General features: G+C 53.2%; 7 protein-coding genes across 15 annotated transcripts; 3 read left to right on the top strand and 4 right to left on the bottom strand.

Annotated features, from left to right (window-relative positions):
* The first annotated feature begins 1,038 nt into the window (after positions 1-1,038).
* Positions 1,039-13,011, top strand: CDX1 (caudal type homeobox 1). Its single transcript, XM_062502281.1, has 3 exons — positions 1,039-1,465; positions 12,435-12,580; positions 12,805-13,011. Exons 1-3 carry the CDS (start codon positions 1,039-1,041, stop codon positions 13,009-13,011), a joined length of 780 nt encoding a protein of 259 aa, XP_062358265.1.
* A 6,509-nt stretch (positions 13,012-19,520) lies between these two features.
* SLC6A7 (solute carrier family 6 member 7) lies at positions 19,521-32,670 on the top strand. The gene is made up of 14 exons (XM_062501908.1): positions 19,521-19,553; positions 25,141-25,321; positions 25,979-26,110; positions 26,684-26,918; positions 27,383-27,521; positions 27,802-27,936; positions 28,571-28,674; positions 29,238-29,362; positions 29,957-30,069; positions 30,150-30,281; positions 30,605-30,704; positions 31,061-31,161; positions 31,366-31,533; positions 32,452-32,670. The coding sequence occupies exons 1-14, from the start codon at positions 19,521-19,523 to the stop codon at positions 32,668-32,670; spliced, it is 1,917 nt and encodes a 638-aa protein (XP_062357892.1).
* Positions 32,671-40,582: 7,912 nt separating this feature from the next.
* CAMK2A (calcium/calmodulin dependent protein kinase II alpha) lies at positions 40,583-69,137 on the bottom strand. 6 transcript variants are annotated; one of them, XM_062502124.1, is made up of 18 exons: positions 69,076-69,137; positions 63,449-63,543; positions 60,473-60,532; positions 56,765-56,819; positions 56,443-56,508; positions 54,871-54,943; positions 54,400-54,502; positions 53,822-53,905; positions 53,173-53,267; positions 52,686-52,808; positions 51,875-51,958; positions 50,495-50,537; positions 48,688-48,728; positions 44,465-44,497; positions 43,329-43,377; positions 42,087-42,162; positions 41,175-41,269; positions 40,583-40,815 (listed from the first exon to the last, which is right to left on the bottom strand). In XM_062502124.1, the coding sequence occupies exons 1-18, from the start codon at positions 69,135-69,137 to the stop codon at positions 40,583-40,585; spliced, it is 1,470 nt and encodes a 489-aa protein (XP_062358108.1). The 6 variants fall into 6 exon arrangements, with proteins under 6 accessions (XP_062358108.1, XP_062358107.1, XP_062358109.1 ...); XM_062502123.1 differs by lacking the exon at positions 44,465-44,497 and adding an exon at positions 47,668-47,715; XM_062502125.1 differs by having other exon boundaries at positions 48,688-48,718; positions 50,491-50,537.
* A 6,918-nt stretch (positions 69,138-76,055) lies between these two features.
* Positions 76,056-78,840, bottom strand: ARSI (arylsulfatase family member I). The gene is made up of 2 exons (XM_062502263.1): positions 78,521-78,840; positions 76,056-77,457 (listed from the first exon to the last, which is right to left on the bottom strand). The coding sequence occupies exons 1-2, from the start codon at positions 78,838-78,840 to the stop codon at positions 76,056-76,058; spliced, it is 1,722 nt and encodes a 573-aa protein (XP_062358247.1).
* Positions 78,841-98,951: 20,111 nt separating this feature from the next.
* Positions 98,952-118,536, top strand: TCOF1 (treacle ribosome biogenesis factor 1). Of its 2 annotated transcripts, XM_062502247.1 has the most exons (17): positions 98,952-99,062; positions 99,551-99,606; positions 102,242-102,384; positions 103,085-103,188; positions 103,454-103,796; positions 104,620-104,705; positions 105,165-105,389; positions 105,973-106,233; positions 109,938-110,112; positions 110,255-110,397; positions 112,179-112,343; positions 112,789-113,020; positions 113,243-113,331; positions 114,051-114,279; positions 115,257-115,829; positions 116,908-117,005; positions 117,521-118,536. In XM_062502247.1, the coding sequence occupies exons 1-17, from the start codon at positions 98,952-98,954 to the stop codon at positions 117,548-117,550; spliced, it is 3,063 nt and encodes a 1,020-aa protein (XP_062358231.1). In that variant the 3' UTR covers positions 117,551-118,536. The 2 variants fall into 2 exon arrangements, with proteins under 2 accessions (XP_062358231.1, XP_062358232.1); XM_062502248.1 differs by lacking the exon at positions 98,952-99,062 and having other exon boundaries at positions 99,398-99,606; positions 117,518-118,536.
* A 297-nt stretch (positions 118,537-118,833) lies between these two features.
* CD74 (CD74 molecule) lies at positions 118,834-122,906 on the bottom strand. 3 transcript variants are annotated; one of them, XM_062501992.1, is made up of 9 exons: positions 122,793-122,906; positions 121,440-121,615; positions 121,235-121,326; positions 121,092-121,145; positions 120,792-120,887; positions 120,461-120,551; positions 119,922-120,110; positions 119,499-119,591; positions 118,834-119,377 (listed from the first exon to the last, which is right to left on the bottom strand). In XM_062501992.1, the coding sequence occupies exons 1-9, from the start codon at positions 122,861-122,863 to the stop codon at positions 119,370-119,372; spliced, it is 870 nt and encodes a 289-aa protein (XP_062357976.1). In that variant the 5' UTR covers positions 122,864-122,906; the 3' UTR covers positions 118,834-119,369. The 3 variants fall into 3 exon arrangements, with proteins under 3 accessions (XP_062357976.1, XP_062357978.1, XP_062357977.1); XM_062501994.1 differs by lacking the exon at positions 119,922-120,110 and having other exon boundaries at positions 118,834-119,374; XM_062501993.1 differs by lacking the exon at positions 119,922-120,110.
* Positions 122,907-129,050: 6,144 nt separating this feature from the next.
* On the bottom strand, positions 129,051-132,004 carry RPS14 (ribosomal protein S14). Its single transcript, XM_062502104.1, has 5 exons — positions 131,799-132,004; positions 130,516-130,666; positions 130,054-130,215; positions 129,794-129,870; positions 129,051-129,159 (listed from the first exon to the last, which is right to left on the bottom strand). Exons 2-5 carry the CDS (start codon positions 130,662-130,664, stop codon positions 129,092-129,094), a joined length of 456 nt encoding a protein of 151 aa, XP_062358088.1. The 5' UTR covers positions 130,665-130,666; positions 131,799-132,004; the 3' UTR covers positions 129,051-129,091.
* Between the last annotated feature and the right edge of the window lie 4,945 nt (positions 132,005-136,949).

The raw sequence follows: 136,949 nt of genomic DNA on the forward strand, positions 1-136,949 counted from the left end.
CCCTCGTCCCCCTCCGGAGTGCAGGTGTGTCTGACCTGACAGGTGATGAGTGGGTGATCTCTGCTGTGGTGTTTGTGTTTGGCACCTTGCATCTTGCAGGTAGACAGGGCTTCACAGGTGTCCCCTTTCTGCTTGATTTTGCCCTATCACAAACATATGGGGATGGCTTTGCTTTCTTGAGAGACCAAACATGTAGGAAACTCCTCTTGCTGCAGGGCTGTGAGCCCTTTGGAGATGTGTCAGGTACTCCCAGCAGTGTCCATGGTGGGGGCACTCTCCCTTCACATGGAATCTGCCCTTCTGTCCGGCTCTCTGAGGCTGGGATGAGCTTTGCTGTCAGGGCAGGGTGGGTTTGGAGGGCTGGGTTTGCCCTGGGATGAAGGAAATACAGACCCAGAGGCACCACAAGCTCCTCTTTTCCAAAGAAACAGATGTTGGAGCTGGGCACAGAAAACGCCATTCAGAGCAAGAGTTTGGTGTCCCCCAGTGTGGGGACATGGCAAGTGACAGACACACACAGGCCAGCTTGTCCCCTGCGTGCAGCTGGCCTTTAATACAAAGGTTCATCCCAAGGCACCCTGTTCCTGGGGTACGGATGGTGGTGGTGTCCTTTGGGGCATCCTTGTGGGACTCCTGCGGCATCCTTATGTCCCCAAAGCCAGCTGCTACAGAGAACCACATCTGGTGGCACGGGCACAGTTTTGGGGTAGTGACAGAGGGGCTCGGGGGTCCTCAATGCTCCCTGGGGTCACCCCCTACCTCATCTTCCTTGCAGTCAGAGTGGGAAGTTTGAACTCGTCCCCCTCACCCGCTGGGGTTTCTGCGCTTTGAAATGCAAACCTGCCTTTCAATGCAAATGCTGCAAGAGGTTGGGCCCAATAAAAGCCCGTGGGCAGGGAGGTGCCTGGCCCCAGGACAGGCTCCCCAAGGCGCCCAGGTGAGTGGTGGCGAAGGAGGGGCAGCCGCCTCCCCGCCAAACCCAAGCGGCCGCAGCCGCGGCTCGGCAGCGCAGCATGAGCGCGGGGACTGCCCGGGAAGATGTATGTAGGATATCTTGTGGATAAGGACACCAACATGTATCCCAGCCCGGTCCGGCACCCCAGCCTCAACCTCAACCCCCAGAACTACGTGCCGGGGCCACCGCAGTACTCGGACTTCGCCAGCTACCACCATGTGCCGGGGATCAACAACGACCTGCACCACGGGCAGCCGGCAGCTGCCTGGGGCTCTCCCTACACCCCTGCCAAGGAGGACTGGCATTCCTACGGGACCGCTGCGACGCCTTCCACCGCCAGCCCGGGGCAGTTTGGATTCAGCCCCCCAGATTTTAACCCCATTCAGTCTCCGGGGTCCGGACTCCTGCCTCCACCCATCAGCAGCTCAGTTCCCCAGCTCTCCCCTAATGGTCAGAGACGCACCCCATATGAGTGGATGAGGCGCAACATTCCCAGCACCAGCAACAATGGTAAGGAAACCCCCAGGGCAGAGGATCCCTGGGCTTGGAGTTCTGCAGGGCCAGATCCTGCTCTGTGGCTCTTCCTGCATGGGGACTACCAGAGGGACAGCAAGCTTGGCCTGCCCTTGGCACGACACCCAGTCCTCAAAGAGCAGGGGAGCTGTGAGGTGGCAGGGTCTGAGGATGGGCAGGGAGGGTGCTATCCTTCCACACTGGCAAATGGGCTTATACGGCTGCAAAGTCCTTTTTCCCAGCTGGCCACCGGGTAGGATGGACAGAGCCAGAGACCCCCAGGATTCTGGGGAAGTGTTGGATGGGAGGGTCTCAAAAGTGCAAGGATGAGAATGTAGGGCTGTGACTGTACATGAGAGTGTGGGCTGGCTGTGTGAGAGCCTGTGTATGGTGTGTGTGTGTGTGTGTGTGTGTGTGTGTGTGCAAGGTGCCCAAAGCTGTGTGCAGGGAAGGAGCTGTGTGTGCATCCCTGCTGTGTGCATGTGCATGAGGTGGATTCAGTGAGGTGCTGCAGGCTCCGTGTGAGTGTGCAGGGCACCACGAGCAGTGTGTGTATACAGGCAGTGCCACCAGGTGTGTCTGGGGAAGGTGATGTGCTGAGTGTGTGTGTGTGCGGGGTGCTGTGAGGAGGACGGTGTGTGTGTGAGGGGCACTGTGTGTGCACTGGGGACAGTGCCACGTGGAGGGTGGCTGTGGCTGCTGCAGGTGCGTGCCCGGCTCTGCAGGAGAGGGTGTCCTGGTTCCTGTGATTACCTCTGGCCTGGACGCCGAGTGGTCATGCTGTCCCCAGGGTCCTGTCCCCGCTGAACTCCTGACCTGCGGGAAGCGTCTGGGTGACCCCAGCCCCCTACCCGCCCTGCTGCCCACTTCAAAGGCGGTGGGCAGATCCCCCTTGGGGCCAGCCCAAATTGACAAGGACTTCTCTTTGTCATGGAGATGGTGGCCGGCTCCTTTGGCAGTGAGGTGAGGTGCGGGCCCTTTGTCCTGACCTACCCTCACTCTTTCATCTTCCCAGCCTGGACCCTTCCCAGCGGGACCCATGGGGCTTGCCTGAACCTGCCACCCCTCTCCCTCTCCTGTACTGGCCATGAGCTCCTCAGAGCACTGCTGGGGCCAAACCCTCTACAGGAGTGGCTGTGGGCATCTCTCTGGGTAGAGTTTGCTTTGAGTTTCTGCTGCCCCATATCCCTGGAATCAGGGCCTGGCCTCCCTGTTTGCAAAGTACCTCCAGTTTTTGGCTTGTTTTCGAACTATTCCCTGTGGCCAAGGGCCATGTAAGGGTCTTCTGCATAAGTGTCTGGGATCTTCCAGCATGGAAAATACCTACTTGTACTCCCAGAATCAGTGTGGCAGGGATGGGGACATTGTCTGCAGTGGAGCAGGCAGAACGTCCAGATAAATGGAAAAAAAAACCAGCCCCAGACTGGAAAGAGGAGGGAGAGGCAGGCTGGTATTTCCTGTCCCATTTTAAGCGCTGAATGTAACTATTTAGGAAAAATGCTTCCCTACAGATACAATGATGGAGACCCACAGCCCTGCCAGGGCTGAGGGCCTCTGTCTGCCCAGGGTAGAAAGGGAAATGTGATGTGCAGCCCTCCCCTGCAGCGAGGACCCTGCCACTTCCACAGGTTTTGTAGGTCTGAACATCTTGGTTTCTTCTGAGAAGAGAGGTGGGAGGGAAAAGGAATGGGGAAGGAAACCCATCAGCACACCTCTCCTCTGGATCAAGGTCATGGGTTTACACCCAGCAGTGGGGCCGAGATAAAACAGGAACTTGAAAGTGCCTCTGATTGAATTAGATGACAATTGAGTTGATTGAATTCTGGAAAAAATATCATTAGTTGCTTAGTTTGTATCTCCTGGATCAAATACATACAAAGGAGCAAATAAATCAGTCTTGCTCCTCTCACACACAGAGGAGCTGCCCCAGCCCCAACACAGTGATGCAGGGGTAAAAGGCCCTTTCCTGGGTGGTTTCCTTAGGATGGATGACCAGTAAGCTCCTTTTCTAAGTCACCCACAGATTAAGGACCTGTCCTTACACCTCTGCTGGGTCCAAGCCCAATGCTGTTGCTGCCAAGGCACTGCAGGATTTGGCCGTGGTGGGACCATAAGCTGGGAGATATGGGATGCAGTTGGCGTTTTCCAGTGCTGCCCTTTAAATAAAAGTCTTCATTAAGCTTGAAAGAGAGTAGGGCAGAGATGGGTTTGACATAGATAAGGGTGAAGTTCTCAGATGAATCATTTTATTGAAATCGATGAACTGGACTTTAATCATTCTGGATTGATAAACTCCTCATCACACCACAGTGGGAATAGGAAATGAATACATGGAGTTTTTTGCTATAAATATCAACAGTTTCATTGTGAATGCTATAAATCATAATACTTCAGAGGGTTGTAAATTAATGTTCCCTTTCTGTCTCGGTTCGTATGAACAGTTCCTGGCCATAGTTTGAAAGCTTTTGGGGAAGAGCTGCATGGTAGTAAAATAAAGTGTTGTGCAGGGAATGTGAGTGTGTTGGGCATTTCTTCAAATGTGATCCAGAGCTTAAGAAAAATCAATAAGTCTCCCAGTGACTCACTGCAGAGTCAGGCATTACAGGGTGATGATTTTCTGTACCTGTTGCTACATTCATGTGTGTTTCTCCTGGCTGAGCTGAGGTAACCCAGAAGCAGAAGGGATTGCAATGCCAGTCACTGGGGATTGGGAGTTACAGGGAACTGAGCTGGAAGATGTCCCCAGGCCTTATTTCTCTCTCCAATGTCACCTTTTTTTCTGCTCATAAAATTTTCACTAGCAGCATGTCAGAGCCTCATGCTTCCTCCTTATTCACAATTATTTGCAAACTTCCCTGTGAATAGCACCCAGGGTTTATAAAAAGCTCAGGAAGGTGGCTGGAAGCAGGGCTGACTGAACTTTGAAATTCACCCTCTGCTTGTTAGTCATGCAAATCCTCAGATACTGCCTCGGGTCTGACTTTTAGGTCACTAATTGAGCAGGGGCTGCAGTGCTAAATATTGCAAGTGAAAGTGCAATTGGAGCATCCCTTGCAAAGGCAAATGTGCACAGGGTTTCATGTGGCACCAATGCCTGTGGTGCCCACACAGGTTTTGGGGTGATGGAGAGCAAGTAGTGATGCTCTGAGCATGTGGTGATTTGCTGGGTGTGTAGTTTTCCATCTCAGTTTTATTTTTTCTAGGTCAGTTTTCCAGCTCTGCTTATCTTCCTACTGGGGCCCATGAACACTGGGGGAAAGAGTAAAAATCCCAATAATGAGACAGAAACATTTCTCTTGGACTGCTGAGATTCATGCTGTGCTTGCTATGTTTTGAGATGATGGTGCTGGCTGGAGGACAGTGCATTTCCCTGGTCAGTCCCTGCATGGGGAGCCTCTCTTTAGGACATGCTCATTCCCTGTGAGACCCATTCCTGCATCGGGACACTTGGGAGTGTGTGTAGGGCCCCATCAGTCTTCTTCCCTTGAATTATTAACCCACAACCTGCTCCTGGCCCCAGCCGGGTTTGTTGACTGCTTAGCCTGCTGGCCAAGGTACAGGCCTCTCAAACTTTCCTAGAATTGACTTTCCTTGAACAAAAAGGGACTTCCCTGTAGCACTGGCAGTACCTACGTGATGGGCTTGGCTGGCTAATACCTCGGGATTAGCAGAGGGACACTTTAAACCTCTGGCCAATGACAGATGTTTCCTATAGGGGACCTTTCAAGGACACCCACTTCAGTCCTGTTAGCTTTGTGATTGCTTGGATAAGGGGCTGGATCCTTCCCCCACACTGTCCCATGGCAAGGATGGGCCAAATCCTATGGGGCTGCAAAGTGGGAGAGGATCCCTGGTTTCCATATCGGATCCCCACTGCCTTGCTGTCCTCCTCCTCCTCTTACTGCAGATGAACCACATCCAGCCAGGTGGCAGGCTGGGATGAGCTGGATCAGGGATGGATGAGGGAGTGAGGCGATGTTCTGAATGGGGCTGTGTTCACCCCACGTGTGCAGCAGCCCATGTGTCACCCCGGCACTCCCCATCCTCCCGCACTGCTGCGGTCTTTGACCCAGCATGGGAGCCAGGCTGGCGCTCAGCTCAGCGCTCATAAAACATGGGAACAGCTAAAGGAATTTGCCAGTTGCCAAAATAAAGGATAAAATCACTGCAGGGCTGCGAAAGACCTGCCCCATCACCCAGCTTCATGCTGCTGCCCCTGGGGATGAAGAGCCTGTGGCTGTGTTCTCCATGTCCAAGAACATGGGGCTGGGATGGGGAATCACCAGCTCGCTGCAAACACCAGGTATCTGCTCTTCATGCCCTTGGGGTTTGCACCTCCTGGAAGGAGGATGAGGCTTGCAGAAGGGGTGTCCTCACCAATGGGTGCGGATGTGGGTGCAGCTCTGTCCCTGTCCCACTCTTCTAGCTGAGCAAAACCCAGCCAGAGCCAGCCTGTACTCCTGTGCACTGGCCTGCACTCTCCAAATCCAGCTCTTTGACCAGGTGTTTCTGCCCTTTCCTGGCAGCAGGGCTGCCCTTCCTGACTGTGCCGTGCACCAAGCCTGGGCTCTGCCTGGAGCTCTGCTGGGGCCACAACCCCCAGGCATGCATTCCCCAGCCACACACTCAGAGCAAAGTTTTTAGGGAACACAGAGCTTAATCCTCAGTGAGCAGGAGACCAGAAAGCCATTGGGGTCAAGCGGTGCAGTTTGGCAAGTGAAATGTTTCCAGTGCTCACCATACCAAGTTGAACCAGGTTTTATTGCTACCTGGTATGCATGGGAGAATTGCAGTTTGCTCTGAAGCCATTGGCACCAGGAAGAAATATTCAGGTTGTGCGAGGTGAACCACCATGGAGAGAGCTACCCTGGGTGTAGGAACATTGCTGGCTTCTTGGTGGGACCCTCAGACTCCAAGGTGAGGAGTCAACCCTGATGTCTCAAGTGCCCATTTTTCCGACGCAGAGTAGAGACTGGGGAGTTTTGGCAGAGTCCATTCAGTGAGGATTCATCCAGCATCCCCTCCCTCCACAGCACTGAGACATTAAATATGTACAGAGAGGATGTGTGGTTCCTCTTACCCAGATTTTGATGCCCAGCCGTTGTTTAAATGCAATGCACTCTGGCAGAGGAATGATGTCAGGCAGGGACCTCGGGAAGGATTGTCCTACAGAGGGGGTCATTTCTCACTCGCTGTGATGAAACAAGCCACATGGCTCCAGTCCTTTCCCCATGTCGGTCATCCCATCCATCACTCCTCTGCTTCCTGCGGCAAAGGAAAAATAGCTGAGGATATTGAAGTATGCAAGGGAAGGGGAAGGTTTGTGAAAACCGTCAGCTGCTGGTTCCCAGCACTTCGGGAGTGTGAGGGGCTTGGGTTTATCCCCCCCTCCCCAGGCCACAGAGGAGCGTGGGTGTTTTGGAGTGGCTGCTGGAGCTGGAGGGGAAAGGAGGGGGAAAAATGAGTGTGGGGAGAGGGTGAAGGAGGAGGGCATCAGAGACTTAGCCTTTGCCACCACCAGTGCAGATTTTGGGGTTCCCGTTTCGGGTCGGTTTAGGGATGGTGAAGTGAGCTGGGCTGTCTGTCCTGAACCTCAGCATCAGCTCTGTGCAGTGCGGCTCCCACCAACACTGCTCGGCAGAGGGAGCATCGACCCCTCTGCACGCAGGCAGCTGGAGCACATCTGGCCGCCAGATGAGGGTGGCTCCAGTCAGCCTGGAGGCTCCTGAGCTTTAGGCAGCTAATCTCAGCCTTTGCCTGGGCCTGGGGTCTCTGTCATGGGGCATTTCTCTGCTGGCTGCCCTCAGTTTTGAGGGGTTGTGAGGGGGATTTCCCCCCATGGAGCTGCAGAAGGACTGGGGATTAAGCTGTCCAGGGAATCTCATGGTTGTGACCTTGGGACTGTGTGCTTCAGTTTCTTCAGCTGTTGCATTGCCTAAGCTCTGTTAGGGATGAGGGAAGTTTTCCTTCGTCCATTCCCTGCAGAGAAATGCCAGATCCTGATGAAGCACTGATTCCTCTGGGATGGGAGGATTTTGTCCTCTTTGCAAGTAGATGCTGCTCATTCAGAATGGAGCAGCTTTATCATGGAGAGGAAGCACCCACGTGGAAGGGACAGCCTTGTGTCCTGTCTTGCTGCACTTTACCTCCAGCAAGGACCAGTTCCTTCCCAGGTGCTCAGTGGTGACAGGACTTTTACACCTGATGTTTTTCAGCATTATAATATTGTAATGCCATCAGATAGTGTGGGACCAGGCCCCCTGTAGAGATAGTTGGGCAAACAAGGCTGTACTGATGGAGCCAGTGTGGGGCCAGAGCACAGCCAGGAAGATGGGATCAGGCAGGATGGCTCTGGGAGCACAAGGAGCCAGTGCAGAGCAAGGCATGAGAACTGCTGAGGCAGACTGGCAGCAATGCCTCCATCCCCCCTGCCAGCACCTCCTCTACAAAGCAGCACTCAATGTGTCCCAGGCCTTGGGGACCTCTGCTGTGGGGTGCAACAGCTGTCACTACCATGGGCTCTCATCTCAGTGGCTCCAGCCAGTGGGTCAAGGCTGCCATACCCCAGCTTCCCTGACCACAGCCCTGATGGCTGCACAGGGGCTTCCCACAGAGCCAGAGTTTGTGGTTGTAGTAATTTTGAGCTGCTTTGACCTGTGAAATAGAGACTTTTAGAAAAGCACTGCAGTTCATGCTCCCGGTGGCTATGCTGCTCCTACTGTGGCTGGGAGAAATGTGTCCCATAGATGAGGATCCTCCATTTGGAGCTGGGCTGATCCCCTCACAACATGCCAGGTTTTGCTCCACCTCCACTCAGGGCACCACTGCCACCCTACAGTCTCTTTCCTCCGTGGTTTGAACCAGCCCCTTCCCAGCTGTTCTTAGAACTGCTCAGCACCAGTCTCACAACGTCCATATTCTCAGTCTGTTAGGTATTTTTGGGCACAGTTTTTTATTTAAAGCCATCCTTTGGGCAGGCCGAAGGATGGTCAAATATCCCCTTCCTGGCATCTTCCACTGTGACTATGAGGGGAGAGAGTTTGGGATAGTGGACACAGGATCCACTTTGATTTTCTCTTACCCTGCTAGGCTCCTGATCCAGCCCAGGGCAGGAGCTCTGGTATCCCTCTCTTGGGGCAGGGTTTCTGTGGGGAGTGAATCCAGGCTGGGGTCAGGACTCCATCCCCCCATGTGTGTGCATGCACACTCGGGATCGCGTCCCTTGGGGTTTGCACAGCACATTAAAGCTATTCCCTTATCTAATCATGGCTCAGGTGAGTGCTATTAGGGTTACACATTAACAGTGGTAACGATACCCTCTCCCCACGCTGTCATTGGCCCTGCCCTGATCCCAAAACCGAAACCATTCCCACTGGCCCCACAGATGGCTGCATTTGCCTGTCCAAGCAGTTCCTCTGCCTGGTCCTTTGGGGACAAGCAGGAGGGGCTGTAAATGCATAGCAGGGTTGGAAGGGGCTAACAACTGTGCTAGGAGACATCACTGGCATCCCCTCTGCAGCCCATCCACACTCCCTCCTGGGACAGCCTGTTTCAGCTTTGCCAGTCTTGGCTGGAAATACAGGAGCAGTTCCATCCCTGTTTGGCCACAGGCATGAGGGCTCCCCATAAGGAACCGAATTGGCTTGTCCCAAATTTCCTCTTTCTTTTCACAGAACCATAAAAAGGTCTCCAGGAGAGAGTTAAGTGTAGCCCAGCATTCATATTCAAGGTAGTTGAATTATTCATTGTCAATAGTATTTCTTGCAAATCCTTTTCCTTGTGAATCACCCGCAGTACATCCCTGAATTCAACAAACATCCGAAACCAGCAATTAGTGGAGGTGAATAACTTTCCATCTCTGGCTTGGTCGTCAGCTCCCTGTTTTGAGTCTTTTATACCTGATATTGAGCAGCAAGTGATGATATGGATACTGATATTGAGCCTGGTGCCCAGCTCAGCCCGTGATGGCTCTGCCAGCCCTGAGGCAAAGCCCAGCCTCCATCCAGGATGAAGGATGAAGAAGGAATAACAAAGAACAGGCTGTGATAGATCTATTTACAGCTGCAGCAGGAAATAATAATTCCTACTGAAATTCATGGCATATGTGATATTCACATACTGCCTTATTTCTTTCGTCTTTATTTTTTTTACTCTGTCAACTCCTTCACTTTCCAGGTGTTCCTTTTGTCCAAACAGTGGTATTCAAAGAAAAAACATTGCAAGTAAGACCATTTTAAAGTAATTATCTCTTTAGAGAGGCTTTTGCTTTCAAATAATAATAAAAAAATGAGCTAAATCTATGAGAAAGAAAAATCTTGCAGGAGCCCTGGAGCAGTCAGAGGGAGCTCAGTTTCTCACAGAGCTGCTAAACCTCACATAAATCTCCATCAGAGCATCTGGTTTATTCTGTAACTTCTTGGGAACTGCTGTGTTTGCAGATTCAGCACAGGTCCCTCCTGTGCTGGGGGGCAGAAGTTCTTTTGATGCCGGTGAACCCTTCCCCTGCAGGGTGGCGAGAGGCAGCAGTGACTCCTGGGATGGACAGGGGCCCTGTGGGAGAGTGAGGCAGGGTGCAGGTCCTGTGTGGGCTGGGTGTCCCTGGCGTCACTCCAGCCCAGCAGAGTCTCCTGTGGGCAGTTTTGTTTGGAGCTGTCATAGCTGATGTGTGCCAGATAGGAGACAAGTGCCTGGCAAAGCTGCCATATACCCCTTGCACACAGAATCTCTGTGTTTCAGCCCTGTCTCTGCAGAAATTCCACAAACACCTTGCTCAATCAAATTAACCTTTCTTACCCTTTTTTAACCCACAGAGTCACCCTGTGTGGAATGCTCAGGTTTGACCTGATGCTGGTGAGGACGGATTTAGGTGTTTGTTTCTGACCAGCCCTGAGATGAGCTGGACTTCCCACTCTGAAACATTCACTGAATTCATTACATCCCTCAAATATGAGTTAGTGGCTGAAGTCCTGCCCTGGTGCTGGAACTCTGGTTCCATTCTTGGTCATGTTGCAGCCCTGTTGGGCTCCTTTCCTCTTCCATGGATCACTGGAGAGCTTCAGTGCTTTTTGGGGACTGTGCTGGGACCCTCAGCCATCACCCCACTCAAGCCCCAGCAGGGTGAGATGCCTTCCATGCCCATCCCAGGTCCTGCTTGCTCCCACTTGTGCTTCCATACTTGGTTTGCTCAGTGGTCAATGCCATGAGCTGGATCCTTGTGGATCCTGCTTATTCAGTAGAAAACCAGCTGCTGTCTTCCATCCCATGTGGTGCTGCAAGGGAGCCCCTCTCCCACCTGCAGTACTCTGTGGCCATGGGTTGTCCTGTCCTGTACTCTTTTGCATTTAAGTTTCAGCATAAGAGGTGGCTTAGGAGTGTCTCCATCTCCTTGCAATGGGAGAACAGGAGAGAGACACTGTCAAAAATAAAACTGATCTGGTTGACAAACAGATTTGCAGCCTGGAGGTTGGGGTTTTGCTCTGTGGATGTTCTCTGATGTCTTATTAGAGTGCCTAGAGCCCGGCTTTCCTCCACACCACCAAAACTCCTGCTTTCACTCAGATTATGTCAGAATTTGATTGTGTTGCTGAGACTGCTCAGTGACCAACTCATTTGACCCAAATAAGTGGATGTGCAAAGGGCTCGTTAGGGAGAACAGGTGAACTGGTTGGCAGGCACACAAAGATCCCCTTTCCTGGCAGAACCAGGCTGCAAGCATGATTATATAGGTTGATGGGTCACTAGAAATCCCTTTCTGCACATCTGTAGCAGTGGTGTGCAGTATTTTGTCCAAGCTAACACACTCATGGCAGCCCCAGGGAAATCTACGGAGCTGATCTGAGCTTGCTCCCACTCCTTCCCACAGCAGCACTGCTCCCAGCATCAGAAATTCAGAAGATGGGCAAACACATCAGCCATACAAACAAATGGCCAGGCATCATCCTTCTCGACTCCCTGCAACAGGATTTTGTAATTTTGGGTGGAGAAGCAAATATTCACAGCTGTGTTTATTCCCTGCCTATGGGCTCTTCTGCAGAGGAAAACACCAGGAACTTGTCAGCAAACTGCTAGGCATGGGCATCCTCCCTCGAAGTGCCACCTGCCCCCCACAGCCCAGGCAGAGTTCCACATCTCATCCCGTGTGCCTGTGGAATAACAAAGGAACTTAGGAAGAGACAGTCAGGCTACCTTTGACTAGAAAGCAGCAGGTTCTGTTTGCAGATCCATGGGATGTGCATCTGTGTGCAGACATGTGGATCCTGATGGCCCCAAGTTCTGTCCGTATCTGGGGGGACCAAGGAGAGATTCAGGCTGGCTTTGGCCAAACACCCCTGGCCCATGGAGCCAGTCCCCAGGAGTGCTTAGGTATCATGTGGGCTTTCTCCAGGGCATCTTTAAAGACTGCACCTAAAGCACTGCCCTCTGTCTTAATTCTGTACAGGAAGAAGGAGAGTAACCCTCTAGGCAGCAGGGAAATGTGGTTATTCCAGGATTTTCTGTCCTTCCCCTCTTCTGATCCATGCACATTCAAATGATGGCACCTTGGTTTGGGACTTTCTAGAAAAATAGCTGAGCTTTCCTTAGCCCTGCCAGGCAGTCTCTCCTCAGCCCATCACAGGACTTACAGCTCTGCTCCTCTCACAGACCATGTGTCATGGCACAGGGGATTTATGGTCCATCTTCCCAGGGTGCTTTTGAATCCCTCCAGCCCTTTCCACCAAGCAATTCCACCAAAACCCAGGTACTTCCCAACAAGAAGAAACACTCTGGTGTGAAACAGGAAGGATGTTAGAGGCAGTAGGAGCCTCCTGACTCTCTTTCCCACTGGTCCCCAGGGCATTGCCATGTTTCTCCTGAGTTCTCCACAGGTGGCTGTGTGTCTCCTCTGTGCCCTTAGGGATGCTCCTTCCATTCTACTGCTCCCCTTCTTCCCCTGTAGGTTCACCCCGCACTGTGCTCTCTTTGCCAGGCAAGACCAGGACAAAAGACAAATACCGGGTGGTGTACACGGACCACCAGCGCCTGGAGCTGGAGAAGGAGTTTCACTACAGCCGCTACATCACCATCCGCCGCAAGGCTGAGCTGGCCACGGCCCTCGGGCTGACTGAACGGCAGGTCAGTGCTGCAGTGTCCGGGGAAAACCCAGTCCCAGGTGGAGATGGGGATGGGGATTGGCCAGGGCTTTAGCCCAAGCGGTTAGAGGAGGCCCCACCTTGCTCCACAGACATCCCTTCCTTTCCAAACTTTGGGATTCCCTCCCTGCCCCATGGGGCTTGGGGATTGCTGTCCTTGCCTGCGTCCATCCTCATCTCTTCATTGCCATATTTTTCTTTCTGCAGGTGAAAATCTGGTTTCAGAATCGGAGGGCAAAGGAGAGGAAGGTGAACAAGAAAAAGCTGCAGCAGCAGAGCCAGCCCACCAGCACCACCACACCGACCCCACCAGCTGTCAGCACCCTGGGACCCATCGGAGGCCTCTGCAGCAGCAACGCCCCCAACCTCGTCTCCTCATCTCCACTGACAATCAAGGAAGAATTCATGCCTTAACCCTCTTCACCAGCTACAGACCCCAAGAGAAAAGCACTATGCAGCAGAGCCCTGGCAGCCCCTGTGCTCTGAAGGGTGACAGCCCCTTCCCAAAGACATGACTGTCCCTGGCTGATAGGCCAGACAGCGAGGCTGGGCCAGGTGCCACTGAGGCCTTCCCAAGGGACTGGTGGGCTCTCCCCTGTGTAAAAATCATGGGTTAGGTCCTGCTCTCCCATAGGAACCACACACTGGTTTGGTCTCTGGTCTTTGTAGCCCACGGCGAGGTCCTGATGTCAGCAGAAGGAAGTGGTGATAGTGGAGGAGGGCTTTCCTGTGGTGCTCCAGGTGCTTCCTTTGGTGTTCCTGACAATCCAGCTGCCTGGTTCTTTTGGGCAGTTCGAACAAGACTAAAATAGAAAAAAGACCTGGCTGGACTCAAGGCAAAATGAATTTCTGCTGAGCTGGTTTCCTGGGAAGTGAGGAGGGCAGAGCAAGATGGGCTCTGGGAACCAGGCAAGACCCTCAGCTGTAGGATGTGACATGGGAGCCCTTCAAACCATGGTGATGGTGGCAAGCTGGAGCACATCACTGACAAGAGTACCTGAACATCCCCACCCTTGTCCCCAGTGACCCTGGCAGTGCCCAAACCTGCATCCCCAGCCCTGCCCCTGCAGCCACACAGAGACTTGTGGAGGCATCTCTGGCAGCTCTGGTTTCCCTGTCTGTGCCATGGCAAGGTGGTACTGCAGCCATCCTCCACCTGGAGCACAGGGAGAGGGTAGAAAGGGTGCATTTGGGGCAGACCACCCTGCTGAGCCCTTCCATGGGGAAGGGAAGGAGAATGGACGGTTTGCCATCAGGACAGGGTCCAAGAACCAGCCCCAGGCTGTCCAGAAGGACAATACTGGGAGAGCTTTGGGTGCTGGTCCAAGAGAGCACAGTAACTGAAAGCACCAGGAGCTGCTGCCAGGTGGACAGGGGCCTCCTCAGGCATTCAGGAAATGACTGGCACGTGCCCTTGTGTTAGGTGATGGAGAGGTGGTTTTCAGAAAGACAGAGAAGCATTTCTTTTCCTATTTTCTTTAAAACTCCAGATTATGAGGCTGCTGATTTTGTCCTCCCCATCTCCCTGCTCCTCCATGCACTGCACTCCCTCTCCCCCACTGTGTTCCCTAGGCCAGTTAGCTAAACCCCATCCATTCCTACTGGTGAACTGCAGCTGAGAAGTTCCTTTATCCTGCTGAGTCTTGACCATTATATAGGCCCAGGTTAATGTATAGCCCAGTTTCGGCAAACCCAAAGGCGAGCTGAGGCACAGCTGGGGCACAGCTGGGACACAGGAGGGTCTGTGGCTCCTCAGGGCTGCACCACGTGCTCCACAGCCGCAGCTCCTAGCACCAAGACAGGAATGAGGGAGCATGAGCCTTGCCTGGTGGCTTGTGTGACATTTCTCAGCATTTTCTCTCCAGCATCTAGGAAGATGGAGCAGCAGACATGTCCCTTCTGCCTGAAGAGCACCCAGTCAAACCCTCACATCCCACCTGACACTGCTTGTGCCTCACATCCCTTGGCCACGCTGCCCACTCCCAGCCCCTACCACTCCCAGCTCCCAGAACACAAAGTCCCCAGGTGTGCTGTGACTCTACAGGTGGGTCCCTGTTATCCCACCGTGTCCACTGCTCTGCTCCAGCCCTCAAAGACTTTGGTCTCCCTCCTGCTGGTGACACTTCCCACGGCCACTGTTACCAGGTGTGCTCGGTGATGAGGACAAATGTTTGTATCGAATCAGGACTTCAGCTCGGTTTTTGTGTATATAAGGCAGAACTGGTGTTCCTTTTTATTTTTTAGGCATCAATGAAAATAAAAACAAGCAGGGATCCTGTGTGACACAGGTTTGTTGCTGTCATTCCTGGTCTGTGGTGCTGTGGCAGGGGAGGATGCTGGCTTCAGGGTCACACTGGTGCCAATGCTCCTGGGCACAGCCAGGGTTGGGAAGGATGTCTTGAGGCAGCAGCTTTGTCCCTATAACACATGGTGTACCTGTCCCACAGGGGCACTTCTGGCAGTGGCATGGCTCATATTATGGCATGGCACTGCCACGTCTCATTCCTTTGGCACCAAGAGGGATGGCAGTGCTGGGTGACACGATGGCTGCAAACTCGCAGCACTAGAGACAGAGGGGTGAGGGTGAGGCCATTGTTGGGCTGGCAAAGGCCAAAGAACAAGGCCAGCTGCCCACGGATGTGGCCACCTCCCATTGGTGCCTCCTGGTCTCTAATCTCATTTTATGGCTGTCAATGGGCTGAATATCCTCCTTGTCCAAGATGAATAAACAGAGAATGAGGATGTGAGATAGTGCCTGGGACAGCTGGCATTGGTGCCTGACACTCTCCCCTCTCCATCCCATCAGTGTTCCCCTCGTCTAGGAGAACATTGAGCGAGGGGCTGCCCTTGAATCCCTGCCCCAAATGGTTTCTTCAGCCCCAAAACTCTTCCCAATGCCAAGCATTACGTGGGGTGTGTTGAGGTGCCAGGGCAGGGCTGTGGAGGGACACCTGAAGCAGGATAAAGTCCTTGTGGGTGGAGAAGACAGAGAAGTGGGAACAGGATGAGGTGGCATTGCTGAGAGAGGGACAGAGCAAAGTGTTTGTTCCTGCAATTTCAAAAGAGGCTGCACCTACTGCTGCACCTACTGCTGCACCCTGGTGACCCTGCACTCACCAGCATGGTGCCAGGCTGCCCATGGCACAGGAGAACCACCACCACCTCATACACTCCTGCAAGTGAATGTGGGGAATCAGGAACTAAAACTGGCAGGCGGAAGCAAATGCAACGGAGCTGGTGCCATATAGGAAAGGGAATGAGACTAAATCAATCTGAATCCACCTACCTGAAGAGCTGGGCATAATGGAGCTGCTCCTGTGTGCAGACTCCAGCATGGTCCCCGTGGTAGGGGCTGGCTCCCCCACACTCATCCTCCCTCACTGGGCTTTGGCTGCCTTTAATGTTCAATTTAGCCATTCCCACGTGGAGACCAGCAGTGGGATGCTGCCCCTGCTGGGGATGGGGTGATGGCAGCCCAGCACTGGGCATCACTATTGTCTGCAAGGGGGGAGACAACAGTGGGGAGGGGAACAGAGTCCTGGTGGGGGTGAAATGTGCATCTCCCAAATTCACCTGCGGTGTTGGGTGGCCTGCAGGGACACGAGGGGCTGGGACAGAGGGAAGATGCTCCACTGCCCGCCCAGAGAGGCTGTGGGTGCTGTTGACAGGATGAAATTCCAACTGATACCCTAATCTGGCGCCTGCCTGTTTGCACAGCAGGGTAAAAGTCCAGGGAGCCGTGGGCTGTGCCCTTGGGTCCCTGCCACCCGTGTGTGCACAGGGAGCCGGCGCGGGCGGGAAGAGGCAATAAATGCACCCACACACCCAGCCACCCCTTCCCCCTACACACACACACGCCCCTTGACCGGGTGACGAAATGCATCTGCTCTGTTCCCCCTCCCATGTCCTCCCCTGCGCCCTGCATCTGCCGTTTGGGCAGGGACAGGTAAACCGTGCAGGGCCCTCCCTGTGCCAGGAAAGGGGCTGGTGGATACCATGTCCCCACCAGCTTTGGAACCTTTGGTTCAAACCTCCTGGACACGTGTCACCTTGACGGTTTCACCCTTGGCAGGTGACAAACACCTGGTTTTAACACCTGCAGCAGCTGCCTCCCAAGTCACGTGTCCCACATGGAACCTGGCTGGTATGGAAAGAGCCTGCCCTCATAGTCAGGGGACCCTGGGGGCTGTCCTCTACAAGATCCCACAGTTTTTCCCTGCTCCTCCCTCTGCACTTTCCATCAGCTCCCACTGCCCAGCTTTACCCCTCCTAAGAGAAATCTTGAAACCATCATCAAAATAAGGCCACACACAGCAGGTGGCCGAGCACTCCCAGCATGTCCTGCCAGCAGCCTCCAGCATGGCACATTTCCCAGCAGTGACTAACCAGAGCACCACTGCCTTGTCACCTTCCTCGTGTTGCGGCGCAGATCTGGGCATGGTCCCATCCTGCTGCCAGCCACCTTCTCACCTTTTCCCAGGCGGCTGCCTCCCCGGATGTGTGTGGGCTGTCCAGGCAGGGTGGGCAAGAGTGTTTTACCAGCCTGTGTTCTGCCCTCGCCTTGCCCTCCAGTGTCACAAAGAGCAGGCAGTGCCAGTGTCTGTAAGTGCTGCACTGGGCTGGAGGATATGTGCTGTTCTTTGGCCCATGGGAAGGGAAAGGTTTACTTGGTGTCCTAGGGGATGGCTCAGAGGTGGAGTGGGAAAAAACAACACTTGCTTGAAAATGCTTGCGAGCCCTGTGTGTGCTACCTAGAGCCAGCTCCTTGGGGATTGGGGCACGGGGACAGTTGTGCACACCCCTGTCTTCTCCTGGGGTTTTTGGGGTCCTTACATAGTCCTGCTCCTTCTGGCTATTACTGTGTGCTGTCCCATTTCTTGCTAGCTCCAGGGCAATGCAGGACTTGGTCCAGCCTTGCAGTGCTAAACTGGAACATCCCAGGTGCCTGGAGTGGGACATCTACTCCCTGGTGCTCCCAGGCAATCAAGAGCTGCTGGTGCTGCCAGAGCAGCGCCAGACAAACCAGAAAAGCGAGTTCCAGGTACAGAGCATCCCAGAACTGGTATCAACATGGACACTTCAGGGCACCATCAGCCCTGGATGTCTCTAATGAAAAATACTGCCCTGGACACAAGAAGATGAGGCCATGAAGTCTGCCCAGGAGTGCTGAATGGTTTGTGTTGAGATCAGTCCATACTGGTGACATGGGGCTGGGACAGTTGTAATAAGGTGGCACCAGGCTCTCCCCTCCCATGACATGGAGGTGGCCATGGGACATCTCTCTTTAGGTGGATCCCAAGGGAAAAACTCTAAAAGGGCTGATTCAGATTGCCCTGACATGAAAGGCAAACAAACATCCCTGCCCTGCATGAGAGCTGAGGTAGGGACAATGCCTAATGCAGCCCCTGTCCATCAGCCTGGCCAGGTCCAGGGTCAGCATTCCCAGCCAGCATCTGGAAGAGGAAGAAGTGGTGGGCAAGTCCAAGGCAGGTAAAATCAGCCTGACTGAATTCCCAAAGGTACTTTAATTTTTGAGGAAGCTATGAGTGTGTGAAAAGAGATGTTTGTTGGGTTATGTAGTTTTGCTCTTTCCTCCTTTTCCTGGGAAATCCAGGTAAATATTAGCTCTGAAAGACCCATTGTGCAAATGCTGAGCCACTTCATCATGGTAGACTCCTGCAGAAATGTGTCTTTATGCTGAAGATATATTTCCTTTCAGGGAAAATTTTCAGAAGTGCTTAGAGGGCTGTAGGAATACAACTGCCATTAAATGTCCTGGAGATTTGCTTTCACCTCAGGTAGGCTGGGTTCTCTCTTTTCCAGCCCTGTCATTGTCCTCCTCATCCCCAGTGCTTCCCACTCACCTTAAACCTCTGTAAAGCATCTGGGCAGAGGTCTGACTCAGGCTGGAGCCTGTAGGGCACTTGCAAGGAAAAGGGACACATCCAGTGTCAGAGCACTGGGCACAATGCAGGGATGAAGTGATGCTCAAGTGGATATTATCATGGGAAAGAGTCCAGAGCTGTCCTGGTCCCACACTGACCCTGGAGCATGTGGGGTGGTCCTTTCTCCCAGACACACGGGAGACATTTCCACCATGAAAGTGGGAGGAGAAGCCACAGACCAGGTCTGCCACCTCGCTGGGAATTTGACCGAGTATGAGGGTGAAAAGCTGTTATCTCCCAGGACACTGGGGCTCCAGTACCCCACTGCTGACTCAAACAGAGACATCTGGACCTTGGAGATGTGACCTGTGCTCCAGCATTGGGGCCATCACATGCTGGGCTCAGATGCTCACCCTGTGGAGCGCCCAAGGATTGGTCTTGCCCTCTGTGTGATGGGATGTGCTGGTTCTACCCAAAGGGACTGATGGTTGTGGAGCATTCCTCTCCCCTGGACTGAGAGCTGGGCTCAGGCAGCATAGGGAACAATCACTTCTGATCTGCTGAAGCTCCAGCTGTGTCCTGCCACAGGAAAATCATCTCAGAGCAGAACAGGAAGGTGCTGTGGGCTTTTGCCATCTGCTGCCATCACTACACGGGGTGCTCAGTGACAGAGTGACCCCAAAGTCAGGTACTTCTCTGGGGAAACCCGATGCATTTGTGGCATGCGTGAGGCAGCAGCCGATCCCCCTCGCAGCCCGGGTGGGAGGCTGAGGTCCCGGAGCCCCCCTTTCCCTTCAGGAGTGCTTTTGACAGACAGACCTCCCTCCTCCCTTCCTGCTCCGCACGCAGTCATCCTCCACTCAAGGCAAACCTTTCCTTCAGCCTCGCTCCTCGCGTCCCCAGCTCCCCCGGCAGCAGGTGGGTGCCCATCCCTCCGTGCTGGCCATCGTCTCCCCGCTCCCCCTTCGCCCTCCCCAGCGCCGAAGAGAGCGAGACGAAAAGTGTCGGAGCGGGGAGCGCATAGCAACAGGGTCTAGGATGAAGCAGGTTCGGCAGCAGCATCTCCGGAAGGTGAGAGCCGGGAGCGGGGATGCCCCAGGGACAGGAGCAGGGGACCAGGGGACCCCGGCAGGTGACAGCCAGGAGTGAGGGTACGCCAGGGCTGGGAGAGGGAGCAAGGAATAACCCCGGGATGGAAGAGGGGGAGTCACGCCCATCGCTCCGCATCCCATCCTCGGGAGCCGTGGTGGGTAGCCGACAGGGATTAGAGGGATATTAGGGAGTAATGTCCTTGTGCGGGGCCGAAGGGAGAACGTGGGCAGCGGGATGGGGCATTTCGTGCCCACCGCTCCTCCCGAGCGGGAGGTATCGCTGCCCCCCAGCCCTCCCCTGCCGGCAGGTGCTGCCGGCGGTGGGTGACTCATGTTGTGTCTGGCCGGCTGCCGTGGGTGGCACCGGGGGCAGACCTGGCTCCCCTCAGCCTGGCAGCCCGGGGACTCTGCTTCCAGCAGCCCCAGGACTGCCCGGGCTCGGGGTCCCTCCCGGGAATGAGCACAGGGGGCTGGACAGTGCCTTTCCCACCTGCAGCTCGGATTGCCTCCTCGTCCTCCTCCGTAGGATTTAAAGGGGGGTGGGTGATGTGGGGTCTGCTGGACGCTGAACTCTGGATTCAGGGCAGAGCGGGCAGAGCTGGCAGAGCTACAAACCCTTTTTGCATCCTGCTGGGAACACTTTTTAAACCCAATTGTCAGGTTTTCCCATCCTAGGCTCCCTCCCACTGCCGCTTTGCTCTTTCCAGTCTGAGTTCCCATTTCCCCTCACACTGGGGACTGAGTCCTTTCTCTGGGGACACGGTGGAGCAGGGTGGCAGAGATGGTGTCAGCCACAACTCCATCATGGGAATGTGCTACTGCTTCATGGGTCAGCCCCTCCTGGAGCATCCTGGGCAGTGACCCAGGGCTGGGAACCTTTTCAGCTACACCCAGTGCCAAACCATGCCCACTGAACACAGGGCAGGTTGACTCTGTTGAGATGAATGAAAACCCAGGAGATTTTCATCCCTGCCAGGAAATTCCTAAGATATTGGGAAAAGACATAAAAAAACCCAGCAGCGGCCTGACAGCCTATTTCTCTACTCTTGTTTGGAGGCATCTTTTGGCTCTTCTCTTCCTTCCTCTTTCCTACACATTGCTTTTCCATATGGCTTTGTGACTGCAAGATCCATTAAATGTGGTCTTTGCTCCTTCCAATGTCATTCTGATTTACTTGATGCTGGTGACCCTCTCAAGCATTTATTCAGGAATGCATTTAGTCCTGTGGTGATCAGTTGGGATGGAAAGCAAATGTCTCTGCTGTTATTTTCCCCATTTCCAGTGCTGCTCAGAGCCCTCTATCCTTCATTACCCTAAAATACTATTGCTGAGTTCCAGATGGAGGACCTGGTACTCACAGCCACCTTGGGACCACTGTGTCCAATGCTGGCATTGGGCTATCCTGGAGCTGGTGGTGGCTGATGAAGAGATATGCCCATCCCCACTGCAGCGCCCACTCAGGACCCTGATAGCCTCCTCTTCCTCTCGTTGTCATCCACTTCCCATTGGTGATCTGCAGTTTTAAACCTTCTTGCCAGACATATTTTAGACATATGGAAATACCTCTTGATTAGAGAAGACATTTCTCAGGCTGTAAGGATTTCAGGTTGGTTTTTACATAATAGTATTTCCAGAAGAGCTGAGTGGTTGTTTTCATGTGATTATTTTCTTTGGGGTTTATTAGGTAGAAAAAGACTAAATCCCACTGGAACCAGTGGTGGAAGCCACGGTTCCTGCTGCCCTGTCCATATCTGGCCAGGCTGCCGAGCAGCATCTTCCTGCCTGAGGCATTGACTTCCTCTGCCTCCCATAAACTGCCTCAAAACTTCCCCAGGGTTTTCAGATGAAAAACCACAAGCATTTCTGTCCGTGCATACTCCCTACACTTTGGACATTGCTGTAATGAGTTTTCCTCAGCCATCTCCAGCCTCCCTGTGTTGTCTTCACCATCGCTTGCTCCCTCTCATGGCATCGGCTGTGATCCCAGGCTGGGGTCACCCAGGATCAGCTCAGCCCTTTAAGGGGCTCTTCCTCGCCATAGCAGTGATTTGTTTACTTTGCTTTCTAAGTGATATTACATGTGAATTAATTTTTATGCCTTTTTAAGATTTTTTCTCTCAGAGATTAACAAGCAATTCAAACTAATCTGAAGTGACTCACACTTTAGAGACTCACTGTGCTCAGATCCGCAGGGGAGAAATCTGGTGCTGGGTGGCATTTCTCTTGCTCAAAGTCTGTGATCAATGCACAAAACACTGACAAAATAACCTCACAATGCAACTTAATTAGAGACAAAATAGGATGAAAACATACCTTTGATCTGACAGGACTTTTTCCACTCAGACACAGATGAGTTTTGGTTTAAGTAAATTGGTTTAGGGAAAATAATTACCACAGAGCCATTTCCTTACAGACCTGAGCTCTTATCTTGGCAGAGACTAAAGTGCTTTTTCTTCTCAGTGACCTTTGCTTTTCTGACTTCTTTGGGAGCATCTTTTGGTGAATAATGGAAAGTGATGCTGTGTTCAAAGAGGCCATGGTTGCCAAGGGAGCTGTTAGTCCCTGTCTGCTCATAACTGCGAGATGGGAGCCCAGCTTGAAGGATGGCAGCTGATGGTGGAAAGGACTAGAGCAATACTGTAGCACTGGAGCACTTCAGCTGCTGCTGAAAAAGAGAATTCCTGTTATGACAGAGACTGAAAGAGAGCATTAATCCTAAAAAAAACCCCTCTAGATTCAAGATTGTGTGTGAGATTTCCAGCAGTCAGAAGAAGGGAGGTGTGCTTCCCTCTGCGATTTGGGACAAAGATAGGCTGGAAGCCTTAAATATTGTGCTTTGTAATTCATTTCAAGTCAGGTAAATAGGCCAGTTTTTCTGTTATTTCTATGGAAAAGGCTGGGGTTTGGGAGAATTTTGAGCATTGCAGTAAGGGAGCTGCCTTTGTGTGTGTTTTCCAGCAGCATCCCTGATCTGTATCTCCTCACCTTGCCCAATAGGGACAAGTGCCATCATCCTTCTGACACTTGAGTGGTCTCTGCTTTCTGCTCTGGGATCCTAAATTTGAGCTCTAGAGCTCCAGATAAAGATATTAACAAGAAGGACAGTCATTATTGAGACGCAAGTCACACAAACTACATCCCATGGCCCTTGAAATGGTGACTGAGGTGGGGAACGGGCCATTTACAGTTTGGGAAAGGTCCCATTGGTTCCTTTCATTTCCTGTTGTTGCTTCTGTGTTGATTTCTGTGCTACATCTCATGGACAGGCACCCGCATGTAATGAGATCTTGCAGCTCTACCTGTGCCCTCCTGCAGGTGTTTAGGATTCAGACAGAGATGCAGGAAGTAGGCAACAGGATTTAATGATCTCCCAGCATCCCTGCTTGCTGGTTTTCTGTGATTCAAAGCTGGAAAACAAGAGCTTGCCAGCCAGTGTGATGGACTGGGAAACATTATTTTGTGGGGGGAAGACCCGAATGTGATGGCCCCTACCTGGAAGAGTTCTTTGTGAATACAGATTTTAGCTGCTGAAATCTTTGGGAGGGAGTTCAGAGCATCCTGTGCATCCCCTGCAAGCACAGACAGCTGTGGGTCACACACTGTGTGTGCTGGGCTAATTAGCAGGCATGGCCATGGCTTGGAGGTGTTGCTAAACCAGACTTGTGTTGAACAGCTGCAGGAGGATTGTCAGGTAGTGATGGTTTTACAGCAACTGTACTACATTTGGGTAATATTTTGACTTTTCAGCCTGTGTTTTTCCAACCTTTTCTTCTGGCCCTTGCCTTGTGATGGTGGCATCCAGCAGGGATGGGCTTTTCACAGAGGATTTTGGTGTAACAGTTTTGCTGGAGCTGTACATTTCAAGTTGGCTCTGGGAAGAGTTTGCCCTTGTTCTGTCCCTCGAGGTATTTGTGCACCCGGTGGGGATGGGGAGGAGTTTGCCTCTGTGTTTGGTGCCTTTGGGCTGCAAGCAGCATGTGTGCACTGCCAGCAGCTGGGGGTTTGGAGTGCACCCTGCACAGGGTGGGAGCTGGCAGCCCTCTCTTCAGCATCATGGCTCTGTGTCTCCATGGGAACCAGCAGCAGGAGCATCCTCCAGTCCAGTCCAGCAGGAGAGGAGAGGAGAGGAGAGGAGAGGAGAGGAGAGGAGAGGAGAGGAGAGGAGAGGAGAGGAGAGGAGAGGAGAGGAGAGGAGAGGAGAGGAGAGGAGAGGAGAGGAGAGGAGAGGAGAGGAGAGGAGAGGAGAGGAGAGGAGAATGTGGCTGCCACCTTCCCTGAGGCCATGAAAGGACGGCACTAAGCTCTGATCACCAGCCAGCTCTGGCCTCCTGGGGACTGAGGTCTGCTGCAGGATCTGAGCATCCAGTGAACACTGGTACAGGAGACCCACAACTCCTCTGGCTGATCCCTCCAGACCCAGGTCTCTCTCCCCCAACCACACCCCATAGATTTGTTCCCTATTATTATGATCAAGGACAGGTAGATGGCTGGTTTTTTTCTTCAGAGAGCCCAAGAAGAGAAAGTTCCCAAATGTGCTTTCCTTGCCTGGTCCTGGTACCTTGTCAGCAGGGACAACATAATCCTCCTGTGCCTCAATACAAACATGATAAACTCCCATGCCAGGGCACAGCGACACAGGGACAGGATCGTCATTCCACCCCGTTGTGCTGCCCGGTTTTTCTGTGAGTGTATCTGTGATAGGATCTCATCTGGCAGCTGCTGGCTCTGGGTATCAGCTCTGGAGTTAGTGGGGATGCTTTCCCTGCTCTCCTGAGGTCTGGAAGTGAATTCAGACTGAACACTTCACTGCAAACCTGATGTACACCCATGCAAACACAGAGGTGCCCTCCCGGTGACTCACCCCAATCCACATTGGTTGCAGGACTCGCACTTCCACTTGCAGAGCTCAGGCAGTGGGGAGGAAGGGAATGGGTTAATACCCTGTCTGTGCTGCATTGATTCAGAGCATATTAGGAATTCTGGAAGGAGGTCTCTCATCTCTCAGTAGGGACAACTGGGAGTATCACAAAATTCTCACAGTGCAGGCTTTTGGCAGTTGGAAAAGTGTGAAAAATGCACAGAGCAGTTAATGGCAGCCAGACAAGTGCCAGGCATGGCAGCACACACGGGGCTGGATGTCACGCTCCCTGGCATGCCACAGTGGTTCTCCTGCAGTCCTCATGCCCATATTCTGCAGGAGATCCAGAAAGTTTATTGTGGCCCTCTGAAAGGATGTTTGGGAAGCTGGGGTTGTGAGTTGGGTCCTGGTGAACCTTCCCAGAATGAACGGGGACAATCCTACCTTTCCTGGGGAGCTCTGGCCCTGCGGGCTCACAATTATCTCTTTTGTTTGCTCAGAGGCAGAGCAGGGCATTGGCTGAGGTGGGGAACAGAAGTCTGCTGGGACAGGGTGTTCCCAAGGGACAAGTGTCAATGCTGTTGCTTAGGGTCACAAATTCACTCACGAGTTCTTGGCACTTCTTCCCTCTCTCCCATTCTTCATTCTCTGTTTCTATTCCTTGCTCAACCCCTGTCTGCCCTCTCCCATACCCCAGTCCCTCACTCAGCCAGTGACACCAGATCTCCTGGTAAGCCCCAGCAGCCAGGATGGGGACCTGGGCTCCGAGTGCCCAGAAGACAGAGGGAACTGGACAGGGCGGCTGGATTTCCTCCTCTCCTGCATCGGATACTGCGTGGGCCTTGGAAACGTCTGGAGGTTTCCCTACAGGGCTTACACCAATGGAGGAGGTACTTGGGCATCCTTTGCAGTGGTCAGTCTCCCACCCACTGACCTGGGCTGGTAGAATATCCCTGAAGAAACATCCCTTCCCCTTCCTGGGGCTGGAAAGTAACCCTTGTTGCAGGGTGAAGCCTCCACATGCTTGTTTTGGGCTTTAACCACCTCTATTCATGTGTGGAAGGGATTTGCAAGCCCATCTCTGTATTCCTGGCCTTGGACAAACCCCTGGCGCCATGCTGAATCAAGCGCCCATTATTCTGGTGTCCAGTACCTTCTTGGTCTGGTGTCCTCCAGGACTCAGAAGGGTCAGCAAACACTTCCCAGCTTATCAAAAGAGGGAGTGAACCTCTTGCAGTGCAAGAGCCTGGGTGATAGTGCAAAATGTTGGTTCAATTCCTCCCAGAACAATAATAACTGGAGAATTTAATGGTATTTCTGAAAGATTCAAAGAGAAAAGAGAATTGGGAGCAGAGGGGAAGCACAGCACCAGGTGAATCACAGCCCCTTTCTCCTGCACTAACAGAGAGTTCTTGCTCCTCCCTGTCTTCCTGAGTTTGATGTAGATCCCTCAGAACCACACATATTGAATGAGCTTTATTCCCTGTCACAGTTGGGTTTTAGGTGTTCTGTATTACTTTCAGGATATTTTTTTATTCTTCTTGCAGGAGCTTTCTTGGTTCCTTACTTCATCATGCTGGCCATCTGTGGGATCCCCATCTTCTTCATGGAGCTGTCACTTGGCCAGTTCTCCAGCCTAGGGCCACTTGCGGTCTGGAAGATAAGCCCTCTCTTTAAAGGTGGGTGAGTGAAGTCCAGAGCCTCAGAGGGACCTCTGTAAGAGCTCTTTGATGAGGACATGCACTAGCAGCAGCATCCCATGATCCTCAAAGCTCTTGTGAGAATCAAAAGAACCTGGGGGAAGGTGTGGCAGGCTGGAATTTTGAGACAGCTATTTTAGTAGCTGCAGGATATGCATGAGATTGTTCCATCTTTAAGGGCTGTGGATGGCATGACCAGCTCCAGAAATGGCATGAAGATTATTAAACCATCTATTGTACAAAAGAGAGCATGAAAGCTAAGTAATACCTGTTAAAAACAAAGGCAAGAATAAAGCATTTTAAAAAAAAGTTCAAAAGAGATACTTTTATTCTCAACATTAAGCTGTTGTAAAGTCTTTTACATGAAGCAATAGATTATCAATACATAAAAGGCATATCCAGATGTTACAATGGCAGTAAGAAGCTCCCCCAGCAGGTGAACCTTAGACTTGCTTGATCATTTGGCTGCTGAGGTGCGGCATCTGACCCTGTTTTTTGGATGTGCTTTGCTCTGCTCCAGCTCACTCCTTCTTTACCCTCTCCTTCCTTCAGGCGTTGGCATGGGCACGATCCTCATCGTCTCCTTGGTGGCCATTTACTACAATATGATCATTGCTTACGTTCTCTTCTACCTCTTTGCATCCCTCACAAGCGACTTGCCATGGCAGCACTGTGGCAACTGGTGGAACACCGACCTGTGCCTGGACCACCACGTCATCAAGGCGGGGAACAGCACCCTCCCCATCAACATCAGCAACACTGTCAGCCCCAGCGAGGAGTACTGGAGGTAACGAGGTCAGCCCGACCCGGGTGTGGGGGGTGGTTGGTATCTAGTCAGGGAGAGGATGGGGATGGGATGAGGGGTGAAGGATCTGCAGGTCTCACAGCACAGATGCTGTAGGTCTCACTCGTCCTGGTGGTGTGGGAGCAGCGATGGGCTCGTGTGCTCACCTGTGGGTGACAACTCAGTTTGGCCACTGGGATGTGGGAGATGTCCATGTTCTAGCACTGTTTTGTTGATCTGGAGATATGCTGGACTAAAATGCATCCCACGTCTGGAATGGCTGGCAATTTGCTCTCGAGATGCCAGGCAACCCTTCTGGGCTCTTTAATATGTGGTGGAGAAATCACTCCAACTGTTCCTGTTTGCTTGGCAAGGAGCTACCAGTGCCTATGATTGTTGACAAGGTTATTTTGCAGCAGAGGCATTTCTAGGGTCGCTGCTCACTAGTAGCTCTCCTTCCTCCCTAGCCGGTATGTCCTGCACATCCAAGGAAGCTCGGGGATTGGGGATCCTGGGAGGATCCGCTGGAACTTGTGTCTGTGCCTGCTCCTTTCTTGGACTATTGTTTATCTGTGCATCCTTAAGGGAGTCAAATCCTCTGGCAAGGTAAGGGCTGGCTGGGCTCCCCTGGGGGGACCTGCACCGATGCTCACCACTGCGTGCCACTCTGAAACTCTGGGAAAGTGAGACCCACAAACAGTATCTGCTGGGTATAATATTTTGGGGATGCCTTGTATACCCAGACACCAGAAGGGTTGGCACACCAGCCCTGCTGCAGCCCAAGGACCTCAGGGTGATGTGTCCCACCCTAGAGACAGGGTATGGGGGCAGCACTCGTGCCATGCTCTCATTCCCAGCTCTCCTAGCTGGCTCTGCTCTCCCACAGGTTGTGTACTTCACTGCCACCTTCCCGTACCTCATCCTGGTGATGCTGCTCATTCGTGGTGTGACCCTGGAGGGGGCCTGGAAGGGGATCCAGTTTTACCTCACACCCCAGTTTGATCACTTGCTGTCTTCCAAGGTGAACAGGATGTTGTGCAATTTGTTCAAGACACAAAAATGAACCTTCTCCTGCCACCTCCTGAATGCAACAGAGGCAGTTCCCTTACTCAGGTGTCTTTTCTGGCCACACCCTAACTAAAGCTCTCTTGATTGCTCCAAGACCAAAAGTCTATGTCCCACACCTTGTCTGGGCCACTATTACCATGCGTCCCCACCCCACGCATGTGTTTATGGCTCTGCATGGTTGGGATGGTACCGAGACTCCCCTGAGTACCAGAACTGTGGGCAGGATCATCTCAGCCCCTGTGATGGGCTGATGGGTGCCCCTGGTGGATTTGTTGTTCTCAAGAAATCCCAGCATGTGGAGTGGGGACAGCAGGACTGGGGTCATCAAGAGACCACCCGGTTTTACAAGGCCATTCAATGCCACACTGGGCTGGCCCTAAAACGTTCTTATTAGCCTTCCATTAGCCAGCTTATCCATTATGAGTGGTGAGGGTTAACAAGGAAAGACAACTATCCCATAGGCTGTGCATGCTTGGATTGCTGGGGAAGATGTGCCAGGGCTTTGAGGAAGCAGATTTCTAATGCCATCTTCCTCATATGGAGGTTTCCAAACCCATGCTCTCCTCAGAACTGCTTCCTTCCCCCAGGTGTGGATCGAGGCAGCCCTGCAGATTTTCTACTCCCTTGGGGTGGGCTTTGGGGGCCTCCTCACCTTCGCCTCGTACAACACCTTCCATCAGAATATCTACAGGTGGGAGCCAGCTGCTGTATTGTAAAAATAATGGGTTGGGGGGAGTCGCGAAAACCTGAGCTGGTGGGTTCAAAGCCAACAGAAGCACGTGGTGCAGCACAGTCACCTTGCTCTGCTCCTTGCACTGAGGGAATACCTGGCAGTTTGTACAGGCTTTAGAGGAACAGAGGGATCTGTGGGAAAAAATTCTCCTAAGCACCAAAGCAGAGCACCCAGCTCAGAAGTTTTGGGCTGTAGGTGTTAAAAGCTGAGGATATTTGAGGCTGGAGTTGTGCATGTGTGCCCTGTCCCCAGCATCCAGTATAGTTCACTGAAAGAGATGGGTGTCGGATGTTTGGTCTGACCCCATCCACAGGGGACAGAAACCTTTGGAGGAACTCCACAGTATTATCCATTAAATATGGTCCTTTTGACCCTTGCCATGAGAGCACTTGCATGAGAGGCCCTGAAGGACAGTCACTGGGTCACCTTACTGTGGCACCTGGGGCTGGCAATGCCACCATGCACTGGTGTGGGGCAGGAAGGAGTGAACATGTTCAGAGCATCTTCTTCCTCCTCTGTAGGGACACCTTCATAGTGACCCTGGGCAATGCCATCACCAGCATCCTGGCAGGGTTTGCCATCTTCTCCGTTTTGGGATACATGTCCCAGGAGCTTGGGGTCCCTGTTAACCAGGTAGCAAAAGCAGGTGAGGCCAAACGAAGATGTTTTCCCCTTCCCCCTCTGCCTGGGTGTGCTGAGGAACATTCCTTCCAGAATGGAAGGCACCTGAGGATGTTAGCATGAGGGATAAAGGTGGATTCTCAGCTGGCCAGGGGGAGGAGAGGGTATAAATACGGAGTTCCTATGGTATAAACATGGAGTAACAAATTATGTCTAATGAAGCTCTGAGCAGGGAGCAGGCTGTTTTTCCACCCTCTGACACAGGACCCTTCCTGCCCATCTTGTCAGAGTCCTGGCAAGTCTCTGCCACAGTGCTGCTCTCCTCTCCTCTCCTCTCCTCTCCTCTCCTCTCCTCTCCTCTCCTCTCCTCTCCTCTCCTCTCCTCTCCTCTCCTCTCCTCTCCTCTCCTCTCCTCTCCTCTCCTCTCCTCTCCTCTCCTCTCCTCTCCTCTCCTCTCCTCTCCTCTCCTCTCCTCTCCTCTCCTCTCCTCTCCTCTCCTCTCCTCTCCTCTCCTCTCCTCTCCTCTCCTCTCCTCTCCTCTCCTCTCCTCTCCTCTCCTGTCCCCCCATGCCCAGCTCTGTCACCACCTTTTTACCCTGCTATCCTTTGCCTCCCCTAGGTCCTGGTCTGGCATTTGTGGTGTACCCCCAGGCCATGACAATGCTCCCCCTTTCTCCATTCTGGTCATTCCTGTTCTTCTTCATGCTGTTAACCTTGGGCCTGGACAGCCAGGTAAGGACAGAGCCCACAGAGACAGCCGTGGACTCCAGGCAGCCTGAGGACTCAGGGGCCCTCTCCTCCTGTGCATGCAGTTTGCATTTATGGAGACCATCGTTACTGCAGTGACAGATGAATTCCCCTACTACCTGCGGCCAAAGAAAGCTTCATTCTCAGCTGTCATCTGCATCGCCCTCTTCCTGATGGGGCTCATCCTCACAACAGAGGTATGGGTGTGAGGATGGATCCATTGTGGGGACCACCCAGGGACTCATTTTAGGGAGAACTTAGGTCAGCAGCCAAGTTTTCAGACATGTGATCAGATAACCAGGTGAAAGAAAGACAAGCCTGGGCTTCCAGAAGGTGTGAGGGCCAAGGGGAGTGACACAGTGTTATTCCCATCCCTACACCAGCCCCATAAGGAGACTGATGTCTCTTGATGCTGCTGACTGCTGTCCTCCCCAGGGTTCCCAAAAGTCATAGGACATGGGTGAAGGTTTACTGGGATGATGGTCCTGGAGATGCTGGCCTCTGTGCTTTGTCTCCACAGGGTGGGATGTACTGGCTGGTCCTACTGGATGACTACAGTGCTGGCTTTGGTCTCATGGTGGTGGTGATCACTACCTGCCTCGTGGTGACACGTGTGTATGGTAAGGGTGCCTATCCCACAGGGACACAGGGAAGCATGTGCTGTCTGTATGAAAAGAGGGATTTAGAGTGAGCAGTAGAGAAACCAACAGCCCCACAGTGGAGCATGAGACTCCACTCCCAATACTTGTTTCTTCTTGGCTATCACTTGATTCTCCTCTCCAAAGATACATGTGGTGCTGAGCCTGGTTCTTCAGACAGCACCAGCTGGGCCCCATGCCTGCATCTCCTAGATGGGAGGGGGGAGACTGCTGTAGAGGATACAAACCACTGCTTGTCATCAGTGTAGGGCAGCCTTGTACAGGCACAAGGCTCTGGGGGAGGGATCAAAGCTTCTCAGTCCCTCTCCCTCCTGCAGGCATGAAGAGGTTCTGCCAAGATATCCACATGATGCTGGGATTCAAACCTGGGCCCTACTTTAGAGCTTGCTGGATGGTCCTATCCCCGGCAACAATGATGGTAACTGCTCAGCTTCAGCTGCTGGATGGTGCTGGAAAACCGTGGTGGTGCCAGTACCCCTGGGTGACCCCCCAGTGTGATAAGTTACTCTGCTGGCATCTCCTGCCCCAGAGACCATCCTTCTCCCGGGAGGTGTCCTTCATCTGCAAGTCTTTTTTGAGCATGTGACCTCTGGAATGACCTCACCTTCCTCCCATCCCACAGGCTCTGCTGGTGTATAACATTGTCAAATACCAGCCTTCTGAGTATGGCAGCTACCGCTTCCCCACCTGGGCAGAGGTCTTGGGCATCCTCATGGGAGTCCTCTCCTGCCTGATGATTCCCATGGGCATGGTGGTGGCTGTGCTCCAAGAAGAAGGGACGCTGTGGGAGGTAGGAGGTAATGGGGCCTGACAATGCTGGGGAGCACCCCAGAAATATGCAGCAGTGAGCACAAGCCCCTGTCAAGTCAATATCCTCTGGAAATTTCTGTATCCTCTCTCCTGGAAGTGTGTGCCCCCATTCCTCCTTGCTGCCCATGGGGTGTTAGAGATGGCACATCCCAAAGCATTTCTAGCAGTGCTGCTTCCCATGATGCCAGGCAGGTACTGAGCAAAACTGCTGCCCAAAGGGCAGCCCAGTGTGCATTCCCACTCCAAAACAAACCTGCTGTGCCCTGTGAGGAAGCACATTGTCCTCAGTATGGGGTGGCCATGGGCACCTGGGACTTCGCACCCACTTGGCAAGAGTAATGACACAGCAAGGCAGGCAGCTGCCAGACTGTGCAGGCAGCCCAGATGGGATCCTGGCTTCTCCCAGGAGTAGGTTACAGAGCTCCTGGCTGCTCACAGCTTTCCCAGCCCTTCACTCCTTCACTGCTCTCACCAGGCTGTTAAAAGCAGAGGAGCAGAGCTTGATGCCCTCCCCAGGTAGTAATCACCTGCTTAACACAGCCATGGGCACTTTGGCATGGCCAGGAGACACCTTGGCCAAGGCTAATCCCTTGTCTGAGTGGCTCTAACCCCACAGCATAGGGCTGTAGCCCTACAATTGCCCTTGGCTCCTGCAAGCCTTCACCACCAGCACCCACAGCCCATGACACCTTCCCAGCCCACAGCAAGACACTTAGACAGAACCACCTTCCCAAAAGGTTTCAGGACGAGCTTTTGACCCCATCCCATCCTCACTGGGGATTCTTCCAGTCCCTGGAAGCCAGTAGGGTACTGGGTGAGCTGTGTGGTGGGGTGCTGTCTGGGGAGTGGAGGGTGGGAACACAGTGTGCCTGTGTTCCCTCTGCCTGTCCCCTCACAGCGAGTCCAGCAAGCCAGCCGGCCAGCCATGGACTGGGGCCCGTCCCTGGAGGAGAACCGCACCGGCATGTACGTGGTGAGCCTGGCTGGCAGCCAGTCCCCCAAACCTCTGATGGTCCACATGCGGAAATACGGGGGCATCACCAGCTACGAGAACACGGCCATCCAGGTGGACCGGGAGATGGAGGAGGAGGAGGACGAGGAGGAGTCCATGATCTGAGGGACCCTGTGTCCTATAGGCTGGGTGGGAGCTCACCTTCCATTTTGCACAGGTTGCACTGCAGCACTTCAGGACAGTTTGGGGGGTCCTTCAAGGAGTAGTCAGGTGCTGCTGACCCTGCCAAGTTCCTCATCACCACCCTGGCCCTGCCACCCTGATGTGTTTTTGTTCAGTGTGACAAACTGTGTGATGAGTCCATGTGTTTGTGTTGACAGTGTCTGGTTGAAATGTCAGGGCTGTCCCACTCCCACCTGTAGCCCCAGCCCTGCCATCCCCTGTCGGGGATGTCCAGGGTAGAGGGCCCTCCAGGCTGCGGGAGGTGGTGAGGTGGAGAAGGAGCTCGTGTGTGTTGATCTGCTCTCTCTTTGTCTGTATTTGACTCCAATAACCCATAAACACATGTGAGAGAATCTGTAACAGCCTCCATGCCCTGAGGACAGCAAGTGCCATGGAGGTATTCCAGCAAAACCAGCACAAATCAATGTCCTCCTAAAGCAATTTGACCTAATAAATGAGTAGTTAAAAACAAGTAGAAGAATAAAAGACTTTATAAACAAACCAGGCTGTAGATCACCCAAGGACCTTGGTGGGTCAGAGTGGCTTTTCCCTGTGGTTCCTGGCAGGGTTGGGGTGATTTGAAGGAAGGGAAGAGATGGTGTAACCTGTCCCTCATGTGTGCAGGAGGACAGGGAAAGGTTTCAGCTGGACCCAGTGTCCAAGGAGAATGTGTGTGTCTATTGCCAAGCGAGTTCCAAGGTGTGGCCCCAGCCCTGAGAGCTACTTTTCCCAGTGAAGAAGGGCAGGGTTTCAATGTTTGTGTGTGATTTTGGGGTAGATCCGCCCATGTCCCACCTCCTGCTGACACTCATGACCTTGTCTTGGTGACCTCCTGGATGGGGCTGTTTGGACCTGGTGCTGCCAGTCCCCATCATTCCAGTGTCATATGTGCCTTCTGCCATGTGCTATCAGTCCACCAGAAACAGTGCTATGTGGCACAGCCCCTGCCTGGGTGAATTTGGAGGTCTTCAGCATGGAAGAAAGGCACATCTAGATGAGCTTCCAAGGCTTTCCATGCATACCTAGAGGGTCACAGCTCCTCCAGGTTTTTTCCTGCCAATCTTTTTCCTGGTAAAACACAAAACCGTAGGACAAACAGAAAAATTAGGGTCTATGTCTGTATTGTCTGCACATTGTGGACATGCTCCTGGTGCACTGGGTCCAGCACTGTGGCCTGAGCCTCCAGGGTAAATTCTGTCAGGAGGCTGCAGTCTTCCTCCTTCCCTACAGTATAGGAGATTTAATGATTGCTTTTGCCTCTCCAAGAGGACTCCTACACCTTGTCCTCCTGCCTGCTCACCTCCTCTTGTCCAGGGATGCTGAGCTCATTTCTGGATGGCTGTGGCCTTCCTTTCTCCTGCAGGACCACTGATGGCTTTTCCCATCCTCCTCACCATGCCCCACCGTGGCTGCAGCCTGTGGGGGCAATGGGGGTCCCCCAGCTCCAGCTCCTCTGGGTGTGTGGGGCTCTGGCAGCACAACTGTGAAGCATCTTTGACTGCTGGCCCCGGGTTAATCATTAGAGTCTAGCCATAAAAGTGTGGCTGATGGAAAGTTCAGGCCATGGCGGCTGGGGAGCAGGGAGGGCCTGTCATAAACATTTATGGCCCCAATGAATCCCTCACTCTAACCTTGACACTATTTACTGAGCAGGAGGCCTCAGGAGGTCACGGTGTTGCCCAGCCATCACTGTAGGTGCTGGCCAGGGAGCCCAGCCTGGGCTGCAGGGGCACAGACAGGGGTCTGAATGGGGTGATGGATTCCACTGTTTCATGATGTCGCTGTTGGCCACAAAGTACCAGAAGAACCAGGAGAACCTGCCTTGCCACAGCATGGAGTTGAAACTGCTTTGATCAAGATGGTCCAGTCTCTGCATGTTTCTCAGCTTTTCCTACCTGCATGGGGTCCTACCATACCCCCCAAATCCCCACTGCGATCCTGGGATGCTCAGAGCTCTCCTTTGGTAGCTGTCATCAACCAGCGCCGTGCAGCAGAGCGATGGGAGGGATGGAGCCGAGGCTGTGCCAGGGATGTGGTTGGGAGGCAAAGCTGGCAGTGAGGGAGGGCACCAAGGGCAAAAGGCAGTGGGACAGTGGCACATCCAGAGGACACGTGTCCCGCACCATGCGTGGCTGCCCAGGGCTGGAGGGGACACAGCAGTGGGAACATTCCAGTGCTGACACCTGCCGGGGCCGGGGCAGATGGCAGGGAGAGGGGGGTAAAGGGGCACCCCAGAGCCTGGGGTGGAGCAGGAACAGGGAATGTGGCAGCCTGACTCCAGTTCCCCTGAGGTACCAGCTCACCTGCATGAGCAAAGCCCAGCAGGTGTCCCTGGGAGCTCCCCAAACCCTCCCCGGACCTGGCTGGAGGTCCTATGCCCCTCACTCTATAGCTACAGCTTTCTCTAAGCTCCCCCAAACTTCCCATCAGGAACCCTCACCCCCCATCTAGCTTGAACACCTGCTGGGAGCTCCCAGACACCTGCAGCCCCCAGGGTCCTGTCCCTGGGAAAAGGGCTGGATTGCAATGATCTGGGTCTGGACATGACATTGAAGTCCCTGAAACCCCAAAGATGCTGGAGACCAGCGGGGGGCAGTGTCCAGAGTACCAGCATCCTGCAAGTAGCCCCAAGGCCTGGTCCCAGCCTTGATGCTTTCGAGGACAGGAGTGCGGTGACAGAGAGAACAAGGGGGTGGCAGACGCTCTGAGTCACTGCAGTGACGGAGAATCATCCGTTTCCATGCTCAGAAGTTGGTAGCTATTTATTGCACTTGAACACCAAGAATAAAACTGACACTCGCCCTCCCTCCCACACCCACCCTGCTCCCTGTCCCCCCCCTCCCCGCCACACACACTGCTCTCCCCAAAAAGAGAATCCAGTTAGAGCAGTGATCATTCTGTTCACAGCCACAGGTTCAAAAAAGACAAAGGAAAAGGAAACAAAATCAATCCTCCCCCACCCCCCGCCAAGTTCCCACTGAATCCAACATGGTCACACTGCTCAACAGTTCGAGTGCATTTACAAAAAGAGAAGAGAAAGGCTTCAGCTGCAACCATACAGACGAACAGACACGAGGGGACAGGCAGCTACCCCTCCCCGGGGCTTGATTTTTGTTACGTGACAAAGCTCAGTATACTCTTACTTATAATATATTTTTTGCAATCATCTTAAATAAATATTTCCATAGAGATTTCCTGTAAGTATATATATATATTTTTATATATATAATATATAAGAGAGATAGATCTCATTTTTTTTCCTTAAACCACTGTTAACATATTTTCCCTGCTTGTCCAAAAAATGTTACAAAATCCCTAAAATTGTGCAACAGTTAGAAAAAAGGGACAACAATCCAAAGAAGGAAGGAGCCACTCTATACAGTCCCCTCCACTGCTCCCTCTCTCCCACTCTCTGTTTATGATCTGCAGCAGCCTGCTCATGTCTGGGCTTCCCTGTCTCCTACCAATGGGACCTGAACCTTGGGACATGGGCAAGGGCAAGGTCTCTGCTGGCTGGAGGATCTGTGCAGCATCAAGAGCATGGGGTACACCACAATCCATCCTGTGGTGGCAAAGAAGGGTCAGTCTGTCTCCTGGAGTAGTCAGAGAAGGTTATGTGATCTGCTGGCAGACACCTCTTGGTCCATGGGGCTGTGTGGCTCTCTCTCACATACAGCACTGCAGTCCCACCACGGGCTGCAGAGCCCACCAGGAGCTCCAAGTGGGAGTACATGACTTCTGCCTGCTCCAGCTTCTGGGGATCCCTGGGGGCTTACATGGGAGGAAAGGCAGGTTTGGGGTCAGGCAAGAATTTGGTACCTGGAAGAAGGGGCATTTCATGCAGGTTTGGGGGAGAAAGACAGCTTTCCCAGATGTGCCAGGCTGGGGTGAGGAGGAAGGTGCCTGCTCCTTCAGCAAAGAGCAGAGGCCCAGGAGTGGCCTCCTTGGCTTCCAGAGGGGATGCATCAGCAAGATGGGAGAAATTATGATGTTGCCAGTGAACCTTGGCAGCCAGGAAGGGAAAACAGGCAAATCCCAAGCCCAACTGTGGAGCTGAGAGCTCAACACCACTACAGCATATGCTTCCAGTTAGACACCCCCTGTGATCTGGGAGCGGTGGAAGAGAAGATGAGTTTTGGAGGACTTATGAGTTTGGTTTGACCAGGCACCAAGAGACCAGAGAAGAGGAGTTCTGTCTGTGCCAGGAAATTAAATGTGCCATAGCCTGATCTCCAGTCTTGAGGCCAATGGGACAGGAGGTCCATGGTGGCAAACTCTATCCCAAAAAGGTGGCCTTTTCCATGCTGCTTATTAGGAACATCCCTGGATGTTGTCATTCCCAGAACCATGGTGGGATTGTTGGGGCAATGCCCGTTTGCATGTGTCAGGGACAGTGTCAACAGCTTAGATGTAGAGACACAACAACAGCATCCCTGGCTCTTCCAGACAAAGGAGGATGCTGGAAACTTATTTATATAGTTTTCCTGCAAGTTTAGGAGGAATCAGCAAATGCGAAGGAAGACAGAAACAGATGTTTTCCATGGTTACAGAAAGAAAATGTGGTGGTCCACCAGTGCTTGCTGAGATGCTCTGGAGATACAGGAACCTGCTCTGGAGAAGCAGGGCAAGATGGGGCAGAAACACCAGGCAGGACAGACCCCTAAAGTGCAGGTGCTTAATGCTGTCAGTGTGGGCATGTTGGGAAGTTGGGTCTTCCTTGGTCAGGATGCAGCTTGACTGGAAGACTAGAATGAGTTTAAACTTCAGACTCTGCTCCCCTTGGAGAAGAGTGTTGCAAGGATATCCAGCTGCCTCCTGGGGAGATAACCTTAAGGAAACATCAAGGAGGAGAAACTCCCTCCAAGAAGACACCTCAAAGCCTTCCTGGGAGCCAAGATGCTTCTCCCTAGAAGTCACTGTGGATTCTCAGTGAAAGGAGATGGCATCTACCCCAACACCTCATCTCTTATTCCCAGCGAATCCCACCAGACCTGCAGTCCCAGTCCTTTCTCCAGTAGCAGCTGCAGGAGCAGCTTCACCCTCACAGCCCATCCAAAATCCACAGCTATCAGCAGTTTCAAAACCAGACTGAGATGGCATCTGCCCTTCAACCCCTATGCAGAGCCCTAATATGATGTCCTCCATCATCATCCACCTTATACCAATTCCCAAAAATCCTCTTGATACCTGGAGACCTGGACATCAGAAGGTGGATGACACTGACTACGGCTGGCTTCAGAGCCAGCTCTGGAGAGGGAGAGAGAGAGAACTGTGAAAGAGCTGAGTCCTTCCTTTAAAAATTGAAAAAAACTTCAGCACTACATGACTACAGGAAGAAAAAACAGATCTATAAAAACACCCAAACTCTATCTTAAAAGCTAATCCTTTCCCTGCATGGATTTCCCTGCTTTGGGGAATTCTTGCAAGCCTATGGTGCACAGGTCCACCAAAGGCATGGGGCACCCTGTGGGCACCCATGGATCAGCTCTGTGATTTGCCAAAAAGGCATCTCCTACATACATCACCAGCAGCCATTGCACTGCTAGCACAGAGGAACACACCAGAACACTTCTCAGGGCCTGTCTCTGCCCCAGCAGTTTAGATTTCTTCCCCTCCATCCAGCGGGAAAATATTTTTGCAGTTTGCAAGGATGCAGCTGCATTTGGCATGGTGGCTGTCCCTGCCTCAACAGAGAGCAAAGCATTCAAAACCACAGAAAACGCAAAATACACACTCAGAATTTACATGGAGGAAACATTTCCTCTTTTTTTTTCTTTTTTTTTCCTTTCCTTTTCTTTTTTTTTTTTTAGGTCCAAAACAAGCAGTTTTTGTTCATTTCTTTGTTTTTCAACACACGCAACCGTCTAGAAAGTTAAACGCCATGCAGACGAAGAGAGTGGAGCTAGAAAGTACCTTGGGGCAGCAGTGCTGCAGAAGCCTCACATCAGTGAGCAAAGATGCTCCAGTCAGAAAAAAGAGAACGTGAAATGGAAGAATTGCCGGAGAAACACCCACCCTCGGACCTCTACCTGATGGCAAAGAGGTAAGACCAACGTTCCCCTTCCTGGCCATGTCTTCTGTCCTGAAAGCCACACACTGGTGGCACTGCCAAAGCCACTGCTGTGGTTTGCCCTGCAGGAAGACCCATGGGGTGCAGGAAGGTGCAGTGCCACAGCAATGTGGGTGCCCCTGGAGGTGGGTGCCTTTGCCACCCAACGCTACAGGACAGAATGGGACAAGCCACCCTGGTGTGAGGAGGGGTCTGGCAGCTGTGGGACCCCTGGTAGGAGCATCGTGGCAGAACAACCCCACTTCAAATGTAAACGCAATGAAAAACAACAACCCCCGAAAATCCCCCCTCCCTCCCCATTTAAACAGTTGAATGTTTCTAATTATTACATAAAGATCCATTTCAGCAAATACTCAAAATCAAGTTACGAAATACACGGTAGGTTGGTTTCTTTTCCCTATAAAAAGGCATGCGCTCAAAGGAGAAGACAGCAAAAGGCTTGTTTGTTTTCGTTGAAGCACAATCAGGTTCTGCAGTTTGTCACTAAAGCTTGCATTCCTTGTTGTTTCTGGAAGGAGTCATGTGGGCCATGTAGGTTTGTGCCCCGAGCCAGCAGCCAGCTTGGCTGACCCCATCCCATCCTCGGAGTCGGGAGCAAGGGAACGCCAGTGCTGTATGTGGGGGGCAGGGGTGGGTGCTGGGGTAAAGGATCGGGGCTGGGTGGTGGGTGAGGAGGAGGGTGCAGGGGCGATGCTACCACCTGGACACAGATGGGAGAGCCCCAGCTCCTGTCTGTGCTGAAGTACTGGGAAGCAGTCGTCATTCTCCTCCTCTCTTCTCCCAGCATCGCCAGTCTCTGCTCCAAAGGGAGAAGGGAGGAAGGAGGGAGAGCATCCTTCTTGGCACAGCAGTTGCCTGGAGCCAGGGTGCAAACCTACTTCCTCTCCTGGGAAGGAGCCAGCCTGCACTGGGAAGGGAAAATCAACAGGTAGTCTTTACTCACCCATCCAAACACGGCCCTCCTTGCACAGGTATGCATGAAAAATGGAATTGGCAAATGGATTGAATTGCAGTTCCCTGGACGAGGCTGCTGGGAAGCAGGAACTCAGGCGGGAGCAGGCAGGAGCCATGGCAGCAGATGGGGACCTTGATAGCAGCAAAGCAAAATCCACCAGGACACAGGGAGAATGCAGCAGAGAGCAGCTCAAAATTGTCCCCTTTTCCTCTGAGGGCTTCCAGCAGAGGCGGGGACAGAGGTGGAAGATGAGTCTGAGCCCAGTTCAGGAGATGTGCTGGGTAGTCAGGAGGCCCACTGATGCTATGCAGCTGATGAGGGGGCCCTGTACACCGGCCAGATGCTTGGGTTTAAGTTCATGGTTTCTCTTTTTCTGGTTCATGCAGAGGAAGGGGACCCAGCGCCATGACCCAGGCAGGGTGGGAGGTTTGATGGGATGCTTGTGCTGCACTGGCAGGGCTGTCAAGTGTGTGCGGTGAGAAGCGAGGGGTTATTCCAGCGGGAACCAAGCAGCAGAGCCAACAGCCAAAGTCCCGTAGGTGAACATGTTGGAGGGGGTCTCCCCTTGGTAGTCAGTCAGTGACAAACCCAACACGGGCAGGGCCACGCTTCAGCTGCAAAACACAAACCCAGAAGAGCCGGAATTTGCTTTGACCATCCCTTTGGTAGAGCACCCCTCTCCCCATTGCTATCTCACAACAATCAGCCATCTATCTCCCCACCACAGATCCTCAGGACAGCATCCCACATCCTGTGAGCCTCAATGCTGCAGCAAGCCCACAGCCAGCCCTCCCCATCCCTTGTGCCCCATCCCTGGATGCTCACAGGGTTTACTGCGGTAGGACCGAGGGCGCGCCAGATCTGTGGAAGTGAACAATCTGCCATTTGCCATCCCGGCGGTGCCAGATGCGGGTCTCCTCAGACTGGGCAGTGCGAGGGATCCCTCCAGAGTCCACGTACTGTGTGATGCGAATGTAGGCAATGCAGGCAGACTCGTCTCCCATCAGGTGGATGTGGGGGTTCAGGATCGTCGTGTGCACGGGCTTGCTGTTCCGGGACCACACTAGAGAGGGGGCAAGCACAAGTGGATTTAGCCAGGGAAAGGAGTTTGGGTGGCTCTTGCTCAGGGTGCAAGTAATGTGGGAAGGGGAGATGCTTGTGTTAAGCTGTCTGCTTGACGGGGTTGAGTAAATGCCGTACAGGTGGATTCAGGACGGGTCCATCTAGAAAACAGCTAACCCAACAACTCCTCTACAGACACCTGGCCCCAGTTTACCTAACACCTCCTGCTGGAATCTTCCAAATCAGCCAGAGGTGCTCCCACAGAAACCCTAACCCTATTCCCTCCAGCAAACTGATGGAGATCAAGACAGGCACATGGGAGGTGGGAGGGGTCCCTCAGAAAGCAAGTGAGCTGCTTACGGTTTTCAAAGTAGAATCGGTGGAAATCCAGGCCTTCCACAAGGTTGCCCAGAGCCTCAGGCTCAAAAGCAGTCATTCCAGGGTCACACATCTTCCTGGGGAGCCAGGAAGGAGAGAGAAAAGGGAGAGGTTATCTCACCACTTCTGGCATGAGAGCCTGAAGAACCCAAATGCCTCCTGCTCAGGATGGCTCCTTCAGCCTGAGGCTGAGGAGTGTCTGCACCAATGAGTCATCCTTGCAAAAATCTGACCTCAACCCTGATTCTGCCCAATCCACCTCCCCTCCTGCCCAATGACTGTAGCCAGGACTCCACCAAAGCAGGGTGTCTTCTCCATCAGTCACCCTCTGCAATTAAACCTCCTAAAACATTGTTGTCTTCTTTACAAGAAAAGAAGTCATCAGAGAAAAAACTCATATTATCTGCTCTTTGGGAAAATATCCCTGCTGCAATCCTCCCAGGCAGGGACGACGACCTGGACGCACTCAGACATCACTAATTAAATCAGCCTTGGACACAGAATAGGCATACTCTGAACAGCATCAGCTCAGCAAGCAGAAATCATCCACTCTTCAGAGCAGCCTGTGGCAATCTGAATATAATGGATTCTACGGATACAAACACTTCTTTCACTATAAGTCATGTTTACAATTATTCCTCCTTCTGCAATCAAAAATTTGGCTTATCCATGACAGTGAGACCTGAGAACTGTGGTCAGCTGAGCACAAAAGCAGCATCAGGCTTGGAAACTGATGTCTCCTTCTTCTCTTGGATGGTCTCCACTCTCCCTCACCACATCAACCTGGCCACCCTGCCCTGGGCAGCAGTAAAATCTTCTGGGCAGTACTGTGAGAGACCCCATTCTGGGAGGCTGAGGCCTCACCCAGCCCAAACCCGCACTGGGCACACTCACGTGTAGGACTCGAAGTCACCATTGCTTATTGCTTCAATCAGCTGCTCTGTGACTTTAATGATTTCTTGCTTCCGCACTGTTGGTTTAAAGAGAAAAAGGAAATAAAAGGATAAAACAAACTAGAAGTAGGTGCTGATGTTACCATACCGGTGAAAGATCTTTATCTCATCAGAAACAGACCACAGGATATGGGGGGACTTTGGAAACGGTACAGGGAAAAAGCAGGAGAGCGACTGGGGAGAGAGAAGTGGAGAAGGGCTCTTCAGATTTTCAAAGTCAGGGCAAAACTGAAAATTCCTGTAATTTCCTAAAGAGCCAAAAGTTTAATCACCAAGAGGGAAGCTACCCTCAGCACAAAAGTTGGGACAGGCTGGTCTTGGCTGAAAAACCTTGCTAAGCTGGGACCCTCTACCCCATGAACTCACAGCAGAGGCCAGCTAGGGCAAGCTGAACCAAGGATGCTCTTACCTCCCTCTGAAATGGGAGGAGAGAGTATCAGAAGGGAGGAGAACAGGTGAGTGACATGTTCAGCCACCCCAGGAGATACAAGAAGGGACTCTGCAAAGGGCAGAGAACTGTGCAGCTGCTGCCAGAGATTTCTTAAGAAGGCTCTGCTTCAAATGCAAATTGGCGTTTGTGACTAATGAAAGGAGAGGGGGTGTGTTCCTATGAGTTGTTCAGAAAGGTTAGGGAATCCCATCACTTTCTGAGCACCACCTGCCTCCACATCCAGGCTCGAGGGGCCCCTCTCCAGGAGGACAAGTTGTCCCATTAGCTCTCGTCAGGCCAAAGTCCATCTTGCTTTGTGCTGAGATCACTTCGTTGAGAGACTTTACAAATTAACACCGATAAATTATTCCCTGGGTTATTCTTAGAAAGCTGCCTCTGGCAGGCAAGCGGGGGCAGACAGGGATTTCCCCTGGAGGCTTTTCCCATAGGGACGGTTATTTTAAAAGAGCAGCCAGGCTGCTATCCCTGCAGATTTCTGCCATTTCCACACCTGCTTCCAGGGAACATCCCTGCTCATGGGAGCACCTCGCTCCTCACCAGCAGTGCCCCACCTGCTCGTGTCAGCAACCCAGCAGTGAAACCACCTGACGAGTTAAAGCAACTTCTGACGGGCCCTGAGGCAGCTTGACGGTGGTGGGCTTTGCTGTGGCAAATATCTCGTGAGGGGTGGCCAGACATATGGGCACCCCTCCAAAACAACCTGTCCATCTTCCCACTTGCCCCTACTGGTACCTTTGGTGTCTTCATCCTCAATGGTGGTGTTGGTGCTCTCCGACGATTCCTGAGCAAAGAACAGAAAGGACACATGGGGTGGTGAGAAGAGTCTTCTCCCTGGGAGAGATGGTGCTCGTGTGTTCGACAGCCCCCCGAGTCTGACCCCACAGCGCTCAACTGTGCCAGCAGACAGAAACCAAGGAAAACGCCAGCAGGTCCAACCTGTCCTCAACCACAGCTCTAGGGCAGCACTGGCAGAGCCCTCCCTGACCTCCACTCCTTGTTGCCAAGGGCACAAGAGGTGGGCTGCGGAGGGTCTTGTAGGAACGGCGCTGCCTTTCCTACCGACACCTGTGGGGACAGAGATGGGGGCAGGTCCGGGGGCCATGTGGTGGGTTCCTAGAAGCGTTGCCGGAGGGGCAGGGAGAGGGGCTGTGCAGGGGTGGAAGACACCATGTTGACTGTACAATAAAGAGAGAGATGTACAAATTAACAGCGAGGAGGAGCTGGGATGAGAAAGAGGGGACTGTGCAGGAGTGAGAGAGACCACACTGACCGCAGAGTAGGGAGAGAAATGTACAATAAAACAGTGCTTCCAAGACCCACATGGACCACTGAAGGCCGAGACACAGCTCTTTCAAGGAACAGCTGAGCACTACACAGATTTGGGGGGAGAGGGGTACTGACCCCCCATCTCTCTCCAGGAGCCTCATCAAGGCAACTCTGCTAGCGGAGCTAGAGCAATGGCTCTGCTAGCTCTTCCCAGCAGAGCCTTGCTTGTGTATTACCCAGAAGACCCCGATGTAGGTTGGCAAGGTGTCCCATGACCATACAGTCCCCGCAGAGGCATGGAAGGTGTTTCTCCAAGGCTCCTTGGACCGATGCAGCCTGCAGACCTGAGTCAGGAGAACTGGGAGAAACGGCATGAGAACCCATCAGCAAGAACCAGGGCTGGCTTCCCACCAGCTGGTGGCCAGCAAGTGTCTGCACCAACCCTGTTAATGGGGTTTGTGGGTGATACGGCTTTGAGGATGTTCCCTCCAACCCCGTTGTCCCTTCTTCCCTACCCCAAGGTAACTTCCAAAAACGGGGGAAGCTGGAACATATGGAGAGGCCCAGCAATATCGGCATTTAGGAAGACGAAGGACACTCACCATTAACTGAACGCTGGAACTGGACTTTCTTTTCTGGAAAAACAAGGAGAAGAGATGGAACAGGAAGAGACACAGAGTGAGAAAGGCTGAGAGCAGCACATGAAAGGCAGCAGCTCCTGAGCCACCCTTCTTGGTCCTCATGGGCACGAAAGGCGCAGAGGGACTGGTTGTTCCTGTGGGGATGCACCGCTGGCTGCAGTGTTGATGGTGACTTGCCAGCTCCCTCCTCACATTCCTGCCAGCACTTTTCTCTCCTGACCTGCCACAATCTCTGGGGTTGCTCATCCCAAGGACCTGGCTAGTCCAAAAGGGAATCCCCTAGGAGTCAATGACCACTCTGGTGGCCTGTGACCAGGTCAGCAAGCTCACCGGAACAGAAGTGGGATCACCACAGCCCTGTGCCCAGTGTGAATGCTGTACTACCTTCTCTGGATCTGCTCTGGCTGCATCTGCTGATGGCACTGACTGGTGTGGAGACACTCTTTTAGCTCTGAAACTAGACCAGTCCTAACCTGGCTAGTTTAAGGCCAGCAAGGCGTTATGCCTCAAGGCAGGCCCACAGTGTGGGAAGCAGTCCTGAGCACAGCTTCAATGCTTTAAATCAGGACTCCAAAGAGAAGACGTGCACATTTATCTCCATCTTTGACCATCAGGCTTTAAGGTTTTTGGGTTGGATGATGCCACATCCACTCTTCTGCTTGCAATCCCAAACTACTTCTGGACTCTCCTTTCTTACTGTGCTCTGCTCCCCATCTCCGTCTTTAATTTAGCTAGGAGACAGGGGGACATGCACGCTAACCTCTCACCCCTTCTGCACCTCTGGCTCCCAGGGAATGAATCCCAGTGTATGTCAGGGAATACCAATATGCAATATCACAATCTGCAGTGCCAAATAACAAAGTGCTGTACCAGCACATTTAACAAGGCACCAGCTGTGCCTGCCCTGCAGAGGGAAAAGCAGCACATACTGTGCAAATCTCTTGGAAAAGTCCATGGAGCAACCCATTAGGGTGCATAGGTGGAGTACAACATAAAAAAGCAATGATATCAATTCCCCCTCTTTGCTCCTTTCACATCCTAACTGGCTCCCACCAGCATCCTCACTGAGTTTTCCCCTCTACTACTGCTGCCCTCTCTTTCCTCAGTGGGTCGTAGAATCATGGAATCATAGAATGGTTTGGATTGGAAAGGACCTTAAAGATCACCCAGTTCCTAGACCAGGTTGCTCAGAGCCCCATCTAACCTGGCCTTGAACATTTCCAGCAATAGGTCACCCACAGCTTCTCTGAGAAATCTGTTCCAGTGCCTCAACACTCTCACGATAAATAATTTCTTCCTTATATCCAATCTAACCCTCTCTAGCACCCTTGTAACCCCTTTAGGCACTGGGCCATCTGTCAACTCCCACCCTTCCTTCACCAAATGAAAAAAGATGTCCTAAAGGGCAGTGAGCTGTGATATTTTGTCAGGAACCTCATGGAGAAAGGGAGCCACTGGAGCTGGGCTGTTGCAGGAAGGACTGACAGCTTCTGCTACCCAAGGACATGAGACAGGGCAGCAAACTGCAGAAATTTCAGACGCAACAGAATGCAACACAAAGCAGTGACCGCGTCGAGTCTGGACATACAGTAACAGGATGCAACACGGGGCAGTGAGCTCATCAGTTTAGGACGGGACAGGATGCGACACGGGGCAGTGATTCCATCAGTTTACAATGGGACGAGATGCAACACTACACAGGGCAGTGAAAGTATCATAGCTGCTGGGACCAGAGGACCTTCCACAGATCCCAGAGCAGGGCTCAAGGAGGATTTCTGGTCCCAGGAATGCTTTTTGGTAGGTGAGGAACCTCCTCAGGAGGGTGAGTTTCAAGCCTTCTGAGGCTAGGCTGGCACTGTGCTGGTGTTGGAGGGCTGTGCAGACAGGCCAGAGGGCAGCTCCAGCTGCCTGCTGCTCACCAGCACAGCTTTGGGCAGGAAAGCCAGGGGTGGCTGCCTGGGATCTGCCTGCTCTTGTGGGGATGGCCAGTCCAGCACGTTACTCCAAGTGAGGACACAACTCTTCTGACAATGACCCACACCATGTGGCCCTGCTCTGAGCAGGCAGGACTATTCCCTTCCCACTGTGCCAACCACTCAAGGCAGGCTTCCAGATTCCTACCTTGCTTTTCCAGCCAGTTAAAAAAGTTAACACTGCTCAGCAGTGTCCTGACATCTGCTAGCTTCCCAGTGGGCCATTAGAGCTTTACCCACAACATCCAACCTCCCTGTGACCCCTTGAATGAGTTATGCTGCAGGTCTCCCCCAGCTGAGCATGAGAATGAGAGGTGGGGATGGTCATGCTGAAGGTGGATAATGCAAGGAAGCTGTTGGGAGTGAGCTTGTCTCTACCTTGGCTTCTCCTCCTGCACCTTCCTGGTCATCTAGCCAAGCTGTCTCCCCTTTACTTGTTGAAAAGGGGGCAATAAAAAAGCAAATTAATTCTCAGAGCTTGTCCACACTCTTCAGATGAGTGCTGGTGGCTAGATTGCACTTGGAATGAAGCCTCAGGATCTGCTCCTTTCTCACCAGCAAGGGCTGAGGATGCAAACCAGCCTCTCTGATACTGCTCTGAAACCAGATTCTCCTCATTGAGTTTCAGTGAACAGCTAGAAGGCTCTTCACCCAAATAAGCTATTTTGCTATAATAGGAAGTGCCTCTTTTCCCAGGATAATGTCTGCCCTCAAAGCTCCTTTGAAGTCCAACAGGGAGCATCATTAGCAAATTGGGCTGGCAAATAGTTGTCTACCACAACACACAAATTCAAAGCTGTCCCTTTCTGCTGGAAAATTAGATTCAGGACTGGGCCTGATGAAGCCTCTTCATCCAGCAATCTCTCCTTTAACAGCATAAAAATGCATCTTCTGTTTGGTCTCACCTGTGCTCCAGCAACTTGTACCAAGTCAGCTCTACCTGTGGTGTCACATCTTAGGTGACTCTCAGAAACAACCAGGACCTCAGAGCAGCAGAGGACAGGCCAGCAGTGTCTGGCACATGAAGTGTTGTGACTACCATGGGATCTGCCAGCACCAGCCCTATTAATTCTGTCCTGGGAGACTCATGATATCCTGACAGCCCAAAGTAATGTCCTCTCAAAGCCATCCAGGTCATCAGCTTCATGCTGCAGAATAACACTGCATGGCCAGGGTAGCCTCTTGTGGAGCTGAGCCCAGGTTTGAAGCGTTGTGCACAGTCTCAGTCCTTGCAAGCTTCTCCTGTCCCAGCTGCTGGGTCTGGGAAGAGTGAGAGAAACATATGCCATCCCTAGACCTCCAGTTTCACCAACCATTTCTACTGAGGAAGGAAGAAGCTGGCTGAGGGCTCTGCCCTTCGAAAACCCTGCACCCATCACAGCCCAACAGTTGGGTCCCTGCAAAAGGGAGGGAGAAGGTTCTGTAGGTTCTCCCAGCAAAGGGTCCCTAAGGAGGAAAGAGAGCAGCCACACTGCAGTTGGGCTCTGCCTGACAATGGAGAATGTCACCACGATGGAGATGTCACCACGTCAGCTCTCCCTTGCTGAGTGATCCATTGTATTCATCATCAGCTTGTTTTTAGAATATCACCAAGCCATTTACTCTGTTGAAGCATCACGTTTCTTTGCTGTCTGCACTGGTCACACTGCCAAGGGGGTTAAAAGCACCCATGTGTCACCCAGCAGCACACACTTGGGACAGGATGGGACAGGAATTGGGACCAGTATCAGCAGCTGCAGCAGGACCCCCATACTGAGTGAGCAGAAGATGAGGCCACCCATCCCACCAGGTAGCTGCTGTTGGAGCCGTGGTTCTGGGCTGCAAAGCTTCCTCCTCCTGACCCCTGTCCTAGACCAGCCTCTGCTTCACCCCCTCCCTGGGGTCAGCAAGGGACAAGCGCATATTGCCGGCAGCGAAACAGCAGCGAGTTCCCGCAATGCACCCTCCAGCACCAGCCCACTCCCCTCGCCCGCTGCGCTGCAAAGCCTCCTGTGCGCTACTGCCTGTGCTGGCAGGAGCCCAGCTGGTGGCACGGGGACACACCGGTACAGCCGAGCCAACAGCTGTCCTTTAAAGCGCAAGGTGTCGCAGGGACCACGGGCACAGCGCGGAAACCCCCACCGCCAGGAGGGCATGGAAATGCTCACCGCCGGCAGGGCACAGAGACCCCAGCACCGCCCCAGCAGCACAGGGCACCGGGGCTGAGCTTACCTTCACGCCGTCATTCTTCTTGTTGCCACCACTTTTGCCTCCTGGAGAGAGGAGGAAGGAGATTAGCAGAGCCAGGCAGGGCACCAAGACCAGGAGGGCGAGGATCAGCAGCATGGTGCCGGGTGCCAGGGCGGCAGGACCCCCGGCTGGTGGGGTTCGTCTTCTCTCCAGCAATCACCGGTTGTAACCCGTGAAGAAGGGGTGAAGAATCACGGGTGCAACCCGTTGTTGCTCAGGGGCGACCTTGCCAGCACTGTCCCGTCCTACCCCAGTGGCTCTCGGCCAGGGGCATGACCCGTGTCCTAACGTCACGCCGGGGCCCCGGGGCTGCTGGAGGGGCCGGCAGGGCTGCCCGGCAGAGCAGAGGCGGGCTCTGGCCGGGCGGTGCTGTTGACCCGGCGTGGTGCAGTGTGGAGGAATGGGCTGCCCGCCTGCCGCCCTCTAATTTTAGCCCCATGCTGCCGGGATCATGTGCTGCCGACCCGACAGCTGCAAGCCCGCATTTTGACAAGGATGAAAAGCAGGCGCCTTTCCCTGTGCCCACCCACCCCTGCCGACACTGCTCCAGCCCCCCACCCCCCACCCCCCCCGCCCGGGCTGCACAAGGCACCCCGGTGCCCTGAACCCCAGCGCAGGGCGGACCTCTGGAGCTCCGTGCCTGTCGCCCGCAGCCCTGCCGTGCTCCCGGGCAGGGGAGTCTGCTGAGCCCTCGGGCCGTGCGTGGGACCGGCAGCGCTAGGAGAAATGCTTTTGAACCTCCGGCCTTTTGATGCTTCCTGTCCGCCTCTCCCAGCGTGGGGCCAGACATCGGATACCCCCAGCTGCTGGTCTCCTCCAGTGCCCACCAAGTGCTAAATGTGTCAGCACGATCCCCCCACGACAAATGCAGATACCAGCCCTGGCCACAGCCCTTTGCCCTGGCACCTCTGCCCAGCTGCTGCACCTGACACTCGGGGAGCCTCAGCAAAGCACCCTGAAACACCCAACTAACCCCAAGCAGCCGCCACCAGCCAGCTCAGCAGCGTGCAGGGCTTGGCTGGTGTGTTCCCAGCCCTGTAGCACCGCCGCAGGCCCGTCCCCATCACTGGGGAGAGCTGGAGGTGACAGGGGGTAGATGACCTCTTCAGTCACATGGCTCCGTTTGGTTCCATGCCTGGGGAATCGCCTGTGAAATCCCATATGCAGTGAGGTGTCCCCAAAGGGAACAGCTCTCAGGGAGGGCACTGAAGCAGAGGGGGTTCTGGCTGCACTGAGACCTCTCCAGTGCCATGTTCGGTCCTGTCGCCATGGCAGCCCTCGGGATGTGGGGAGGCAGGAGGAGAGCAGGGAATCCTGTATGACTAGCATCCACCTGCCTGGGGAGAGACCTGCGATGTCCTGCTGCCATCTGCCTGCAGTGGCACCAGGGTCCTTTCCCTATTCCCGATGCAGAGGATGGTCTCCCTGAGCCGTCTCCAGGAGGCCACAAAACCAGCCGCTTGAATTCTGGCTGCCACCAGCACCCACATCTCTATCCCTGCACAAGCCAGATGGCTGGGTGCATACAAACCCCAAAACTCTAAAGCATTGTGAATCACTGAGCCTTAACCACACACTTTTTCTTTGGCATCCCAAGCCAGCAGCCAGCCTGGGGGTGCCAGGTGATTCCTCCTGGAGGAGCACGCAAAGCCACACATCTGCAGAGACACAGGGCTGCAACCTCAGCCTCTCTGTGACACATGAGGCAAAGCCAGCTCTCCAGGGACCCTACAGATTTGCCCTGAGTATCCTGTAGGACAAGGAGGTTAGTCCCAGAGACAGCACCTACCGGAGAAGTTCCTGGTGGCCAGCATGGTAGTGAGGATGGCTCCCTGAAAGACAAGGAAGGCAGAAGAAAAGGGTGTGCTCGACCCCAGCCCCCTGCACCCTGCTTCTCCCCCCATCCCTGGGGGAGGAAAGCCCTGCTCAGCACCTGTTCCCCAGCCACTGGAAGGAAGGAAAATGGCCCACGGACTGATATTCTTCTCCTGCCATCAAAAGCAGCTCTAAATACCTCCATATCCCCAGCATTGGGGATATTGCTGAACCCAATTGGCATTGGGTTGCATTCTCCAAAACTGTCTTCCCTCCAAGATTAAAGGGATATTAAATATCTGCGGAGCACTTCTCAGTCTCATACTAGCCTAGATGAAGCACAGCCCCACTGACCGGGGCCAGCAGCTGGCAACAAGGGGACCCACGTGGAGTGGAACCAGATTTAATTGTGATTAAAGCTGTGCCAGCTCAGAGCAGCAGACCAGAGACTGCTCATGGGAGCCATGCAAAAATCACCACCACAAAACAACATTTGTAAAAATCCATCCCCTTTTCCAGCTGAGTCTTCTAACTAGTTGCTAAATGTATAATGAGATTATTTTGGACTAATTGTTTGCAGTAATGGATTACTATTTTGAAGTGTATGCCTGAACTGATTTGATTACTTGTCTAGCTGAAAAGTAATAATAGTTTATAGCCAGCTTCTTTGCTTGATAATCTTGTTAGTAGCCTGCAGCTGTACTGTTCTGTGCCACGCTGCGTTCAGGCCTGGAGCTCTGATGGCTCCGGCTGTGGCACAGACCAGCCTCACCCTGCTCTGTTGGAGGCATTGTGATTTCCAGAACCCATTCCCTGCACCCTGCTGCCAGCTGAGGATGAGCAGCACCTGGCAGATGGGTGCCTCAGGAAGGTGCTCAAGATGGAGATGGTGTTTCAGAGGGGTACTGGCTGTGGCACATGGCAGCATCCGAGAAGGAAAGGCTGTGGGGCTGCTGGGGTGGGTGAGTTTTTTGTCTGTCTGTGGATCACTTTATTTCTTGGCTGCAAAGTCTCTTGGCCATCAAGCAAAGGGTCTCACTGTACCTCTCAGGCCCATGTCCAGCCCCCAAAAGAAGCTACATTGGCACTGGCTCCAGTGGAAGAATCCTCACCCCAGTGTCCAGTGTGACTCAGTGCTCTCCTTCACCATGGCTTTCTTTGAGCCGTTGGGAACCCCAGCCAGATGAAGCTGTCTCCCTGCTCAGTCTCTTTCCCATTCTTCACAATGGGGGTCCCCAAATTCCTGTCACCCCCACTCCACCACCCATAGACACTACCCTGTCATTTTCCACCCAGGGAACAAGCCCACCAATTATCTGATTGTGCTTTTAGCAGTCAGCTTGGACAGAGTTACCTTCAGCTTCCTCCGGGCATTGAATTTCTTCAGGCAGTCCACTGTCTCCTGTCTGTGCATGCATGATGCCACAGTGGCACGGTGCTGGGGGGAGAGAGACCTGGCTCAGAGCAGTGCTGGGGGGAAGGGGCTCCCCAGCCTGGCTCTCACATGCTCGCACACGTGTATGATCTCCCATAGCCAAGGCACAGGCCAGAGCTGCCTGCAGCAGCAGATGAAAGTTTAATGGGCAGTGGGAGATCGAAGCTTTGGAGTCAGCAGAATCTGCTCAGGTGGTGAGGGTGTATGGAGAACTGGCTGCCCCCTGAGTTAACCCCTTGACTGACCAGCCATGTTTAGCAATGTGCTCAGGGTTTGCACCTGTGTGGTTAAGCCCACAGACTCCTGCTATTAGGATCTGATTCACAGTTAGAACCAGCAGCTGAAACAGCAGGATGCAGTGAAGGGAGGAGGGATTTCTGCTGGGGTGCATGGATGGAAAAACATGAGCCTGCTCCCACTGGCCCTGAAGAAGGACTCCCCAGCAGTGTGACACTGAGAAATTATCCTGTCCCCCACCAGGGCAGGGAGCACGTGTGTCCCTCCCATCACGAGGTCCCTCAGGAACACGCTGTTCACATTCACAAGCTTTTTTCTGCTGTAAAACCTCAGGGGAAATGCTGCTGTGAGAGCACTGGGAGAAACATGCCAGGAAACAATCTTCCCAGGATGGAGGAGAGAGCTGGCAGAATGTCTGATAACAAAAGAACCCCAAATGAGATGTTCCCCACTTGTGAATCCCCACATCTCTCTACCTTTGGCCCCAACTCACTGATATCCAGGGGTGCTTCAGAGCCTCCGCTGCCGTGATGCGTTTGGATGGGTTTATGGTCAACATCTTGTTTATGAGATCTTTTGCTTCAGGAGTGACTGTGTCCCATTCAGGGGAGGGGAACTGCCAAAGCAAAGGGACAAGGGTGAGAGATGGCAGAGAGCCCCTCTGCACTTGGGTTGCTTCTTCTGCAACTTGGGACAGGTTGGAGAAATGGTAGCCACTGGAAAGAGCTGTGCGGTAGAAAACCGAAGAGCAGGAGTGGAAGAAGAAAGTTGGGTGGCTCGGGACAAGGCCTGTCTCTCCCACAAAATGGCCCTGAAATATGCCAATGTGTGCGCCAGTTCTTCAACCAGCACAGAGGAAAGTACTTGCTCCCATCTGTTCTGAATTTGTCTTGGTTGCTCTTCTAGAGCAGCAGGCTGCAAGGCAGGGACAGCAGGAGAGAGAGGAGACTATGAAAGGGGGCAGCAAGAAACCCACTCACATCGTAAGCCCCAGCCTTGATCTGCTGGTAGAGTCGGTGTTGGTCTTCATCCCAAAAGGGTGGGTACCCAACCAGCAGGATGTAGAGGATGACACCTGCCCAGGAAAGGAGACAGGATCAGTGGAAGAGAATTAATTGCTGGACGCAGGAGCACACACAGCCTGGGGACTGGTCAAACTCAAGCAGAGAAACAGAAATCAGGGAAACATGAAGATTTTCTCACTGTTTAAAGAGAAAAAGGCTTGTTGGTGGGTCCAGTTCAGCACCTAGGGAGGTTCAAGGCTCTGACAGCCACCCTGCAGAGCCCAAAGTGGGTGCCCTGGCAGGGGTAGGTGATACTTCCTGGATAGAAAAGGCCGCCTTACGGCTCCAACTGCAGGGAGGCATTACCTGACCCCATCAGCACCACAGGGAAAGGAGGCAATGTTTCACCTGACTGGGAACTTTGGGCACCTAACAAGGGGGGTGATCCTTCAGAGAAGGGTGCCACTGGATTGGGAGAGATTGTGCCACCTCCTGGGCAAATCCTCCACCCTGACTTCCCTGAGATGTGACTGGGAACTGCAACTTGAGACATGCTGGATGAACAGCCAGCCTCATCCCACCCAGTCCAGCCCGCTCCCGGCATCCCAGCCCCGTTCTCACTTACCGCAAGCCCACAGATCCACGGCTTTGCCATAAGGGTCCTTCCGGAGCACCTCGGGGGAGAGATATCCCGGGGTGCCGGCGAAACCTGGGACAGACAGCCTGTCACGCCCGCTGTCAGGCAGCCCCCGTCCCGCACAGCTCACCGGCAGGGACTGCTCCCCGTCCAGGCGCAGCGAGAGCCCAGAGTGCTGGCACATCCCTACCCGGCGGGACAGACACCCTCCTTCCAGAAACCTCTGTGACTCCCGAGGGCAAAGCAAACTGTTTTCTGCCGCTGCCAAACCCCAGATGGTGCCTAAGGCTGGAGTGCTCTGCTGTGCACTTCCAACGCCTGGAGGAGTCTTTCCTCCCACTGCTCTGCCCCTGTTGCCGGCTTGTCCATCTCACCAGGACACCTTGGTGACTCACAGAGTCCCTGCGGAGCTGTTTGCTCCACATCAGCCTGGTCACCCACGGTGCTTCCTGGACTGGTGTGGCTGGGACTGTCCCATAACCCTGGGCTCAGGGTCCTGGACCCCCCCTGAATTAACATGCCGAGGAGGGATGGAGGAGACCCCACCTCAGGCCAGTCCTACTCACCAAACCATGCTTGCTGGTCCCCCTCCACCTCGATGGCAAGGCCAAAGTCAGCCAGCTTGACAGCAGCACCCTTCAGCTTGGATGCCAACAGCAGGTTCTCTGGCTGCAGAACAAGATGGGTTTTGGAAAGGAGTGAAAACTCCTCAGGGGCTCTGCTCTTGGCTGGGGGAGCTTCCCAGCACAGCACAGAAGCAGCTCTGGATGCGCTCCCTAACTGCTTTGTCCTGCTTTTTGTCCTGGTGTCCCTGGATCCTTAGGGGATCATAGACTGCAAAGACCTCCCTACCCCATCTCCCTTGTGTCATTTCTCTCCAGACCTGGTCTTTGCTCTGTGGGTTTCTCGCAGCCCTACACATGTTCCTCCCTGCTTTTTCAGCAGCCCTGAAGGACTCTGGGTATTGCTCCACAGTGTTTCGCATCACAGATGGGCTCCCCCTGTCCTCCCATTGGCACTCCCCCTGCAGCTCCTACCTTCAGATCCCGGTGAACCACCCCCATCTGGTGGCAGTGCAGGACGGCCTCCAGGATCTGCTGGATGCAGTGGCTGTGGGAGAGAGGAAAATGCTCAAGTGGCCAGTGAGGCAGAGTTTTGTCAGACTGTTCTATTCTGCTGCATTTCACTCCTCTCCCCCTCTCCCCATCACTGCTTCCCATCAGCAGCCCTGCAGCACAGCTCAGCATCCCCCTGCACTGAAACCCACACACCTGTGGGGAGCAGTTCTAACCCAGTAAGAGCCAAACAGAGCTATTGGACAGCAAGTAATGGTGAGCAGGAGCTTAGGGGACACAGCTGAGCCCATGGGGACCCCACAGGAACTGGAGACAGGGAGCTGGAGACCAACAGTGAAACCACAGTACTAGCAAAGATTTGGTCCCCAAACCCAGGCAGAGCAGATGTACTCTGTTCAACCTTTGCTCCAGCCCCATTTCCCTGCTCTAATGCAGGTGGCTCTGCTGTGTCTGCTTGCATTATATCTAGTTCATTACAGCCCAGCTCTGCTGTGTGCATGAGACAGGAAGGGAAAAAGACAGAGGCACTGATTGCTGCTGCTCCAAAACAGCTTGTGTGCAAGGCAGAAGGTCTTTATTTACATGCATTTTATTTTATTTGTATGACACTAATAAGTGGATGGGCTGTAAGTGGATTCAGTGCAGGCAGCCCATTAAATGAGATTGTTTTCTGCCTAGAAGTAAAGGATATTTCCGTGCAAAGAGGTAGCGTAGAGTTTACCACCCCCTCAGACATACATATAGGTTATGTTTAGCCTGGGGGCAAAGCCAAGAAGCACAGTGATATCTGGAGATTGGAGAGGGCCAGATCATGTCCCCTCAAAAGAACGAGACTAATACTGTCCCCTGGATGAGCTGCAGGGACCAAAGTTCTGCTCAGCTAGAGCTGAAATGGCTCTGCAGAAGGTACCTGGAAAGTGCCAGTGGGAGTGTGGGAGGAAGCAGAGCTCCAGCACAGCCTCTTGACTGCTCCTCCTCAGTGCTTTCAAGTGGAAAATGCTAGAGAAACACTAGCAGACAGCTGGAATGCAGCTCCAAGGGGAAGGAGTGAATCCGCAGGGTGTCTGTGCTATCATGGCCCTGGCTGGCCACCAGTCTGGTGTTGGGTTTCCTCCCTGCCAGCCTGAGGAGCCCTGATGTCCCCAGACCAGGCAGTCCTCATGGCCCCAGACCAGAGAGCCCCCTACAACCTTCATTTACAGTGAGGTCAGATGTTGGCTATCCCAGCATCCTGGGGATTGAGGATGCTGTGGGCAATGGCTAGGAGCCATCTGATTCAAAGTGGAAACCAGTCCTATGGCAGCACATGCACTTCTTGGCAAAGGAGTTGAGCAAATTAGAAAGAGTGTTTTAGGTGGGTTTTTCTTTTTGCACCACAGTTCTGGTCTATAAGTATGTTTTGCAGAATGGCTGTAAAACACCTCCCAGTACAGAATGAGCTGGTGCTGCAGAAAGCCAGTTATGTAGGACTCTGGGAGGAAGCAGCTTGTGGGAGAAGGGGACACCTCCTGTCCCCTCCACAGCCTGACTCACCTGGCATCCGCTTCGCTGTAGTACTCCCTGGCCACAATGTCCTCAAACAGCTCCCCGCCGGTGACCCTGTGAGAGAACAGGGGAGCTGGACTGACTGACATCACACTCAGCCCTGGCAAGCCCCCCAAAAAATGTCACTGCGTCATGCATGGGGGAGAACTGGGGGTGCAGCACAGGGACCTGCCCTCTGACCAGCCTGGGGGACATGAGTTTGGCACAAACCCAGCCTGCAGAAAGGGCTTGGGTGAGGGGGAGGTCATGTCACACTGGGGGAAGCACAGAGCTGTCCATGGGTTAGGGGAAGCAGTGAACCATTACTCACAGGTCAAATATCAGGTAGTGGTGGCCCTCTTCAGAGATGCTGTCGTGGAGCCTCACTGCAGCAGAGACAGAAGGGTTATGGGGTACACCTGGCTCCCACTCCCTGAGAATGCCTTTGCTTCCCTTTGGGCACAAGCAGGAGCTGGGGAAGGGCACAGCGGGGCTATTCCTCTTGCCACTGGCTGGGTGGGGGTTCCTGCTCTCCAGGGGATCCTAGCCTTGGCCCCATCCTGTGCAAGACACAAAGGTCACATCCAAATCGTGGGACTGCCCCGGGGCTGCACCTGGCCAGGGTTCCAGGCAGCTGCTGGGCTATCTTGGGCACTGGGCAGGCTGCAGGCATGGGTGTCCCCAGTCCCATCAGGAGAGGTGCCCGAGCAGAGGGAGATCTCAGCAGGGAGCTGAGCTGACAACTCTGGCACGCACGGGGCTTTTTTATTTTCTGCTCGTGACCTTCCTTTTCTCCTTGGGAATCTCCATGGGATGAATTTCCCCATCTCCTGGCACACTCTCCCCTCAAGCACAGCTGTTTCCAGGTACAATCAGGTACAAACCTGTCACCCTGCAGCTGCCTGCTGGTTATTCAGGCTCAGATCCCTGCTCACACTTAGCAGGCAGGTGTGCAGCAAGGGGACAGGCACAGAAACAGGTAGGGTGGATAAACAGAGACTTGTTCAGCATCCTCTGTCCCCCACCTCGTATTTTGTTTGATTACATTGAGACTACGAATATTTAATGCTCCATCTCTCTCACCTGGTTTCAGCCTGACACAACTTCCAACATATTTGAGAATGTTGGGAAACAAGGAAGAAAAAAGAAACATTCAGGTGAGAGATTTTGTGGGAGTTTTTACTCCTAGCCCCTTTTACTGCATCTAAATCAGCTGAGCCCTATATGGAATCATCCTCCAGACACAATATGAGCCAGGAGAGACAACAACCCCAGCACTGAGCCCAGACACTACACTATGTCACTCTTATCTGCCAGGCCAGCAAACACCACTTTGCTGGTTCTTTTCCTGTGTCCAAGCTCTGTGGGCAAATCCAGCAGCTGCCAAGAGCATACTGCCAGCAGCATCATCTCACCTGGCCATGGCACAGAGCAAATGAGGTCTGATGGGCTGGTCAGCATCTTTTCTGTCTGTCTCTCTTGTGGCCTTGGCTACTGACATAACTTGTTCATCTTATTCCCCAATTATCCTTCCCCACTGTTAGCCACTGCAGACACCCCCTGTGCTCTGACATCTTTGTCTGCTCCATTTTTCTCCAACATACAATCCCAGCTTTTCTGTCTTCCTCTGCTGGAAGAAACATATTTCCTCCCATTTCATCTCACCTGGGAGGGATTTGGGGGTATCATGCCTGGGATCCCACAGAAGCCAAAGTATTCTCAGGGGGATTAGGTGAGTTTGGTGTGGATAGGGCCAGCGTAACCATAAGCATATGGTCTGGATATGGCTTGGGGAAGTCCCAAAGCCTCTGGCTGCCAGGAACCAAGAAGGTATAAGAAGGAACAGCTGTTCTAAATATAGCCTGATCCTACAAGTGTCTGTTACTGGCCATAGTCAGGAAGAGCCCCGCTGGCCAAACCACTCCAGTTCAGAGCTGAGAGCCAAGGTAAGAGCAGGACACAGCTTCAGGAATGAGAGTCAGAGGACAAGCAGCTGGAGTTCAAACTCCAGGGCTGGGTGCAGCCAAAGTTTTCCCAATAAGGCAAGACTTCCCTGAATGGAAACAGCTCTCCCTGGTAAATCACCCAGTGCTGTGGATGTACTGTGGGGTCCTGGGCCTGCCCTTGACTACCCGTGTACAGCTTTCCATGTGAGGCTCTCCAGCAGGCATGGTGCAGGGCACAGGTTGGTTCCTCCAGGATCTGCAGCATGGCATTCTCGTGGGAGATGGAAGGACCCCACCTCACTGCAGGGAACAAGTAAGAGGACAGCAAAGCCCCTTGGCAGCTGGGGTGCTTCTCCCAGGGAAGGGCTGACAGGGCTGTTTTGCCTCATCCAGCAGCAGTTCGTCCTCTTCCTCATGCCAGGCTGCTCTGCAGTGGCACTGCTTGCTCCAGCTCCTGTGTCGGTAAGGAGCCGCCTTTGCTGCTCGGAAGGAAAGCTGCAAGCCCAAGTTTCCAGGCAGCAGGAGCAGTAGAAAGGGGTGAAAGGAAAGAGGGTGTGGGGGGTGGAGAAGAGCCTCCTGGGTATAAATAGCAGCAGACTGGGCTTGTTAGCATCTCATGCTGTTAACCCCTTCCAGCCTTTGCAGCTCTGAACCTGCCAGGTCACAGCCAAACAGCGAGGGATAGTGTAGGGATGGGGGCAAGGACAGGGACAGATGAGGTGTTTTGGTCCTTGGAGACCTGACCAGCCCCACGGGAAGGTGATGGAGAAAGAAAAGTGGAAGACAGCAGTGGGAAAGAGCTGTGGCCAAGCTGGGAACCTGGGGAGCTTGGGAACCTGAGGAACCTGCAGGTGCCATCCTGCAGGTCTCATGCAGTGAGCTCCTCTGGGTTTAGTATTTCTTCCTATTCATGCATTTTGCAGCGTGTTTCCTTCAGGTTTTGGCAATCTCCACATGTATTTTGGTGCAAAGAGGCTGCACACGCCAGAGGGACCCCTGCAGGACAGCTCCTGGTCCTGCTGGAGCAGAGGCTGGGGAATGCTGCAGGGTCCGGCACCCCAGCAATGAAGGGGAGACCCGCCATGCAGCGTGTGACTGAGACAGATGGAAGCTGACAGTCTTTTTTGGAACTGAAATATTTGTGGGACAGGAGCCACATGGCTCGTCCCAGTGGCCCTGGATCTAGCTCCCTGGATCTGCTGCAGCAGCTCCTGGGGAAGGATGGATCCAGGTCACCGGAGCAGTGAGGGAGCCAGGGAGGAGCTGAGCCACAGGGGAACCCTCCCAGCTCCCGACTGTGGGTTGAGAGGGCTGCAGAAACCACCAAATGCTTTCCCAAAAGCTGCAGGATCGCACTGGGGTCAGTACATTCTGGGGTGCAGCAGAGGGAAGAGGGAGTTCATCCAGACCATCCACAGGGATCAAGAACCTGCATCAGCATCACTTCCAGGATGGAGTTTGGGATTTTATTTTTTTTTACTGCAGTTTTTTCCCCTCCCTTCTCTGTCTCTCTTCTTCTGGCCTATTTTTGTCTTTTGCAGGGGCTCAGGAGTTTTCCTGAAACAGCTTTTCCGAAGGAGGCTACTTTCAGATGGACGGTCGGTGGGAAAGTCTTCGCTTCCCCCCCCCGCCATCGCTCCTCCTACACGCCCCGTGCTGCTGCTGCTGCTGCTCCAAGCTGCAGCCGCTTTTTGGAGCATGCAGAGGAATACAGCACCCGAGGGAGGGTTGAGAGCAGTAAAAATAGCCTCTTGCAGCCTCCTGGGGCTCCACTTCTCCCTGAGGGAGCTATCGCCAAGTGGGTTAGTCTGGACCTACTTCAGTCCCCCTATGCCCAGTGGGGGCCTTTTTCCCCATGACCCCATTTGAAGATGGTGTTTCCCATGAGGAAGAGGAGGGATGGCTCTGCAGATCAACCAGGCAGAATGACACCAAGTGCTTTTCAGCCTCTGGGACAAACAGAGTGTGCTGCTGCAGACAGGGCACAGGATTATGAGTGGAGACCCCCCCAGCCCTGGCTGGGACATGGAAGAGCAAGTAGGTGGCAGAGCCATGTATGGAGTATCAGCAACAGGGGTGCAGGTTGCACTTACCAATGTTGGGATGCTTCAGGAGACGGCAGATCCGGGCTTCTCGCTCCAGCTTCTGGTGATCTGAAAGAGGCAACAGACCTAAATTAGGATCTGAGGAAGGGAACCAATGGCTCTCAGAGAATGTGTTGGCACGGGAAACCTGGGGGACAGAGCAGCTTGTTTATTCTTTGCTAAGAGTTATGGATTTGGGGATAAAATCAGCATCAGGGCCCAATGGGCACTATCCCAGCACAGATGCAGTCCCTGGCTAAGCCACTCAGGCACTGATGCCACAGGCAATCTTGGGTATGTAATGATCCCTTGCTCTCCCCTCTCCCTTCCCTTTGCTGAACAATCTCTGATCACCTCCCAAATACCCTGGATTTGTCTGGGTTATCCTTGCTTGCAGCACTGCTCCTTTTTCTCCTATTCATCCAGGCACAGGCAATCAGCCAGGACATTTCTGGCCCCGCATAGTACAGTGTGAGCAATTGAAGGCAGAGTGAACCAGTGAGAGGTGTCAGGATGAAATGAGGCTATGGTCTTCACTCCCCCTCATCATCATCAGCCATTCCACACCAAGACTTTGCTCTCCTACACTGCAGAACCCTATCTCAGAACCAGTGCCTGTCTCCAAACAGGAAGCACAAGTCCCACTCCCCAGCTTTCAGCAGGCTTGGGGATGTGAGACAACAGAGCTCTGGGCAAAGCAAGATGAGCTGAGCCAAAAAATCCTCCACCCCTGGGGCAGCTCATGATGAATCTGCAAATCATTTTGTTTCTTCCTCTGTGCTTCTCTCCTTGCTCACACCTGACCCAGCCACCCTGCATGGAGGTGCCTGAGTGGAGGCATTTTGTGCAGGAACTCAGCAGCCAGGACAAGCAAGGATATAATTAGGGCTGCTGTCTCTCAGTGCTACCTTGCAGGTTCACACCCCAGAGTCTCGCTCTGCATCAAACCAAACCTGGGTGTCTCCGACCGCTGAGACATGAAAGCGGCGCAGCCCCTTCTCTGCAGGGCTGCAGCCTTCCCCAGGGCTCAGGATCCCGTCTGAGAGGCACCCTGGGGCTTGGGGTGAGTTTTGCAGCCTGTGCTGGAGTCTGAGCTGAAGGCTGAGATAACCTTGGCCTCATTCAGCTCCCCACATTGTTTCCCCGATGGGTGGCAACCTTCTCAGGGTGGGACAGGGTGGCAAGGAGAGGTTGGAGTTCAGGCTGTTCTCACAATTGAAGTCCATTGTGAGCCGGATAACAGGGATGGGATAGAGGGGCAGCGTGACCAGTAGGGCAAGCACTTCTCTGGGGAGGTGGGTTACAGCTCCTCCTACCCCACAAACCTAGCTCCTGCACACACATAAACCCCATTTTTCCTCCAAAATCTCCACCTTCTCTCCTCCTGGCCCCTCTGTGTTGGCAGCCAGGAGTATGTCTAAAGAAAGAGGCCATGTCTGGGGATGTTTTGCAGCTTCTCTCACCTTCTCCCCACTTCTCTCCTTCCTGCCCTTTGCATTTAGGGAAGTGCCATCCTCCCTGACAGCACTGCAGAAATGGGGGTTTCCAGTCCATTAGCCAAAGTCACTGGTGATTCCAGCTGGCAGAGCAGGGCAAAAAAGCCCAGTGAAGCTTCTCCAGGGGACTGCTGGGCACTGCAGGGACAGCCCAAACCCCAGGAGAGAACAGAGAGGGGCAAACTGCTGGAGGAGGCGAGCAGAGGCAAGAGGGAGAAAAGGGAGGGTGGCTCAATCTGCTGCTCCAGGCAGCCCTGAAAACTGGGAGACATTTGCCAGCTGGGATACATGGGCAGGAGCCAAGGGCTGAGCCCAGCACTGTACACCCTGCCCAGAGCCCAGCCTTTGGCTTAGAAGGAAGAAAATTATCTGCATCCCTGAAGAGGAGCAGGGGTCAGCGCTGGAGGACCTGAGGGGCTCAGTGCCAGTCCTGTGCCATTTTGGCAGCACTGTGGGAGGCATACTAAGACATACAGGTTTAATTCCAGAAAGGAGCTTGTCACTCTTTTCTGCATTTCAGTTTTACCTTCGGAGGTCAGCAGTGGAACTGGGAGAGACACCGAGGGAGGTTAATTAAACCCTCCTGGCAGGGTGCTTCCTTCTAGCACACATCCTGCACTCCCAACAGCCAGGGGGGAGCCGGAGCAGGGACACAGCATCTGTGGCCTCATCTTTTCAATCCACCTCATCACAGCTCCTCTGCCAGGTGTATGGGGGCAGAGGGGTCCCTGGCTTGGGGCAAGGGCTGGTTGATGATTTCTGTGCTGGCTCATCACAGTCTCACTCTGAGGAGCAGCTGGGACAGACCCACCAGGATAGACCCTCCAGCACCTCTTCCAGCAGCAAACAGCCAATGTGCTCCACTAGAGCAGATGACAGCAAGAGGTAAGGGCCCATTTCCAGGTAGAAATGAAGTCAAATCCTCACCTGAAGGGATATTTCCTTTTCATTGATGTAGACATATGAGTAAGAAAACTTAACAGACCCCAGAGCAGGGATGGGGTGTCAGCAGGAGCCCACTCAGAAGGTTATGCTCCCAAAATAACTGTGCTACCCTGCGCCCAAAGCTGGTAGTGATCTGATTGTTGCAAGGCTGCAACCATCATGTTGCTCCAATGTGTGTGCAGGGTGGTGGGGGGTCTCAGGGACAGAAATGGTGTCCTCTGGCTCCTGAGGCAGATTGGGGTCTGGGAGTTCCCCTGAGCCATGACACAGCCAGGCTGTGGATGCACCTCTGTGATCGGGTGGGATGTGACAATTAGCCAACGAGACACCTCCTCGGGACATTCACCCCATCTATCAAGGAGCTCAGTGTGTACCACAGCAGGGACAGAATGGGATGAGGGGGTCCCCATTGCAATCGAATACGACCCCCACCACCTCATTCCACACCAAAGGTATCATCCCACCACCATGCAGAGGGGACAAATTCCCCAGTACATGAGTCCTGCTCGCCTCTTGCCTTCTCCAAAACACCCTCAATGCTTACCTCGAGCAGAGAGTTTCTTGGTATTGATGATCTTGGCTGCATACTCTTGTCCAGCCAATACCTTCACGCATCTCCGGACAATGGAGAAAGCGCCCCTGGGAACAGAAGGAGCCAAAGGTGAAGGGCTTGGCTTGTGGGAACGGGCACAGCTCAGCCCTCATGTGGCTGTGGGGTGAGGGGCAGTCACAGGCATGGGAACAAGGATGAGGATGGGGATAGGCTCTGACTGGGGCAAAACATAAAGGGATTTCAGTTGGCTTCCCTGCATCACTGTCCTTGAGGAATGATGGGAGGAGGCAAATACAGGTGGATGTGGGTTTCTCCCCTCTGTGCTCCTCTGGGACACCCCAGGCACTGTGCACTTTTCCTCCTCTTCCTCCTGGCTTTGCCCTACTTGTTGCCAGGAGGGAAGGGGCAGTGATTTACCAGGGACGCTGGTTCCCAAGGGAAACTGTGATGGCTGCAGCTGCCACATAGCTCTCGGCCACTTCGGTCTGCATGGCTTTGCCTGTTCCAGACCTTTCAGTCACAGCAGGACTTGGCAGCTGTGACCAGTGCCAAATCACCCCCACTGCAAAGCCATCACCCAGGCAGGGAGAGCCCACGGGACCCTTCAAGGATGGAGCCCAGCTGGACAGGGATGGATGCTGTTGCACCTTGCATATACATGAGCCAACATGCGAAGCTCTCCTGGGGTCTGGCAGACAAGCGAGCACGAGTGCTTGGGACACTTCAAAGGACTCCTGTCCGCCCTGGACCCCATAGCCCAAGTCCTGCCAGCTCGTGGCACTGCCAGTGCCAGCGCAACGCTGGGAGCTGCAGCCCTGCAATCACACACACATGCATGCTCCAGCCCTGCTGAGCACAACCTTTGTGCCAGGCTCCCTTTCCTGCCAAACCTCTCCAATCGCTAAAATAACAACTATCAAAAGCAATCCCACCTCCTGCCCCACCTTCCCCCACTCCCCTTCACCCCACTCCAACTCCCTGCCGAGGAATAAAAGGCCACAGGCTGGCGAGAGCAGCAGATAATTGATTTTAGCGGCGGGGGCGGGTGGAGACGGGCAATTTGGGTTTGAATGTGATTTTTAGGAGAGCAGGCGAGCAGCAGCGGGTGTGGAGGGATGGGGATGGAGCCCCAGCAGAGCCGGCAGCCCACGCGCCCAGTGCTGCCGTGCAGAGCATCGCTCACGGCACGTGCCAGGCAGGAATTGGGGGAAAACATCCTGGTGCTTCCCAGCTTCCCCGTCCTGCCATTTAATCCTGTCTGCTGAAAGAGTTGAGCTGTTAATATCCCTGAATCCTAGGGAAGAACTAACTGGAAAGGGTGGGCGAAATGCTTCATATCCCGCTTGTCATAGGTAGGCAGACCAGAGCTACTGGCAGTCCTGTGGTCTCTCTCTCTCTTCATCCTGCTGGGAAGCCTGCACTGTCTGGGCTTTGTGGGCTCCTGTGGATCCCTGGTACTCATCTTCTCTATTTTTTTTTCCTAAATACATGTGTGATGTTTCTGCAGTGGCAGGACAGTCTACAGCAGAGTGTGCAGCAAGCAGGGATGTCCCTCTGCCCCAGCCTGGGGTTTCACTGAAGACCCCAGCATGAGGCTGGAGGGGTCTGGTAGACCTGGCAGATCTGGTAGGCATCCCAGATCTATTGGGGGCTGGGGACTGATGGTCATTCCTCGTCCCGGTGTCCACAGCCACTTGCTCATCTATTTATTTGAATTGAACACGAAAAAGAGGGAGCCATGGGAAGCAGCTGTTTCATTCCGGCAGCTGCATTCCTGGCTTTTGGCTCCTCCAGACGTTCCTAACAGAAACCAAATGTCTATTTGTGGTCTGTAAAGCATAAGCAAAACCCTGTGTGCCTGGAGGGTGGGTGGAACATGTAACTCTGGATGCAGGTGCAGGATACTGAGGGGTACAGCATGCTTGCCACAGCCCCATCCTTGTTCCAGTTGGGTCTTTCAGTGGGTCTGCACTGGACAGGAACCCTTCACATTGGGTGTTTGACTCCCAGCCAGGCTCCACTCCCTGTGCCAGGTGGGTCCCTTGCTACTCACTCCCGTGTAGGATTTTCTCAGCCTAGGGGAAAAAGAATCCCCCCCTTTGCTCCATCTAAATACAGCATCTTCATGGCCAAGGCAGCACCCCCTTCCACACCAGGGGCTCATGGAGCACTGCCAGCAGTGCTGGGGCTACCAGGCAGGGAGTTCAGCCCCCTGAGCTGCAGGAAACCCCTCTGGAAGGAAGGAATCATGTCCTGTTCTCCAGCCATGGGCAGCAGCGTGTCACTTTGCTCCTGGGTCTTCGGATGGGGATCACCCCAACCCTGGTGGCAGCTGAGGACCCCCATCTCTGCCTGGCTTGGATGAGACAGCATGTCCCAGTCTGAGCAGGGGATGGGTACATCACCTGCAGGGCCATGGGTACAGACTGTGTCCTTGTCACCTGGCTGGCTTCCTGTGCAGGTTGATGTTGGACCCACAGCCCAGCACAAGCCCTGCCTCTGCAGCCCCAAGCCCAGGCACTGATGATCCCCAGCCCTGCAGCGTCTGTCCCTTGGTCCCTAGGTCAAGCATGACCCCATGTCTTGTCCCCACGGCCTTCCCCACTAGCTCAAACAGTGGCTCTGCCACCAGGATGCTCCCCTTCTCCCTTTTTCACACCTTCCCTGCCAGCGCCCGGCTGTACTGCTGCCGCCCTCCCTCTCTTCAACACCTCCTCCTCCTCCGAGGCATTTTATCTCCTTTCTAGAGAGAAGAGTGTGGGCTGGGGATTTTTTTGTTCCTCCATATTTTTTTTCCCTTTTTAATAAGCCCCCTCTCCTGCAGCTCCGGGAGCGGAGGGGCTGATCCTACGGCTCGGCACGGTAATTGTCTCCAGCCTCTCCCTGAACCTGCTGCGGGGGCGGATTTGGAGGCGCCGCTGGAGCTGCACTTCATGTTTGTCCTACTCCGGGGGGCCGTGGGCAGGATCCTCTCCCTGTTCTCCCCGCTGCCCCCCGCCCTCCTCCTGATTCCCTCCTGCAAGCGTGGGGGATCGTAGCAGCCCTTCACTTGCTCAGCTTTGCGGGGGCTGCCGCAGGAGTGGGTTTTCCCCAGCTCCGTGTCCCCCGCCTGGGACAGATGTCCTCCCATGCTTGGGAGGTGCAGGGATGTGCCAAGGGCTTGTGCCTTGCTGGGCAGACTCTGCAGATCTCCCTCCCCATCTCTGCCTGCCCCCAAAGCCCCACGGCGGTACTACCTGTGTGTGGCACCTCAAACCCCCACCTGCCCGGCTGTCAGGATGGGTGACAGCCGAGGAAAGGCACAGAAACAGGGTGAGTGCAGCAGCATGGCACCCAGACCTGCCGTCCTGCCAGCCAGGCTGGGAGGACACCGTGTCCCTCACAACAGCCCGCCCCAGTCCCTCGGGTACAGCAAACTCAAGATGGACCCTCTCTGCTCTGAATCCTTGCAGGACGCTGCTCCCTACCAGGGGCTGGTGCGGGGACAGCCGTTCTGCCCAGCCCTGCCAGGACAGATCAGCCACGACTGGCACCGGGAGCATCTCTCCGGAGGAAGAGCGACACTTCCCAGCGCGAACAGCTGCCGCAGCAGAGCAGAGGTGCGGCACTTCGTCCTGATTTCCCTCTCTAAGCCTACGAAGCAGAAATTTCCCCATGGGAAACCGCTGATTTTTGAATGTGCCAGGATGTGCTGGAAACCATCCCAGTGGAAAATCCCCAACCAGCGCCACAGCACCTTGGCTAACCTGGTGAAGCCCCTAACTCGGGAACACCTCAGTGCTGCTGTTGTACCTGCCCTCTTGAGTGGATGGAAAAGCTGTGGGATGCACCGAGCTGGGGTGGTCGGGGGTGATGCTCTCAGGGGCTGGTGAGCTGCTGCACCAGCTTTGCTCCTTTATTCTTGTTAAAATGCATCTGTCCAGGTGGTTTTACACCACAGTGCCGGGCAATGCGGGCAGCCCCTGAGCCTGGGTGCTCAGCCCTTCAAACAGCACCCACCCACCAAAGTGTCGCAGCCCAGATACCTTCAGGAGCTCTCCTGGTCCTCCCCCATCACTCCTGGCCTGTGAACTCCCCTCCACATCCCCACAGCCACCTCTGCCCAGCCAGAGTCCCACAGCCTCACCACAGGCACAGAGCAGCCACTGCCTCACCTGCCCACCCCCTGCCACCACCACAAAGCCCCAGAGCCCTGAAAAGCCCAGGAAAGTCTGGAAAAAGCAGGTCCCACATCCCACCTTGCCACGAGCTCCCTGGTGGGTGCCCCTCCTCCTGCCTGCAGTGCCAGCTGGGGCTGTCCCTGCTACAGGGACCCACTCCCCAGCCCAATCCCCTGCTGTTCACCAGCCCCTCTCTGTCACCTTGATGCCACAGGGATGAATGTGAGTGTCCCAGGACAGGGGGGATCCCTTTGCCTCCGTGGAGCTGCACTTTGTAGCAGCACCCTGGTGCCACAGTCCGGCTGAGGAATGTGAGTAGAATTCAGCCCATCCAGCACAAAGTCTTCCTGTCTCAGCCTCTCCATTTCCCCATATCTGCCCTCTCCCTTCTCCCTCGCCCCCATTTCACACACCCACGTGCGTGTGGGCACACGCTTAGGTACAGGCTGCTCTGCACCTGGGCAATGCAGGGCTGTGGGGTTGGAGCATCCCTGTGCCTAGGGTGGACAGAGCTTCCCCTCTGGAGCACAGGCATCCTGAGCCCACCACTACAATGCCAGCTGTTCCAAAGGGACAGTGGTCACACAGCCCAGATTTACACACCGGCTCCAAAAAAAAGCACAGAAACCAAAACAGAGGCACATGCCTGCTCACTCCTGCTCCTGTTTTACAGCCACATGCTGGGCGGGATGCAGAGCATCCCTCCACACGGGGAACCTGGCATCCCCTGCTCCACCCCGGGGTGCTCCCCAGGATTCTCTCGCTGTGCACAAGCAGCTCTGTTTGCACACACACACACACACACACACACACACACACACACACACACATGCACTGATCCAGGCACACATGATGACACCTGGAGCAGAGGAGCTGAGCCCTCCCTCGCAGGAAAGCAGGGTCAGACAGGGCTATGGCTCACCCACATTGGGACAGGGTTTGGGAATATCTTGAATCTTTCCAAAAGCCACCAGGATTCTCTGGGAGCTGCCAGGCAGACAGGGTCTCCTGCACGTCTAGTCAAACCCCAGTGAATCCACACGGATAAATTCCCTAAAGAAACGTGAGGGGTGCCCACTGTTTTGGCTTTCCTCCTCAGCTGTCCTGTCCCTCCTCCAGGCTGGAGAACTTCCCAAGGGAGCTAGCAGCCTTCTTTTTTGGGAGCAGCTTTCCCATAAGAGGGGCAGCTGAGCCCTTCCCAGGAAACTCCAGACCTCTGGGCTGTCCCAAGCCCCCAGCAAACACCCATCAGCAGCCCCTGAACTCAGGCAGGGACAGAGAAGCAGATCTGGGGCTGGAAGCCCGCATCCTCACTCTCGTGCCCTCTCCGATTCCCATTGCATTCTCTTCATGCTCATCTCCTTTCCCTCATCTCCAGCAGTTCCCAGCACCGCTGAGTCTCTCTCCCAGCCAGGGCACAGCTCCACTCTGAACATCCCAGCCCCATCTCCAACTTACTTGCCCAGTTCCTCAAAGAGCTGGTACTCCTCAGTGAAGCGATTGCAGGTGATGGTGGCCATCCCGAGGGGCTGGAAATGCTCCCTCCCAGTGCGGAGTTTGGGGCAAGCAGCGCTCCTCTCACTCCCTCCCTCTCCGTGTGCTCCCGGGGCTCTCTCCTCGCTGAGGTAAATAAGGGAATATATTTGATTGACAAGCCCAGAGATAATGATGAGGGCAATTTGTCTTCTCAGCTTCACAAGCCTTCGTCAGCATCCCCGTCCCCATGGTGACCACCGCTGCCAGAAACGCCCTGTTTCTGTTGCCGGGGCAACTGCTTCCCAAACCCGCCGCCCTCCGTGGGGACCAGGGCCCTGCTGGGGACCTGGCATGGGGGCTGCCTGGGGGTCACCCACCTGCTGCGGAGGGGTGGATATCTAAAATACCATTATTAAAGGCAAATTAAAGGCAGTGGCAGTGGAAAAATAATTGGGGCAAAAAAGGTTTCCATGGAAACCGTGGTTTCCATGTTGCAGGAGGATGCTGTCACCCCAGCAACTGCTTATACCCCCCCCAAAAAAAAAAAAAATTACAGGCCCTGCTGGTACTTGCAGCAGCATTCCTGGGGGCCCTGGGGGCTGTGGGATGGGGACACACTGCGGCAGGAGGGAGCAGATGGAGCAGAAGTGTGTCAGGAGAAACTGGAGAAACCATGACAGGTCCCCAGGTCCCCACACCGTCCCGCCTCCAGCCAGGGTCCCCAGAGGGGCTGGCCCTGATCACACTGCAGGGGAGGGCTGGCTGCTCCCCACTCACCCCTTTGCTTGCTGCATCCCCCCAAGGGCCCTGGGGTTCCCTTGGAGCAGCTCCTGGGAGGTCCCCCCAGAGAGGGCGAGCAGCCTGGCCTGAAGCACAGCAAGAGGGGGGCAAAAGGGCTGCGTCCTGGGGTGCTGTGTCCCTGCAGTGTCCAAGCCAGGTAGAAAGGGAGGAGTTTCAAAGTGGGAATAGGAGGAAGACCCTTGGACATTTTGTTGCTGAGTCGCCTCTCTGCTGTGCTGAACATAAGCAAGCACAAAAAGTGCAATAAAAGTGGAGTTGTGGGGTCCAAAACCTCAGGGAAGAGGTTTCCCTCTGAGTCCCCACCAGCCCTCACTGGGGATCCAGCATCACCCCCTCTGTCTACACTACCCCTTGCACTTCCCACCTGCTGACTTCCCCCAGAAGAGTTTTCTGCTAAGCTGTTGTCCCGTTTCTGGATGATTTTCAGCAGCAGGATCCTCATCACAACAGGAGAAGGGACTCCCTGTGCTGGCTGAGAAGGCATTGCCTTTGGCAGCTGAGATGGATTGAGTTCCCTTTCAGGCTGACATGGAAGGGTTAAAAGATAAAAGGTTCTAACCAGACAAAAATAGGGAGAAATCTTTGAGAGGGGAGAGAGGAGGAGCAGAGAGGGAGAGAAGAAAGGAGGTGGAAGTGGAGGAGGACAGCAAGTGGCGGAGTGAGGAAGAGGAGGAGGGGGAGGAGGAGAAAGGTCTAATGGCTTTTCCATTAATTGCACCATTACACACCTTCATCCCCACATTGCGTCCCTGCAGCCAGCCTCCTGCTCCTGTCTGGTCCCATCCAGGGGACCCTGGTGGCAGAGCAGGGACTGATTCCCAGCCATAGATGGGCACAGGGATGGGGCCACAGTCCCCAAGGGCTGATGAGCTCCAGCCCCAGTTTGAACATTGCCTGGCATGGGCAGAGCACTCCAGGCACCCTCACTTGGAGTGCAGGCAATGCATTTGTGCCATCTGTGCCCTGAGGACAGATGGTCCCCAAAATGCCTCCAGGCATCTGCACAGCTCCTCCCCATGCTGCTCCTACAAAAAAAGGGGGTTTCATTCCTCACCCCAGGGCTGTGCCAGGGGGTGGGGGGATGCTTTGGGGGCTGGTGCATCCGGATGTTTGTGGGAGTGTTCTCGTCCTCCAGCTTTTTGCTGCCAGCCCCCAGCAGCCCCTTGGAACCCTACAGGCAAGAGCCCCCACTCCCAAGACCCCGTGGATGCCCGTGGGTGGCTCAGTGCCCCTGCCTCACTCCCACCTCCCTCCATCCTGCGCTGATGTTCGTGTCCCCGTGAGCTCTGCAATGTGACCTGCCCCCCTCCCCGTGCCCACCCCCACACTGCCACACGTGCTCAACCCCACACGCGTGACTCTGCATGCTCCCGGAGCCAGGAGGAGGGATCTGTCCCTTCCTTTTCCCCCGGGGCCCCTGCTGCACCCCTGACACCTTAAACCCCTCACCCAGGTAGGGGGTGATAGGGAAGCCCCCCATGAGGACCCTGCCTCCCTCCCCAGGGTTTCCTGCCTGGCAGAGGCACTGCTCTCCAGGAAAAGTTTCTCCTTCTCTGCTCTTTTCTCCATTCAGTTTTTGGGTTGTGTTTTTTTTTCCTTTTCCTCGACATTTTTCCTTCTGAGGGTAAGGGGGTGTCAGACTTCAGCGTGCTGAACATGCTCTGCTTTCTGATAATGTTTTCCCAAGCAGGAACTGCTGCATGGTCCCAATCCTGGGTGCCTGGGGACAATCTGAGGGGAGCAGGAGCTCTAGATGGAACCTTCCACCTCTGGGCTGGGGGTTCCTCTGTAGAGGGGAGTAGTCCCAGTCCTCTCCCAGAGGCCCCAAAATATTCTTAGGATGCGTCTGTTCCCAGCTATCCCAAGATTTGCTCCTGCAGGGTTTTGGGAGCCATGCTGCTCTCCTGCTGCCGTGCTCGTGTCTGGCCACCTGATGGAGACCTTCATCCCCAGTGCTCCTCTCCATCACTGGGCTGCCTCTCCAAAAATGCATCCTGCTCTCCACACCCTGCTCCAGCTCCGCCTGCAGAGCTTTGGTTTCTGCACCCCAACAGGGGACTGTGCCAGGGTGGGCACTCGAGGTCAGATGCTGAACCCCGAACACACTGGATGGGCATCTCAGGAAGGATCCACGTGTCCTGGGGGGTGCTGCAGAAGGTGCCCCTGCTCCTAGGGGATGGGGCTTGCAGCAGTGCCTCGCACATCAAACCAGCTGGGCTGCCAATTACATGTTGCAGAGATCCCAAAATTACTGGGGCAGTTTCACATCCAATTTGGGGTCTGGGGGAAGTTCAGTTGATGTCCCCTGGGAAGCTGAATTTGGGGTTATTTTTAGATAAGATAATAAGTACTGTGGTGAGGAGAGCTGATTTACATCTAGGGCTGTGTTTGCAAACGTACCCTGCCCCTACCCCTACGGGTCCAGCACTTGCTCCTGCAACCACAGGAAGCTGCTTCTGGCTGAGACAGGGTGTCCTCTGTGCTGCCCTCTCCCCGACAGCAGAATTCATAGGTAAAGACTCTCCTGTGGACATGTCCATGATACTTGGGGACACTCAGTAGTTGCCACGTGGTTCCCTGGAACCATTGTGCACTGGATCTGAGTGGGGGGGAAACCTGCAAAACCACATATCCCTGGCACTGGAGAAAGGACACAAGTGCCCCCGATGCAGAACACCTTCTGAAGTGTTCAGGGTGCTCTGCCTCTCTCCCACTGGGGCAGTTTGCTGGGATGCCTATGCTGTGTCCTGATACTGGTCCTCTTCCCTCTCTCGGGTGGGAATTGCCTGTGGGGCTGGAGAGGCTCTGACTGTACCCCCAGTCCTGCCTGATGCATCCCTTCCCTATTCCATCCCCCTCCTATTCCCCCTCCTCTTCCGAGCCCAGCCCAACCCCACCTTCCTCTTATCCTCCTTATCCCTCCTCTTATCCCAACTCCATTCATTCTCAGCCCATTCCCTTCCCACTCGCTCCAGCCAGCAGGATGGAAACCGCCAGGGTGGAGACAGCCAGTCCACGTCGACAGAGAGGCAGCCACCACCCCTCCAGCCCTGACGGTCCTGGATGCATCCCCCTGCCCCATCCCTCCCAGGCCCCCATCCTACACCCAGCTCCTGCTGGGCTTTGGAGCTGCCTGGGGCTTGCCAGGCGCTTTGAAGGGAGGTTGGGAAGGAGGGGAGCCTCAGCCTGTCTGTGAAAACACATCTCCCGGGTGCAGGGAACTCCATCGCCTGAGCATCTCTCCAGCTGCATTAACCCCTTGGCAGCCAGAGCGCACATACAGTCCCACGGGACTTCAGCTTTCTGAAAACATGGGATTTTGGCACAATGCTGCATTTTTCCCAGCACAGACCATTAACGAGCATTGCTGTGATGGGGAGAACACGTGGCAGCAGGTGCATCCCCTTTCCCAGCCCAATGTTCAGACACAGCACAGCTGGAATCAGTGGTGAAGGACAGCTGCTATCCTTGAACTGGAGGCTTTGCTCTCTCCATGCACCCAGAGATGCTCCTGCCTACTTCTCTGTTTTCAGGGACTGAGATTTTCCTTCAGCTGTTTCTTCTTGCAAAGATTCAAAATCCAACACTTTTTAATTAAAAACCAGATGACAGCAGATCCACCACTGTGACCAGGCTGACTGCAAACCCAGCATCAGCCCAGCAGATCCAAACCTGGAAAGAGGAAGTGAGACCAGACAAACATTTTCATGGGGATGTTTTGTGAGGAAGGGAGAAAAATCAAACATGTTTTCATGGAAATTTCCATTTTTGAAAAAAAAAAAAGAAGAGAAGGACTAAACTTGGATGTTTTATATAAATATGGAAATGAAAGCCATTTCTTGAGCCTTGTCACCACACCACGTCCAGCCCTGCTCTCCCATTCCCTTCAGCACCAACTCTCCCTCAGCCAATAATTGTTCCCAAGACCCTGCAGCATCACCCCCTGCTCTTCCCTGGCTTTGGCTCTGCCTGCAGCAGCCTCCTCTTCTTCAGCAAAGCGTTGCTTTATTTTCAGCAACTGGTTGGCTTTGCCAAATGGCAGCCTGTGCTACAGCCCTGCTGGTGGTACACATCCCTAGGGACCAGACGGGCTGATTTGAGGTAGTTTGAGGATGTGGAGCATCCTCTTGGGGCTCACCTTCACCCAGGTGACGCCATGGGGATCGGTCCTCTTGGAGAAACATGCTAAGGGAGCAGAGATGGAGATGGGGCTGATGGAGGAGCTAAGTCCCCTCTGTAATCTGTCCTTGGGATGTGCCTGCAGGGATGCAGGGAGCCAGCAGGGTGGGATGGCATGCTGATGGGCATGCATGGAGCAGCAGCGACTGGCGCACACACCGCCACACTCCAGCTTTTCAAACTCCTTCCCAGCTCTACAAAAAAGAGGCCTCCTCTCTTCTGCTTTGCTGTCACCTGTTTTTTCCCCCCTCTGTTTCTACAGAAAATCCCAATACCCCCAAATAATCCAGCTAAGAGTAAAAAAAAAAATAAAAAAGCAAACATGTAATTTTCTTCCCATCCTCATCCCTCTCTCACACACAGGGCTTGAAAGAGCACTGAAAGGTATTCAGTGTGCACGCTGCCAATTGTCACATCTTTCAATGACAGATTTTAAATGAATGTTATTTTGCAAGGGAGAAAGAGAGGGGGGAAAAGAAAAAAAAAATAGAAAGCCCACACTGCTCATCCAAGAGCTGACAAGTCCTAACGGGCCTCATTTTCCAGAGACAAAAATAACTATTTTCAAAATTCACAGCAGGGCCTTCGCCTACACACGCTGCACCAAGAGAAACCTGTGGGGAGAAATGTAAAACACATTGTGTAAATGGAAATGCACCATGCATCCGAAACGATTTTAAAGCTATTTACCCCCTTTAGTCCTCGCCAGCTCTCCTGCGAGCGCACGGATGCGCACTCGCACCCCGCCGAAGGCGCGGGGGCCCGGAGCTTTGCTGGCTTCCCTGGGCCCTGGGCTGGCTCCCCACAGCAGTGGATGATGGGGAGTTGTTCTCCTCCCCACAACAGTGGATGATGAGGAGGTGTTCTCCTCCCCAGCCGTGCGCTGCTGGAAGAGCAGTGCCCATCTGCGGTGAGGGGAATGCGGTGTGGCGCTGGCAGACAGGAGATGTCCCCATCATCCCAGTCCTCCTGACTTCAGAGTCCTGCAGCTACAAAACAACAGATCAGCTTCTGCAGAGACTTTCTTGAGAGCTTCCCTCTGCCCCTGGTTCAGAAATGGGATGCAGGGACAGGGACATCTCCAGCACTGGGCAGATGGGGGTGGTTGGCTGGTTGGATATGTAGAATTCATAGGAAGGAACAGGGGCGCCTAGAGACTTGCACATGAGGGGACTGTCCAGACAAATTTTGGGTGAAAAGGTCTGCTAAGTGGCTGTCCCATGTGGAGTCCACCACTCAAGCCTGGGCCAAACCTGCCTCCCAAATGTGGGGCCAAAGAGAACCACCTGTCCTCTGAGAGCTTCCAGTCATGCCTCCATGGGCCACAGCTCCTCATCAGGGCTGCTCCCAGCCCCCCAGGCCAGTGGAGAGGGGAAACCATAGCCCCACATGAGGTCACTGTAGCAGCATGACTTAGTCCAGCCAAGCTGATCTCAGGCGTGAAATCCATGGTCAGGAATCCATACTTCCACAAAGAAGCAATGTGGTCTTGGGTTTGGGGGAGGCCTTCAAGTTCCCAGAGCAAGATCAAAGGTTGCAGGTGCTTGGCAGCAGGCTGAGACCCAGCAGTAAACAGAGGGAAATGGCAAGGGTTAACATGAAGGCAGAGTCCCCTCATGCTTCCTCCTGCCCTTGTGATGGCCAACACTTAAAGCTTATGATTGATTGCAGAATCCTTGTGGAAAAGTCTCTCTCTTTGGAAGCAGCTGTGCAGGGTCAGCCCAGCTCAGCACAGTCATTCGCCAGCACCAAGCACCGCAGCAGAGACCACATCATCCTTCCTCACCCACTGGGAGCAACTCCCTGTGGCCACCACTCCAGTCAGGGAGGAGAAGTGTTTTTTAATTGAACCCTGGAGCAAGGGAGAGCAAGAGAGCACTGGCCAGCTCCCTGCTTGTCCGTCTCCCTTGCCCCCACCCCACAGCACTGAAGTCCAGAGCTCCACCCTGGCCAGGATGGGTGGATGCTGGGGGAGTGTCCTGTCAGATGCGGTTGGACATGAGCCTGGTGTTCAGCTTGCGGAAGAACGAGCGCAGCTTGCAGATCTTACATTTCTTCTTCTTGTTCCTGCTTTTTAGGGGTTCTCGGCCGCCTTCCCACTCCTCCCCATCATCCTCACTGGCCCAAGGTCCCCAGGCACCACCATTGAAGTCTGGGTGAGCACGGGGGTTCTCTGCAGGGTACCGCACCGGGATGGCTGTCCGGTTGTAGTGCACCAACCTCATCAGGAGGGTCCTGACCACGTCTGGGCGCTGCTCTGAGAGGTCGTAGCGCTCGTAGGGGTCAGCGGTGATGTTGAAGAGCCACACGGATTTCCTCAGGCCATCAGTGAGACGCTCCAGGTTCCACCAGCTCCCCGGGAAGTTGGTCAGGGTCTGTGGGGGTATCCAGTCACTGTACCCTGGATCGCCAGTGAGGAGCTTCCACTCCCCAACCCGGATGGAAGCTTGCACAGCCGTGTTCCAGATGCCAAAGCCATCCTCCAAGGAGCCGTACTTGGCATGGTTGTACAAGGGGTCAATGTTGTGCAGGATTTCGGTGCGTGGCGACTCCTTGCCCTCACTGATAGCAGGCCAGACATCATAGCCATCCAAGCCTTGGACATTGCTCAGGTTGCCCCTGGCCAGGCTGACCAGTGTCGGGTACCAGTCTGTGATGTGAACCAGTGCCCAGCTTGTCCGACGCTTGCGCTTGATCAGCGGACTGTGGACAAAACCAATGCCACGCACTCCCCCCTCCCAGTACGTCCCTTTACGACCCCGTAGTGGCCAGTTGCTTCCACCAGAGAAGGTCTGCCCACCATTGTCCGTGGAGAACACAATGACACTGTTGTCATAATAACCATACTTTTTGAGGGCCCAGGTGATGTTCTTCACCGCCTCATCCATGCAGGTCACCATGGCCGCGTACTTGCGGCGGGCGACATTTCCCATGGAGCGGTAGCGGTAGATGTACTCCTTGGGGGACTGCAGGGGCGTGTGGACAGCTTGGAAGGCCACATAGATGAAGATGGGCTCCTTTGGGCTGTGGGATGCCAGGATCTTGCCGACGCGCTGGGCGTAGAGGAAGGTGGAATACTTCCCACTCTGGTCCCAAGCCACGTCCTCCCCTTCGTGCAGGTCGTAGCCACAGACGCCCGGCCCGTCGCAGTTGTCGTAGGTGTAGTAATCCACATTGCCTGTCAGGGAGCCCAGGAAGGTGTCAAAGCCCCGGCGAGTGGGCAGACACTCCTTCTTGTAGAAGCCAAGGTGCCACTTGCCCACCATATGTGTGGAGTAGCCTGCTTCCTGCAGCTTCTGTGGCAGGGTGACCTGGTCAAGGGGCAGGCAGTTGGGCTGCCGAGGGCGGATGATGGAGTGCTGCAGTCCTGTGTGGATCTGGTACCTGCCAGGAATAAGAGCCAGAGGAAAGGAATGATGATGAGGAGCCTCACTGGGTGAGGATGTGATGGCACTTTATGTGTTAGAGACCCAAAACAAATGCACATCTCCACATCATCCAACCCAATGAAGCAAGCTCCAGGCAGGGAAAGGGAGCTCCTCATCCATCTGTAAGTACCAAAAGCAGATGCAAAGAACACAGAGAGATGCTCAGTAGACATCATACAAAAATGCCACCAGCATCTGTCCCCTCTGCTGCCAGCCTGGGGAGGTGGCTGGGCTGTGTCTGGGCAGGGCAGCACAAGCAAGTGGGTTCATAATACCTCAGCTGAATGTCCCCATCATCTCTGTCCTCCCCTGCTTTGCACACCACTTCGTGTGATGCCTGGGACCCCTTAAGAACCATCAGGAGAGAAGGGAGGCCTTTGCTTGCACCCTGGTGGGCTCCACCACCCCAGGTATAGGTGACCACATCCATAGGCACCTTCCTGGGGCCCATTCCTCAGCAGGGGCTGGTCTGGTGAGGTCTGCCTCCTACAGTGAGTGCTGACCACACATCACTGTTCCAGAGAAAGCCCCACCAATCCTAGAAGGCAGAATGGCCCAGGATAAGGGGACATCTGACTGTGCTGCTTTGGGAGAGGGCAACAGAGCAACAACAGCATGTGCTGGCCAATGCAGCACTGAACAGGTGTGCAGGGAAAGCACGGACTAAGGGCCACACAGCAAGTATCCAACAGCCAGTGTGTCAGGGACTACCTGAGGACACAGCTCTTTGCCCAGCACCAAACACCTCCTGAATAAAGACCACCCTCTCCCAAAGTGACATCCATTACCCAGCAGCATCCAAATCTTTGCTCTTGCCATGTGCCACTATTTATCCTGTGTGGAAATCAACTGTTCACCCAGGAAGCTGTTTTCTAGAGAATCCATATCAGCTGGAGGCTCTCCATCCTCTGCCAATACACCAGGGCATTGGTCTAGCAGCGATCTGGGGTTAAGCCCTTCAGACCTACAGAAGGGACCAAAGGGGGACATGAGTATGTTGTCAGCAGGCTCGGGCTTACCTGCCAGTTATCAGCTGGCTCCGAGATGGGGTGCAGATGGGCTGGATGTAGTAGTTCTCCAGCTTCACACCCTCCGCTGCCAGCCTGTCCAGCGTCGGCGTCTGGATATCTGAGCCGTGATAGCCGATGTCATGGTAGCCCTGGTCATCGGTCAGAATGAAGATGATGTGGGGTGGCCTGGTGAAGGTGGGAGGCAGTGATTTCTCCATGGGGTCCGTGGCCACGTCGGCCACCAAACTGGGCTTCATCCAGTCCCAAGATAAATAGCCAAAGCTGAGCAGGCTGATGAGCGAGAAACCCGTGAGGGCGTAGACGGCCATCCCGAAGCCCTGTGCTGCCTGCCAAGGGAGTTACTGTCCCGGCATCGTTTCAGAGCCGCGAAAACGGGAGGTCTGTCCCTCCTCCAGGAGGGCTCCCTGACCTAGGGGATGCTCCCCACAACCCTCGCAGTTGGTTTTGCGGGAGCAGCTTCCATCAAGGCACACTTGCGTGCGCACAAAGAGCTTAATCCGCCGGGGCTGGGCTGCTTTCAGTCAAAGGAAAATATCCCTCGCGCTGCTCCAATCACTCACATCTGCACGGCAGGACGGGCTCCTCGCAGGGGCTGGCGGCGGCCCGGAGCGTGTTTCCCGAGCGCTGGAAACACTTCCTGGCTTCTTGGTGTTATTTCTTTGTGAAGGGCTCCACAAAATCCCCGTCAGAGAAAGTTGCTGGCTTCTCGTCTGCTCCGGCGCTGCGCCTGCCCGGCTATCCAGAGGGCTCGCTCGGGATACGACGATCCTCGCCTTCAAACTCCTGCGGAAGAGGGTGCTAAAGTTCAAGCACAGGGGTGCCGAGCTCTCCTCCTCACCCTCCGGGCAAGAGCCGCCCTCTCCTTTTCCCAACCTCCGCTCCAAGGCAGAGCCCCAACATCTGTCCAGGAGTTGGTCTAAGCCGCCAGGTTTATGGGGAGCTGCCGGCTCGGCCCCTCCCAGCAGAGGGGCTCAACAAAAAAAAGCTGGGAAGCCCCAGAGCATGCAGGGTCCTAAGCGTGGCATTCCCTGAGCCACCGATGCTTCTCTCCCTGCTTGCACCGAGGCTTGTGACACATGGATCAGGACACTTGGGGGGATGCTCAGCTGAAGCCCCCGCAGCATCCAGCCCGGGAGGGCAGCAGGAAGGGCTGGATCTCTGGGAGAGATTGCTGGGACCAGCTGCCAGCCCTGACAGGATCACCATCCAAATAAATCCTTAACAAGGAGAAGCTGCAAACACTTTTTTGAACACCCCCGGTGTTATTAAAACCACCCAGGGACTTGCAGAGCACCATGGAGTGGGGGGTGCTGCTGCACCCATTTTCCAAATGGGGAAACTGAGGCAGCAAAGGGCCATTGTCACAGCCAGAGAGGGGCAAGGTTTGGTGGGAACCAGAGATTCATGCCAGTGCAGGGGTACTCATCTGAGTTTGGGGTGCTGGAACAAGGGGCCAGTGCCCTGATGCTTCGGGTGGGGGGGTTTGGCAGAGATGAGCAATGGCCCTTCTGCAGGGCCAGCATTCATCAGGAATCAGGAAACTCTCATGCCTGATATGCATCTTGTCCCCCCACTTCCCCAGCAGAGGACATGGCCCAGGAAGGGGGATTTTGGTAGCACAAACCCGCTCACATTCACCCACCCCTGCCACAGCTGGGTGCTGAGTTCTGTGGCTCTTTGCAGTCCCAAAAGAATGGGGACCCCAGGGGTCCCAATACACTGGGCACTCCAAAAGCCCCCATCCCAGCCACCTCACCTGACTTTACAACTGCAGGGCTGTGGTGGGGCTCTGCCTTCAGAACTGGCTCAGAAGAGCAGATGAGACAGATGGCTCCAGGACCTCTACATGGGCCCTTCCTAGATCCCCTCCTCTGGGTCCCCTCTCTGGGATCCTCCCACACTCCCTGTCCTTCTACTGACTCTCCAGTCCCCCAAGTGTGTCCCCCTGCCCCAGCCTGCTCCCTAGGACCCCGGACAACATGGAGGAGTGGGAAGGAGGGATCATGAGGCTCCTCACTCCCAGGGACTCCCAGGAACAGTAAAGGGAGGATGGGCTTCTCCATCCTAGCTTTAGACACAGGCAGAGAGGATGGGGTCAAGGACAGGGAGCCAGTATCAGCCAGGGCTCAGGGGCTTGCAGGAGCACAGGGAGGGGTGCAGGGGATAGGAGCAGGAGCAGGATGGATAACTTTCTGTGCTTTTCCCTGCTGGCAGGAACCCCCACTCACTCAACAGCTTGGAAGGGCTGGGCTAAGCCCTTCAGTGAGGTTTGATTAATCCCCAGGGGTTCATCTCTCATTTCTTCTGCTTGCTTCTCTTCTCCCTTTCCCTCGCTCCTTCCCACCACTTGCCTCCCTTTTATTCCCCAATACCTTTAATATTGAACAATTTCCTCCTCTTGGAAAAACCTGGACCTGACTGAGGGGAAATAGAGGCGGGGGATCCCGGTCTCCTGGGTCCTGTGTTCTCCTGTACATATGGCTCTGTACACACCCTGAACCAGAGACAGAGTTATCACCAGGGGTTGTAATCAGAGCTCTTTCCAAATAATAAATAATGGTCCACTTGGGCGAGTATTAGAGATGAGAGAGGAAATTGAAGATGTCAGGCCTGAGACATGGCACAGAAACTGTGTTCAAGGCAACACAGATCACTGATAAACTATGTCTTGCTTGGGGCCAGAGGATGAGCAGGAGGGAGGGGCAGGAGGGGGCAGCAGAAGGGATGTGTGGCCACAGGAGTGGATCTGGAGCCTACCTTCGAGGAGCAGGGCTGGATCCCACCTCTGAGGAGCAAGAGCAGAGCCAAGCTCCTCCTGGGTGTGTGGATTTGCTGCTTCACAGCAGTGTTGTGGGTCTCATCCAGCTCACACCCTTAGGATGAGGAGGCACAGGCTGGGAGAGTCATCCTGAATTTAAGCAGCTGTCAGTGGCCAACGCTCAGAGGGTTGAAAGGAGGGAAGGAGGTGGCAGCAGGGACATGGACACATGCTGACATGGCACCTTCTGTGCCAGCCAGGACAGCTGGCTCAGTTAAATCAGTGATGGGTCTAAGTTGGCCCCAGGTCCGGAGAGGAAACAGCAGGGTTAAGTCAGCTGAGGGAGCTTTTCCAAGACTGAAAGGGTGAATAAACAGTGAATTTGCTGGCAGTGACCCTGCTCAGAAGGTTCAGGGACAGGTGGCTTGGTCTCAGCAGCACATGGACACCTTTTGGGTGCTCCTCCAAGAAATGATAGAAGGGTGAAAAGCAGCATGGGGTAGAGTGAAAACACTCTAGATCCCAGGAAATAGGGTGCAATGGGACCCTCCAACCAGCCCCACTGATATCATGACAGGAGGTAGGAAAAGGGAGTGGCTAGCAGGGAGGAGGAGGGAGAAATGACAAGTCTGGAGTTTTGGGGTCAGGACAATTTAAGCTGTCTGCACAGCTGCTCTGAGAGTGATTAATGCATCACAAGGTCCGGGAATGGAAAAAGTACTCAGGGCCTGAAGGCAACCCCTCAACTGCTCTTAATTCAAGGCAGTGACTCGTCCAGCCTCACTCAAAGATGTCTCAAGAGCCAGGAGCTTCCTTGGAGAGCTCCAGCATGTTGCACAATTGGGAGATTTCCCCTGGCAGCTGGCCTAGCCATGAATGCTGAGCCAGCCAGCAGACCCTGCCTGCTTTGGTCCTGCATCTGCCCTGGCAAGGACAGCCCTGCTCTTCTCTGTTGCATCAGCTGCTGTGACAAAAGACACTGAATCTCCCTCCCAGCCTGGTCTGCAGTGGCATTACCAGTTCAGGGTGATGGGAAGGCCCATCAGGTGAGCTGGGTGTTGGATGTGATTCTGGCAGCAGCTCTGTGAGCAGAGCATCACCCACCAGCACCCCAGCCCAACCCTTCCAGGTGCCTGCAGACCCTTCCCAGCTGGAGCCAAGCTCCCCATGCTGAGGAATCACTCAGCAGCCAGGATAAATCACCAGCCAAAGCCCAAAATGCTCCTTTTTGGTGCTTTTACACCCAGGAACACGACTTGTGAGGCATCAAACCCTGACCAGTGCCTGGACCAAGTCCCTCCATGTCCTTGCAGCTGGCACAGTTCCTCACATTTGCACAGCTGGTTCTCTGACCAAATATTTAATTATTACATTTTTTTGAAAATTATTAATTTTATGTGGCCTGGGGCAAGAATGAAAATAAATACAGCCCTTCCTGCTTTTTTCTCCCCACTGCCCCCCAGCTCCGGCCGCACTTGCATTTTGGCTCCGAAAGTGCTCGCTGCAAATGGGGTTATGCAAACAGGCTCCACATATTTCTCTGTGCCTGCAATCTGCCACGAGGGCCACACAGCAAAGCTTAAAACTAAGCCTCAAATCTTTCTTTTTTTACTTTTTTCCCCCCACTTTTCTTTATTTTTTAACCCTTCCCATGGCCGTAGCTGCTTCAGCCCTCAATACTGCCTTTCTCTTGCCATCAATGGGGCATTATGGCAGGGGATTTATTGGAAGCAGAACTCCCAGGCTTTACAATGGGAGCTCTGTGCAAGGCAAATATTGCACAATCTGTTTGCACACTGTCAGCTCACTGCCCTTCCCCTTCGACAGCCCCACTCACGCCTCAGCCTCCGGCCTGCTGACACAGGACCTTAAAAATCAGAAAAATGAAAGGTTTTTAATAAGTCCCCTCTCTCCTGCTTCAGAGCAAGACATTTGACCTAACAGGGCATCAGGGAGCCTCGAAAAAACAGCTCTTGTCGCTCTCGCCTCTTAGATGTTTAAGGGTTTCCAATCTCCCTGGCCAACGTGTGATGCATTTACTCTTTTATTGGCAAGATGAAAGAGCCTAGGCAAGTCTGGAGAAGAAGGGAGCAGTCCCAGGAATGGGGAAAGGTTGTTTTGTCTAGAAAGGGGGTGAAAGACTGACAGAAGGGGTTGGCCAGGTAATCTGTGGTGAAAGAAAGAGGGTGGAGGCATCACTAGTCCCAAACCCATGAGAGGGTGGGGATGGAGGTGAGTCACTCTCCACTGACTTTGTGAGCCTCTAGGTGGTCCTGGACATCATGCCCTCAACCTGAATGGTTCTCTCCTGGACTTCTCTCTGTCATGAGCACTTTTTGTTCCCTTCCCTGTCCGATCCTCCAGAGATATCCCCAAGGACCATCTTCCCTCCCTGATGCATTTCAGGCAAGCAGCATTTCTGCCAGGCAGGGGCAGGACTTGCCTCCTCCCCACCAGCCCTCCATATTCTTATGCCCACTGTAGGACCTCATTTTTCCCACACAGAGCCCAGCACCTCTCTGCTGCTGGCCACATGGACCCTGTGGATAGAAACCAATTTTCTAGTGACAACCGCTGCGGCAAGACCTCAACCAGATTACAGGGAGAGGGTTTGGTTTGGGGGAACTCAGAGGTTTTTGAACGTGCCATAATTCACTCTCTTGGAGCTGGAGCCAGAGGAGGAGAAAACAGCAAATCTGCATCAGTTCCTGGTTATGCAACCCTGATCACTGCTGAAAGGACAAGGAGTGGTGCAGCAGCAGCCGTGGCACAGGATGCCAAAGCCACCAGGGTAGCACCTTATGGAGCAGAGAGGAGAGCATCAGCTGTCCCTCTGACAGGGACTCTGGATTTTTTTTCTTGAAGCCAAACTGTCTTTTTTTTTTTCAATTCCCTGCCTGTATTTCACACCATTTGAGCAGCTGAAAATAATCATCACCATTAAAATGCACTTGGAAGCCACAGCACCGTATTAGAGTCTTTTCTAATGTAAACCATAGCCTCTAACAACACATGCTGGGCTTAGGCAGGGTTTGTTCCCCATCAAAATACTGCTACTCCCCTTCCTCCTCTCTGAGTCCTGCAGTACCAGAAAAATAGGAAATAAAAGCCCTGAATAAGAAAAGTTCCTCTTAGGATAAGGAATTTTTCTTCTGTTTTTGGTCACTGTGATGATGCATCTCAGTGATCCTGCAAATCCTTCTGTGAAATTACTTCTACACTTTCCTGCTCGTGTTTGTTTTCTTCCTTCCCTTTCATTCAGGAGACTTCAGTCCATCAGCTTCCCTTCCTTCACATAATATTCTTTCCCTTGCCTTTCTCCACCCTCTGGGAGACTGCATCTCACCGCCTTCTCCTCTCCTCTCCTCTCCTCTCTCTAACGACTTGCTTTGAAGAGCTGGAGAGGAGCCCATGGGTTTGGCACTGCTTCCTTCTTCCCATGCCTTATGGCAAGCTTTCTACATTGACTGGGTGCTCTCCCTCCTCATCCAGCTCCCTCTTCTCAAGCCCAAAATCCAGCAGTGCCCTGAAGCGAGGTGCTCCCCACGAGAGTTTTGTGGCAGACCCCCAGGGCTCACGTTGTGGCTTGGCAGTCTGGATGCAGAATTCCCTTTGCTGTGAACCAGGGATGCATTGGAGATGTGGGCCCCCACAGGTTTTGGAGAGGGTGACAGGAAACAACTCAAGTCTTTACAGGCAGGACAGACTGGAGGTGAGGAACCTGTCCAGCTGTTGCATTGTTTGATGGAAGAGAGCATGTGGGCACATGGGCACCCGTCAGGCTCTCATGGCTCAGGCTCCTGGAGTGGACTTCACTTTGTCCCCAACACACTCACCTTCCAGAAGGACTGAGCCTTGCTAAAGAAAATGTATTAAAAAAAAGGAGTCAACAATTCCCTGGCCTCCAAGGGCTCTCTTTGAAGCAGAGACAGTCCCAAGGCAGCGGAAGGAAGGATTTATGCATTTAGCATAGCTGGTTTCTGGCAGCACTGCCATGTGACCCTGACACTAGCTTCCCCAGCTTATTGATTTTGGACTCCCCCACCTTCATTCCTGACACGACTTATCATGGGAGACACAGAAACTCCTCAATCCTCAAAATATGCAAGATGCTGGCATCACTTTCAGCTTCACCCAGGCTGGGAAAGAAAGAGCAATTCTTACCAGCACCCGCCTGGCAAATGTCTCCCCATCCCAAAGCCATTCCAGGCTGCAACCCAGCACCTTTAGTGGAGCCCCTGAACAGGCTTCCCTCCTGGAGAAGCCATGGCTGTCAGGTATGCAGAGACCCAGCAAACTTCTGGGTCCATGGGAGCAGCCCCAGCCCCTCCATGTCCTCCTAATACCCCACCAGTGTCCTGGCTCTCCTCCCAAGCCACAGCAGAGCAAGGGACTGGCCATCCTCTCCCCAGGGCTGCACAGCCTCCTGGCTCCTGCCTGCCCTTAAATTCCATCTCCCCTTTCAGGTGCAACCTCTTCAAAGGCAGCCAGCGGATTTGGGCTGGCAGGAGATGCAAAGGCCAGTGGGCAGGGTGCCCACCGAGAACTCTGCTCACTGCCCCAAGCCAAGGCATGGAGAATAAGGAGGATAAAGCCCAGCACTCCCCAGCTTGGCTCAGGTGCCTGCCCCAGACAAGGAGCCCTTTCTCACTGCTAAGCTCACAGCAGGGCAAGGCAGAATGGCCTCAGCACCCTGCTTGTTTATAACCCCACTTCAGCTCAAGGAAAACACACCTGCCCGTGCCAGCAGGGCTTGCACCTGCATCCCCTTCGGGCAAACGGATGCCTGTTTATCCAGGACGTGTCCCCTCAGCACCCTGGGGGACCATGGCAGAGATGCTGCTGCTCCCCAGCACCAAGGGTTGTTTTCCACCCTGGCAGGAGATGAAGTCAGAAAGCTCGGCAGGGGCTTTTCAAAGAGTTTTACATCAAGGCTGTCCACAACCGCGCTGCTAGAGCAGGAAGAGGGCAAGGAGCATGTCCAGCCAGACCCCACAGCTCCTCTCTGCCCAGCCCATCCCTGCAGGCAGCAGCAAGCCCTGGGCACAGGTGTTGGAAGCTCCTGCTCCCACCCTTTCAAAAGGTCTCTGTGCTGTTGAGCACTGTCTGGGGAGTGGTTCAGAACAGGCAAAGAACCCAATTAGACACTGCATTGCTTAATACAAAAGGTATCAGTAATCCAGCAGGAGATGAGAGCTCTTTCGCTCAGGATGCCAAGAGCACAAATTGCTTTCTTGTAAGAGAAAGGCTTAATTTCCATAGAACATGACAGATTAAAGTACAAGTGGGTGGGTCCACTCTATTATTCATCAGTCTTCAGTGCTAACAGAAGAGGGTGTGCTGCCTCCTTTGACATTTCTTCGAAGGCCCAGGGTGCCCACAGACATTTTAGCAGGGTGGAAAGCAAGATATGAGGGAATGGAGCTTTGAATGCTGAGCACCCACCTTTCACTTCACCCTGGGTTAGTAACACAGCAGTCTTGTTGCTGCTATTGCTTCTCAAGAGCAGTCAAACCAGAAGGTCCTGGTTTAAACCCAGAGACCCTCTGGACCTTAAATTAGCAGAAAAAAGGTCCAGGACAACCATGATGCTGTATCAGCTGTGCCTGAAGCCGAGCAGAACTTCCTTTCCTGGCTATGCAGTGAGCTCTGTCAGCAGAGAAATTTAGGATTAAACTTTGGAGCTTGAATTTCTCCCTCCTGAATGGGAAACAGAGCAGAATAATGAGAATAAAACCCAGTTTCTCTCAGCTGAATTTACTGAGGAGAACACTGGGGTACTTCACTCAAACAGAAAACTCCAGGAGTGATTCCTCAGAGGCAGCACATGGCATTTGCAGACAAACTCTGCAGGGTGAGATTGTGCCAAGGGAGGTTTAGATTGGATGTTGTGAAAAATTTCTTAACTGAAAGGGTAGTCAAGCATTGAAACAGGCTGCCCAGGGAAGTGGTGGAATCACCATCCCTGGAAGTGTTGAAACAACATGTAGATTTGGTGCTTAGAGACATGGCTTAGGAGTGAAACTGTCAGTTCTGGGTTAATGGTTGGACATGATGATCTTAGAGGTTTTTTCCAAATGTAATGATTCTAAGGTTTTATGATGGGTGCAAATAATTTCATTGCAAAGCAGAGGGGCCTGGAGCACCCTCCTCCTGGAGCCATGGGTCAGGGTGGGTTGTGTTCACTCCAGTGCAGGCAGCTGCCCACCAGGCAGCAGTAAAACCACCAGATCAAGCAAACAGGTGCAGTTTCCTAAACAGAAAGCACCAAACCCAGCACTGGGAGACCATGTAAGGCAACATGGGCACCAAGCAGGACAAATGTAGAGAAGGGGTTTGAAGGGACTGGAAGCTAAGTTCCAGGCTGGAACTGAGACCTGGAGCTGAACTACCAGGACTTCTGCCACACACAAGGGTGTTGGAGAAATGCGGTCTGCAGACATTGGATCTGGAGCACCATCCCCATATTCCAATCCCACCCATTACCATTGAGGATTTTCTGCTTGTAATCACAGGCATAATTTACAGGGTGGTTGTTTGGAGGCTTAGAGTACCTATATCAATACTGCAGAGGGTGATTCATTATTATCTGCAGTAATCCAGAAGCCATACAAAAATTTGCTAATAATAGGTCTTCAAAACCGACATTTTAGTCAAGATAAAAAGTGACTGGAACAGAATCCAATCATGCTTTGCTAAAACTATAAATGGAAAGGTATTACCCATATTCAGCTCCCCTAAACATCAAGCTAAATGAAAACAGGGGATGTAGCTCAGTCCCAGGATCCAAGTCAAGGCAGGGTTGGGATCCCACCCTGGGAGAAGTTGATTCCCAAATATGCTGAAAGCAGCTCCCAATGTACCAGGTGCCACAGGACTGGCTTAAATGTGCGATGATAGAGGGGATTTGTGAAGGGGAAAGCATGAGCACAGATTATGTAGCTGCCCTGGCAGCACATGACAGACTGTGTGCTGGCAACTGCAGAGCTGCCAGAGCCAAGGCTGCAGCAGTGGGGATGCGGATGTGGGGCCCGGCAGGGTTCACAGTCCTGCTGAACACCATTTATTTAAGGCTGCTGTGCAATCTGATGCACAGTTGCTAGGTGACCAGAGCCCAGGGATGGGAGGATAACATGGGAACGGCTGCGCAGGTCAGCCCTGGTCCAGCTCCTCAGCATCACAATCTCCAGGATGGTCTCTGGGATGCATCAGGATGTGCCTCCAGCAGGAGGAGTGGGATAAATACAGAGCTTATGCAAGGGGATGCCACATACATGGTCCTCTCCCTCAGCCCAAGCTCTTTGCCAGGAGAAGGGAACAGAGTCTTCTCCAGACCCAGGTCCCAGACCTTCCTCTCCCTTGCAGTTTCCACACTCCTCCTGCCTCTAAATGCCTGCTTACCCTGTTGGGAAATCTTTTCTCACCCTGCCTGACTTGCAGTGTTTCATCTGCCTACGGATTGGGTAAGCTGATAAAATGTGCTGAACGCTCCAAACGGAGCCCGTTCCCTCCATCCGCTCCCCGCTGCAGGCTCATCCAAACCAGCGCCGCCGCGTCCAAGGTCCCGAAAATCTCTCTTGCTATTAACACTGTAACAGAGCACGGCATTTGCAGGGCCAAAGTAAACACAAAATCTGCAGGGATTTTTGTGGTATTGAGGACAACTTAACGACTGGAGCCTGAAGCAGATTTATTGTCACAATTTTCACTGAGGTCAGTAAAATCCAGCATGTTGCAAACTGGTCGTTAACATTGGCTTTAGGCTTTCACAATTCTGCCTTGGGTAGTGGCAGAAAGTGTTCCTGTATGTTGCTGTGAGACTGAAGGTAAATGTGGGATCAGCTGTTCCTCACCAAAAAGCCCTGAGAACGTTAGTTTTGGCATAACCAGCCCCCCCCCCCCCCCCCCCCCCCCCCCGCGACCTTCCCCACCCTTCTCAAGGGAGAAAATGTTTTTTCCCACCTCCATCTTGGAGGGCTTCACAGTGCCAGATGGACGAGGAAAGGTGGGCTTTAACCTCATGGCAGCTCCTGGGAGCCTGAAAGAGGAGTCTTTCTTGCTTTTTTTCCCTATTAAACCATCAGGCATTTCATACCAACCACTTAAATGAAACCAGACTGCTTAGTCCAAGCAATTACTCATAAGCAGCTTCTAATTACTTTTAGTATTTAAAGAGAACAGAGAAGCATCTTCTTGGAGTGTAAACTCAGTGAAGAAGTTGCAGCTGCAAAAAGAAGCCTGTGTTAGCTGGGCACACACCCTCCTTCACAGTATCCTACCTATGTCCCTGCCATATGTGCACCTCCCGAAGCACTTAGGGGGCAATCACCCCTTTGACCCTTTGTCTTTTTACCAATAACAGCATAAACAACAATTAGGAGCAAGGGGATTTGCAAATATAAATCCCAGTATACCATATCCATACACGCACTCCTGCAACAGCATGAGGGGTAAAAGCAATCCACACTCCGTGGGAAAATGTTGCTCAGCTCTCCAGCCAGGCAGCCTGAGCTTCCCAAGAGGCAGGGCCAGCCCCCAGCAGCTGCTCTCAGCAGCAGATAAGATCAGAGGCTGGCAGAGCCACCCTCCTGTCTGCTGCACTGCGGGCTCTTCCCATCCCAGCCCAGATGAAGTTGCAAGGGAGTTGGCTGGCACTCCAGGACAGAGATGCCGTGGAGCCCACACCAGCTGCCCCAGCCTCCTGGGATGGAGGGAGGATGAGACTCCAGCTTGGAAAACTCCCAGAGCACTTCAATCTTCTATCCTGGACAGCGCCTCAGGCAGCTGCTCAGAAGCACGGGTTGTCCTCCTGGAAGCAGAACTGCAAAGATCATCCTGCAGGAAGTTCCCTGGTCGCTGACCACACTACACCATGGGCAATGCTGCCGTCTCAGAGGGAGAGAGGAGGCAGAAGGGACCACTGCTTCTCCCCAGGAAAGGCCACAAGGATGGGGGTTTGCAGGAGTCCCCATAGGGCCAAAACACAACCAGCAGTACACGGCCAGAGACATACAGAAGGCTGCAGCCTGTGAGGTGGGACATCTCCAGAGTGACCACACATTGGCTCCTTGGAGACAACCCAGGCAGAAAGAAAAGGAACAGGAGTATCTCAGTATCACTTCAGGTGGCACAGATGCTCCTGGAGCATCCTTTCCAGTGAACCAAGCTGCCTCCATCCCAACCTTGTCTGACTTCAGGTGGCTCCTCCACCAGTCCATGTCTCCAAGCCCCAGCATGTTTGGAGCACTGGGAGGTGCAGGTTTGGCTGGCCACAAGCTCTCCATGAGCACAAAAGACAGACATGAAGCAGCTCTCTCTTTTTCCAAAATTACTATGAAACATGGGTTTCACATTAGACCACCAAGGGGGAGCAAGAGCAAGGCTTCCCTCCCTGTCTGCTACAGCAATTTTGGAGAGGATTCCCCCCCCCCCAATTTGTGGAAAAAAAAATGTTTGCCAGAACTGATGCTAACTGAAGCAAGGTGGAATAAAAAGTCCCCAGCTCCTCAGTGCCAGCATCCCATTTCCAGCCAGCGTTCTCTCCCACCCAGGACTTCATCAAGGACTTTCCAAGAGTCTCTGGTTGCCCTCCAAAGGGGATTGCTGTCCTCTGCCAGCCCGGGACACTTTGGGTTTGTCCAGGGCCACCACAGCACAGGATGGCACTTTGTCACCCTCTTGTGGTTTACAAGGGCTGGCAGGCTTGCTTGGCTTTGAGGTGACCACATCCAGGACCTCTGGTCCAGGGAAGGCAGGGGAATACCTTCAGCATCCTCCTTATTGCAGCATTCCTGCTTTGGCCTTTGGTCCCAGGGATTAGGGGAGGCTGTCCATACCTGGAGGACTGGCTCTCCCAGCTCTCCTGCCCCATGAATCAGGAGTTTCCAAGGCAATTTCAAGTTCAAGGAAGAGCTTCCCTCAACCAAGACATCCCTGCTCACCCCATGCTCCCAGCAAGCCATGAAAAGTGCCTGCGAGTCATTCAGATTGGGTTGCTTTAAGGCATTCTCTCCCTCCCGGCTTAGGTGGCTGAAAATCTCCTACCCAATTCCCAACCCACCCAAATCTCAGCTAGGAAATTAAGCTGTAACAGCCTCTGAGACAGAGAGAGATTCATTCAGCTTTATCTCAATGCCATTTCAAGTATGTCCAGATTCCTAATGAAACTTGGATAAAGCCCCAGAGATTAATAACAGTGCAGGGCTTTTTCAGATAATGGTTTTGTTCTGTTTCCAAGAGAAACATATATATATGTGCTTTGGTGGAATCTCTGCATGCATTTTTTTGGTAGAAAAGCCAAAATAAATCCTTGTACTGCAACAACCCTCAAGCAAGATAAGGCAAAAATCTGTTTGCAATTTCTGTGTATCATTGTCATACACAGATAAATGGGCATCTCTGGCCATGCTGCCCCCTCAGCAAGGCAGGGAGAACAGGAAATAATGTTGCTACAGAAGTCCATTTTGGCTGTCCCCATCAGTGTAGGTCCAAATATGGTCCCTCCACAAGTTACTTCTTCACAAGCACATGTGTACATATTGCTCCTGCCTTAAACTTGAGTTTTTCTGGTACATCAAAGTTATATCAATCTGGAGAATGGGCTTGGAGCCAACGTGGGATTGTGTCCCACTTGACCAGAGGCAAAGCCCAAGAACAGACAGGTTTGGGTACCAGGAGCACGAGCTTTCCATCCTGCCCACCTTCTTGTCTGGCAGAGAGCAGGCAGAGCTTGTGCTGACAGAGAGCAGAGGTTGTGCTGGGTGACCCACCCATCCTTCTGTGGCTGCCTCTCCTGGGCAGGATCAGGGTTTGGGCTGCAGCCAGTCAGGCTGGCTCAGCACTCACACTTTTAGAGGATGAGGATGGTGTGAGCAGGACTATTGTCCTGCCTACCCCTGGCTGCTCATGCCACAAGCATCAGGAAGGGCTGGCAGCACTGTGACACGAGGCAAGGTTCATGCTGGATGTGCTCACACTAGTCTCCCCTGCCTTCAGACTGAGCCCTGCCAGAGCAGGGTAGATCCTTGCCAGGTGTCACATCCCTTGTGGGGTCCCCCCTCAACCCACACCCACTTGGTCAGTAAGTGCAGGTCCTGGGGAAGCCATGTTCTTCTCAACTCTCCTCCTCCTGAGGCAAAACTCCTAAGGAAGGAGCCCTCCATGACTGCCCAGAGCACTAATGCATCTGGCATCTGTCCACTCCACTCCCTTAACCACTGTGGCTTTTTCCATCTTCATAAGCAGGGAAAGCAATCAGCGTAATGAACGTCTCTGAGGCTCTCACCACGGCTCTCAGGATGTGCTAAACAAAATGAACACACATCAAGAGCCCATTAATGGGGCTCTCTCGTGCCTAGCAGCCACATTCAGGCACAAGAGGACCAGGAAGGGATGCTAATGTACAAAACAGAAACCCTCAGAAAGAGAGGCCTAAATTCTTGTGCTTTTTTTCTCTTTTTTACCCTGTTTTCAGATTGTTGCATGCCCACTGCTGGCACATGGCTGTGCCCCACCAGGATGTTGCCACAGGGAGAGTGGTGGGACATGCTGCTGCACAGTGATGTGCCTCACAGTGATCCTCCCCTGGGTGATCCATCCTGCTGAGCCTTCCCAGCAAGCCCTCCTCTCTTTCCCAGCCTCCCAGACTCTACATGGGGGAATTCAGAGCAAAACAGCTGGCCACAGGTGGTGGTTATGGTCAGGGACTGTGGGACAGAGACTGCCAAGGTGGGGGACAAATGCTGCTGGTTTGGTAAGAGCACAAACAAGAGCCAGCTGTCCTGAGGTGAAGTAATAGGATACAGCCACAGTAGTGGGACAGCTCACTGCTGAAAAACAAGGGGTTGTTCCTCCTTTCTCAGTCTCATATTGTGGAACTTAAACAGGAGCATGAGTTTTACTCTGGTCAGAATGAAGCTGAGGAAGCTCAGGATGCTGAAAGGACACAAACCACAGCTCAGGTCCACAGCATGACCCCGGCACAAGCAGCTCCTGCCTCCCCCTGCTGCCTCCTACCCCTCCTTTTCCTTCTATACGCATTTTGACTCCAGTTGGAGCAGCAAAGCATGCCTGATGGGAGAAAAATAATAGGCCAGATCCCTGGCTTCATGAAGGCAGACAGAGCCGCTTCCCTCTCCTCCCAGGTAGAGCTGCTGAGTCCTGGATCAACACAGCAGAGCTGTTGCGGCTGTTGGTGTTGGCCGTGCTGCAGGCGAGGCTGCCAGGCCTTTTAACAGGGATAGGTTTACAAAGGAGAGCAAGAGCCTGCGGGAAAGCAGGGCTGGGCTGGGGGCTGATTAATAATAACAGCCCTTCTGCTCAGTGCATCGATGTATATTGGATCTACTCTTCCAAAAAAAAAAAAAAAAAAAAAAAAAAGAGAAAATAAATGGCTTAATGCTACTTGGTGTTCGGTGCCAGCACTGAGTAACTGCCACGCCAGCAGACACACAGGCAGTGAGACACTTCCAATCGAGGTTGTTAAGCATATTGCAACAAAATGTTAATGTCACGTCTTCTGCTCGTTGGAGTTCTCAAATCTGTTCGTTCAGCTACCAAATTTAAAAGACTGCTTTATATTCCACAGACTTAGAGGTGACTTTTTTCCCCCAGTTAATTAGTTTGAAACTGAAAGGGCTGGGTCACTCTGAGTTCCAGTGATGGAGCTGTTGGGATATGTGTATACATATTTTTTAATATTTTTCTTTTCACTTCTGAGCTGCTCCTTCTCATCTGGCAGCAAGCTGCCAGAGAGTGAGTCAATATTATTCAATGCCTGCCTCATAGCTTAGGGGAAATGATCTGATCACCCCAAGCAAAGCCTCAACAGCAAGTGGCCACATCACAGCCTTCAGGTTTGGCTCTGTGAGTCCATCCTGGCTGTGGGGCCAAGAAGGAGGCAGGTGTGGGAACACAGCTTTCCAGAGGGGCCAAGGGCTAAGCAGGAGGTGCTGGGGTGGGCTGTGATTCACCAGCTCAAGCTCCCTTGATCTTGTTCTTCCCCCTTGTACAAAAATCCTAGGAACATGAGAACTGAGTATCATTTATAACCCCTGAAGTCCCCAAAGGCAATGTGGAGTAGATGTTTCGAAACTAAACACTGGTTTCACCACTGGCAAAGTGTCATGGGGTTGGTGTGGCCTCCAGAAATGTGGCTGGTGAAATTAATGAATGTCACTTGGACACTCAGGTGGGAAGGGCACCTGCCACCAGGCTGATGGGGATGCCGGGACAATCCTCAGTGTTCTTGCAAAGCTGAAGGGAGAAAGCTGCCCAGGCGAGGCCGAGCAGCAGCACAAAACAATGCCATGATTCATCTAAGATTGCCATAACCCATTGCATTTCATCAGGATGCTGTGGCATTTAAAATGGCATTTCCTCCCATCTGCTGTGCATTAGCAGACAAAGAAAAAGGAGGAGGGGGGAGAGAACAGCAAAACAAAGTGGGGGGGGGGGGGGGGGGGGGAATAAAACGGGATTCCTGAGTCAGACTGTTCCCAAAGCAGCTCCTTGTCCTTACAAAGCCTGAGCCCACTGGCTGGGAAGAGGACAGTGGCACTGGCCATGGACAATATTGCCTCTGGTGCTTCCCAGCCGCAGCCCAGGACATTGCCCAGACGTGGTGAGATCTGCTGTGACTCAAATCCCTGCCGAGCAGCACCTGGCAACCCCCTCCACACCCAGAGCTGCCCAACCAGGGGCCCCACTGAGCAAATCCCCACAGGCTAATTTCTCATTTCCTCTGCTTCTCAACCCTCCTCAGATTTTCCTTTGCTTCCTACCTTCCTTCCCTGACTCATCTTCCCTTAGAAATAAGAACCCCTTTCTCTGCTCCCCCTTTGCCTCTCTGCCCATGCTCCCACCTTCTCTCCTTACTGTCCATTAACACCTTTCATCTCCATCTACCTCTTGCACCTTTGTGCTGCCCCATCTCCACCTCCTCCATATTCTTTTCCCTGCTCAGTTCCAAGTGGTGCCCCCAGGGCTCTTTCCAGGAAGCGAAGAGCTTGAAGCTCTTTGGACAGGACTCTTGTAGCAAGGAAATTCAGCTCAGCTTCTGAACTGGGCCATGAAGATTATCCTTCTAAACATGACTTGCACTTTCAGCTAATGCTCTGGCCGGTGAGACACATCAGAGTTACCTGCGGAGGTGGAGGGGGGGGGGGGGGGTGGTCACAAGGGTCCTGTCCCTGGCCACCCATCCCACCCTGCTCTGGAGCTGAGGCAGAAGGAGTATCACACCTGCAGGTCACATTCTGGATGAAATCAGCAGCCATGAAACATGCCAGGCAAGGAACTGTTGCAGCCGAGGAGCAACCAGAGGACCTTTCCTCTTGTCCCTGCTCCATCACTGTGGTGTAGACACCAGCAGCCAGAGGCAGAAACTTCCTTGGGCAAACAGCCTTGGACCCTCCCACATCTAGACCCCACACATGCTGTGTACCACCCTGCTCCCTGATCCCTATGGATCCCAGTCCCTTCATTCTGCAAGCTCTCAACAGGCATCAGCAACCCCATATGCACCCAACAAAAAGCAAGACTGTGACCAGAGACGTGTCCCACACTGCTACAACACGTGACATGCCAGGGTGGACAGACAGTAACCTGAAGCTTGGAGAGCAGCAAGGTGTCCCTGCAAGCCCAAGGGTCCTGCAGACGTGCCTGGGGGCTGTCAGCTCCCACTGGGAAAGGACTGTGCTCCCCAGCCTGCAGGAACATTCCCTGACCCCAGGCTTGGCTGGGACACAAGCAGTCATTCAGAATGGAATAGGTGTGGACAAGTTTGACCCCAAGCAATAACCAGGGAGCCTGTGAAAGTGGCAGCAAGGCAAAGACCTCAGCTTGAAGGCCAAGGGCAGGGAAGGGCTGTGTGGTTATTAGCAGAGGGAGCTGAGCTGGCTCCTCAATTACAGCTGTTTTATCCCAGTCTGGACTTCCAACAGCTTCCTCCTATCTCTTCGTGACTCAGTGTCTTGGCATGGAGAACACATACCCAAGAGGTTGGCTTTTGAAATCCACCAGGGTCATTTCACCTTCCTAAAATAAAGAGTGGGCAAAATATTTTCAACCTCCTTCCAAAAAATGTGCACGCAAAAGAAAATACCACTCCTTAATAAGTGCATGTTGTTGGGTCTCAGCTGGTTTTGGGCCGGGGTAGATTTTCCCGGTTATAATCATGCAGCTGTTTGCTGACTGAATAGCTGTATTTATTTTTTGACATATTTACTAACCACCCCAAATACCTTCTCTACCTGTAATTGTGGTGCAGCATACATATTATTTTTTTTCTGATTTCTTCATTCAAGTGGGTTGTGTTATTCCCTGCGCTGTAGTTTGTGGAGTGTATTTGTGGTTTGAGGGTATGAAGCTTTGGACTCAGGTGACCCTGAACTATGGCAGACCAGTGAAGAGATGGTGGGGGCAGGCGGGGAAATGGAGTCAGTTTTTCAAGCCGTTTGTGCAGGGTGCTCAGAGCTTTAATGTCCTTTATTTGCCTTTCTCAAGCAGTCTCTCCTGAAAGGCTTCCTCCCATCTGTGCCCATCCATCTTCCTCCCTTCCATGCTTTATTGAAGTTGGTCAAAGCCAAAACCTTTATGCTTTCTAGTGCATGTGTGCCCTGAGCCACAGGAGAAGAGGGGAGGCCTGAAAATGCAGCAGTGCAGGGGCTTGTTGCTTTCCTGGTACTTAAATGCTGGGTTGCTTTCCCCAGGCACCATGTGAAGAATCGTTCCCTGGCACGGAGATCAGAGGGCTCTGCAAAAGCTGGGCTGGCAGAACAGCTCCAACCCCACCCTGTAGGGCTATGCTCCTCTCTCCTGCCCTTGCCTGAGGGTCTCCTTGCATTGTCCCACCCCTGCAGGTTAGCAGGATGTGCTCCCCTCCTTTGTCTCTCTGCTGCCACCTTAATGACTTGCTGATCTGGTCACCTGTCACCTTCCCAGTGCTACACGTCCTATCCACCCTCCCCCCCAGACCTCTCCAAACAGTGCTTTTGCAATTATCTGCACCACACAAGCTCCCATTTATAGCTTGACATTTGTTTCAAGATGTTTGGAGAGCTTTGCTGTCCAAGAGAGACCCTGAGCCCAGGACAGCAGCTCCTCTAATGGCCAGGCTGCTGGTGGGAGCTGGGTTAGTGTTCAAATTTGTGGGATTTTTCTTTAACTAAACAAAGCAAACTGAGCAATTCCTGGAGGTATAAAGCCATTCCAGACCATGTCAAAGTACATCCAAAACTGTTCATTCACATCCCTACAGCAGACAGAGCTCTTTTTGGGCTCCAGAAGCTCAATCTGCACCCAACCTCACTTTCAGAGGCCCTCAGGCTGCCTTTACGTGCTCAGCCTCACCCACAGCCTACCCAGGAAACACCCTTCTCTGCTCTCTGCCCTAGGATGCTTCACCTGGCATTTCCTCTCCAGGTAAGAGAACCAGGGCCACAAACCAGGCCACCAGCTGAGACTTCATGCCTCAGGTCACCTCAAAGCAGCCACAGCTGTGCTGGGACACCATCATGGCCAGCCACCCCATCATGGCGTGTGCTGAGGCCACATTTACACCAGGCTGCAGTGACCACTTGAGCAGGGGGAGGTCAGTCCCAGAAAGGGCTGTCCAGGTCTGCAATTCATTTACAGGAGCTGTAAAACTGCCACCTGGACTATGGCTTTACAGCCTTGGACGATGCTGGTGTCAAAGACGTTTGGTGCAAGAGCCAGCTGGAGCCAGGCCAGTTTTATATTTAATCCTGCCTATGAATACAAATAAAGGGTCTGTATTTTGAATGAGTGACAGGCGCACCACGGACATTATTAAACCTTCCAAAAATAAACCCCTGCCAAAGCGATGGGAGCCAGATTTTTCCTGGAAAGTATCAGCACGGGGTGAGGGGTAGTAGTGGGGCAGCCCCTCTGTCACAGGCCCCTCTGCAACAGCTGCTCTGCATCAGGAGCAGCTTCTTCCCTCTGGCCCTTTGCTTACTTAATCCCCACAAACGCCAAAGCACCTCTTCCAAGCAGCTCAAAGACCACTCAGCACTAAATCAGCTGAGGGCTCGGTTTTCAGAGCACTGTGGATGAATCTCACGGAAAACTCTTCTGAAATATACAGAATTGCATATGGTGCTGCGGCTGCAGGCCCCGCTGTGCCACCCCCGCTGGTGGGCAGCTCATCCTTCCCCTACCCCCTGCTCTCTGCTCGCCCAGGGGGTGTGAGGGGCCCAGCTCCGGCCATGGGGTGAACCCCCGCTTTCCGTCTCCTCCATTCCCCGCCAGGGCGGCGGAGGGATCCGAAATGGGGAGCCCGCCCTTTCCCTGTTCACCCACCCCCTGCCAGAGCGATACGCGGGATCACCGCGCACTGACACCCGCTCTTTGTCCCCCTGCCCCAGCCGAGGGGATGTGAGAGAACCTCATGGGGTGAACCGCCCCTCTACCCTTCCGCTCTCCCCATATCCCACCGCGGCGGCAAGAGAGACCCCCAAGGGGTGATCCCCCTCCGTCTTTCTCCCCGTCTGCCCCGGGGCGGTGTGAGAGACCCAGGCAGGGTAACAAACCCATTTTCACCGGGTCCCCCCACGTGACGCTCCCGGCACTACGCTTCCCATGATGCAGCGCGGCGGAAGCGGAAGTGACGTCTCTCCGGCGCGGCACGCGGGCCGCGCCATGGCCGCCGACGGCGGCGGCGGGCGGGAGCTGCTGGCCCTCATCCACCAGCACCTGCTCCGTGGCGGTTTCGCGCGGGCCGCCCGAGAGCTGCAGGCGCAGAGCGGGCAGGTAACGGGCGGCCGGGCCCGCTCCGCGGGGGAGGCACCAGGGACGCGGAGGGGGCGGTCCCGGAGCGCGGGCCTCGGCGGGGCCGCAGGGCCCGGTCCCGCTTCTCTCCCTCACCAACCACCGGGAGCGCCATGTGGGTGCCGGGAGCGCCGCGGAGCCGTGGCTCCATGTCGGCCTGTAGGTCCATGCTGGACCCGCTCGGTGTCCCGGCACTCAGAGGGTGCTCCCGGTGCCCGGCCGGGAAGAAGGCTGGCAGCCCGGCTACTCCCCGAGCACGTGCTGCTCCGGGAGAAGTCTCCAGGAGAACGCGCTGCCCTGGGTGTAGCGGGGCGGGGAGTGGGAGGGATTCACCGGGAGGTGTGTGCGGGGAGACGCGGTCCTGCTTTCCCGGGAAGGCTTGGATGGGCCCCCGCGGTGGCTGCTTCTGTCTGGTAGTTACATCCCGAAACGGGGCCGGTGCTTGACTAGTGTTCGCTCTGCTTTCACAGAAATTGCTCCCTTCGCTTTCGACCTCTCTCGAGGACATCTTTACCCACTGGGAAAAGTAAGTCAAAGCAGGGAATGAGTATCAAATAGATTCCAGACTGTGCTGACATCTTAGCTGCATGGCATGCGTGATTTTTTTTTTTTTTTGTTGGAATTCCATGTTGTCAGAGGATTTCCGATGTTAACTGTGCTCAGCAGAGTTTTCACCTAGCCTCTGGTTTCACAGCGATTCATTTTTGATGTTCAGGGTTATGCTGGTTTGAAATTTCCCAAGCTTGGAGATAAGTTGTTACTTTATTTTTGAGCACCTGGTGCTGTTCATGCTGGTTGATGGTGAAGTGTTGTGGAGCTCAGTCATGCTTTATTGTAAGAAATCTGTTCCCCAGTTCTGTTTCACTTTCATTTTAAAGCCACGTGCTTTGCAGGGTTATTGACCCAAGAACAGAGTAGTTGAACAGATGCTGAAATGCCAGAGCTCTTACAGGGACTTAAACCTTGGTACAGATCACAGATGATCTGACTCAGAGGAAATCTCTTGGTTTCAGCCTGTCCTTTCAAGTCCTTACATGTTCCAAACGCCTTCCTACATCGTTATCCCCCATTCAAAGGTCTGCAGGAGGGAGCTTTCCATCTGTGACATTTGCACCCGCCCTGTGTTTGCTTTGGTTGGATGTTGGAGTGCAGCACTGCAGAGAGGCCTGTGGCAGCCTCAGTGCTTTGTTATGTGGGAATCTGTGGAGTTGAGAACACTGGAGTGAGGATATCCTTAGCATGGGTGTGCCAGCAGCCTTGGGAACTGTTTTGAAGGTGTTTTCTGCTCGATGCCTCGTGCCTTGCTCTTGTTCGCCACACCTGAGCAGGAGAAAGGCTGGATCTAGATGAAGATGTAGCAGCATAGAAATAGGTTTGCAGTTCCTCCCTCTAGCAGTTTGTTGTTTTCATGGGTGCTGATGGTGACTTCCCCACCTGCTAGTTATCCTGCTTGCTGCGGCAAACCCTTCTAGACACTGCTGCTTTTAAACTTGAGGGGCAGCAGGGCATTTGCATCAGGTTTAATTCCTTTTTCTTCAGTGTCACCCTTCTGTTCTGGTCCTGCCCCACAAAGACATCTGTTACTGCTGGTCTGTCTGAGTTCTTCCTGGCTGGGAGTCAAAATGAGAAATGTGTTGGCCAGTAATTATCTTTATCCTGGAGTGCTCCTGTGAGAGAGTTGTCTTTTTCGCATCTTGTAGCTTCATAGGCTTTTGGCCCAAAAATGTCCTTCCTTAACCTACCATGTGGCTCTTGACCTTCTCACCAAGGCCATCTTTGGTGCTGTTCTCCAGAAACTCTTCCGGAGTGAGCCTAAAGCTGAAATTTACAGTTCCAGGAGTGGCCTCCCTCCAGAGCTGCATTTACTCTTGGAGGATGCAAGGGAGTAAAAGGGTGCCTGGGAGCTGGGGGAAGCTGGACCAGCTCAGCCCTAGGAGCAGTCTGAGCCCTGCAGCCCTCAGATGTTCCAGAATGCCACAAGGACAGTGCTACAGACACCATTTCTTCCCTTCACAATGTATCCCTGAGCCCCTGGTCACTCACAACAAATTCTCACATCAGTCTGTGTTGTGCTGTCACCTGCCAGTGGATCAGGATGGGTTGCACGGTCAGAGCTGCCTGTGTGGGCTGCCCTGTTGCTTTATTAAAAGGATTATTGGAGTAGTTACAGGACTTTCTAAGAGCAAATGTGCCTTTGTCATAGCCTGCTTGCACAAAACTTGCTGTTACAGTAGTGCTGCCAGAGCACTCCTCATTAAATTGTTAAACTAATCTTGTTTTTAAAACAGATGAACAAATAAAATAAGCTAAACTGGCCCAGAAGTGAGGACATTTGCTTCTGGTAACTGTGTCCCAGGGCTCAGAAGCATTGCATATGTGAATCACACTGGCATGTGTCCAGTAATAAAGTAAACGTGTAATAAACGTGTTGTCTTTAATTCTGAAATGAAAACATGGGTAACTTTAGCCACATCATCTGTTCTGGTACAGGTAGTATTTAGAACCTGGAGAAATCTTTCTCCAGCTTAATGTTTTAACCCAACTGAGCAGCTTAAGTGTTTAATACTTGTATGGCCTCTTCCTTCTCTTCTTTCTAACACATTCTCTGTAGGTCCAGCTACTTCCTTTCTTAAACCTCTCTGCAACATGACTTTCCTGCCCTTTTGACTTGGGAACCCAAGTTAAATCGCTTTTGTGCGCATTAGATCGGCTTCTCCTGACCCTGTGGAATGCCAGGACCTGGTATTTTGCCTGGGGATATCTGCCCTTAGCCTGAGGCTACACTTACTCTGAGGCTGTAGCTGCCTCCTAGAGACAGAATTTGTTCAGTAGGATGCCTTCTCTCGAGCACCAGCCTGACTGTGGATGTTTTAATTTCTCTGCTGAAGTGAAAAAGAGTCTGCCTAGGGCACAGAAAAATCATCTAGGTTCAGTATTTCTCCTGAGTGTTGCAGGAATATGTTGCTCTTGGAAGTTTACTGTGGACTGGAGATGTCCCTTGGAGGTTAGAGAAGTATTTCCCACCCCCTTAGGAATTCCTCTGTAGAGAAATGACACTGCCTATTCTTAGGCAGGAGCCTGATCTGAGAGTGAAGGAATAATTATATTCTCATTTGTTCAAGATATTTTTCCCCGTTTTGACACCTATTGTCTTCCCTCAGAACTCCACCAAATTCCAAGAGAAGAAATGTGAGTGATGAGGAGGCAACCATCCCAGAAAAGATCAGAGTTTCTGATCCCATGAGCAGCTCTGAGAGCTCAGAGAAAGAAGAGGATGAGAAAGAGAAGGCAAAAGCTGCAAATGGTAGGAGCCTTTTATCTCCATGAAGTTGACAGAGTAGGACTGGAGACTTGTGTAGGAGCAGCCCAGCTTGCTTGCCTGGAGAAAATGCTTGTAAAGTGATGGCTATTCATTTGTGCTCATAGAAAAATAGGACAACTAATTTAGCACCCCCTTCTCATGTGGAGTTTCTGAGGAGCACAGATGTCTGCTGAAGCTAGAAAAAAAAGTGTTATGATTCATTGGGGCGGGATGGATGCTGTTGCTTAGATGAAGCTTTTGGGAGCTTTCTAGTTGGCCCCAGGTGTGTGTTTGGGCCAGCAAAGGCAGGCCTCGTTCATGGGTCAGGGAAGGACTTGTTACTTGGTCTGGAAACCCAGGTCTGAGGTGGGGAGAGATCTCTTGTGCAGCTGATGTGGGAGGTGTCGGCTTGCGGAGTCTAACAAAAACTCATGTCTGGTACATTTTTGGTTCAGTCTGATCTGCTGTAGCCTAGCCTTTAGAAAACTGCAGATCTTGACAGATTCCCTATCTTGGTGGTTGGGACAGTGATGGGGTGAAAGAGCAAAACACTTGCCTGTCACAGGGACAGCAGTGGTGATGGTCTTGGGTCAGATATGGAGGTGGGACCCTGCCCTGCTGCTGAGGCCCTCCTGCAAACCAGAGACTGTGTTGGTGTGAGAAACACACTCACACAGCTGCTCTGTGGCTCTCTCTTGTGCAGCAGCCAGCCTTTCTCTGGCCACAAACTTGGCAGTGAATGTAGACAGTGAGGAAGATGAGTCCTCGTCGGAAGAGGAGGCTCTGGCTGGGAAAGGTGCAGTGACGGTAAGGCAACGCTCCTGGCTTTGAAAGCTGGTGCTCCCACTGTCCCACACTCCTCAGCATGAGGAGTAGAATTGTGTCCTGGGATGGAAATCATGTTTAAATGACCGTCCTATGCTGCTATAAGCTTTTCTAGGACACCTGTCCCCCAAACGCTGCCTTGAAGCTCTGTGGCTTACCTTGCTGCCACATTGCTGTTGTGGGTACATTGTCTCCAGTTTAGCTCCTCATCTGTGTGTAGCCTTCTAATTTCCTTTATTTCCTGTAGGTGACAGCATCTGTGGTGGGTGGCAAAGGTGCCAACTCCCTGCATTCTCCTTCCAAGACCACTGCCCCAGCAGGCAGAGCAGCAGGGCTCTCTGCTGCTGACAGAACTGTGCTCTCCAACAAGCAGCAGCGCAATGCCTCAGCTGCAGCTCCTGCCCCAGCCAAGGCCCAGAAACTGCTCAGTCCTGGGAAGCCTGGACATGCCACAGCGGCTGTGGCCAAAGTAGGGCAAAGCAAAGCACCAGTAACGACCAAAGCACCAGAAAGTTCCAGCAGCAGCTCATCATCTGAGAGCGAGGAGGAAGAGGAGACACCGACTGTGAAGGCCCCAGCCCCCAAAGCGGGTGAGGAGCCTGCAGGGTGGTGTAGATGTGTGCGAGCTCCAGCTCTGCTGCACGTTGGATCTGAGACATGCCTTCAGCATATTCCTTTCAGCTGCTTTGCTGGGAAGCTCAGAGTGATGCTTGTTGCTTGGGGAGGCTGCTAGAACACTGCAAAACAGTGAGCTCTGGTGCTCCGTGGGATGAATCCAGAGTGCTTGCTCCCATTTCAAGCAGCAGATCCTGTGCTAAGATGTCTGGCAGCACCCAGCACATACCCAGGGGTTGAGGCTAACAGTGTAGCATGTCCAGAGGAGGTGCAGTACTAATGCTGATACTTTCAGCTTTATGGGAAGGCATTGTGGTGTTTTTACTTTATTCCCAATTGCAAAGTGATTAGTTTTGGGGTTTGAAGTCTTCAGGGAAATCTTTAAATGCTTTGAAGTATGTCTGTGTGTGTTGGAGGAGGAGAGTGAGAAACAGATCATTGAAGTTCTGGAAATGATCGTTCTCTTGGCTCTTGCCCTGAGGAGGCCCAGCCAGGATGGGTGCCTCTGCAGGGAGCTGTGTGTGGCTGGGCAGCACCCCAACAGAGTCAGAGGGTGGCCAGGAAGCATTTCCCATCTCTTGCACTCACGGAGAGGTGTTTGTGGGCCAGAATTTGTCTGGAGAAACTGTTCCCAGCATGCCATTGATGTTTTCAGCAATGCTAGGTCCCCTTCCCTGCAAATCCCCTTAGCCCTCTCTGTGGCTTGTTTTGCTTCCCTGACTTCAAAAACCACATGAGCATCACACTCTGGGTCTCAGAGCAGGCAGCAGCTGTGACATCTCCTTGCTTGTGTTTCAGAGCCGGCTGCTGAGGCTGAGAGCAGCAGTGAGGAATCAAGTGAGGACACATCCTCTGAGGAGGAGCTGGCAACTCCAGCCATCCAGGTAACCTTTCCAACATGGATTCTTTCTCCCTAAGAAATCACTTCCCTTCTTTTGAAGAAGAGAAGAAATGCTGCAGTGCTGTATTCTGACAGCACCCATTACCTTGGGTGTGTGAGATCCCCAAACCCAAGACCAGAGCACGTGCTGTGTGGCTGAGAGCCCCACTAAACCCTGACATAACCTTTCTATTCCAGTTTCTACTAGTGCCTGAAGCTGAGGGAGATCCTTGGATCTGTAGGAGGTGATTAGTATGCAATTCAATGGATATTGTCAGGCAGTCCATGGAGAAAGTGACTTGCTTCAGATATTCCACAGCTCATGGGTCTGAAAAAGCTTGTCCTGGTCAAAATTAGGAAGGTGGCTTGCTTTCAGCCACTTGCTTTCAGTTAGAGCTTTCAGCCATTTTCTTCAGAGGTGTTACTTGAGTCTCCTGTTCCCTTTTGTTCCTGTTGTTCCCAGGCTAAGCCAGCTGTGAAAACAGTGCAGTCTAATGCAGCACCTGTGAAAAGTGCACCTGCTGCTCCAGTGTCCCTTAAGAAGAATGCAGTGAAGCAAACAGCACTGGCAGCAAACCAAGCCAGACCAGCATTGACAGCGGTTCCTGGGGCTGCACAGCCTAATGACACATCAGAGAGCAGCAGCTCATCAGACAGTGAAGATGAAGAGCGTCCATTAGTAACCCAAGTGAGTGTCTCTGAGATCCTCCCTCTCCTCACATGCCTCTCAGGGCTAGGAGCTGCAGTGAAAAGAAAATTTTGTAAATGCACGTAGTGTGTAGCAAAGTCATGTTGGGGGTGGGAGGAAGGAGGCGTGAGGTGTTAAAAGGCACCTCCATGTCTTTGCTCTGAGCTTTAATCAACCCATTGTGCCTTTCTTAGAAAAATCCATCAGTACTTTTAAAAGAAAAAAGCCCCCAGTGATTCTTTTCCCACCCAAAGAGGCAAATTACCATGGCGGAATTTGCTTCTCAGGTATAAATGGCAATAAATAGTGTCTAATTTGTCAAACTGTAGTGCATCTGAGCTTCCCTGCTGTGAAGAGTGCAAAGTACTGCCTTGTAGCTCACTGGAGAGGACTTGTAGTAGCAGCAGGCTGATGAAGAAAGCTGGATGAAAGAATTTCTTGTGTCCTGCCAGTCACTAATCTTCCTTCGGGGTTTGCCTTTCCCAGGGAGCTCTGAAATTTCTTCCCTTGATTACAGTCTGAGCAAATGAATTAATGCTGCTGTGGCATTTGCCTTATTTCACTCTGTTCATATCTTGTCCAGACAAAACCACCTCCAAAAGCTGTCCCATCCCCAGTGAAACCTACACCAGCAGCATCACTCTCTGTCAAAGCAGCTCCAGCAAAAACACTTCCACTGTCCCAAGGGAAGACAACACCAAAACCAACAGTGCCAAAGCAGGCTAAAACCTCACTGGGAAGGACTGCTGCTCCCGTGAAGCCTGATGAAAGTATAAAGCCAGTGGAGAGCTCTGCCTCGTCAGCCAGTGAAGAGGAGGATCTCCCTGTGCCCATCAGCCAGAAGGTAGGCGCTGCATTCAGCCCAGTGCCAAGGGATGGGATGTGCAAGACAGGCATTTATCCCTTAAATGCTGCCACTGGTCTTCTGGAAACACCAGGAGTGTTGTTTCTCAGTCCCTCAGAGAGGAAAATCTTTCTGTTTGGAAGCAAGTACAGCCTCACTCTTCTCACGCAGTTGTACCAGAGGAGGTGGGAGGCAAATGGTTTGATACCACCTAGTCACTCGTGCCGTGCCCCTCTGGAGCTGCCTTGTGTGCAGGGTCACAGGTAGCTTGGTCTAGGCTCTCCTGTGAGGGTTTGGTCACAGTTCTCCAACCAAATGAGGACTGGGAACTCACGTTGGACTCAGGTGGCTAAACTCCAAGAGGTGCAAATCCCTGAGAGTATTCCTAGGCACATTGTACTTAGACTTTCTGCCTCAAGTCTGAGCTGCAGGGCCCTTCAGAAAGTGTCCTGAAAGCAGTCTTGAGGAGATGCAGCCTTATTGTCTGCAAGGGAGGGAGGGAAGCTGGGGGTAGAGCCTCATGTGTCCTTGCAAGGAGGTTCTTTGTCAACATGTCCTTTGACTATTGACAGGCAGAGCCAGCAAGGCTCTGCATTCTTGTCTTCATAGCCTTGGTCTGCTAAGGTGGGTGGAGGGGGATGTTTCTCTCGCAGTTGGCTCTGTGCTGCTGTCTTCCTGCATGATTGATGATATGTGAGGATTCAACTCTAGGTGACAGGAGCAGCTATTTGATAGCTGTTTGACTGTAAAACCATTGAGATTTGTCCATTTTAGCAGGGTTTATGTGCTGGTGTAGGTTGTGTCCTCCAGTGTTGGTTCTGTGAAGCTTTCAGTGGCAAGTTTTACCTGCTGATTTAACCAATTCAGCCTCTTCCCTCTTGCAAACTCACATTTACCCCTCAACAGCCAGAGCCAGCAAGGAAGAGCTTGTTATCAAGGGAGCTCTGTTTTTGCCATGCAGGTTGTTCTTTCCCATGTTAGTGGCCTGCAGGCAAAGACCACGAGTGAAGCCTGATGATAAACCATTGAGCTTAGCTGTGTCCACAGTCCTGTCCTCCCAGTCAAACTCTTCTTAGCTCATCCCTTACCATCTGCTACTTGGGCATATGCTAACCACTGACTTACTGTATCCTGCAACTTCCTCTGGCTTCCGTGCAAGATCCAAACAGATACAGAGCGTTGGAAGCTGCTTCATCTTTCCCTGTGGGGGTGGATTAGCACAATTAAAATGAACATCATGCCTAAATTGAACTGCTTAATTGGTATGTTTACCCCTGAAGACTCAGGAATATTTAGTCAAAGAAGTTGACAAGGTGTTTGCATATTTTGGGGGGAAAGGATGGTGATGGGGTACAGTCTGACCTTAAAGATGCTGTGAGCTGCTTTTCTTTTGCAATTAAGCTCTGCTGCTTCTTTCCTGAGTGTTTTGAGCCAAAGGTGGCGCTTGAGCCCTCTATAGACAGGCTTTGGCTTCTGTTTACAAGGAGTGGGTGTGAGATACACGTGCATCCATGTGTTGGGAACCCGTGTCTTCCTTGAGCATCCCAGGAAAACCCATGTGGGTTGTGCTGACAGAAGTTGTGCCAGCAACTTTTAATCTTGCACTGCAGGCTGTGTGGGAAGAGGCCAAAACTCCCAAGAGAAAGAGGGTCTCTTTTCCTCCTTGAACCCTGTTCCCCCTCCTGTGCAGGTGACTGTTGCCCTTTGGCTGGGCCATGACACAGCTGAGGTGCTGGTCCCAGTGCTGGAGGTGCTCCCCGCAGCACACAGGCAGTGTTGGAGTGTACACCCAGCACGTGGCTCAGTGTTGTTCCCCTCTTGTCATGCAGAGCTGCAGGATGCAAATGGACCCAGCAAGTGGCAGATGGATTGTGCAGGAGCTGAGTCATCACACTCACTGAGCTACAGGGAGCTAGGCAGCTCCTGCTTTGGGGGCTGGAGAGAGAGCAGGAAAAATTATTTCCTCTTGAGTTATTTTCCTCCTCTGAGTTACTTCAGTACCTGTGACTCTCAAGCTGTTAGGAGCTCTGCCTGTGTTACCTGCTTCCTGGATGTGATTTGGCCATGCTGTTGGCCAGATCCCACCTGAGGTTGTCATCCATCTGATGTGGTGGATGGACCTTGGCTGCCTCCCAGGAAGATCTGAGGCTGTGTGAACCTTATGGTGGTTTCTATGTAGATGCTGTTATGTTCTTTTGGTGTTATGATGCCCCTGCATAGCAGCTCTTTCCCACTCCATTGCTAAGTTAGGAAATGGAGCAGCTTTGTGCTGTGCATCTGCATAGAGGGAGAAGCCAGACCGTTGCTATGAAGGGCTTAAAACTGAGTGAGCTTAAAATGCAGTGGGCTCTGATCTTGGTAAGCTTCCCTTGCACAGCAGTGTTCAGAACAGCAGAGAGGAATTTAGCACGTTCAGAGCAGTGTGTGTGAATTCTTCCGACCGCTTCAAGTACTTGTGTCTCTTCAGCATTGCAAAGCTGGCCTCTCTTCTGGAGATTGTGACTCACTGGTATCAAAACAAAACAGAGAAGTGAGGTTTACAGTCCCCCTCCCCAAGCACTTGTGGAGGTTTCTGTTTCTCTAAGCAGAGTCAAAATGTGCTTGGCTTGTTCAGAGAGCTGTTCTGTAATGGGATAAACATGCAGATGCTGTTGTCTGTTTAGTGTTGGCTTGGAGATGATAAACAATGCCCCAATGGCAGCCCATGGCAGGGCTGTGCCAGGAAGCACAGTAGGATTGGTCTCTGTTGTGGGCTGTAGGGGTATCACTGCATTAGCAGCATAGCAGGGATGGTGCAGCTAGGCAGGAATCTCTCTCATGGAGCACCAAAGCAGCACGTGCACAGCACATGTGCACCTGGCATCACATGCAGGGTGCACAGGGCCTGCCTGCCCTGGCAAACACAATGTACTCCTTGGCAGAGCAGCCCGGAGATGAGCCATGAGTGGAGTAAATGAGTGAGTGCAGAGCACTGCCAGCCTGGGGAATGTCAGCAGGGGAGGAAATTCCCAGATCATTCCACAAATGCTTCCTCTCCTCTGCCACCACTAACCTTCAGTGTGCAGGAGGGGGATCTGCAGCCATTGGAGAGGGGCCAGGAAGAGTCTCATCTGGCAGTTGTGTATCTGGGGCACAGGTGATTGTGGCTTCCTAGTGCTGTCACAGCCGGGAAAGTGGCTTGTGGTCTCTCCTGGAACATCTGAGTGTTGACAGGTGCTGCAGAAAGATACAGCTCAACTGAGTGCCAGAGGTGTTTTGTTGTCTGGAGATTTCTAAATTCTTTGACCTGATGACAAATCATCTTCCAAGTTGAGTCACACCCTCTCTCTGCCTTCCCTGTGTTTCCAACCCTTGTGTCAGCCCTGTGTCTACACTGAGCTCTCTACCAACTCCAGGCTGTAGCTGCTGTAATGCTGTCTCTGAGCCTTGCAAGTGTGATGGCACGAGGCTTCCCAACTCCTACTGATTCCCTGAACTACTGTTAGAAGCTTACAAGCACTAATAGCCTGTATGCTCATGTAAAACATACTTGGGCTTTCTGTAAGAAGGACATTGCTAAATTCAGAGGGATGTATCTACAGCAGCTCGGCCCAGGCAGTGACTGAAGTAAAACAAAACCCAACCTGAGCTGAAACTGCACTTTAGCTCCTAAGCAACACCTGTACTAATACTGCATTTCTGGTCTGTGTTTCTTTTTTGTTAAGAGGTTATCAGACCCACCCAGGCCTATTCCCAACCTCAGCCAGGCTGATAAAGCTGTGCAGCCTGAAAAAGCAGTAGTAAGCACCTTGAAAAGCCAGGTTTCAGAAAGCGGGAGCAGTGACTCGTCTGACAGTGAGGAGGAGTCTCGTGCAGCACAGAGACAGCCTCCACAAGCTGGTAAGTTGCCTGGCAGTAGCCAGGATCCCTCACCTGATCCTTATGGGTTTCTTACTCTCCGTGCATGTGAAGCAGCTTCTGCTCCAGACAGCCACAGAGAGCAATTCTTTCTCAGTGACAATCTCTTATGCTTTTCCTGCAGTGAAAACCAATTCAGTGACCCAGCCAACAAACGTGAGAAAGGCACTGGCTTCGGCACCAGCCACAGCCCCTCCAGCTGTGGACAGCAGTGATGATTCCAGTGAGGAGTCAGATTCAGAGGATGAAATAGTCCCCCCTTCCCAGGTGAGGAACTGCTGACCCACTGGCAGTTTAGGCTTTTAGTGCTGCACACTCAGGAGTTGGACACTGGTAATTGTGCAGGTAATGAGCAGAGCTTCCCTTTGACTGGAGCAGCTTTTCTTGGCCGTGTCCCTGGGTCTGGCTGACCCCAGCTCTGGGTGCACATCACAGCCACAGCAATCTTGCAGCGTGTGAGTGCTTTTACAGGAACATGAGTAGACACAAGCCCAGACCTTCCCTGGGACTCTGCTCTGCTCCAGGAATTTAGGCTGGAAAAGCAGCTAAATCCTTACAGGAAGAGTCTTCCCATGACCTATGTAGCGCCAAGGCAGCCATTGCCTGGTTCCTCACAGACCTCTGAAGTTCTTTGGTTTTCTTTTTCACAAGCCTTTGGAGGATGGCAGGATCTGCCATGAAGGGTAGCACAGTGGTCCTGCTGCCTTTCAGCTGGAGGAGCCAGGTCTCTGCCTTGGAGAAGGGAGGTGACCCTACATCTGTGCTGAGAGCACCCCTGAGTGTCAAGGAGCTGATGCCAGCTCTCCCACTGGAGTCTCTTTGTGTCTCCATGCCAGTCCTGCAAAGCTGTGGCTGAGCTCCCTAGGGCCAGAGCTGCCTCGCTGTGATGCTGTCTTGGGGACAGCACCTGCATTTGAGCCTGATAAACCACTTAGAAAAACCCACTGACTGAAGAACATGGCTACTTTTCCACATGGTGGTGGCCTGGCTGGTGCTCTGAGCCCAGGGCTTGGTGGCCAAGCACATGTCTTACTCCACACATGCCTTTGCTGGGAGGGGGACATTATGAGCACTCAGGAAACCTTTCCCCATGTTGGCCTGAGGCTGTGGCAGTGGAAAAGTTGTCTCCCTCCAGCTGATGGGCAGTCAGCCATCCTGAGCAGTCCTTGACTCAAGCATGTTTCTATTACTGAGATTGTATAAAATAATGCAGTTGCTGTAACTTGAGCTTTGTGTGAGAGGGCCAAGAGCTCACATTGGGCTGGCAGCTCTGCATGGTGGAGTGGGGCCTTTTCCTTTCCCAAGGCCAGATGTTCTGTGAGGGAAATGTCAGCCCACAAAGGCCCAGCTTGTCAGGGTTCTGGAGGGGGAGAGCTGCTCACATAGCCTCATTGGTAGCACAAACCAGGAGGCTGAGTGCTCCTTTGTGGCTCTCCCTGCGCTGCTGACATTTGTGTCATGGACTTGTCCTCAGTGCCTAGTTTCCATGCCCCTGGCTTTTCTATTTTTAGCCCCTCTTATGTTAAGTTTGATGGGAGGTTTCAATGTGAGGCAACAGAATTGCTCTTGTTAATTTGACCCCTCATCTGTTTTTGGCTTGTGGACCTGGAGGCAGATTTTCCCTGTGGTTGGTGTCTTTGTTTATCTCTGTTGCCAATTAACTCTTGGTATGTGATTTTTAGAGTGTAAAAGACATCCAGGAGTCCAAGTGCCCGCTCTGCAAAAGTTTACAGCTGCAGTCTTGCTGGTGCTGCAGTGGGTAGGGACTCACAGCCTGTAAGCACAGCACGTTTCCCCTGCCTGCCCTCAGGGTAGGTGCCTTTGGGGCACTGAGCTAATGCTTTTGGCACTCTTGGGGGTGCTGGCCCTCATTTCTGCTTCTGGCTGTGCCAGAGGGCTTGCTCAGAGGCTCAGGGTGGGGCAAAAAGTCTTGGTGCTGTGCTGAAAATGATAGAAAGGCTTAGGAGTTAGTGCTGGATTGGTGTATGCCTCTGGATCTTTTCCCTGCAAGTTTGTTCTGTCCTGATTGCCTTTCTCATCTCTTTTAGAGTCTGTCTCAGCAGAAGGTCAAAGTAACTGCAGTTCCAAGCATGGTGGCTGCAAAGGCAAATGCCACCCTGCCTTCAGGGAAGAGGACAAAAACTCCTGCTGTCCCTGCAGTGAGCAGAGTGTCTGAGAGCTTGAGCTCAGATCACAACATGCTGGCAGGAAAGGTAATGATGGAGGAGGCTAAGGTGGGGAGCTTTCCTTGGGGAGAGGGAGAAGACAGGGCTGGGGCTGAGTCTGGGGCTGGTGCTACATCCCCACCTGAAGGATGTGTTCATGAAGCCAGGAGAGAGGGGATGCCCTGTCCTAACCACAGTTGTTATGTCATGAGATGAGGCAAAGGAGCAGAGAGTAGCCCTGGTACCTTTGCTGTTCCTGGCTGCTTCTTTGCTTTTATGGTAGCAGTTGTCTGCTTGGCCTCAGCTGCCTGCTTCACCTTGGGATGAGCTGGGCCCTCAGAGTATCTTGGGCTGACTGTGACATGAACTGGAGCAGTACAGCTGTGAAGACGGGCCAAGGTGGTCTAAGCCAATCTGCTCTGGGCTGCTGCTTATAGGATATGAGCAGTTAGTTATTCCTCCTTCCAGATCTATTTCATCTCACTCTCCCTAGGTCCCTGCTGCTTCTAGCCAAAAGCAAACAGTTCCTGTGGGAAAAGCTCCTCCTGCCAGCTCTGCTGCCCCAGGAAATTCCACTGCCAAGGCGAGGAAGCCAGTCCAGCAGCCAGGACAGGATAGCCACCCAAGCCAGGCTGTGCCAACCAGCCATGCAGAGAACACCTCAGACAGCAGCAGTTCCTCTGACAGTGACGAGGAGGAGGCACCCAAGCAGCCTTCCAAACCTGGTCAGTTCTCTCCAGAAGATGCTGTTGATGCTCCTGGGATGGGGACAGCCTTTCATTACCCCATGACAGGTTTCCAGTGGTTGTAGAGGCATTCCTCCTCTCCACCCTGCCGGAGCACTCCCCTTTTTTTGGAGGCAGAAGGGCTTTCGGTGCATGTGCTGGGGAGGTGAGCTCAGCTCCAGGCAGCAGTGGTTTAACAATGGTTTTAACCTGCTCTTCCAGCAGGTTCTCTACAGAAGCCAGGAGGGACCCAGCCAGCCCACAGCTCTTCCTCAGAGTCCAGTGAGGAGGAGGAGGATGCAGCATCGCAGGTGTGGTACTTGAGCAGGCTGGATCCTCTCGGGTCTTACAGCTGGCTCCTAAATAGGACTGAGAGAGTCAATTCTCAGCCAGAGCAGATGAGGTGCTGGGTGGGTTTGCCGGCAGAGAAATGGGGGTTCCCCAGTGTAGTGGCATGAGCAAGATCTTTTGGTGGAGGCAGAGGGAGAGAAGCTTTTGAACCTGGAATGCTTCCCCAGGCAGCTGGGCCTTGGGTCCAAGGTTCATGGTGCCTTCCCTGGGAGAAGAGACAGGAGGATGTAGTACCTTGCAAGGGTTAAACCAGGAGAACTGATGCATAGTGCCAGTGGCAGCAGGGATTTTTTTTTTCCCCTCACTTTAGTTTGTAACTTAAGCCTTGTCCAAAACATTAAATTCCCTTTGTAAGTGACGTGCAGGGTGTGCAGCACATCTGCAGTGCATTAAGTGTGCGTGGGTGAACACTGATGGCCAGGAGCCTCCCCCAAGCCTGCCTTGCTGGGCGAGAGCAAAGGAGAGCCTCTGGCTGCCAGCTCTCCAGTCTGTCAGCTCAGCCCTTGTCTGTCAGTGCTGGCCCCTCTCCTGGTAGCCCTGGGCTCTCAAAGCTGGCTCCACAGGTGGCCAGAGGTGGGCCTTTCACTTGAAATAGGACAATAGCAGCAGAGACAGCTTCATGTCTGGTGTGTGGGAGGCTGCCCTGCTGTGACTCCTCAGTGTGTCTGTGCTGTTTCAGTCCCTCCTCACAGGCTACCCAGTCGTCTCCAAGACCCCAGTTACACCCCAGGCACCAAAGACGGTTCCACCCCAGCCTGGAGGTGAGGTGGGTCCAGGGAAGGCGGCTGGGAGTGCTGCAAACTCCCTCACCAAGGGCTCCCTGAAAGCGGCCCCAGCTGACAGCTCAAGCAGTGACAGCAGTGACTCTGACACAGATGACAACCAGGTGGCTGCAAACCACAAAGCAGGTGGGTCTCCTTTGGCAGGATTGGGAATTTGCTTGGCCCAGAGGTGAAGCCGTGGTGGCTCAGGAGGGTGTCGCCGAGACAGGCCGTGTTGCCCGTGTTCCCCTACCAAGCAATCACAGCACGGAGTGCTGCTGCCATCTGCTGGCTTCCCTGGCCACAGCACAGCCTTCTCCCTCAGCGCCTTCCTTGTGCTGGCTGCCTCCAAGGCTCAGTGCCTTTGCCTCTTCCAAGATGTGATTTAACCACAGTAAATTAACGTGAGCAGGTAGGGCTCTCCCTGGAGCCACTGCACACTGCATTGCTGGCTTCTGTGGAAGGTTCAAATGCTGCCTAAGAACATCTGCTGTACAGTGCTGGTATTCAAGCTTCCCCTTGGGTTGTGTGGGCTCTGCTGCATGTCTGGAGAGCAGAAGAGGGGAGACAAGCGAGAAGGCCTGTGGAGAAACAAAATTTTCCACCATTTCCCTGGTTTGTTGGCTTGGAGCTGGGAGCTGCCTCTGCTTTGGTGTGACCCTTCAGATGAACTGTGGCCCACTCAGATGGGTCTGTTGGTCCCTTGGGCACATCATGAAATAGTACAAAGAGCTGTTGAGGAAGTCAGAACTCTGTATATGGGCTCAAGAGGGCCCAGGGGCTCTGGGCTTGGCCATTGGTGGTGATTACACATGGCAATGTGGAGACCCTCACCACCTTGGGAAGTCCCCAACTTACTGGAGGTGGTGTCCTGGGGAAGGACTGCTCCATCTGTGCCCACCCATCTTCTCAAACAGCCAAAGTTGTTGTGGCTGTTGTCACCCACTTCAGGCTGAGGCATCTTTCTCTGACTGCTACAGATGCCAACAAGTTCAGCTCTTTTTTTTTTTTTTTGAGAGAAGAACTGGATGCTGCTCTTCAAATGAATATTTCCATCCTCCTGTGACTAGTGTGTGTAATGAATGCTGCCTGAGTTGTCTTTTCTCTTTTGTCTGTTTCTGCAGAAAACACCCCTTCAGGGCAGGAAGCTACAGAGGCCTCCAACAAAAAGAAGGTGACAGGAAAAACAGACCTAATTCATGCCAGCCCCAAAGCTTCCTCACTGAAGAAAACCCTGGCAACGAAAGAGAGCAATGTTGGGACAGCAGGAGTGCAAGTGACTCCAGCATCATCACATACCCTGCTCTCCATCCCACAGTTCCAGCAGCCAAGCTCAGGGAGTGAAACTGAGGTCACCACTTCTGCCAAAGTTCCTGCAGTACAGACAGTGGAGGGTTTGGAAGTAAAGAAGAAGAAGAAAAAGGAGAAAAAGGAAAAAAAAGAAAAGGAGAAAAAGAAACCATCCTCCACAGCAGACAAGGCTGTGAAGACATCCAAGAGCAAAGACAAAGAGAACAAGAAGCAGAAAATGTCTCAGAAGCGGAAGCTGACAGGAGAGGATGGGGCTGTGGGGCAGCCCAAGGAGAAGAAACGGAAAGGGCAAACTAATGAAGAAGTACCCAAAAAGAAAAAGAAGAAAGCAGATGGTGACCTGGAGAAGGTGGCAGGCATCAAGGAAAAGAAAAAAGCAGCTAAAAGTAAGCATCCTACACTCAGGGCCTAGTTTGCAATAGGTTCTTGCAGCTTATGCACATTCAGCCTCTGGTGCAGAGCCTTGCAAATAGCACCCACATTCCCACTGGCTTCCTGCTTTGCTGCTTCCCTCATGGAATCATAGTCATGTGGCTTGAAAAAGGCCTCCAAGATCGTCAAATCCAGCCATTAACCCAGGTCCATCCCCAAACCATGTCCCCACATACCATATCTACACGTCTTTTAAATGCCTCCAAGGTTGGTGACCACACTGCTGCCCTGAACAGCCTGTTCTGTGTTTGACAACCTTTTTAGTGAAGCAGTTTTTCCTAATATTCAACCTAAACTTCTCCTGACACAGCTTGAGGCTATTTCCTCTTGTCCTGTCACTTTTGACCTTTCTACAGCTTGTTGTTCTGTAGTGTCCTGATCTCTGCTGTAATCCAAAGGCCATTTTTTTTTCTTAGCAATACAGCCTGTATTTGCAAATGAGAGTTGGTTTTGTAGGTTTTATCTGGTAGGTTTTAAAGAAAATGGGGAGAAGGATGTGGATTGCCTGGGCCAGATCTGATGGTGTTTCTGTTCTGCTGAAACACAGCCCTTAGTTTTCGAGGAGACAGACTTGTCTATTGGCCCCTCTGTGAGCTGTTTAACAGGGATGAATGGAGCCTCTTGAGCAGTTGTGCTGTGCTGAACCTCATGTCCACCCTGTATTAGCAGCTCCCCTGGCTCTCGTTTTTGACAGGTGGCACAGATGCTGATCTACTCCAGCCCTGAAACAGTTCCTTGGAGCAGGTGTGCAGCAGGAAGTAGAAAGAAGGGAATTCTATGTCATTTCAGCCATGTGTGTGCACAGATGGTGGGATCGAGCTGCTCTGGCTCCAGGGGTATTAGAGAAACATCCCTGGGTGCAGCTGCCTGTGGGTAGAGCTCTTCTTCACCCAGTTCCTGCTCTGGAAATCTTGCTTGGGTTTGAATATGATCAAAAACTTCCTGGAGATGCTCCTACCAGTCTGTATTCCCTCTCAGAGGCTGACAATACCAGAGTCCCTCTCTTAGTTGGCTTTTCTTTCCCCCTCCTAGAAAAGAAGACTGGAAAAGAAAAGAAGAGCAAAAAGGCATCTTTGGAAGGGGTGCCTGTAGCAGATGGCTCTGCTGAGGCTCACAAGAAGAAGAAGAAGGTTTGTGTCACACCCTGGGCTGTAGTGCTCATCCCAGCAGGAGAAGTGCCAGGCTGGAGAAGGAATAAAGCCATGTCCTGGCTTTGCTGGCAGTATAGGAAAGCCTACAGTACACTGTGGCCAGTCTTAAGACACCCTGATCTTTGGTTGGGATTAGAGTGACTCATAGGCTTGTTCCTATATTGGTGCCCTAGGAGATTCCCTTCCCTGGAATGGTCAAACCCAGGGACCCTTTTGGTGGCAAAGGACATAGTCCTGCCTAAGGAGTAAGTGCTGCTCTCCAGCTGTCTGTTCATCTCATTCTCAGCAGAAGCTGGAGTTCCTGAGGGCTTGGCAGGCTTCTGCATCCCATCCCAAGGGCTTGAAGGGGTGACAGAGGGAGACTACAGGATGTTCCTTGTGGTGGCTGCCACCTCTGCAGGACATATCCAAGAAACCCCTGTGGCTTTGCTGGGTGCTTCATGTCTGTGGTGCAAATGATACTGATGTATTTTTTCCCCTCTCTCTTTTAGAAGAAGAAAGGAGCTGAGCCTGAAGGATTGTGAGAAGGTACATGGCCTGTGGGGACGGGCCACTGGTACCCTGAGCGGCGTAACCTTGGCCACATTCAGAACTCCTGGGCCAGTTTCGGGAAGACAGTGTGCCCTCTAAGAGCTCACTGAGCCAGCCTGGCCTTGGATCAGAGGGCCAGGGAGTGAAGCAGTGTGAGGAATGTTGTGCAGCCGTGTGCTGGCTTCTCTGGATGTGTCTGACCTCAACTCTTTAGCTGCTGAGAACTGGATGTCCAGCCTGGGTGTTGCTGACCTCTGTCATCAGCAGAGATGAGCGGCCTCTGGCAGTGTCTGTCTGTCCCTGCTGACCACAGGGAGCTTGGAAAAGTGATGGGGAGTAGATGGTGATGTTGTAGCCACCTAGAAGTGGACCAGATGCCTCTGCCCATGCTCTGCTGAGCTGTAAGGCTGTTCTCCTCCCCATCCCTAACTTTTAACTCCTCTCCCCAAAGGTACCGCATTCCTGTGATAAAAGATTTATGGGTGAAGATCAAACAGAAGAGAGGAAAAGGAAGCTTACCTGGAGAATTCCAACTTTTTTAAAAATAGTAATTTATAATTTCTTTTAGCTGTGACTTTTAGAGCAGAGTTGTGTAACTTTCTGTCTCCTCCTGCCCTGCTGAGGCCCGGAGATGTGTTTATAATCCCTACAGATGGAATGGAACAGTTTGACCAGAACAGAGCATAAACTGCTTTTCCCCACATTGACACCTAGCCATCCCTTTCTCTTACCACAGAGCTATATTTTTGAGAAAAACTTTTACCTTTTTTCCCCTTCTTCTGTGGCTTGTGGTGTCAGTACTTTTGCTACCACAAAGAAAGCTCTCGGGTTTCCTTTTTATTCTAACACTGACAGCAGTGATTATCATGTCCCTGGAGTTGCACTGAACAGTTGTGTCCGACAGCTGTTCTCAGCCAAGGCAGAGTCCGTTTTTGGTTTTTTTGTGGGTTTTTTTTGTTTGTTTTTTTTTATGAAATACTAAATAAAAAAACAACAAACAGATTTTACTTCAGCTGCTGTCAGGGGAGGCTAAGGCTGGCTGGCTCTGGAGGATGTTGAGGGTGGGAGAGCAGAGCCCAGCGTTTTCTGGTCTGGGGCAGGGGGACCCCAGGCTCCAAGTGAAATCAAACAAGGGACACGCCAGGAATGGAACAAGGAACAGTCCTGGGTGGAGATACGGCTGTCCAAGTGCCTGCAGAGATTTTTTTTCCCCTTTTTTTTAAGTTTCACTTATTTATAACCTCAGCTGCAAACAGCACATGGAGCCCTGATGGAGTTGCTTACAAGGCTTTTTTTTTAATTCAAAAGTTTATTTGAGATTATTATCTTTTAGATTGTTTATAAAGGACCAATCAGATCTATTCAGGAAAATTAGAAGCCCCTCTGCCCATGGTTACCCACTGCTGAGGCTGTAGGCAAATCTCTATGTACAAATCTGAGCACTCCATAATAAAAACCCATTACTCCAGTAATCTAACAGGGCTCCAGCCTACAGGGGATCAGTTAAGAAGCTAGTGGAAGTTATTTTGCTGCTTTTAATGTTCATTCAGTGAAAGGAAGCTTAAGTTCTTCACAGGGGTGAGCTGCATTGCTGCCTGGGTGCTGTTGGAGGTCGAGCCAAAGAGAACAGGATTTATGGATCTGATGTGGTTGAAACAAATTTCCTGGCTGCTCCTCAGCAGCAGGGGAAGGGTGCTGAGGGATGCCCACTGTTAACCGTCTTGGAAAACAATATAAGAGCAGAAAAGAAATAGAAAATAAGGCAGAAGCTGAAGGGGCAGGGATGCTGAAAGCAATTTCGGGCATCCTCTTCTACTCTGCTGTGGGAGAACAAGAGGAGGTACTCAGTGAAACTGCTCGAGGACTTTCCAAAACCCCTCTCCCTCACAACCTACCCCCTCCCAGCAGTCCCCAGGACTCTGGGGACGCTTGGACACTCACCTTTGCCTGCGCTCAGCTTAAGCATGTCCACCCCGGAGAAGATCATCTCCTCTGGATCTGTGGTGGCACCGGCAGCACTGGGAGGAGCAGTGCCTGCAAAGGGAAAGCAGGATGTGGGTGCTGGACCCTGAAGCTGTCCCATCACTCACCTCCCATCCCTCTGAGGGCAGCGAGGGAGAGCCTGCACTCACTGCGGAGTGGGGCTAAGCAGGGCTCATGGAAAACCCTGACTGTGCTCCTCATCTCAGCGACCTGCAGGGGGCTGTGGGTTTTGGGGTCCCTTAAAGCCTTGACATACTGGCAGTGGATGGGTGAGGGGTGCTCCCTGAAGCCTCGATGCCCTCCTCTCCTAGCTCTCCTCCCTGCTCCCAAGCAGTCTGTGCACACTGCTCCTTTCTCTCCATCCCCTCCCTGGGAACCTACCGGGGCAGTCCAGCTTTCCCCGAGTCTCAGTGCCCTCAATCTTGGTGCCATTTTTATAGGAGCACCAGCAGAAGCCGGTGGAGAAATGGCACTGCTTGGGCAGGTAGTCGCCGTTCTCATCGCACTGTGGGCGGAAGCGGCCCAGCTGATCATCCCCAAAAGTGGCCTCTGCTTGGCACTTAGTTTGCACTAGGGCAATAGAAATAGAGGGGACACTGTCAGTCCCCAGGCCCTTCCCCTCAGCAGGAGATTCTATCCAGAACTAGTTAAAGGTGAACACCTGCTTGGTGACCTTTCTGAAGCTCAGGCTAACCAGGGATGAAGGATTTGGGATTGGGCTCCAACTGTTCAGCCTTTGTTCACTCCAAATGCTCTACAGGCAGTGGGCAGAGACGCTCTGTGATGTCCTAACAGCCACAAAACGGGCTCCCCACAGAACAAATAGGTCCGTGACTGGAGCGAGGGCTTGGTTCCCTGTGAGAGGCCCTATACCAACACCTCCCTGACCCTCCCTAGCTCAGCAGTGCCATCCCCAGTACCTTTCTCTGCTGGGATTGCCTTGCGGTCCTCTGACTTGGGGTTCTTGGCCATCTCAAACAGCAGCCACTTATGCATCCAGGACTCGAAGGACTGCAAAGAGAGGGTCCAGCACGTTTATGAGTATGGGGGGAGTTCAATCCAGAGGAGCCATGTCATGAGCTCTGGCTTGAACAGGAAAGGTGGTGAACATCACCCTCTTCCTTGGGGTGGGAGCAGCCCAAGCCTGGCTAAAGCCAGACTTTGTTTATCCTGGTGGGGATACCCCAGTCTCTCCCCAAAGCACTCCTGGACAGAAGGCAGGTGAGACAGGATGACAGTGACAAGACTGACCTTCCAGTCCATATGAGTCATGGTGCTCCTCAGGTGTTTCAAGTTGTCCATCAGGTTGTCCTTCAGCTCCGGGAACATCTTGCTAGGGTCTGCTTGCTGCAGAGCAACCACCACAGTGAGTGGAAAGAAAAATTCAGTCAGGGGATGGGGGTTGGAGTTCTGCTGGTATCAGCCAGACAGATGCTGCAGGAGGTCAGGAGTTCCCACCAGTTCTAAACACCCCAAGAGACCCCAGATCAATGCAGGGAGCAGCTGTGGGGTTAGGGGGGACCGGGGGAGGGGGGGTGCAGGGGACCTTACCAGCAGCAGGTGCTTCACTTGGTCCTCGGTTTTATTGCTAGCAGGGGCCTTGACCTCAAGAGAAAAGGGAAGGCGGCAGTGTGAGCGCAGCTGCAAGGCCTGAGGGCAGCAGGCAGTGCCAAGCAGTGGTGGATCTCCCTTACCAGGAAGTCTTCAAAGGGTGCAGGATGCAGGACACTCATGACCAGAGGAGTGTTTGCCTTGGCCATCTTCATCTTATTCACTGGTTTGGTACCTGCCGAGGAAGGAGAACTGTGAGGGGCACCAACCAGGTTGGGTGGTCCAGGAGGGATTCATCCCTTCTCCCCCTCCACCTCCCACCACTCTGGTGCCTATGGGGCTACTGACTGGCAGACAGCTTCATCTGCAGAGCGTCCAGCTGCAGTTTCTGGGAGGTCTTGGTCAGCTTGCTGATCTGCCCGCTCTGCTGGTACACGAAGTAGATGGTGACAGCCTGGCCGGCGATGAGCAGGGCCACCAGGATGGAGAGCGTGGAGAAGGTGGCTTTGCGCCTCAGCGCAGACCTGCGGGACACGGACAGGGAGCTCAGCCACCCACCAGCAGCAGGAGGGGACATCCTGCTGTGACCCCCTCCCGGCCCCAGACACTCCTGTCCAGTGGGTTTGCAGCCAGACAAATGCAAATTCCCCCATCGCAGAGAGCAGAAGTGAAACCTCAGCAGGAGCGTCACCCCCCCACACCGGGAACCGAAACCCACTGTGGGGCGGGGGGAAGTGGGGACACGGGACGGTAGGGTACATGGGTGGGGACAGGGAGCTTCCAGGGGATTTTGGGGAACAGCATCACTCTGAGCATCGCCTTTTGAGGGATGATGAAGCCACTTGGAATCTCGCTGGTCCATGGGGCAGAGGACAGGACTCATGGGATGTTGGACTGCATATAATTTTTAAAATGTTGTGCCGGATCCTGCCCCGCTGGGTAAATGAGGCACTGTCGAGGCGCAGCGGTGCTCCAGAGGTCACCCCCTGCCTCTGCTGCCCGGCGAGGAGCGGACTCTGCCCGGCCAAGGGACAAGTTCCGAACGGGACGCGCGGCGCAGGCGTCTGCCTGGTGACTGCCGACGTCAGAGACCCAGAGCTTCTGATTGGCTGCAAGTTTTGGGGGGGAGGTTCTCTCCCCTGCGGGGGTTAGGACATAGGGACGAGTTGGGACATGGGGGGGGGCAGCCCCACAAAGCCACTCGGGTCCAGGGTCTGCTCCTGCCCCATGGTCATGTCGTCAGCCTCCTGTCCCACAACCTCTTTCCCACAAAGCTTCAAGCCATGTCTCTCTGTCCCACCCTGTGAGCCTGGCCACCTCATCGCCATGGCTTGTCCCCGGCGGTCCAGAGCTGCAGTGACCCCTTTAATTCCACTGCCACTCCGTTCCCTCCCAATCCCATAGCCGCCCCATGTCCCCATCCCACAGCCACCCAATTCTCCCCCCGTCCCACAGCCACCCCGTGCCCCTGCCTTGCCTCACAGACATGTTCTGGCCCCTTCCGTGACCCTCTTAGCTCCACAGTGCCCCATTCCCACAGCCTGCACTCTATCTTCTGTCCCATAGTTACTCCGTACCCCCTTCGACCCGACTGTATCCCCTTCCATCCCACAACCACGCAATACCCTCCTGCTCCACGCACCCACCGTGCCCACTTCGCCCTCCCCGTGTGCCCCATCCCCGTGTCCCCAGCAGTGGCACCTCTGGGTGTCCCCAGCACTGAGCACTCCGCTGCCGCGGTCAGAGATGAGGTCCCTCTGCTCCTCAGCCATGGCTCCGCTGGGCTCCCCGAAGGCAATGAGCACCCCGAGTGAAGCTTCTGGAAATACCCTCGGGTCCCCACCCTGTCCTGACCCTCGGGGGGGGGAAGCAAAAAAAAAAGTCCTATTGGCTGCTGGCTCTTGCATCACTTGTTGTCAGGCAGACCTCTGCTCCAGAGGTCTCCAGTTCAGAAATTATGCTGGATACAGCCGTGAGCTCCACGGCCGCTCAGTGGGGCTTCACTGCCCACACCACGCCACGGGCAGGTCATGGTGCCCAGCCTGGTGACACCGGTGCCATGGGCCCAGAGGCTTCAGTACCCCTGGGGGCAGGAGGTGAGAAAAGGGAGGTGGCAGTGGGATAGGGAGGTGAGAGGAAAGGTGTGAGGAAGGAAGTGGGGTGCAGAGCTGGGACACGGGGGTGGGACACCATGGGGAGGACCCACACCAAAAGCTGAGCAGGACCTTCCGTGGGGGCACAATGCCAGGGTACACCTCTCCTTGCTGGCCTCCTCCTCTGCTCTGGGGAAAAGCTGCACTTGGGCTCAAGGCCCTGCTTGAGGGTCACTTTGGACCCTCCCTGCGTGGGGGTTCTTGGCCAGTGCTTCTCAGGCTGAGGAGGCAGTGACTAAAGGATCAAGGGCTTTCAAGCCCTCCTTCCTTGTAGCACTACCCCCTTTACTTTGCCTGCAGTAGCTTCCAAGGGCTGAACCTCCAAAGCCAAGAGAGGAGGAACAGCCTCTTAAGGTGAATGACCCCAAAGCACCAGTGGGAGTTGGGCAATGAGGACCCCGGTACAGCCCCACAAGTGCTACATGGGCAGGAGCAGCCATCCACTCCATGCTATTTTTTGGTGGTTTTACACAATGTCCCAGAGCAGCGCAAGGATAACACATCCCAGTGCCCATGCTGGGCCAAGGGTCACACTGAGCCCAGCACCACACTGGGTCCAGCATCAGGACTCAGTATAACCATGGCCAGAGTTCAGCCAAAAGTGAAACTGCAAACATGAATTAAAAGTCCTACCTAACAAGACACCACTGGTTACCTGGCAAACCCACTGGAGCGAGCAGGGACATGTTTCAGTGACTCCATTTCTTTTCCTGATTCAGTCCTGAGCCTCTCAGCTGGCAGGACAGCCCTGGAAAGACAGACAAAGGTCTCCTTTCAGAGCACTTACAGGGAGTAGGGCAGGGTCTCCTGGCAGATGCTGTTCCTGGAGGAAATGTGGTGGGATGATGCTCCTACTTCCAGGTGGGAAACTGCAGTCCCATCCAGAGGAAGGGTTTTGGTGCCTGAAGCATGGTCCCAACCCTGCCACCCAGCTGAGAAAGTCCTGGGTGCACAGGGATTCACACAGCACCAGCCCAGGGATATCCATCAGCCTCACCCCAGGTCTGTAACAAAGCTGCATTTAGAAACCATCAGAGGTGTTTGAAAAGAAAACAAAAAGGGAGAGGAAATGGAGAGAAATGGGAAGAAAGTTTTAAAAAGGGGAAGAAAAAAAGAGTGGGGGGGAAGGAAAAAGCACAAAAGCCTTCCATACATTTTTTTTCTCTCCCCTCATGGGCACTGTGACTTTTGGGGGACACACAGGTTTTCCTCACAGCCCCAGCCCTTATGAATTTCCTCATTTTGGGAGGATCCCAAAAATCCCTGCCTCGAGGTCATGCTCCACAGTGCATTCCGTGATGTAGCTCAGCCATAAGGGGAACCAGAGAAAGTCTGAACAGGAACTTCACAAACAAAACCCCAGCAATTCCATGGAGCTGGGCCAGCTCTGCAAACCACAAACGTGGGTGATAACCTGGGGCTGGAGAACAGTCCCCTTCCCAGGCAGGCTGAGCCCCTCGAGCCTCCTGGAGGAGCACTGTCAGCCCAAGGTCAGCCCCTGTTCCACACACAGACATTCATAGTCAGCTCTTCAGTGCTTCACACACAACCTTCTGCCCAGAGCTGTGACACCCAGTGTGTTCTCAGTCTGTGAATTGATTTTCCAGGGAAGACCCAGACACTTTCAGAAAGCAGCTTCCATCCTGTCTCACCCTCCTCAATCTCCCATCGCTTGAGGCTGGCAATGAATTTTCACCACCCTCTTACCCCAAGGCTTTGTATTTGGTGCTGCCTATTAAAAACTTCATAAGTCTTTTTTGGGGGAAAAAAGCAATCTGGAGCAAGAAGTGATTTCAGGAATCTGATGAAGACCAGGCCAGCAGAGCAATTATTTCCAGGAGTGAGGTGGAATAACCCAGCAGGTAATCGCAGGAAGGCATTCATCACCAGCTGGGCCTTGTCTCATAGCTCTTGGCCCCCAGACCCTGCACAAAGGTTTGGGGAACAGACCCACATATCCCACCAACCCTGAAGCGACACCCTCAACAGCACAGGATCAGCCTGGGCAAAACTGAGGGGAAAGGCTGAGCCACAGGGCTCACCAGTGACCACAGACTGTGACTAGGGTGAAGCACAGACCTGAACAGCCCCATGACCTCCACAGGATGAACATCCATGCCAGGGTGACATAGGGTGGGCAGGTACAGTGTCTACCACCCATGCAGCCCAGAAGCCATCACCAGCTACAGCTACAGGGGGGTGCAGGTGATTCAGTCAGTCCCTCACTGAATCACTCAAGACAAGGCAGCTGGGTCAGGCCAGGGACTGTCAAGAGCCAGGAGACCCATCCAAGTGACACTGACAGGAGGGCCTTTCCCTCCAGAAAGCCCCAGGACATGGGCCAGGAAGCTGCCCAGTGCTGGGGCTTCAGTTTCTCTTCCTCCTCATTCATAATTTCCTCTTTGGAGTTATGCATCCACACAGGAAGCTGCTTCAAAGACGTCAGTTCAGCTGAGAAATCAAAGCAATTTGTGTCTTTAATTGTGCAGCAAGCCCAGGCACCAGCCTGCCCATGGCACAGCACTGCCAGGGCTGCACATGGCACAAGCTGGGTGTACAGTGACTCAGCTCAGCCAGCTCTGCGTGCACCTGCATGCCTTCAGCTTCCAAGGATAAAGGGTTAAGAGTAAATCCACCTTCCCATGGAGCAGACACCTCCTCACCTCCTCTGCTCTATAAACCAGCAGGGTAGAACCTGCCTGGACCAGGGTAGGCAGCAGAGGGAGTGAGTAGACACATCTCCCCCTGCACCAAGAGATGAGCAGAGTCTGCTGAGTTTTTGACACAGCAAAGGTGCTGTGTTGAGCTGTAGAGCTCTCCCCAGATGTGCCTCATGAAGCAGCCACAGTGATGTCCCCTGGGACAGAGTAACTCACATGGAAGACATAGAATCACAAGGTTGGAAGATACTTTTAAGATCATCAAATCCAACCCATGCCCCAACACCTTAACTGGACCATGGCACCGAGTGCCACATCCAGTCTTTTTTTAAAAACATAGGGATGGTGATTCCACCACCTCCCCTGGCAGACGATTCCAGTACTTGATCACTCTTTCAGTAAAAAAATTTTTCCTAATATCCAACCTATATTTCCCTTGGCACTGCTTAAGACTCTGTCCTCTCATTCTGTCAGTTGCTGTTTGGAGAAAGAAACCAACCCCACCTGACTGCAAACACCTTGCAAGAAATTCTAGAGAGTGAGAAGGTCAGCCCTGAGTCTCCTTTTCTCCAGGCTAAACAACCCCAGCTCCCTCAGCCGTTCCTCACTGGGTTTGTGTTCCAAGTCCCTCACCAGCCTCGTTGCCTCCTCTGGATGTGCTCAAGTGTCTCCATGTCCTTCCTAAACTGAGGGGACAGAACTGGACACAGCACTCAAGGTGTGGCCTCACCTGTGCTGAGTACAGGCAAGAATGATGTCCCCGCTCCTGCTGGCCACACCATTCCTGATCCAGGCCAGGATGCCACTGGCCTTCTTGGCCACCAGGGCACACTGCTGGCTCATGTTCAGTCTGCTGTTCACCAGTACCACCAGGTCACTTTCTGTCTGGGCACTGTCCAGCCACGCCATCCCCAGCTCATAAGGTTGCAGGGGATTCGTGTGATGAAAATGCAGGACTCAGCACTTGGAGTTATTAAATTTCATCTTACTGGATGCTGCCCATCCATCCAACCCTTCCAGGTCTCTCTGCAGAGCCCTTCTCCCTTCCAACAGATCAACACAGACTCCCAGCTTAGTGTCATCTGCAAATTTACTAATGAAAGACTCAATACCCTCATCCATGGCATCAATAAAAATATTGAACAAAATCCAGCAGAGACCCCTGAGGGACACCACTAGTGACCAGCTGCCAGCTGGATGCAGCACCATTCACTACCACTCTCTGGGCCTGGCCACCCAGCCAGTTCTTAACCCAGAAAAGTGTTCCTGTCCACGTCACAGGCTGCCAGCTTTTCCAGGAGTGTGCTGTGGGAGACAGTGTCAAAGACGTTGCTGAAGTCTAAATACACAACATCCACAGCCTTTCCCAGATCCATCAGGTAGGTCACCTGCTCATAAAAGGAGACCAGGTTGGTCGAACACGACCTACCCCTCCTAAACCCGTGCTGGCTGGATCTGTTATCCTGGCCATCCTGTAAGCACTGTGTGATGACACTCAGTATAAACTGTTCCATTACCTTACCGGGTACTGAGGTCAGGCTAACAGCCTATAATTACCAGGATCCTCCTTCCCACCTTTTTAGTGAATGGGTGTCACACTGGCCAGCTTCATCTGGAACCTCATCAGAGAGCCAAGACTGTTGGTAAATGATGGAAAGTGGCTTTGCAAGCCCATCAGCTCCCTCATCACACTGGGATGGATCCCATCTGGTCCCTTTGATTTATGAATATCCAAGTGGCTTAGCAGTGCTCTGACTGCCTCCTCCGTGATAACAGAGGGTACGTACATTCTACTCCCTAACACCATCTACCAACCCAGGAGGACAGCTGTCCAGAGGACAAGAGTCTTCCCACTAAAGACTGAGGCAAAGAAGGCGTTAAACACTTCCACCTTCTCCTCATCTGCAGTTACTAAGTTCCCTCTCACATCCAATAGAGAACAAAGGTTGGTCTCCACCTTCCCTTTGCCGTTAACATATTTGTAAAAACATTTATTGTCCTTCACAAACGTTGCCAAATTAAGTTCTAGCTTCTCTAATTTTTTCCTACATGCCCTAGCAACCCCCTCAAACACTCCCTAAAAAACCTGACTTCAGGCACTGAACCTCCTTGTGGGATGAGTCTGGTCAACATATGGGGCCCTTTGTTCCCCTCAGAAGGGAGTCACCCACTACCACTGCCTTTCTTTTCTTTTCAGTGTTAGAGGTGGTGATCCATATGACACATGAAGTGTAAGTGGGCTTTCCAGGCAGATTATTTTCTTCTATGTCATCTGGCTCTCTAGATCCAGGGTCTCATACCTATTCTGATATGGCACCTGGGTGGGTGATGGGGAGGAATTTTTATTACCTCCATTACTAGCAAAAAAACCCAGAACCAACTGACAAAGCTGCAACAAATTAAAAACCCCACTAGCGGGAGGAAACCTGCAACCCTGCCTGCTCACCCTCCACAGACGTGCCATGCCCTCAGAGACCCATCACACTCCTGTTCACCACTGGCCAGAGGAAAAGCCCACGTCTGCTGATGAGAACACCAACAGCTTTCACAGTATCAACAGGAATGGAACTGTTTGTAACAGTGTAACTCCCTGCTCAACTCTGTCCTACCCTCTCCTCCCTCAGCTCCATGCTGGCTGAGCTGCTTCTGGTATCATGTTTTCAACACCTCTACACAGAGTTCAACTAACACTTCAAGTATAGGAAAAAGTGATCCAAACGGCAAATGGTGCACACTTCAGACAGTAAGGGAAGTTTATTCTAACATTTTCCATGGCCACATATAACAAAATACTATGGCTGTGCCAAGGGAAATGCTGGCTTAGGAACAGATACGTCCAGGCAGAGAGAGGACTTTTTCCACAGAAAGGGGAAGTGATGCATTAAGCAACATTTTGCAGAAAACCCAGCAGCACTTGCTTGCTCCCAGCCCAGCTTTTTCTTCCAGGAGATGCAAGAGGTCATGACTCATTTTGAAAGCAGCTTTTGCTATATGAAGCCTAAGACACCTGTGGCTTTGGATCAGCCAGCCTGGTTCCCCTCCGAGCCAGAGGCCCTGCTCCAGAGTGCAAGCCATCTGTGAATGGAATTAAACTGAAGCCCCTTGGCTTCTGAGCACACCCCAGTAAGAAAACACAGAGCTAAACAGAGGTTTAAGAGAGCTTTAATAACAGAAGGTGCTGCGCTGGTTACAGACGACGTCCACGGCGACCACCCTTCCTGCGAGTGCTGTCGGAGGGGATGGGGGTGACATCCTCTGCCGGGAGAAAATCCAGAACAGTTACCTTCCAGAGGTACCCCCACCTGGGCACAGCCATCACCCAACACCTCAGCACTTGGGACACCACAGGAGCCACACATGTCAGAAGGAACTCCCCATGGAAAGGAGGTATTTGGGAACTTGCCACAGGCTGGATACTCAGGGCTTTAACGCTTAGCAAGCAAAAATTCCCATCTCCCATCCCACTTAAACTAAGCAGCCACAGCATTTCAAAAGAAACACAGGATGCTTGAAGAATTTTCAGCCCAACCACCACCACTGTATCTTGTGACTTCCCCACAAAGTTCAGGACTCTCCCTACAAGGGCTGGAGAACTTCATTATTACTGAACCATGAGACCAACAAGGTATTTTTAGGTGACGGAACAGCCATGTGGCATCAGAGGGGCATCAGCATCCTGCTCCAAGCTGGGGTCTGCCCTGCACACAGAAACCTGGGTTCTGAGTATGGCTCTCACCACCTCCTGGTCACTCTGTCCATTTAAGGATCTATTTACATGAAATCCTTTCATTGGTACCATCTAAGCAGCCATGAAGGACATCTCATACATCAAGCAGTACAGCTGCCTACAAAGCTCATTTCACTAATAATCCCTTTTTTCCTCACTCACCAATGCGGCCAATCTTCATTCCAGAGCGGGCCAGAGCTCTCAGGGCTGACTGGGCACCAGGTCCAGGAGTCTTGGTCCTGGAAGAGAGTCAGAACCAACAACCCCTCTCATGACCCAGAAGGTGAACACAGTTTACAAACAGCCAGAAATATTAGAGTCACACTTTCCCCAAGCCAAACCACTCTTCTCGTGTTCTACACCCATCCACCGTCAGCCCCCACAGCCACATCCCCAGCAGTGTCCCAGCCTTCCTGCTGTACCTGTTGCCCCCCGTTGCACGCAGCTTGATGTGCAGGGCAGTGATGCCCAGCTCCTTGCACCTCTGGGCAACATCCTGGGCTGCCAGCATGGCTGCGTAGGGAGAGGACTCATCTCTGTCTGCTTTCACCTTCATCCCACCAGTTACACGGCAGATGGTTTCCCTACAGAAGGAAAAGGTGATGTTGAAAAGAAAGCCATTCCTTGTTCTTTCCCCAAACGAGAATCTGGTGACAGTCAGAACCTATTATTTCCAATGTTACCAGATCAATAAGCCACACAAGTACCCTGAACACCATCTTGATCACAAGAGCCCACCAAGCCATCCAGTTCATGTATATGCACCATGGATAAACCTCAGCAGAAACTCAAGGATTTTGGCAGAACCTCTCGCCAAACCCAGTTTCTAATTTCACCCGAAAGAGCTGGGTACTGCAGCAATGTGATGCCTGTCCCATACTCACTTGCCAGACAGATCGGTCACATGGACAAAAGTGTCATTGAAGGAGGCAAAGATGTGGCAGACACCAAACACATTTTCTCCTTCAGCAACCTGTGGTCCCAAGCTAATGACCTGCTCTTCCTTCTTCTCCTTGCCCTTACGAGGTGCCATTTCTGAAAAACAACAAAAGAAATGTATGAGTGTGGGTAATTTCTCAACTCTGTTAAATGGTTTTATGAAATTCCTGCTATTTCAACCTTTTACCAAGCAAGAAAAATGAGTTACCACTGGCAAATTTCTTATAAACCACAGGATTCCCAGCTTTGCTGTATGCTGGCACACCTACAGCTGTTTAGTGGAGTCTCTCCTGCTACACTTCATGTTACCAGGCCCCACTACAGCAGTGCATAAGGGAGCTCCTTTCTTTGATAACCAGCAAAGTTGAGCATTTCCCCTTGTTTATGTAAGTTTATGGCTAGAAAACACCAAACCAAGCAACTACTACAGACCCAGTACTGTCAGTAAGCCCCGAGTCTGCAGACCTTTTAAATACCTGATTGTGTTCTTCCATGTTATTGGTCTCCCAACCACATCCTTGGGACTAGCCCAGCTAAGTCTCCTGCCCCTGAAGCCCATACCCAGTGATGGGAGATAGCAGAGGGTGCACTCGGCTGTGCTGGGTTTAACAGCCAGGGTTCCTGTGTGTCAGCTCCCAAGCACAGCAAAACGGTTCTTTATTGCCCCCTCCTGCCAAACTCCTGCTACAGCCGGCGCCCTGCACAAGGGAGATGTCCGGCCGCTGCACCGAGGTAACGAACCCCAACACAACCCACGTTCGCCCTCGACGGTGCCCTCTCCACCAACAGCCCTGAGCACTGTAACATCAATTTACATCAGTGTCTGCGCAGCCACTCCGATAGCACCACATCCCCTTCTCAACACATCCATGACACACGGGCTTCACGGACAGCGCCGTCCCCAGCCCAGCGAGGCCCACACGCCACACGCAGCACACGCTGTACCACCGGCATCGAGCGACGAACGCGCCGCGTTTCACCGCGGCCCCGACCGCTCAGGACCCGGGGAGGGCCGGCCCGGGGCCCAGCACACCCCAGCCGGGCGCTCCGCTACTCCAGCCCGCGGCTCTCCCGCGGCCCACGGTCCCGCTCCGCCGAGCGCGCCTCCCCCGCGCCGAGCGCGCTGCCCCGCGCAGCCCCGCTCCCGCGAGGGTGGGCGGAGGGCGCGGAGGCCGCGGCGAAGCGCGGGCGGGCGGATGGCGGCGGATGCGGCGGGGCCCGGACTCACCTGCCCGTCTGCTCCGGCGGCTGCCGCGGAAAGGAAGCGGTGGGGTCAGGGGGCGTGGGTCACCGCCTCACCCGGAAGGGATGGCGGGAGGCGGCGTGTCCGCTCCCAAGGCTGTGTCCCGATCCCAATCCCAGTCTCTCCGGGCCGGGCCAAACCGTGACCGTCTCTCCCGAGGCCAAACCGGGCCGATTGCCCCACGATGGCGGGACCGCCTCTCCCCTTACACAATTCTCTCGCCGGCTCGACCTTCCCAAGATGGCGGCGCCCTTCCTTCCCTTCCCTTTCACCCACCGTCCCTCCCCAAGATGGCGGCGAGCGAGGGTGGGTGAGCTGGAGCCGGCCCGTGAGAGCTTTGGAAACGAACCGGTTTAAAAAACAACTGGAGAGGAAGGGGTGTAATTCCTGCAATCATCCTGCTTCCTCCTGCTGCAGTCGGCTCTGCTCCGGCTCAGTTAGAACCTTTGCCCCTCGCTCTGCTGTCGAGGCTGAGCGTGGTGAGGGGCCCTGGGGGTCTCCAAGCAGCTGCTTGTCCCTGCCCCGAGCTCAGGCGGGAGCCCTGACTGCGAGGAGGTGTTTAGGAATCCACGCACAAGAGAATGTATGTGGTAGTTTAATGCCCCGTGGACCAGTGAGAATGTATGTAGTGGTGCAAGTGGTGTATTTTTGTCAAGGAACTGATGGCAGGGGTTTCAGTCCCAGTGATTCTCTCAGGAGCTCTGGCAGCTGATGAGAGAAGCAGAGACTGCAGCTGTGGACCGTGAGTGATGGTGCAGGAACACCTCCCTGAACGACGATTGTACAGGAGCACCTCCCTGAGCTGTGATCGGGATTTTCGACAAAGAATGTCAGTTTGTAAAGTTTTGCATAAAGGTGGTCCAGCAAGGCAGTATTTTCTGTTTCCAAGTGATTTACAAAGTGCTCAGGAGAGTAAGGATGGGGAACAACAAAAACCTTCGGAACAGAGGCACAATGAAATTGAGTTAATAGTGCTGATGAGATGTTTCCTGGGCATGATCCTGCCCTGCTTCCAGCTGCTTCTGGGAAACAGCTCTGAGCCACATGGGGCTGGGATGTGAGTGACAGCATGAGCACCAGTGGGTCCCTACATGGGGACGCCTGACTGACCTTCAGATCTGCTCCCAGACCTGTGCTCAGAGCTGGGCTGATGGAGGAAAAGCAGCTGGGCAAGGGAGGCTCCTTATAACAGTGCTGCTAGCGAAGCTGCACAGTCCAATGGCCTGGAAACATCTGCAGGGAGGGTCCAGCACCTCTGCTTGACTGATAATATTTGGTGCTGACCCGTCAGAAAATTCTGTCTCCCATCTCACGTCCATCTCCTCTGCAGCTGTGGGGTGCTATGTATTTTTAGGCTAACATCTACTTGCCCATATTGCCCATGCAGATTTTCCATACCTTTTCCTTTCTCCGGCCAAGCATTCCAGGATGCAAACCTCTGGGCTGCCACCAGGGAAAAGAGGTTTGGTTCTTTAGGCTCCCTGTCCCCCTGCACCGCCCCCACCCGTGCTGGGATATTTTTTCCCTGGGAAAGCTCTCTGTGTGCAGGGATGCCACTGTAACCTTCATCCTGACCCCATGGAACATCTTCAGTTGCTCCTGTGTTTGATACAGTTTTGCCACTGCATCAGGGATCTTCCTGTTTGGATGCTGAAGGTGAGATTTTTAAAATACACACTGGCAGAGCTGCTGTAATTCCAGCCGGCAGCTCCAGTGACAATGGCTGTGGTCTGATTTGGAGGAAAGGGGAAGGAAAGAGTCAGCAGCAGGGAGTGCTGCAGAGGTCAGCCTGTGTCAGGACATGTGTGCTGCGAGTGCCTTGTCTGAGGAGGAGCCTGGGGACAGTGAGCAGTGCACAGACAGCCAGGCAGGGTGAGTTTGTCCTCATGGAGCCACACAGACAGGGCTGTCCATGACAATCCTCCAAGAGGACTGTACAAGATGCAAGCCAGAGGCAAGGAAACGGACAGGCCTCCACTTATGGGTAACAGGCTGAAATAACCATGTGAGCTGCTAAAATAATTAACCCACTGGTTCAAAATCCTGTGCTGCCTTCAGCCCCAAAGTTGCTGGGAGACAGACTGCTCCTGGTCCCTCCAGCCTCGGAGCAGGATGGAGCTTTCTCCGCTCCCTGGGACATATTCTTCCCTTTCACTATGCCTTGCACTAGTTCTGGTGTGTCTGCAAGGGAGCTGCCTGCCCTGCAAAATGTTCTTGGGGTTCGAATGCCAGCTCCAGCCAGGCTGTCCTACTGCTGAGGACGGTGCTGAGAGCCTTCCCTGGCTGGAATGAAAAGGGAGGCGCCCAGCAGGGGCCACAAGGATTGCGTCCTCCAGCCTGGCTGGGAAGGATGCTCAGGCCACTGTGGGGTCAGTGCCAGAGATGATGTGTATTTGCTTTGAGAAATCCCCCAGATTTAGTTCCTTAATGGGTAATTAACATTCCAGCTGCTCCTTGGTAATAGCCTCTGCAGCCCATGGGAAACCCACAGACACGGTGACGCTGCAGGCAGATTTCATAACTCAGCCAGTGACTAAACAAAAAAGCCAGGCAAATGGGAATTCTGCTCCTAAGGTCTTCTCCTGCCAGGAGTAAACTGGTTCAGGCTGAGAGGGGTCAGTGGAATTGACTGTCCTGACTTGCAAAGGCTCCAGCTCCCGGCTTCCCACAAGAAGGAATCTTTGGTACTCAAATATCACTGTTTCCATGGCTGTGACTTGTTCCCACAAGCCATGAACCAGTGGCCTTACTGGTGGCCTTGAAACAGAGACTGGAACTGGAACTGGACAAAATTCTCCCTGCAGCAGGCTGTCTGATATGGACCAGGATCTGTAGTTGGGGCTAACAGACCCTTCAAGGTGGCATCTCTCCTGTAACAGCCATGGAAAAGAGCCATTCAGGGACCCAAATACACCATTCACAGGTTAAAAAAAAAAAAACCAAAGAAATAAACAAAAAAATAAATAAACCCAAACTTTTCTATTTGCTTTTAAGGGCATTTTTAGTTTCAAGAAGGGCAGTTAGTGTATGCACACATGTAAAATGATGTGTCAGGAACAGGCGTAAGAAGATTAAAACAGAAATCTCCAACGCTGAAGTTAAAGCACTTAAAGAATTGGCAGAGACTTCAAGAGCGAGTTTCTGGTCCTAATGAAGTTGGTGGAAGTGCTGCCATGGACTTCAAGGGGACCATAATGTGGCTGTAACTCAGTAGGGAGCTGGAAGTGTTGATTAATAAATTGGAAACAATACGGAGGAAAGCCACTGAACTGCTTTCTGACAGATGTGCTGAAGAAGAGCCTGTAGTTTTAAAGCACGCAGGAAAGGAATTGGTTTCCTTTATGTTTGCAAACAGAAGACAGGCAAGAAAAAAGCTACCTGATACTCATGTAAAGTGGCAGAGCTGGTATTAATAAATCCCAGTGCCTTTCTGAGCAGCTTTCTGTTTTCAGTGAGTTTTTTTTTTTCCTTAAAAAAAAAATCACAAATGCCAGATCTAGAATTCAGCAAATTCCTTTTTCTCAGAAGAAATTATTCAGTGGAAAACTTTACCGCTTGAGATTGTGGATTCTGCAGATTGTTTTTGGAGTTTGGTGCATGCCTTTGATTACTCATTGCTGGCTTTTTGCTCAATGATTTCTGCATGAATCTCCTCTGGCAGAGGTTAGTATGGCCTTGGAATGCTGTTCCCAGGAGAGATACATTTTCAGGCTGAGTTTGCAAATCATTTAAGGCTAAAAAAATATAATCCCTTTAATACCCTTTACAGCAGTTCACAGTTGAAAAACTTGCTGTTTGTCCTTTTTTGTTTTCTGAGCTTTCAAGTAACTTTGGCATTTGCAATTTGCAAAAAATGCTTGTGAGGGAAGTGAAATGTTTAAGGATAAGATGTCTTTGACTTCAATGAGCACTTAGAAAATTTGCAGCCATAAAAGTCTGCCATTCTTTGTGTCTCTTTCCTTACAACTTCCTTTCTTGTTTTCCTTTTGTTTGTTTATCTGCTTGTTCCATTTGATTGAAATTGCTTCCTCGAATCCTGTTCAGTTGGAAGCTCTCCGAGAGTAAGCTGCCTGAACCAAACCCAGCAGACCTTCTGCCACATCTCATCCCCGCAGGCTGGACATGAAACCTGACAAGGTTGTCCTAATGCAGCACATCCCTTCTAACAGGGGCAGTGAGACGGACCTGGGCAGCTCATGTGGGTGATTAACTCTGGGCCGGAGCATGTCTCCACATGCCGGCACAGTCCCCAGCAGCCTCGGAGAGCAGGACAAGAGAGGAGCAGCTCATTTTCCCCCTCTCTGAGGAATGAAGGGAATTTTGTGTCTGTGCATGCAGGCTGGGGGCAGCCAGCCAGTAACTTCGATGTGGCCCTTGAGTTTATCTTGATGTCAGGGAGGAAAAGCTAAACGATGTGATAGCAGGACCCTGAAATGACACCTGGGTCCTGCAGATGGGGAGGAAGCTTGGGATGACCTCAGGTTTGACTGGCTTTACAAATCTTACACAAAAGGGTGTCTGGGGAAGGATAAAAAGGCTCTGTGTAGGAGCCTGACACCCCAGTTACACCGAACACACAGTCTGGGCCGTACCCTTTGGACACCCCATCGTGCTCATCCCGGGAAACAGTGGGAATGTGGGGCCTGGTGGGAGCACCGCCGAGCACGAGGATCATCACAGGCACCCCGGGTACGGGGATCTGAGCCCTCCCGCCGGGGGATTATCGCCCGGCTCACGGTCACCCCGGGGGTCCGGAGGGGGCGAGGAGCACCGGGCAGGGCACGCGTGGCGGGGACAGCCCCGAGTTGCCCCCGGCGCTCCGGTCAGCGTTGCCCCGGCCCGGCCCCGGCTCCGGCCGAGCCGCGGAGCCCCGCGCGGCCCCCGGGGCGGTGCTGGCGGGGAGCGGCGGGGGCGGTGCCTGCCCGGGCGGCGGGCGGGACGCGCCGAGCGGGGCCGGGCCGGCGGAGCGGGCGGCGGCGGCGGCGGCCTGGCAGAGCAGAGCGGAGAGGAGCGGAGCGGGCCCGGCGGCGGCAGGTACGGCCCGAGCGGGGCGGCGGCGCGGACAAAGGGCGGGCGGGGAGAGCGGGCCGGGGCCGCCGGGCCTCGCGCCGCCCCGGCCGGGCTGCGCCGCGAATC

This window comes from Cinclus cinclus, chromosome 14, assembly GCF_963662255.1.
Source record: "Cinclus cinclus chromosome 14, bCinCin1.1, whole genome shotgun sequence".
Taxonomy (NCBI): Eukaryota; Metazoa; Chordata; class Aves; order Passeriformes; family Cinclidae; genus Cinclus; species Cinclus cinclus.

What these genes read in the sequence shown, in the direction of transcription:
- CDX1 (XM_062502281.1), top strand. Translation starts at nt 1,039, where the DNA reads ATGTATGTAGGATATCTTGTGGATAAGGACACCAACATGTATCCCAGC. An exon ending in TCCCAGCACCAGCAACAATG is followed by an intron (nt 1,466 to 12,434) that starts GTAAGGAAACCC and finishes TCTCTTTGCCAG; the next exon opens with GCAAGACCAGGACAAAAGAC. An exon ending in TCGGGCTGACTGAACGGCAG is followed by an intron (nt 12,581 to 12,804) that starts GTCAGTGCTGCA and finishes TTCTTTCTGCAG; the next exon opens with GTGAAAATCTGGTTTCAGAA.
- SLC6A7 (XM_062501908.1), top strand. Translation starts at nt 19,521, where the DNA reads ATGAAGCAGGTTCGGCAGCAGCATCTCCGGAAG. An exon ending in GATAAGCCCTCTCTTTAAAG is followed by an intron (nt 26,111 to 26,683) that starts GTGGGTGAGTGA and finishes TCCTTCCTTCAG; the next exon opens with GCGTTGGCATGGGCACGATC. An exon ending in ATCACTTGCTGTCTTCCAAG is followed by an intron (nt 27,937 to 28,570) that starts GTGAACAGGATG and finishes TCCTTCCCCCAG; the next exon opens with GTGTGGATCGAGGCAGCCCT.
- CAMK2A (XM_062502123.1), bottom strand. Translation starts at nt 69,137, where the DNA reads ATGGCCACCATCACCTGCAATCGCTTCACTGAGGAGTACCAGCTCTTT. An exon ending in CAAGAAACTCTCTGCTCGAG is followed by an intron (nt 60,533 to 63,448) that starts GTAAGCATTGAG and finishes TGCCTCTTTCAG; the next exon opens with ATCACCAGAAGCTGGAGCGA. An exon ending in CCTGAAGCATCCCAACATTG is followed by an intron (nt 56,820 to 60,472) that starts GTAAGTGCAACC and finishes TCTCTGCTGCAG; the next exon opens with TGAGGCTCCACGACAGCATC.
- ARSI (XM_062502263.1), bottom strand. Translation starts at nt 78,840, where the DNA reads ATGGCCGTCTACGCCCTCACGGGTTTCTCGCTCATCAGCCTGCTCAGC. An exon ending in AGCCAGCTGATAACTGGCAG is followed by an intron (nt 77,458 to 78,520) that starts GTAAGCCCGAGC and finishes TATTCCTGGCAG; the next exon opens with GTACCAGATCCACACAGGAC.
- TCOF1 (XM_062502247.1), top strand. Translation starts at nt 98,952, where the DNA reads ATGGCCGCCGACGGCGGCGGCGGGCGGGAGCTGCTGGCCCTCATCCAC. An exon ending in CTGTGCCCATCAGCCAGAAG is followed by an intron (nt 106,234 to 109,937) that starts GTAGGCGCTGCA and finishes TTTTTTGTTAAG; the next exon opens with AGGTTATCAGACCCACCCAG. An exon ending in CTCACAAGAAGAAGAAGAAG is followed by an intron (nt 117,006 to 117,520) that starts GTTTGTGTCACA and finishes CTCTTTTAGAAG; the next exon opens with AAGAAAGGAGCTGAGCCTGA.
- CD74 (XM_062501992.1), bottom strand. Translation starts at nt 122,863, where the DNA reads ATGGCTGAGGAGCAGAGGGACCTCATCTCTGACCGCGGCAGCGGAGTG. An exon ending in AGTGCTGGGGACACCCAGAG is followed by an intron (nt 121,616 to 122,792) that starts GTGCCACTGCTG and finishes CGTGTCCCGCAG; the next exon opens with GTCTGCGCTGAGGCGCAAAG. An exon ending in CACCCTTTGAAGACTTCCTG is followed by an intron (nt 121,146 to 121,234) that starts GTAAGGGAGATC and finishes TTTTCTCTTGAG; the next exon opens with GTCAAGGCCCCTGCTAGCAA.
- RPS14 (XM_062502104.1), bottom strand. Translation starts at nt 130,664, where the DNA reads ATGGCACCTCGTAAGGGCAAGGAGAAGAAGGAAGAGCAGGTCATTAGC. An exon ending in GTGACCGATCTGTCTGGCAA is followed by an intron (nt 130,216 to 130,515) that starts GTGAGTATGGGA and finishes TTCCTTCTGTAG; the next exon opens with GGAAACCATCTGCCGTGTAA. An exon ending in CGTGCAACGGGGGGCAACAG is followed by an intron (nt 129,871 to 130,053) that starts GTACAGCAGGAA and finishes ACTCTCTTCCAG; the next exon opens with GACCAAGACTCCTGGACCTG.